At 54.0% G+C, this 137,017-nt stretch overlaps 9 protein-coding genes and 1 long non-coding RNA gene across 17 annotated transcripts; 4 read left to right on the top strand and 6 right to left on the bottom strand.

Moving 5' to 3' along the window:
- Positions 1-7,646: 7,646 nt before the first annotated feature.
- On the bottom strand, positions 7,647-16,725 carry CALY (calcyon neuron specific vesicular protein). Its single transcript, XM_043597965.1, has 6 exons — positions 16,600-16,725; positions 10,347-10,501; positions 9,225-9,338; positions 8,512-8,625; positions 7,970-8,303; positions 7,647-7,796 (listed from the first exon to the last, which is right to left on the bottom strand). The coding sequence occupies exons 2-5, from the start codon at positions 10,479-10,481 to the stop codon at positions 7,995-7,997; spliced, it is 672 nt and encodes a 223-aa protein (XP_043453900.1). The 5' UTR covers positions 10,482-10,501; positions 16,600-16,725; the 3' UTR covers positions 7,647-7,796; positions 7,970-7,994.
- Positions 16,726-23,815: 7,090 nt separating this feature from the next.
- Positions 23,816-28,339, top strand: PRAP1 (proline rich acidic protein 1). Its single transcript, XM_043597967.1, has 4 exons — positions 23,816-24,070; positions 26,440-26,506; positions 27,234-27,286; positions 28,080-28,339. The coding sequence occupies exons 1-4, from the start codon at positions 24,063-24,065 to the stop codon at positions 28,291-28,293; spliced, it is 342 nt and encodes a 113-aa protein (XP_043453902.1). The 5' UTR covers positions 23,816-24,062; the 3' UTR covers positions 28,294-28,339.
- A 1,295-nt stretch (positions 28,340-29,634) lies between these two features.
- On the bottom strand, positions 29,635-34,531 carry FUOM (fucose mutarotase). Its single transcript, XM_043597966.1, has 6 exons — positions 34,395-34,531; positions 33,598-33,666; positions 32,068-32,138; positions 31,800-31,898; positions 31,111-31,184; positions 29,635-30,846 (listed from the first exon to the last, which is right to left on the bottom strand). Exons 1-6 carry the CDS (start codon positions 34,477-34,479, stop codon positions 30,780-30,782), a joined length of 465 nt encoding a protein of 154 aa, XP_043453901.1. The 5' UTR covers positions 34,480-34,531; the 3' UTR covers positions 29,635-30,779.
- Positions 34,532-40,526: 5,995 nt separating this feature from the next.
- ECHS1 (enoyl-CoA hydratase, short chain 1) lies at positions 40,527-48,111 on the bottom strand. Of its 2 annotated transcripts, XM_043597976.1 has the most exons (8): positions 47,972-48,111; positions 46,618-46,815; positions 45,991-46,118; positions 45,093-45,192; positions 43,811-43,915; positions 43,210-43,329; positions 41,628-41,695; positions 40,527-40,636 (listed from the first exon to the last, which is right to left on the bottom strand). In XM_043597976.1, exons 1-8 carry the CDS (start codon positions 48,057-48,059, stop codon positions 40,571-40,573), a joined length of 873 nt encoding a protein of 290 aa, XP_043453911.1. In that variant the 5' UTR covers positions 48,060-48,111; the 3' UTR covers positions 40,527-40,570. The 2 variants fall into 2 exon arrangements, with proteins under 2 accessions (XP_043453911.1, XP_043453912.1); XM_043597977.1 differs by lacking the exon at positions 43,811-43,915 and having other exon boundaries at positions 47,972-48,099.
- A 1,296-nt stretch (positions 48,112-49,407) lies between these two features.
- LOC122493424 lies at positions 49,408-57,055 on the bottom strand. The gene is made up of 2 exons (XR_006299888.1): positions 56,429-57,055; positions 49,408-50,991 (listed from the first exon to the last, which is right to left on the bottom strand). It is a non-coding gene; the product is annotated as an uncharacterized LOC122493424 (long non-coding RNA).
- A 134-nt stretch (positions 57,056-57,189) lies between these two features.
- PAOX (polyamine oxidase) lies at positions 57,190-67,546 on the top strand. The gene is made up of 7 exons (XM_043597969.1): positions 57,190-57,445; positions 58,040-58,526; positions 60,168-60,367; positions 62,301-62,553; positions 64,033-64,145; positions 64,750-64,907; positions 67,131-67,546. The coding sequence occupies exons 1-7, from the start codon at positions 57,262-57,264 to the stop codon at positions 67,266-67,268; spliced, it is 1,533 nt and encodes a 510-aa protein (XP_043453904.1). The 5' UTR covers positions 57,190-57,261; the 3' UTR covers positions 67,269-67,546.
- Positions 67,547-70,196: 2,650 nt separating this feature from the next.
- On the top strand, positions 70,197-86,003 carry MTG1 (mitochondrial ribosome associated GTPase 1). 6 transcript variants are annotated; one of them, XM_043597975.1, is made up of 11 exons: positions 70,198-70,410; positions 71,448-71,512; positions 74,415-74,519; positions 76,926-77,006; positions 77,552-77,608; positions 77,961-78,051; positions 79,976-80,037; positions 80,476-80,572; positions 80,956-81,037; positions 84,843-84,933; positions 85,347-86,003. In XM_043597975.1, the coding sequence occupies exons 1-11, from the start codon at positions 70,299-70,301 to the stop codon at positions 85,353-85,355; spliced, it is 852 nt and encodes a 283-aa protein (XP_043453910.1). In that variant the 5' UTR covers positions 70,198-70,298; the 3' UTR covers positions 85,356-86,003. The 6 variants fall into 6 exon arrangements, with proteins under 6 accessions (XP_043453905.1, XP_043453910.1, XP_043453906.1 ...); XM_043597971.1 differs by having other exon boundaries at positions 70,199-70,410; positions 84,843-84,955; XM_043597970.1 differs by lacking the exon at positions 85,347-86,003 and having other exon boundaries at positions 70,197-70,410; positions 84,843-85,340.
- SPRN (shadow of prion protein) lies at positions 85,997-89,780 on the bottom strand. Of its 2 annotated transcripts, none has more exons than XM_043597978.1 (3): positions 89,554-89,780; positions 87,684-88,859; positions 85,997-87,551 (listed from the first exon to the last, which is right to left on the bottom strand). In XM_043597978.1, the coding sequence occupies exon 2, from the start codon at positions 88,842-88,844 to the stop codon at positions 88,407-88,409; it is 438 nt and encodes a 145-aa protein (XP_043453913.1). In that variant the 5' UTR covers positions 88,845-88,859; positions 89,554-89,780; the 3' UTR covers positions 85,997-87,551; positions 87,684-88,406. The 2 variants fall into 2 exon arrangements, with proteins under 2 accessions (XP_043453913.1, XP_043453914.1); XM_043597979.1 differs by having other exon boundaries at positions 85,997-87,557.
- Positions 89,781-106,728: 16,948 nt separating this feature from the next.
- LOC122493425 (olfactory receptor 287) lies at positions 106,729-110,236 on the top strand. Its single transcript, XM_043597980.1, has one exon. The coding sequence runs from the start codon at positions 108,121-108,123 to the stop codon at positions 109,045-109,047; it is 927 nt and encodes a 308-aa protein (XP_043453915.1). The 5' UTR covers positions 106,729-108,120; the 3' UTR covers positions 109,048-110,236.
- A 24,613-nt stretch (positions 110,237-134,849) lies between these two features.
- On the bottom strand, positions 134,850-135,819 carry LOC122492644 (olfactory receptor 226-like). The gene has a single exon (XM_043596127.1). It carries the CDS (start codon positions 135,817-135,819, stop codon positions 134,863-134,865), a length of 957 nt encoding a protein of 318 aa, XP_043452062.1. The 3' UTR covers positions 134,850-134,862.
- Between the last annotated feature and the right edge of the window lie 1,198 nt (positions 135,820-137,017).

Raw genomic sequence — 137,017 nt, forward strand, 5'->3', positions numbered from 1 at the left:
AGAGGCTGGACTGCTCACCTGTGTCCCGAGGCCAGGACTGCACGGGGAGGGTCCCCCTTGAGAGGAGCAGAAAAGGGAGGGGCTCTGGTCACGGGGACAGTGTAAGCAAAGGCACAAGGCAGGACCCCAGGTCACAGGAGAAACTACCAAGTAGGGGATGGTCCTGTGAACCCCAGGGCTCGCTGGGTGGCTTTGGGCGCTGGAACTTTCTTGGGGGCAGTGCTTGGCATCAGGATCCGTTCCAAGGGGTCCCAGCACCTTGACGGACCTTGAGAGGCCTTCAGTCTCGGCCATGTCCGAAGCAGGGGGCATAGCCTGGGCCCCAGGCTGAGAAAGAGCCTCCCAGGAGCAGCCCCACAGATGCAGCATGGGGTGAGGACACAACAGGCCCATCCATACCCACTCTGCCGCTCTGGGCACAGGTGGCCCCCACGAACACTGACGGGCCTACTCTAGGCCACAGCAGCTGCACCCGCTGTGGCTGCGGATCCGCTCGATGCCTAGAACGTGGCTGTGCCAGCAGGTGCACGAATGCTGCATGGAGCTAGGTGACCAGCCAGGCCTTTTGGGACCTGGACTCCCGGCTGCAGCACAGAAACCCTGGGGGACAGTGGCTGGGGGCCTGTGGGCTGAGGCCTAGCCGTGTGCCCGGGCGCCCACATGTACACACAGCCCCTCCACTCCTCGGGCAAACCATGTGCTGACAGTGTATTCCTACCCCCACGGTGCTGTGTGGCCCAGAGACAGCAGAAGGACAAAAAGAGATGCCTGTCCCTTCAAAAGGCCATGATATTTCAAGTCATGAAACACCACATTTGTGAGCACAATAAAGAGAAAGGTTTAAATTAACCATTTTTAAGGCTTATTTATTTTGAGGGAGACAGAGTGGGGAAAGGCTAGAGAGAGAGGGGGAGAGAGAACATGAGCAGGGGAGAGGCGGAGAGAGGGAGAGAGAGAATCCCAAGCAGGCTCCACGCCGTCAGCGCAGAGCCCGACTCGGGGCTTGATCCCATGGACCGTGAGATTGTGGCCTGAGCCGAAATCTCCAGTCAGAGGCTCACCCGACTGAGCCCCCGGGAGCCCTTACGGGAACCATTTTGCAGGATCGTTGATCTTTTCCTCGAGCTGTGGGAAATCCAAGTCTCTTTCAGATCCTGCCGACTCGGTATTCCGAGCCTCTGCTGGGGTCCGGCGGTGTCAGGCCGGCAGGGGGGTACCGTACAGCCGGGGGAACGGCACCCCCAGTGCCCGCTGTGGAGCAGGGTCTGGAGCTGGCTGTCCCCCGCCATGCCCGCCAGCATCTATCCCCAGGACTGCGCCATCCAGGCCTGTGGCTCCAGAGTGCCAGCACCCCAGCTGACCGCCCGGCAGCCTGGACACAGGGCTGTCCCAAGTCACGCTGCGTGCCCTGACCCCTGTCCTGACCCAGGCCAGCAGTCGGTGGTCAGGGGGTTTGATGAGGCCCTGTCCTCAGGCTGCTGGAGTTCCCATCCCCAGGCACACCTTTGCGCCCAGAAGCAGTGGTCTCCACGTGGAGAGAGGGGAGGCCACTGCGTGCCCCACCTCCGCTGTCCACCCCAGGGCAGCCCCTCAGCCGGCCCTGCAGAGCACACACACGTACCCCCTGGGCAGGTGAGGGAGGAGACACGGAACTTTCCTGGGACCTCCATCTCCTGAGATGCCTCGCGAAGCGTTGGTGATCTGTCCTGGCTCGTTCTTAGTGGGTGACCTCAGGTGTGCTGGGGCCTGGGGACCCCAGGGAGGGGCCGAGGTTCTAGCCAGTCCTGGGAGCACCTCACTAAGGCGCTGGTCTCGCCGTACCCCAGCTGCTGTCCACAGCCAGTCCTCCGTCGTGGTGTGTCACCCGCCGGCGCCCACCCCACGGGGCCTCTGCATGGACCCCTTCCAGGGTCCCCACATCATAGGGCGCTTAGGGAGGAAAAGCACATGTTCTGACTCCACCATGGGGTCCCACTGCGGGTCCCATGTTGGGGTCCCACCGCGAGGATCCAGGCCGCGGCAGACTGCAGCGTGGAGTCAGTCCCGTGAGCTGGGCTTCCCTCCGGTACCGTCTGCCCCGCACACACTCACCTTTCTTCTCCACAGCAACCGGCAGGTGCCTGGCTGCGGGAGGTGCTCTGCGCCCTGGGACCATGAGTGGGCACGCCGGGGTGTCCCGGCTCCTGGGAGGGTAGCACTGGTGAAGTGGCCTCCCACCTGCGGGATCCTGCGCTTGAGTCCCGAGGCCCGACCTTGGCGGGGGGGGGAGGGGGGTTGTCTGATGGGCCAAGGCATTTAACCTTGAAACACCCTTGAGGAAAGAGCCGAGAGGAAGTGAGAGATGCAAGTGGGGACAGGGTAGTCACACAGGTGCTGGGGGTGGGGCATAACGCACGGCACACCGATGGGGCCGGTGGGTATCTGTGCGCGTGCGCCTGCGTGTACACATTGTGTGTGCATGCGTGCCAGCATGTGCGTCTGCGTGAGCACGTGTGCATATGTGTGCGCATTGTGTGTACGCGCATGCGTCTGCGTGAGAGTGCGTGCGTCTGCGTGCGCGCGCGCATTGTGTGTGCGTGCGTGTCTGCGTGAGCGCGCGCGCCTGTGTGTGTGTGTGTGTGTGTGTGTGTCTGCGTGCGCGCGTGCATGTGCGCATGTGTGTGCGTGCACGCGTCTGCCTGTGTGTGCGCATTGCGTGTACGTGCGTGCGTGTGCGTCTGCGTGAGTGCGCGTGTGTGTGCGCATTGCGTGTACATGCGTGTGTGCGCATGCATGCATGTGCGTGGCATGTGCATATCCCGTGTGTTTGCCTGGTGTTTGTCATGGTGGAAACCACAGCCCACCGAACAGACACAGAATTCGTGTCCTGCTAGTGTGTCCTTCTTGCCGAATGTGCAGCCGAAGGAAGCAGGGCTGACTGCGTCTGACAACCTAGGTCTGCCCGGCCCCGGACTTCGGGTCATGCACGCAGTCTGTCCAGCGAAAGGACGGCCCCAAAGGCCACGGTGCCCGGGTGCATCTCTGCCCGGTTGGGCCCCTGAGGGTCCAGGGTTTCTTTCTGCATTGAGCTCAGATCTCCTCACGTTCTCCCCGAGTCCCGCCAGCCTGTGGGAGCCCGTGATCTTGGGACACGTTCTATGTTTCTGTAAGAATTCTTTTAACTTTTGGACATTTTATCTGACACTATCGACAAAGCCTCTTTTAGTTTCTTCACGAAGGACCTTCCGGGCTGTGGGTTCGAGCCTCCCCAATACTGGCGCCACACGCCGTGGACAAGACCCACGGGTGAACAAAGTGCAGAGGGTGTCCGCATTGGCTCCCCGAGGGCAGAGCCTAGGACGGGACGGTGAGCAGGTGGCAAACCTGGCAGAGGGTTCTGGGGGGTATGTCCTGGGCACCCCTGAAGGCCAGGCCCACCTGAAGTGAGCCAGCCTGCGGTCCCACTCCAGGGCGGCCAGCTTGGGAAAGGGTTTTTGCAAGAGGTTTCTGTAAAATCTGGGTAAGAACAAAGTTGAAAGGACACCCCGAGGATGTGTGGGACCCTGAGACAGGAGCCGGGCCCGCTGCAGGGGGCCTGGCAGGGGCTTGCACACACTGTCACGGAGCCTCCTGGGGAGAATGGGGTGCTCTGGGCAGTTGTGCACACAGATGCGGGGAGGGTGCGGAGCGGCTCCTGCAACCCCCGCTGGGTTTGCCCAGAGGTCCTGGGGCGCGTCAAGTCGTGAAGTTGTGCTCGTTGCTCACGTAGCATAAACGACTTGTTTTAATTTGAAGGGTTGAAAGTTAATCTCAGTAACCTAAGGTTTTCGTTTTAGAATGTGTGAGAGAATTCCAGTTTAAGATCTGATTGACTCTGACTCCGTTGCATTAGATGGTGAGTAGTGAACAAATGTTCGTAAAGGTTTTGTTTGTAGGTTGGAATCAGTTGTATCAATTTATGGTTAGAGCTTGAAATACCCAGGGCATCTAATTAAGTTTATCACGTTTGTGAAATGTCTTTAAAAATTAGAGACGGACTATATATCAAATGTATAAGTTAAAAGAAAATTAAAGAATGAGTGAAGAGACACATAAAAGTTACTGCATTTGAAAGCAAGCTTTTAAATGGAGCTTTAAAGCTTGGGAAAGCTGGGGAGGTTCAGGACAGACCTCTCCAGAATGTGCCACGTTGGCTTGTGGATGGTTTTGAGCTGAAGGCACTTGAGACCCTGTGGGCTCCAGAGAAACTTTTGTCCTTCCCTTAACCACATGCAGGAATCTAAACGGGGGCGGGGTGTCTTTCCCAGAATAAGGGTTATTAACCGAGATACATTCTGTCTGAGTGACTCATCTGTCTGGTGGGGCAAACATCTAATTACCAACATCTGTTTCTCTTATCTGGCTGTGAAGTGCATTCCCTCCTCTGACGTCCCGGACCCCCACCCCCTTCTCCTGGGTTCAGGACGACATGTGTAACTCCTTTCGCCTGCCTTTGGAATTTCCAGGTCTATGTGGATTTCCTGTTGGTACATCGTTAAGTTTGATTTCCTTCTATTAATCTTACTCCAGCTAGAAGATGGGAATTCATGTCCCTGACACTGGTTTAAGTTTATAAGTATAAATTATAAAATGTTATAATTTTATAAATTAAAAAAATTTAACCCAACAAGACCACTGGTAGGAATTTGCTTTGAAGATAAGTTCCCCACAACACAAACCGCACACGCGTAAATTATTCATTGCAGCAAAGTACCGTAAACCCGGTAAAGAGCCCTGTGTGGCGGAGCAGCCCGCAGCTGGGACAGGAACGAGGACAGCGCATGAGCACCGTGTGGCATGACCTTCTGTGTTTGTTAGGTGAATGTGCTCGGATGAAGCATGTGTTTGGCCTTTGTCCTGGGTCCCGGTGTAGAGCTCCTGAGACCCTCGGCATTTCCTGCGTGACAGGGAAGGCGCCGAGCACTAGTTAGAGCAAGGAGATTCCCAGGGCTTCCAGATTGAACACCCAGGTGCAGGAAAGTTCCCTGCTCCTAGGCCCACCCCTGGCCTTATGCCTCTCCCGTCCGGCTGTCCCTGATTTGTACGCTTTATAATAAACCAGTAATCTAGCAGGTGCTTCCCTGAGTTCTGTGAGTAGTTATACTGAGTTATCAAATCTGAAGAGGGGGTCCCCAAATTGGTAGCTGAGTTGGAGGGAAATGCATATGGCCTGAGGCCCCGATACTTGTGACCAGCGTCGGAATCGGGAGCAGGCTCTTGAGGCTGAGCCTTTCACTTGTGGGGTCTGTGCCGGTGCTGAGGAACAGGTGTCATAGCACTGAACTGTAGGACACCCGGCTGGTACTGGGGGACTGGAGATTTGGTTGTTGTTTGTGTGGGGAAAAGAAACCCTTCTAGTGAAAAGTGTCAAATAGGAAAAATAAAGTGCAGGTGTATCTGTGCAAAAAGATGCACAGACAGGCTGAGCTGGTAACGAAGACTGATCTCCCTCGGGGGTGGGACACACCATTTGGAGCCGTGCTCACGTTTTACATGTGAAAAATAATAGGACAAAATCAACCAAATGGGAGAAGGACCCTGAAACAGTGCTAGCAGTACTAAGCGATTCCGCTATATTTCAGAGGAGTAACACAGCCACACTGATGTGAAGAAGAAACCGCGTAACCTGAACACAGCATTTTGACTATGAATCCCCAAGTTAAAGACAGAACTCTAAACGAGCACCAGACTCTAGTTTGCACGCTTACTTGTGCCATGGTATGGTTACCACTTCTGAAAAGGATTCCAGTGTGTTCTAAGACTAAGCAAATGAGTATATTGAGGAAAACAGGAACCAGGTTTCTCCCTGTTGGAGGATGGAGGTATCAGCAAGGAAAGGGGGAACTAGAATAAACCTTGAAGTTGTGGGTTGGGATTAGAAGTATCGGTATGAACTCCTGGAGATTCATGTATGTCGTATGTGCACTCATAGTCCATAGACGTATGGATATATTGTATTGATTAAATGTGGGTTGTGTCTGTACAGGTGTAGACACTTGCACACACGTGCACAGGTGTATACGTGCACTCACAGGGAGGAGGGAAATACGGACTGTGTGCGGATGAATGTGTGCATGTATGTATCACACCCCGGCTCTCTCCACTGAATGTGCCTGAAGCCACACCCACAACCACACCCAGATCTTGGTAGCTAGCACAAGAGGGGCCTGGAGCATCTTTGCTCCAGAAAGCTAGGAAGCGCCCCGAGACTGATGAGGGCACGTCAGTAGGATGCCTTCCACCAGCCAGGAATGAAACATGTGAACATAAGAATTAATAGTGGTGGTAACAGATTGTCGCCTGTTGAATAAAACGGGAGAGTGTGGGTCACACTGATGTAAATAAATGAGGAAAGGGGGGCAAGGGAAATCTTTTCTTTACAGTAAGCCAATAGAATGTCAACCACTAAATGTAGGAAAAGTGCTGAATTTAGATAATTGCCACGTGGAAAATATAGTAGTTTTGATTCAGACAAGAATTGTCAATGGAGGGGCGCCTGGGTGGCTCAGTCAGCTAAGGGTCTGACTCTTGATTTTGGGACAAGTCATGATCCCAGAGTCGAGAGATTGAGCCCCGCCCACCCAGGGAAGGGGCTGATGTGAAGAAGCCCCCCCCCCCCCGAATGTCCATGGTTTCCTTCAAACACCTGTCTCATCCACTTCCTGGTCACTGCCTGCTGTCCAAAGCCACTCAGACCCCTCACCTTGCCTCCCTGGGCTGGAGGCTGGAGGTCAGAGTCCCACACTCAGTCTGAATGCCCAGCCCTGTGTCCCCTCACAGGACTGCACTAGGGCCAAAAAGGGCCCCCCCCATGTCACCTGACACTGCTCAGTGCAGAAAATGCCTGTTTCCTTCCTAGTTCTGGCTGCATGAGCCTGCAAGGTTGTTATCTCTAACCCCAGCCCTTGGTACTAGGGCCGGAGCTTACCTCTCACCCGGTGGGAACAGACCTGAGGCCTCGAAGTGCTGTAGTGGGGGGGGGGGGTGCTGTGGGCTGGGTGAAGAGACTCTTGCCAGCTCCAACATCCTCAGACCTCCCACCACCCCTCTAGCTCCAAGGGAATGGGAGATAGGGGTGCTCCAGGAGTGGGGACCCCTTTCAGACAGGGATGGGCTCACATCCCCTCTCCAGAGGCCCGGGCCCCTTGGAACCATGCATTTGCTCATTTCTTCAGTGACTTGTGCCTGTGTGAGGCAGTTGGTGCAGGAACCACATGTGGGCGCTTGCCCAGAACAGGGGGATTCAGAGGCTCCGGTCGACGGGTTTAGGTGTGTGAGGACCAGGCCCGGCAGTAGGAGGCGGAAGGGCCTCACTGAATGTAGGGCTAAGCAGCAGTCAGGGCTGGAGCCCAGCCCTGGATAGAGGCGAACTTACTCCTTTGCAGCCCGGCAGCGCTGGGCCTGTGCACGCCGGGCGCTGGCCTTCCCCCTCTCCCTGCGTGGCCGCGGCTTCCCGGGGCTGCCTCACTGCCCCCACCCCCACCCCCACGGTGGCTGCTGCTCTTCCGGATCCTTCGGGGCTCCCTCCGGGCAGCAGAGGAGACACGAAGCGGGCGCTCACCCAGGCGGGGGTTGGGAAGGCAGGGAAAAGGTCAGCGGGACCAAGGAGGCTCAGGAGAAACAGAGGCCCAGGTGGATATGAATCTTTACTTAGAGAAAAGCAACAGAGCTGCAAGCTCGGGGGCAGGGGGCGTCAGCGAGGGGTCCTGGAAGCAGGGGCACGACCACGAGATGGGAGAGCGTCGGGCGAGGGCGGTCACAGGTGCCGGCAGGGGGCGCTGCCAAGACAGAGGGAAGCAGGGGCGAGAGCCGGCGCTGCGAGGTGGGCCCGCGTCCCCCCTCGCCGCCCACCTGCGTGGGAAGAGGTGCCAGGCTGAACCCCGTCCCCCGGCTTCCAGCTCACCGGACCCCCGCCCTGCCCACGACCCCCATGCCGCCTGAGCACACCTACCCGGGCTGCAGGTGCGGAGGGGCCATCACTGGGGGGCCGGGGGCGGGGCGCTGCCTGCCGCCTTCCGCGCCGCCTCTTTCTCTCCCGGCGCCGAGGGCTTCCCGGGGGGCTCGGTGGCCGCCGCCGCCGCCGCCGCCGCCGCCGCCCCCGCCTGGGTGGGCGCCTTGGGTCCCTCCTTGACGGCGCGGTAGCCCTCCCCCCAGGCCGAGGGCGTCTCCGTGCCGTGCTTGCGGCTCAGCGGGTAGGCCCCGATGGCTGCCAGGATGCTGCGGTGGCGCTCGGGGTCCATCTCAGTGTAGTACATCTCCAGGGTCAGCGGGGTGCAGATCTTGTGCTGCGGGGGGGGGGGGGGGGGGGGGGGAGGGGGATCAGGGCGGGGCCGCAGGGGTCTTCCCTGGGCGTGGCCCGAGAAGCGGAGGGGAGGCAGCCCACCTCAGTGCTTCCACAGGGACACCCCCCCTCCCCGCCCCCGCCCGAGCAGAGTAAGGTCGCGACTGCCTGCCTCACCCCCGACCCCGTACACCCAGCTGGCCAGGCCTTACCCGGAGCAGGAAGCCGTCGGGGCAGGTGAACTGGTCATACCAGATGGCCTTGTACATGATCAGGACACAGCCCAGGAGCGCCATGGCAAAGGCGATCATCCGCGCCGTGGGCAGCTGCGGGAAGGAGAGACACCCGAGGAGGGGGGTGTGAAGCTGTTGGAAGGACCAGGGCGGTCCTCACACAGCCCCGCTGGCTTCTGTTTGGCTTTTGTCTCAGAAACAACGGAGGAAAGGAGATGACAGGTGTCACTAATGAAAAATAAAGGGTTTTAGAAATGGTGTGCAAAAAATGATTTAAAAAAAAAAACCCAAAACCATTTAGTGAACCTAAGAGCTAAAAAAACAGGAAGGGTGAAAATATTAGCCAGATATATAGCATAAGTGACTTTCCATAGTACCTAGAAAACCCAGGGGTCACTAAGGGAAAACGGACACACAGCAGGAGCAGGTGGGGCCCAGGGTGGCTCAAGGCAGGAGCCCCTCTGAAGGCAGATGCTGTTCTCATCCACTTTATAGCAGGATGAAGGCCTCTGAACGGGGTGGTGTCCTGTCCCTCTCTCTTCCTGAGAGCAGGCGAGTGAGCAAGAGGTCCCGGCCAACCTGGCCCAGACGTGGCCCCCCATGGCCTGCAGCCTCCTCCTCGCCATCTCCCCTGCCCTGACTCCCCATGGAACTGACCGCTGGGCACCATGGGCCCAGGAGGGTTGGGTTACCCTGCGTCCTTCCTCAGGGTGGTTGCAGGCCAGCTTCTGGGCCTCCAGGTCGGGGAACTTCTTTGGCTGGTCCGGGGGGGACAGCTGGTATTCTGTCTGTGTCTTGATAACCACCTGTGGAAAGAGATGGCCCAGGAGGACCCTGAACCGGGAGGACTGGCGGGGGCAGGCCCCGGGGTCAGCTCCCCGGCAGTGGTGTGGGTGCTGGCCATCTGCCAGGACTGCCTAGTGGCTCCACTGGCTACAAGCTGAGGCCAACGGAAGGTGGAGGCAGAGAGCCTGCTGGGCCGGGCGGCCCTGGGGCCTGTCCACACCACACAGGGAGCCCCTTAGTCTGGGGGCTGCAGTCAGCTCTCCCTGCCAGGCCAGGAGCTTCCCTTTTAGGTGCTCCACAGCTTGGCTCCTGCCTCCGGGAAGTCCACCCTGACTTCTCCTCTGGCTCCCAGAGTCTTGAGGCCCCTACCACCTGGGGCACAGGCGAATAGTCCTGTGCTTTGTGAATGCTCCCAAGGGGTGAGCACTGAGCCTCCCCACGTGTCTACTGAGAGCCAGATCCAGACCTGTGGCGGACTCGGCTGCTGCCCCCCCAGATCACTGGGAGGTGCTCCCACCCCCACGGCCCCCAGACAAAAGCTTTCAGCTGCCTGCCCCCTCCCTCCTGCTGGGACAAGTCCTGATGCCAGTCAGCTCGTGTGGGGTCAGGCAGGGCTACGCTAGAGCCGAGCCCTGCTTCTCACACATCCCTCCTGACAGCGGGTCCCCATCGGTCACCTGCCCCAGGACCCTGTTTCAGGCCCTCAGGGAAGGATGGGAACTGTTTGCTTCCTGAGCGCCTGTGGGCAGCACCATGGGCTGGGCACTGTCTGCAAGATGTTGTAGGAGTCCTCACAGTGACCCCCGTTCACGGATGAGGAAAGGGTAACTCTGGGTGACCAGAGAGCTGATCAGGTCACATGGATCACCCATGGCCGACTAGGGCTTTGGTCCAGCCCGGCTCTACCTCTGCTGGCTCTCCTGCACGTTGGGGGAGGCCACATCTGCATAAACTCACCCCACTGCCCTCTATGCACAGGGCAGGCTGAGAAGAGCCCCTCACCCCCTCATGCTGGTCTAGGCCCTCACCTGGTCCGGGAATGGTGGCTGGAGCTGGCTGACGTCCAGGGGGCTGATCAGAGGGACGCTGTCCGTGGTAGCCCCATCCTGGTCCCCGGGGTCCTTGCCCGGCTTCCCGGAGAAGCTGCAGCCCAGCTTCACCATGGTGATGGCTGGTCCTCGTCCTGCGCAGAGTAGACGCAAGGTTACTTGCCACTCAGCGCCCAGCAGACGTCCATGCCGGCTGCTGCAGGAGCCAGAGGGCCCCAGCTGACCCCTGTGTTCCTCATACCTGGGCCGGGACAAGCCAATCTCCCGGGACAAAGCGGGTGTGTTCGTCCATAGGCTTCTAGTCCCTTCCTGTCCTCTGGTCTCCCTTTGGGTCCCAGAGCCATGCAAGGGGTGCTGCCTCTGACCAGGGAGTGCCCAGACACACAACACCGGCAGAGCCGGCAGCTAGCCAATCTGCTAGCACATTCCAGCACATTCCAAGGGCAGCTATGTGCTCAACAGAAAATGATCCCTGATAGAAGGCTGGAGAGTAGGGTGGCCAGACTGTGCAAATAAAAATATAGGACACTTGGTTAAATCTGAATTTCAATGGAAAGTTTTTTGACGTCTATGTCCCACGTAATATGCAAAATAGGACGTATCAAAAAGTTATTTGTCTGAAATTCGAGTTTAGCTGGGCGTCCTGTGTTCTATCTGACAAACCTCCTGGAGATGCAGGAAGTAAGGAAGAGGTACAGAAAGGACATCAGTGAGAAGATCCAAATGCTAACTGCACAGAGCACAGTAGTAGGGCTGGAATACCCTGACGAGAGACAGGACCAGCCGAGGACAGCGGAGGTGCCTGGAGGAGCGCACAGCCCCCCCACCCCCTCCACCCCCCTCTCGGGAGCTCAAGACGATTTTACCTCTAGGCTGACCGATAAATAAGAACAAAGAAAGGAAGGGCCGCCTGGGGGGCTCAGTCGGTTAAGCGTCCCACGTTGGCTTAGGTCATGATCTCACAGTTCGTGAGTTCGAGCCCCACGCCGGGCTCTGCACTGACAGCTCAGAGCCTGTTGAGATTCTCTCTCTGCCCCTCTCTCTCAAAATAAATATTTGTTTAAAAAAGTGATCAGTCTTTTCACCATAAGGAATACAGAAGAAAAATCACCTGATTAACTTCAATAATACCTGGAGAAGTATTTGATAAAATTCAACATTTATTATTTTAATTATCTATTAGCACTTTAAGGGCAGAAGGAAACTTCCTTAATCTGATGATAAAGGTTATCCACAAAAACCTCTAAGCTGTCCTTATATAGTGTAAACAGTGAAAGCTTTGCCTTTAAGGTGAGGAAGGAGATATCAAGGCCTGTTATTATCAGTTCTATAAATCACAGCGCAGGAGGTTTTAGCCAGCTGTCGGGCAGGGAAAACGAATGAGAGAAAACAGGCCTGGACGAGATCAGGCCAAACTCTCATTGCTCACAGATGAAGCACCTTGTATGTGCAGAACACCCACGAGACTCTACAGATAAGTGACAAAGGCTGAAGAGTGAGGCCATCCTCTTGGAGGCAGGGTCATCCAAGGTATTCAGGGGTCATTAGTGACAACAGATTAGGAAATAAGCTTTTCAAAGATTCTACTTAAGTGGCATTAGAAATATTAAACACTCAGGACCAGACTTAATGAGAAAATCATGGAAAACCTCAATCAAAACATTACTGACACTGAAGGAGACCTAAATTCTTTCAGTTAGTGGGGTAGGGAATGGTCATGGATTTGGGAAGGTTCTATGTTTAAAAATATCATTTCCCCCAAAACGTATCTGTAGAATCAATACACCCAATCCACAGCCCAAAATAATTCTTTTGTGTGTGAACATGCCCGGCATCGTAATTTTATATAAAAACCAAGGGGACAAGAACACGTGACCCCTTGAAGATGACCGAGGGGTAGGATTCGTCCGCCAGGTGCAGCCAGTCGCGCAGCCTTGTGGTACAGATGCGTGGTATACACACGCCTGTGCACACGGACCACAGATTTATGACAGAGATGCCGCCTTTCGATAAACATGTGTCCACACGGAGAGCAAGGCACCGAAACCCCACCTCACACACACAAATCTACTCCATGTGGATGTAGCTAAGTTGGGAAAGCTTCTGGAAGACACTACAGGAGAATGTTTTCCTGGTCTGGGGGAGGGAAAGAGTTCTTCAGTATGACAAGTAAGTACTAACCATCAAAGGGCTACATTCAGTTTAAGAACTGCTGCTTATTAAAACGCAGCTTCAAAGAATGGAAACAGAAAGCACGACTGGGAGAAGATGTTTGCGACATGCAACTGGCAAAGGACTTGCGGGCTCGTCAACAAGGTACATTCAAACCCTAACCCCTGGCACCCGTGAACATAACCTCACTAGCAAACAGGGTCTCTGCAGATGTAACTAAGATGACCTCATACCGGACCGCAGGGGCCCTAAGCCAATGACTGGTGTCCTTGCAGAAGGGAGAAATGTGGACGCACACGGGAGATGCTCAGGTCCAGATGAGAAGGTTGGAGGGATGCATTCACAGGCCCAGGAACACATGGGGCATCCAGAAGCCAGGAGAGGCAGGAAGGATCTTCCCTAGAGCCTCAAAGGGATCGCAGCCCTGCCCCAACCTTCATTTCCAACTTCTCGTCTCCAGAGCCGATGGAAAAATACATGTCTGTTGTCTTAAGCCACCTGCTTGTGGTAATTTGCCACAGCGGCCTGAGGAAGCCAACGCAGGGCAGATACCACAATAGAAAACGGACATCTCAAGTTGGTAAAGAAAAAGATAAACCCAATAGAAAAATGGACAGAAAAAGATTTCAATGGCCACGAATACTAAAAAGGTGCTCACCCTCACTAGTCCCCGAGGGAGATAAATTAGAACCAGCTTAAGGGGACACACTGAAGCCTGTCAGGACCCAGGAGAGATGCCACGTGGGTGGCGTCCGCTCACGTAATCCACTCAACGTCCGACGCCGAGCAGCCCTCACTCCAGCGTGGACACCCAGCAGAAGGACGGGTGGGCGTGAATGTGCACACAGCACCACATATCACCCAGAGTGACACAAGTAAATAAATGGGGGTGTTCCTACCACGGCGTCCTTGGAGCAACGGAAGTGACCGGTCACAGCTTCACACAAGAGCAGCCCTGAGTCCCACAAAACAACGGTGGCCAAAAGAAGCCGGGCGCAAAGGAAGGTTCGATAGTAAGAGAACTCCAACTGCAACCTTTAGGAACCAATCGGCGGCATTTAGACACGCACTCCGGGGGTCCGGACCAATCGTTGCTCCTGTGTCTGGAGAGTCTGAGAGGCTGTGCCCCTCAGGGAGGGGAGCTGCGTCGGGGCTGGGTTGGGATTTCTAGTCTTTGCTTGGATGGTGGATGGCTGGGGTGCCCTTCTGTTACATTACTAGGCTGCACGTTTGTTTTATGACCTCTTGTGATGGCAGAGGCACGGCCACCCCATGCCCTCCCCCAGGATGCTGAGCAGACAGGGTGAGTTCCTTGGCAACTGTGCCCTGGCTGTCTCCCCACCCTCTTCCTTGTGAGGACGAAGGGCAGAGCCCCAGGGGTTGTGCTTCCTACCCTGGCCACTGCATGGGGCCCTCCCTCGCCAAGGCCAGCACCCACCCTACACACACTGCCGTGCCTCTGCAACCCCAAACTTCTGTCCTAGGGTGACTTCGCCACCCCCAAATGCGTCTCCCTGGAACAGCCCCACCAGCGCAGGTGCCCATCAGGCCCACAGGTGCCAGTCTCACACCCCAGAGGCCAGGCAGGCCCTGCTGTGGGTTCTGGATGTGAGCAGTCAGGGTGGGAATATAGAGGAGGAGCCCCTACCCAGAGGCAGAGAGGCGGAGAGATGCCCAGGATGGAGAACCTGCGAGGTGCTGGGCAGGGGGCCGGGGCTGTGTAGGACCGGGGGAGGCGTGGCCACGAAGCAGCTCTGTGGGGCTGGCGAGAGAAGCAGCCGGCCGGGCAAGACAGGAGCGCCCCCATCGTGGACTTCCCGGGCGCCCCGGGGAGGGAGGTCCTACTAGGGCCCTGAGCTGGGGCTCCTCCTTGGATTTACGAGCCTGGCCCGGGCGCCCTTACAGGACGGCAAAGCGCCCCCCACTCCCACCCCCTGCTGGAGGGCTTTTCCTGAGGACAGTCTGGCTTGGCAGGGGATCCGCCTGGGGCACATTTGCACCAATCGGTTAGTCTGCACGAGGACCACGCAGACCACGTCCGCGCTCGGTGAGGCAGAGATGGAGAAGGGACCACCCGAATAGAAACAGAGATGTCGGGCTTTCCAGTGCAAGGAAGGAAATGTGGCTCCAAAGCGCTGGGAAGGGGCCACGGAGGGAGGGACTGACAGGAGAGCGGGGGGGGGGGGGGGGGGGGGCGGGGGGAGGTGGGGGCAACGAGAGCTCAGGGCTTGAGGGGAGCTTCGTGGGGGCGGGAAGGGTGTGCCTGGGCCTTCTAGCAGCGGAGCTCCGCCCCCGCCCCCCCCCCCCCCCCCCCCCCCCCCCCCCCCCGGCTTCGATTTACAGAGGAGCGCGCGGAGGGGCACAGTGTGTCGCCTCCCGCACTCCGTCAATCTGTGGTTGACCACCCCCGCTGGAAGGCCGGGTGTGTGCGGGGTCTGCACAGTCTCCCCACAGGAAGCCTCTCCCTATAAGGGGTTCCGCCTCTGGGGTCCTCTTGGAGCCAAACCTAAGCTCCAACTCCTCCGACGCGGTGTGACGTCCAGGTTACGTCATCGCGGGTTTCCATGGCAACGGAGGCTGGCGACGACAAGTCTTCACGAAGGAAAGGAGCCATTTGGACCTTCTGGACCCTTCGCTTCTGGTTCCGTGCCCCTCCCACCAGGCGTAATGCTGGGGAGGGGGCTGGGCTGCATGTGGGACCCCCTCCCCCCGAACATTTATTTCCCTCGCTGAGACCTGGGGACCCTCCGGGAAGGCTGGCTGGGCTCATTCACACGACAGACACAGAACTCCGTGGAATTGGGGGGTCGCCCCTGCTGCTCCCACTGCCCCCCTCACTCCACCCTGCGCCGTAACTGCGTCTTCTCCAGCAGCTCATCCGCTCCCCCCTCCCCCCCACCCCCCACCGCTGTGCCCTCCTGGATGGGGGCCGTGCACGCTCCTCTCCGACGTTCGGGGAAGGGGCACCGGATGAGCCGTGAGGGTGGACGGACACGCGGACGGCCAGGCAGGGCAGGGGCCCTCGGCTGAAAACCCGACCGAAGCCGGGCGGCAGATCCGTGCGTCACAGACTCGCCTTGGCGCCCCCACTTCCCCCGCCCCCCGCGGTGTGCTGCGTCACGGGTAGAGGTGCGCGCCGGGGCGCCGGGGCGCGCGCTTGTGCGGGCTGGGCACGAGCGTACTGCGCGTGGCGGCCGTGCATGTGACTGCGGGGCGCAGGGCGCTGCGCGCTCCGCACGGCCCTCCGCCCCCCGCCCCTGCCCTCGCCGCAGCCCCACCAGATGCCCTGCAGGCGGGTCGTGGGCTTGGCTTTTGGTCTAAGGGTCTGTGGACTGCAGGCCCCAGCCCCGCCCCGCGAGGCCCGAGTTGGGGGAAGCTACGTCCGCACCCAGCGGTGCTTTGGTCCCGCATCCCAGCCACCTGTGGCCCCGCGTCCTGGGTCTGCGGCAGGTGGTTCTGGAAAGATACCCCTCCGCGCGCCTGCCCCCGCCACAGCCACCCCGCTCTCTATGCCAGCAGCGCTTCCCCGGGGTCTGGTTCGTCTGACGCCTTCCACCTCGCTGCTTCTCCCACCCCCCTGCTCTCCCCCACCCTCAGACGCAACTGGCGCCCCCTCCCTACCCAGGGGACGCCCAGCTCCCAATGGCTCTCTCAGATCTGCAGGGACGAGGGGCTGCGGTCACCAGCACGACCCCCACCCAGCTGCCCTGCTCTGCTGAGGGTGGGGGATCCGGGCAGCACGTCGGGTCTCTGCAAGGCTGGACACCTAGGGTTCTTCTGGAAGGTCCAGGCAGCGGCTCACCCCGCGGAGGCCCCCGATCCTCCGGGAGGCCTGGGGTCAGCACCCCCGCTCCGTCAGCAGAGACCCCCAAAGGAAGACCCCGGTTCGGCCTGGCCACCATCGGCTCAGCCGCAGTGCCCCCCCCAACACTCTCCCACCCCTGCACACGCACCTTGCACACGCGCCTGCACACGTACCTCACACACCCGTGCACACTGTCCCGTGCACACTCGCCCCCCCTCCCCCCGCTCCACCAGGAGAAATGGGGAAACGGCTCACAGGCGGCTCCGACGGGCAGCTGCTGCAGGACGCGGTCGCAGGACGAGGGTGCGGAGGAAGGACGCGGTTCCAGACGCTTCGCAGCCGGGGCGGGGCGGGGGAGGGGCCGAGCCGAGACCGAGGCTGCTGTTGCCTGGGCGACGCTGGTGGAGGGAGTACTTGCGTCTGCTGCAGCCGCTCCCCTCCCACGGTGCCCCCCCAATCGAAGCTGGGCCTGGGCTCCCCCATAGCCTTACACACACGCCTCACACACTCACACCACCTCGCTGCAGGGGGTAGGCACCCTGGCGGGCCGAGCCCTGGCTGCTCCTCGCCTGAGGGTGTCCAGGCCCTGCCCCACCACCCTGGTCAGTGCTCACACTCGCCGTCTTGCTGCCCTCGGCCGGCTGTGTTCAGGCGCGGCTGGTTTGGCCTCCACGTCCCCGGAGCAGAGCCTCCTCGTGTCTCCCTGCCTAAAACCCCTGGGCTGTCGGCTTTCCTAGGGCCCTCCTGTCACCCTCGGTCACTGCTGTGCCGCAGCCCAGAGAAAGTGCTCAGTAGGCGTCTGCGCAGCGACTGGGTGCTGTGGCTCCCCTGGCTGGGGTCAGGCCGGGCGCTGTGGGGGACGGGGCCCTCTGGCTGGGGTCAGGCCTCGCATCCTGGCTCCCAGCTGGTGTGAGAGGGCAAGGAAAACAGCAGGTGTCAGTGATTCATCCCCTTTTGCTGTTGAACAGTACCCCGTGGTATGGGTGGGCCCGTTTTATCCACTGATGGGCATCCGGACCGTTTCCAGTTCTGCCTGTTGTTGACAACGTTGCCGTGAACGTTGTCTTATCTGTCTTCGTGTGGACAGAGGCCTTCACTTCTCCTGGGTAGGCACCTAAGAGTGGGACTGCTAGGTCAGGCGGTAGTTTACATTTAGCTTAAGAAAATGCTAAACTTTTCCAGAGGGCCTGCACCATTTTACACTCCCGCAAGCAAAGTTATGAGGGCTCCAGTCTCCCCTCGTCATCAACACTTGTCGCTGCCTGTCTTTCTATAACAGCCATCTGCATGGGTCAGTTAGGGCCGTTGTGACAAAGCACCATGGGCTGGGTGGCTGCACGTCGGAGTGAGTTCCTGATATCGAGCTGTGGGTACGGTTGGCCTCCTCTGAGGCTTCTGTCCTTGGCTCGTGTCTTCGGATGGTCGGCCCTCTATGTGTGTCTGTGTCCTCACTCCCTTTTCTTAGGACACCAGTCAGAATGGATTAGGCCCCCCCATATGACCTTGGTTTTGTTTGTTTGTTTGTTTGGGGTTTGTTTGTTTGTTTTAGTTTATTTAATTTCTATACCCAACTTGGGGCTCGAACTCACGACCCCACTATCAAAAGCCACATGCTCCACTGACTGAGCCAGCCACACTGAACCCACCATATGACCTCATTTTAACTCAATTATCTCTTCAAAGATCCCATATCCAAATACAGCCACACTCCAAGGTGCTGAGTGTTAGAATTTCAACATAAGAAATTTTGGGAGGAACAATTCTGTCCCTAGCGCTGACCTAGGACATGGAGTGATATCTCACTATGTTGTGAACCTGAATCCCTAATAACTAATGACACTAACCAAGCATTTCTTTATGGATTTATTAGCCACTTACATAGCTTATGTGAAATACCTGTTCAAATGTTCCTAATGCTTTTCAGTTGGGTTGTTTGTCTTATTATTGACTTCTAAGAACTCTTTATATATTCTGGATACAAGTCCCTTATCAAATATATGATTTACAAAGTGTCTCTCTGTCTCTGACTTGTCTTTTTTCTTTCTTTTTTTAATTTTTTTTTAACGTTTATTTACTTTTTGAGACAGAGACAGAGCATGAACGGGGGAGGGGCAGAGAGAGAGGGAGACACAGAATCCGAAGCAGGCTCCAGGCTCTGAGCCATCAGCCCAGAGCCCGACGCGGGGCTCGTACTCACGGACCGTGAGATCGTGATCTGAGCTGAAGTCGGATGCTCAACCGACTGAGCCACCCAGGCGCCCCTCTTTTCTCTTTCTTGATGGTATCTTTGGAAGTGCAAAAGTTTGTAATTTTGATGAAGTCCAATGTATCCTTTTTTTTTTTTTTTTTTTTTTTTTTGGTACCACGCTTTTGGTGCTATACTTAGGAACTGTTTACCTAACCCAAGGCAATGATAATTTTTTCATTTTTTTCTTCTAGAGGTTTTATAATTGTAGCTTTTACATTTAAGAATGATGTTTTGGGGCGCCTGGGTGGCTCAGTCGGTTAGGCTCTGACTTCGGTTCAGGTCATGATCTCGCAGTTCGTGAGTTCAAGCTGTGCTGACAGCTCGGAGCCTGGAGCCTGCTTCCGATTCTGTGTCTCCCTCTCTCTCGTCCCCTCCCCTGTTCACACACTGTCTGTCTCAAAAATAAACATTTTTTAAAAATTAAAAAAAGGAATGATGCATTTTGGGGGCGGCTGGGTGGCTCAGTCGATTGAGCACCCACCTCGGCTCAGGTCATGATCTCATGGTTCATAAATTTGAACCCCGCATTGGGCTTTGTGCTGACAGCTCAGAGCCCCCTTCGGATCCTCTGTCCGCTTCTCTCTCTGCCCACCACCTCCTCATGCTCTCTCTCTCAGAAATAAATAAAACATTAAAAAAAAGGGGTGTCTGGCTGGCTCAGTAGGTAACGTCTGACTTGGGCTCAGGTCATGATCTCACAGTTCATGTGTTCGAGCCCCACATCGGGCTCTGTGCTGTCAGCTCAGAGCCTGCTTCGGATCCTCTGTTTTCCTCTCTCTGTGCCCCCTCCCCTGCTCTGTCTCTCTCTCTCAAAAAAAATTTTTTTTAAGTGATGCATTCTGAGTTAGCTTGTGTGTGCAATGTAGGTTACAGGTCTAAGTTCTTTTAGGGTTTTTTTGCATGTGGGCATTTGCTTGTCTTGGTGTCTTTTGTTGAAAACACTAACCTTTCCATATTGAATGTTTCTGACATCTTTGTCAAAAATTAGTTGTCCATATGTGTATGGGCTTACTTCCAGACCCTTAGTTCCGTCTCACTGCTCTGTGTAGAAACCCGCATGCCTCTGGCATGTCCTGTATCACTGTGCCATGAGAGCAAGTTTTGAATTTTGCCCATTCTTTTAGAAAGTTGCTTTGGCTCTTCTGAGTTTCTGCCTTCTCACATAAATTTTAGGATCAACTTGCAGATTTTTGCAAAGAATCCTGCTAGGAATTTGACAAGAATTGCACCAAGTCTGTAGATCAATTTTGGGAACATGGCCATCTTGACAAGACCGAGTCTCCCAGTCCGTGGACCTGGGACACCTCTCCGTCCATTTAGAACTAGTTTTGTGCTGCTTTTGTTAAATTAATCTAAGTGTTTTATTATTTTCAATGCCATCATAAATGAGCTTTCCCCCTAATTTCATTAAAATTGTTCATTGCTAGTGCGTAGAAACAACTGATTTTTGTATATTGATTTTATATCCTGAGATCTTATTAAATTCATTTACTTATTTCTACTAACTTTTTTTTGTATTCCTTAGAACTTTCTAAATACGGGGTCACATCATCTGCAACAGAGACGGCTTTATTTCTCCTTTCCAATTCAAGCATAATTTCCTTCTTCTTGCCGGGTTGTGCTGCTTGAAATTGACAGGACAGGGGCGCCTGGGTGGCTCAGTCTGTTGAGCGTCCGACTTTGGCTCGACTCATGATCTCACAGCTCGCGAGTTCTAGCCCTGCCCCGGGCTCTGTGCTGACAGCTCGGAGCCTGGAACCTGCTTCTGCTTCTATGTCTCCCTCTCTCTCTGCCCCTAACCCACTCGCATTCTGTCTCTGTCTCTCTCAAAAATAAATAAACATTAAAAAAAAAAAAGGAATCGACGGGACAGCGCTAAAAAACGGTGAGAGTGGGCATGTTTGCCTTATTCCTGTTCTTAAGGAGAAAGCCATCCACCGTCTTTCACTGAAATGCGATGTTCACTGTCCGACATCTTCCTAGTTGGAAGTTTTTATCACTTATGGATTTGGATTCTGTCAGATTATTTTTCTGCGTCTATTAAAATGACCATGTGTTCTTTGTTCTATCAGTATAGTGTAACATATCAATTGATTTGTGAATATTAAATCAATTTTGCATTCCTAAAATAAATTCCTTTTTATGTGTTTTAATATTTTATTAAGAATTTTTGTCAACGTTCATGAGGAATCGCAGTGCCTAGTTTTCCTTGTAACGTCTTCGGCTGCCTGTGGACGCAGGGTGGCGCTCGCCTGGAGCGCTCTCCTCTCCTGCGCGGTCACACCAAAGGGCTGCGGCTCCCTCTGGGACTCCGCCCGTGGGTCCCTAACGTCTCCAGGAGGAGGTCAGCTGTAGGTCTGATTGCGGGTGCTCTTCTGGGGGTGCTTTTCTCTCGCTGCTTTTTATATATTTTTTAAAATTAAAAAAAAAATTTTTTTTAACATTTATTTATCTTTGAGACAGAGAAAGACAGAGCACAAATAGGGGAGGGTCAGAGAGAGGGCGACACAGAATCTGAAACAGGCTCCAGGCTCTGAGCTGTCAGCACAGAGCCCGACGTGGGGCTCGAACTCACGGACCGCGAGATCATGACCTGAGCCGAAGTCAGCAGCTTAACCGATTGAGCCACCCAGGCGCCCCTTTAAAATTTTTTTTAACATTTGTTTATTTTTGAGAGACAGAGACAGAGCATGAGCAGGGGAGTGGCAGTGAGGGAGATACAGAATCCGAAGCAGGCTCCAGGCTCCGAGCTGTCAGCACAGAGCCCGATGCGGGGCTCGAACCCACAAACTGCGAGATCATGACCGGAACTGGAGTCGGACACTTGACCGACTGAGCCCCCCAGGTACCCCTCTCTTGCTGTTTTCAAGACTTGCTCTGTCTTTAGATTTCAACAGTTGAGCTGTGTCTTTGTTTGTATCCTATTAGGGGCTCACTGAGCTTACTGGATCTATGGTAAATGCATTTCATCAGGTTTGGAATGTTTCTGCTGTCGTGTATTGAAATATTCTTTCTTCCCCTTTCTCTCCTTCCTCTTCTTCTGGGAATGTATCTGTATGTATATGTACGTCTGGTGTGTATATACATGTGCATGTGTGTGTGTGTCTGCATGTATGCACGCTGCACGTGTGTATGAGATACGTGTGTGTATACATGGTGTGTGCGCGTAGGGTACACGTGTGCATGTGTGCATGAGTGAACGGTGTGTATGCATGTGCTTGACGTTGTGGTCTCACGGGTCTCTGGGATGCTGTTCATTTTTCTCCTTTTTTTTGGTCTCTTCAGGTTGGATAGTTTCTATTGATCTGTCTTTGACAGTTGATCAGACTTAAAGATATTAAATACTTAAATGTGTCTTCTACTAAACCTTCCAGTGAATTTTTAAGTTTTAGTTATTGTGTTTTTTAATTCCAGAATCTCCACTTGATTCTTTAAAAAATTCGGTTTATTAAAATTACTTAAGACATTTTCATCAAATGTTCCTTTAATTCTTTAAGCCTGGTTTCCACTCATTTTTTGCCCACTCATCCAGTGTCTGGGTCCACTCAGAGAGACTTTCTGTCACCCCCTTTCCCCTAAATACTGGCCACACATTTCTTGCTTCTTTGCCTTCGGATTTTTGGTTGAAAAATACGTGTTTTGTAAAATTTTTTTTAGTGTTTGTTATTTATTTTTGAGAGACAGAGAGAGACAGAGTACGGGCAGAGAGAGGGAGACACAGAATCCGAAGCAGGCTCCAGGCTCTGAGTTGTCAGCACAGAGCCCGGCGAGGGGCTCCAACTCAATAGTCTTGAGATCATGACCTGAGCTGAAGTTGGATGCTTAACCGACTGAGCCACCCAGGTTCCCCCAAAATATGTGTTTTAATTGGCTCATCAGTGTCACACATGTGCCATACTAATGCAAGATATTAATTGTGGGGGAGACATGGGTGAACAGCACAGGCTGTGTGGGGACTCTACTTTCTTAAAATTTTTTTTAACGTTTTATTTATTTTTGAAGGATAAAGAGACAGAGCATGAGCAGGGGAGGGGCAGATAGAAAGGGAAACACAGAGGGGCGCCTGGGTGATAATTTCGAGTTTGCCTCGGACTCTGGGTCTCCCTCTCTGCCCCTCCCCCACTCACATTCTGTCTCTCTCTCTCTCTCAAAAATAAAGATTAAAAATAAAGAAATAAATAAAAAAAAGAAAGGGAGACGCAGAATCCGAAATACGCTCCAGGCTCCAAGCTGTCAGCACAGAGCCCCACACGGGGCTCAAACTCACGAACCGTGAGATCATGACCTGAACTGAAGTCGACGCCCAACCGACTGCACCACCCAGGCGCCCCATGGGACTTGTACTTTCTGTTAGATTTTTCTCTAACCTTAAAATTACTCAAAACGTCAAGTCCATTTGTTTAAAAACAACTGGCTGGGGCGCCTGTGTGGCTCAGTTGGTTAAGCGTCCGACTTCAGCTCAGGTCACGATCTCTCGGTCCGTGAGTTCGAGCCCCACGTCGGGCTCTGGGCTGATGGCTCAGAGCCTGGAGCCTGCTTCGGATTCTGTGTCTCCCTCTCTCTCTGCCCCTCCCCCGTTCATGCTCTGTCTCTCTCTGTCTCAAAAATAAATAAACGTTAAAAAAAAAATTTAAAAACAACTGGCTGTCTCAGATTGTATAGGGTAACCACCTTGGATTCTGGTATTTCCTCCGCAGATGGCTGTTGTTGGTTCATTCAGTGATTCCCTTGCACCAAACCTATGCGCTGCTTCCTTCTGGTGTGTGGCACGGCGCCCCAGGGTCAGGGCGCTGCAGCCCCCTGCGAGGCCGCTGGCGCCCTCCGCTCATACCCAGGGCTCAGCAGCTTGCTGGAGCACCCACTTCTCAATTGCTCCTGTGCCACAGGTCAGGTTCCAGAGCCCTGACGTGGTTGGTTTTAACGGTCCTCACTCTGACTTGTGGGAAGCCCCACCCCTTGTGCGTGTCTTTGGGCAAAGTCAGCTCCGGGGGAGGCCTGTGCCCACAGTGCCCGTAGGGCTGGGGCGGGGTTTGCTGGGATGCTTTTCCAGCTTCCAGCCAACCAGTAAGCCCGGTTTTGGGTCCATTGCCCCCGGGTCGCGCAGCTCGGGCCTGCAACGTCAGGACATTTTGTTGGTGGGTGGCCAGGCCAGGAGGAGTGGGCAGGAAGACGCAGACTCCAGGGTGGGGGCTGGTGTGGGAGGCGGAGCTGTGTCAGATCTGCCCTGAAGTGGGCGGTGGGAAGGCCACGGGACTGACAGGTCGCAGGGAGCCAGCTGGGCGCACCCAGTCACCGGTGCAGTTGGGAACCCTGGTCTCTGACCTCTGTCCAGACACGCCTACACGGGGGCCATAAAACCCTGAGAAACGTGGGTGGGGAGGCGCGGGCCCAGTGTCTGAGTTACTGTCTATGTGGATCTGGGACTCCAGGTCCCCGAGAGCACCCTCTACGCTGAGAAGGGGACTGCGGCATGAGGAGGTAATGCCCAATCCCTCTGAGGCCAGACCCGCCACCCGATCCTGGGGCTCTGCTGTGCAGCCACTCAGGCTGGTTCCAGGGGAGAGGGTTGGGGGCGGGGGGAGGAAGGCTCGGCTCTGTCCTCAGGCCAGTGGTGGCTGCAGCCCCCAGGGTGTTGAGCCCTCCCTCCAGAGCCAGCCGAGATTGTGGCCCATCTGCTGTCTGCGTCCGGGCACCCGATTTGAGGGCCACCCCTGTGAGCACACCTGTCCCTTGGGGTGTCCCCTGACCCAAGAGTCACCCTGGAGGTGGGAGGTAGGAGGCAGCACGTCTGTGACTGCCCAAAAGGGAGGGTTGGGTCAAGAAGAGGAGGCTGGAGGCTGGCAGGGCTGAGGGCAGGGGTCAGATGCTACCCTGAGGGAATGTCAGCCTGGCAGCTGGGGTGTGTGCCGGGCCCTGGGGTCAGAGGCTCTGTTGCTCCTGTGGGGGACCCCTTTCTTCCTCCTCTCAGCCAGAGCCCTCCCCTTGCCCTTCTGTTCTGGGGCGGGGTTCTCCTTGGGACCCTAGCTTGAACCTGAGGCCATGCCTCTTTGCAGAGAGGTGGGCCGCTGGGTTAGGGCTGGGGTCCAGAGCTGTCTTCCTGGACAGAGGATGGGGGCCCCAAAGCCAGGACGCCCCATGCTCACCGCTGCCGTCCCCACTCCCTGGACCCCGCCGTGTCCTGTCCTGTGAAGTCCTTTCCCTGACTCAGCTGGACAGCATGGCGGTGGGTGTGGCGCCCAGACACATAGGCGCAGGCAACCAGTTCAGCCCCTGCCCAGCACTGGAGCTGGCCTCTGCCTGGGGACCCCTGCCCTTTGGCTCCCGAGGTGTGCCTCAGCCCCAAAGTGCTGAGCCACTCGGAGAAGCAAAGGTCTTTGTGGGGATGGAGTCTGGGGCTACAGGGGCAGGCAGCTTGTAGGAAGCCTTGATCTGATGCCCCTGCTGACCCCGAGCTCCCTGGCCCTTCCCAGCCCCGCCCAGCCTGTCACCCCGCCAGCTGCATAGACAGAAAGAAACCTTCCCAGAGCACCAGGAAGAGCCCTGTTAGAAGATAGACTGAGGCATTTGAAGCATTTTGAGTTTATTTGAGCAAAATCAGTTAGAATTGGGCGGCGTCCCACTCAGCAGACAGGAAGGCGCTCGACGGGCCGGACGCGATGGAAAACTTAGAGGCGGACGAGCAGGTTACAGTAGCAAAAGGCGGGTTGGTGGGTCGCTCTTCTTCAGGGGATGGTGGGGGCCGATCAGATGACCTACCCCCCGTGGGCCCGCCTCACTGCTGTAAGGATCCATTTCTGGGGGAGCCTAACCTGTCGTTAGGCCTCGGGTTGGTGACGCGGGGCTTAGCGTGAGCGATTCCAGTCTGGGCCTGTTGTCTTGTTTTTTTAACAACACACACACACACACACATACTCATAAATGCACAACCCCCCCCCCCCCCACATACCACACATCGCACGAACACATCACACCCTCCCACCATCCACACGCACATCCACACACACCATCCACACACACACCACACCCTCCCACCATCCACACACGCACACACACGCGCACACACTCACTGCGCCAGTCTCTCACCCCCTGTTCTCCTGCTCATCTTGGATGAGGCTTCCAGGACCTTTGCTCTTGGGTTCATGGATCACCTGTCCTGCGTGTGTTCCTTTGTGTCTCTTATCTTTGGCCGCTGCTCGTCGGACTCCCTGCTTGGGGCTTGATCCTTGACCTCCTCTGCCCTGGTGGCCATCCTGGCCTCCCTCGGGGTCAGGCTGAATGTGTCCGGGCAGAGTGCCCCATCCCACTTGCCTCCTCCTGGGCTTCCTGCCCAGTACCGGCACCACTGTGCACCCACAGCTCTGACCTGGGGGGGCCTGAGGGAGCCATGGCGCATAGCTTCAGGGGTCCCATGAGCACTGAGCGCTCCCAGAGCCTCGCCCCAAGTCCTAGCTCCCCGGCACCTAAGCAGAGGATGCTGTGAGCGCACACCGCTCCCTGGCCAAGAGGTGCATGTGGTTCCATGTGCAGCCACCAGCACAGAGGCTGGGAGCTGAAGGGTCCACCTGGTGGCCGGGGCCAGTAGCGTGGGGTCCGTCCAGAACGTGGGGTGCAGTGGTACCCGGTCTGAGGGGGCCTGGGGGCAGGTGTGGGCCTGTGGCCATCCCACCTCTTTGTGCCTGTGTGTCCTTGGGCTGTGAGATGGGGAGATAATAAACTACCTGTGAACCTGGCCCCAGGCCTCCCTGGCTGGGACCCACATTGCCAGTGACACCAGGCCACCCACCTGGCTGTCCTGTCTAGAGGAACAGCCCCGGCCTACCTCTCACTCTCCTCTCTGGTCCCTTCAGGCTCCTCCTGGTTGCCAGCCTGGCGGCTCTGCTGCTGGGGGAGGCAGGCTCGGCTTCCAAGCCCCAGGTATGTGTGGGCTGCTCTGCCCAGCCCCTGCCCCATCAGCAAGGAATGTGAAGAAAGGGCACCAAGCTGGCCTTTGACAGAGAAGGCAGGGCATTAATGTGACTGCAGGTCTCTTTGCAGGGTGGCCCTGCGGGCACCGGGAGAGACCCTAAGGATGAGGGGGAGCGTGCCCCTCTGCAGGGTCTGAGAGGCAAGGCTCAGTGATGCCTAAGTGACCCAGGCAGAGGAGGGGCCCTAGGTGACGCTCACTGGCACTGTGACCCCCAGGGCACATCCTCCGTCCTGGGCATCGCTGCTCAGATGCACTCTGTGCTGTGTCTCCCCCCCCCCCCGCCCCCCCTCCTCGCCTTGGGTCGAGACCACTCAGACTTGCACACCTGGGAAGGCCCAACCCTTCCCGGCAAGTGACAGCTGGTCTCCACAGGGTCACCTGTTTCATACACTCCCCTGGCCTCCACAAGAGGGCTGGGCCAAGAGGAACTGGACCCCTTCCTCCAGCCATCAGCCGGGGATGGGGGGGGGGGGGTTTCCAGATGCAGCCCCAGGGGTTGTCCTGTCTCTCCAATAACCACATGGCCTCCATCCATTCCCTGGAGGAGGCAGGGCAGGGGGTGGAGTTGGCAGGTGCGGTCCAAGGGGCCTTGGAGCCATCTCTGTCCAGGTGTCCCCTGGCCTTGGACCCCTTGTGGACTGCACGAAGCCCACACCCGTGATCCTTTCCTTCCAGGTCCTCATCAAGACCAAAGGCAAAGTTGGGGCCCCTGAGCAGGACACAGAGGAGTGAGTGTCCCCAGCGACCCTTGTGCTTTCCCCTGCTGTTGCCCCTTCTGGGCCCTGGCCCCAAGCTAAGGGCATTGGTGGATGGAGGGGAAACCCTGCCCAGCACCTTTCAGGAGGAGGCAATGCTCCAGCCGGCATGGGACCCCATGGGATCTGTCAGAAACCGAGCAGAGTACAGGGTCTGAGGGCTCTAGGCTGATCCCCTAGGGTGGCTATCCCCTCACCCCCCAGGGCTGTGGCCTCAGACAGAGCCACTTCTAAGCCATGATTGCTTCCCTGCATCCACACGAGGCAACCTCGGCTGGTTTCTCTCCCGGGGCCACACCTTGCCAGGCCAGAGGATACAGTGCCTGACATCTGACTGGTGGGGACTCCTGCCCAAACTCTCTGGGTCTCCATGGCCCAGGGCTGTGGCCGGGGCAGCATCTGTGTTGGGCCAGGATGTTTTCTCAGGGACACCCTTGGGGACGCTGCAACCTTCCGGGGACCCCTGCGGCTTAGGCATGTGGCGAGGATGCCTACCCTTCAGGTCTGGGTCCCATGGGGACCGCCTGGTCATAGCTCTTGGGTGGGGAAGGGGAGAGGGATGGTGATGCTTGTCCTGGGCACTGGCGCCCCGGGGCCTCTGGCGAGTGATGGGACAGAGCCACCAGGGACCCTGGTGGGGGAACAGATTCCCACCAGGTCTCATCCCCAGAGCCCCCAGGCTGCTTGTAGGGTGGTGGGCGCCCTCACTGGGGCTGGCTGGCTGCCTCCTGTGGCACCTGCAGACCTGACCCAGCTGTGCTCCTAGGCCCTGGGGCGTCCCTTCTCTGGGAAGGGACGACGAGCTCATGGGGCTGCCCAGCTGGGACCCGGAGCCTGACCGTGACGGCCTGTACCACCCACCACCCGAGGAGGCCCAGGCCGAGGCAGGGCTCCGTTCTTGGTCACTGCCACCTCGCCAGGAGCTTCAGGGGCCAGAGGAGGATCGAGACCACATCTACCACCCCAGGGACGACTCCTGACCCCTGACCCTACCCCAACTGGAAAAATAAACCTTGCAGATGTGGATCCCATGCGTCTTCAGGAACAGTGACCATGGTCCTAGCCTGCTCTGTCTGGGAGAAAGGGGCCTGTGTCCTCCTGGGGCCATAGGTTTGTCCTTACACGTCGAGAGGCCCCCGAGGCTCCCCCAACCCAGCACCCAGGCTCCTGGAATGATCTCCTCTCAGGCCTCCTCCTTGTATGTTGGGATAGGGCCAAGGGCATGGCAGAGGTCAGCGGTTGGGACCAGTCAGCCCCCCACAGGTGGGCCCTGGAGAACACGAGGGAGGACAGATGAGGGGAGCAGGACTTGGGCCCAGACCCCAGGGCTCCTCCACTGCACGCCTGCCCGACGCTGTGTGAGGTGCCCAGCCCCCCAGCACGGCCCACAGGGACAGGCTCAGGGACAGGCCACAGGGACAGGCTCAGGGACAGCCACAGGGACAGGCTCGCTAGTTATTTCACACGACGAATATGCGCCGTTTGTGCGTGCAGTTTCTGTGTGGCGATCATGCCCCTGCAGTGAGAGGGAAGCATTCAGTGCCCTCTGCCCCAGCCTGAGCCGCCCCAGTGGTTGAGACAGAAGGAAGCGCCAGGCAGAGGCCACCAAGCTCTCAATTCCGAGGCACCCGGCTGCTCCGGGGATGATGGGCTTGTCCAAGGTGACCTCACAAGCCCCAGAGCTCCCTGTGTCCTTCCGTGGGTCCCAAGTGCCTCTGAGGACTTGAATGGTGGCCCTCATCCTGATGCTCTGCCTGGTGGCTCACGTCTCACCGCCTGGCATCATCATCCCCATGTTACCGCTGAGGAGACCCCACACTGGACAGCGACCTGTTCAAGGTCCTGCCCTAACAGGACAGAGTGAGTCTCAGCCTCACCTCTGTGCACCTTGCATGGGTCTGGGTCACCCCAGACCCACGTGTGTGTGTGTGTGGTGGGGGGGGGGGGGCGGGCCCAGAAGTGAATCCTGTATGGCACACAGGAGGGTTCACAGTCCCTCAGGTCCCTCCCCTGCCAGGTCGGGGATGGCCATCTCCAAGCAGCTTGGGTGCGGGCAGTTGGGGACTGGTGCCCAGCTCAGATCCAAGGTCAGTGGTGGCCACAGCCCCAGGCAGCCCAGGGTGGCGTTTGTGGCCAAGTCTCTCTCCAGCACTACTGGAGCCAAGGTTCCTCACGGGCATTTCCTCCAACCCAGAGGCACAGCCATGTGGCTGAGGGCACCAAGAGGCGGGTGAGCTGGGGATTTGGGAGTGTGCAGTTGAGGTGTGCAAGCCTCAGGACAGGAGACACTGGCAGAGGCAAGAGGCCTGTCAAGAGTGGACAATATCCCAGGGCATTTAACTGTACACTTTACACGTGTACAATTTTTTCTGTCAGTTAAGTCTTAATAAAGCTGTTTAAAGAAAAGCCTTCGTGTGGCTAGAAGTGGCCGTGGGGTCAGGGGTCTGAGGTTAAGCCCCGGCAGTAACTGGCCCAGAGCAGGGTCCCTTCAGGTAGAGCCTCAGATCTGCAGCCCGGTGGGCTTGCCTGCCCTCTGGATTCTCCTCGACATATGGACACCAGCTCCTGGTCGCAAGCAGGGGCCCTTCCCCAGCCTCTGAGGCCGGAGGGCCCCTGGTCATGCCAATTCCTGCACACACATGGCTGAAAGAGGTCTGGAGGGAAAGGAGAGGGTCTGGGGAGACCCTGGGGTCCAGGGCAGTGGTGGCAGGATGCCTCCCACCCTGAGGCCCAACCCAAGCCTCATGCTGAAGCCACGACAGCCTCCTCCTCCACGCTGCTTCGGGCCGGCTGGCCCTTTGCCTGCTGGGCCAGGGGCGTTCTCCTGTCCTTTACCCCTCACCCGCCCACTTCCCAGGATGGTTCAAGCTGCTGTGTATTCAGTAGGCACTCAACCACTGGAGACAGAGAACAGAGAACAACAGACATGCCCCCCCCCCCCCCCCATTTCCCGGAGCATCCAGACCAGGTGCTGACACCTGCCTGCCTGGTCCTCTCCAGGGCCACCCACATGTCTCCCCACTCAGGGCCACCTGGGCAGCGGCTCCACCCACCTCCAGGCCTCTTGCACAGTCACGGCCCCCCACACAGTCTCCACTCCACCTGTGTGAGCTCTTGTCTCAAACTACAGAGGGGAGGGAGGCCTCACCTCCCACCTGAGGAGGCAGCAAAGGGGACGGAGGGATGGGCACTCCACGGAGCCAATGGCTTCCCTCGTGCTTAGAACCAAACAAGTCTTTGTGAGGGTGGGGCTGTTGTTGAGGCCTCTGGACACTGACAAACCACTACGGTTTCTGACATTTTCATAAATTGGGTGCATCCCAGTCCCAGACCCCTCCCAGGACTGGCCTGGCCCCCTGGGGCTCCCGGTTGGCTGCAGTCTGGGTGCTCCAGAGCGGGGCCAGCTCGTCTGTCGTCTGGCTCAGAGATCCAGATTTCCTCCTGGGCCCTGTGGTCTTCGCCAGGCCTAGCAGAGGGCGTCGGGGGCCAGCACCCCCTTCTTGAGGATGAGGTTTCCGTAGAGGGCTGTCTCCCTGCATAAGAAGTGAGCTGAGCACCAGGCTGGGGCCCGCTGTTCTGCCACCCACCTGGCCCACCTTCACCCCAGGCGCTAGACTAATCCAGGGACCGGTCATCAGGCAAATCCCTTGGCAGTCATATTCCCAGTGGGGCATCCAGTCTCAGTCAGGGCAGGGCTGAGCAGAGGGTAGGGGGGGGCTCTGGAGTGGGGAGGAGGGCCCAGCATGGCCCAGACCCAGCAGGACCAGCAGGACCCCATGGGCCTGGCCAGAACTCACCCAGTTGCTACAACAGCAAAAGCCTTCTTGGCCCGCGCATAAAACTCAAACCTCTCTATCTTCGCCAGGGTGTCCTGGAAGGCAAAATGTCATGGTCCAGGGACCTTGCTCAGAAACCCTCAAGGGCCCAAGCAGGTAGCAGGGGCATGAGGTCACATGGCTGCTCTGAGGTGCATTTCTCTGGCTCTCCTTGCTGGGGTCCCAAGGATGCTTGGCCTCTGAGCTGTGAGGGCTGGACGGGCAGGAGCATGGGGGGCTGTGGTGGCCACCTGCCTGGGGCCCTTGTGTCCCTTGGAGCTGGCCTGAGGGCGGGAGGGTGCCTGCCCAGGACAGAAGCCCCAAGCATCCTCTCCTCAGGTGGGTCCTGCCCAACACACCTGCCAGCGGGTGGTTCTTGGAGGACAAGCCCACCCCCTCACAATGTGCGGGTGACACACGGCATTGGCCAGGCCTCTGACCACAAGACAGGGGCCGGGGCACCCCACTTCCCCCTGGCTCCGCTCAGACAGGCTGGCGTGGGGGAGGGACCCTAGGCGAAGCCAGGTCAGGATCCTGAGGCAGGGCACAGCCACATCCCCAGGGTCACTCTTCTGTGGAGGGAAGGCAAGTGCTGAGACAACTGTAGCATGGAATTTGGGGCCTCGGTCTTGTGCTCCTCCGAAGCTTTCCTGGTGGGGCCGCAGTCTCACCGTGCAGCCAGCCCCGGACAGGATGGACTGGTAGCTCCTCCACACTGGGGTCTGAAGGCCCTTCGTCCTGTCGCTGGGCACCAGGTCCATGACAGCAGCCTAGGCACAGAGGGGTCAGCTTCGCAGTCTGTCTAGTTGCCCTGGGTGCTACAGTTCAGGGGTCCTCCGTTCAGGGTCAGAGCCCTTCGGGGACACATTCCTCCCCACTCAAGGCAAGTGGGCCCCCTGAGGTCTGACAAAGAAGAAAGCAAGTGGAAAAGGCACTCACTGGGCTCTCTACGTAGGTGTCCAGGGGCAGCAGCTTCAGCACGGCCTCCAGGAGCTGCGGGATGCCCAGGCCTGAGGGCACAGTGCCAGCCTGAGACTCCAGCCCTCTCCCACCTGGCTGCCGATGGTGCCACCTGCCCTGTTGGCCTGTCCACACCGTTCCCCCTGGGCCTCACTCAGCTGGCCAGCAAGAATGCACTTGGGCCCAGGACAGAGAAGGGCCTGCAGGCACGTGCTGCCCGCCTGGGGACACTTATTGGGGCCACACTGGCATCTCCCCGCCCTGTGGCCATCCTGGCTCTGGGCCTGCCCTGCCCGTCCCCCTTCACTGCACTACACAGGTTATTGGTGGTGACCTCAAAGTCATCTATCAGGAAGGGCACCTGGGCCACTTCCCTGAGCCCAGAAGTCCCCCGACATGACCCCTGGGTTGCCACTCTTATCCTGTGGTGAGCATAGTGGGGCCTGGGAAGAGGCTGTGCCCACGGCCCCAGTTCTCCCGTAGAATTGGGTCCTGATGGTTAAAGAACTCGTGCGCGTCGTACAAAACTGGGAAATACAGAAACTGCTGGTGAGAAACCCCGAGAGCACTTCCTTTTGCCGTCTTCTCTGCTCTTCTTGGTGGTTGACTTGTCCGCAAGCCTGGCTCCGACCCCTAACTGCTAGTTTCCACTAACATGCAGGGTGTGTGCGTCGCTTGGAGGCTTGGCTGCTCCTTGCCTCCCAGCATTTGGCCCTTCCCACGGCCCATCCTCCTTGGGTCATCTGGCTCATGGTGTAAACTGAGGCACAGCTGGCTCATCTCTGTCAGCAGGGAGTGGAAGCCAAGGCCACTGGGTCTGGAGCTGGCAGCCCACTGAACGTGCCTCAGACCACTGGCCTGCGTTGTCCGGGGCAGGGCGGGGGAGGGGTTAGCCCACGTTTCACATCTCTGTGCCTCAGTGACCTCGCCTCTCCACGGAGAGTCATGTCCCCCTCACAGCATCGCTGAGGGCGGGGAAACAGCCATGCCCAGTTTGAGCCCAGTGCCAGCCCAGGTAGGACAGGACGCTGCTGCTCTTATCCCCCCTGCCCAGACCTTACTCTCGGTACAAGTCTGTTACCTCTATCACCTTGGGGATCTGGTTCCAGGACTCTCCAAGTCAAGCCTCCTGCCCACCCCTTAGGGTCAGAGGGTCTTAGAAACAGAGCACGTGGGCACCTGGAGCCCGTGAGGCCAGGCCACCAGTACTGGGATTTCTAGTGAACACCTGACCTGGGTGTACTAGTGCTCAGCCAGCCGATGAGGCTCTGGGCCTCAGTTTCCGCACTTGCATGAAGTTACCAAGTGGTGTCTCAGATGGAGCAGGAGGCCCAGGGTCATCTCTGGGGTTGGGGTTGAAGAGGGTCCTGGTACCGGGATTTCCTGGCTCACTGGTGGGTGCTTGGGTAATGAGTGGGGATGGGGAGAGAGCTGCCACACTTGGGGAGCCCAGAGCGGGGACGACTGCCCATCCACCCTAATCCACCCTGTCAGAGGTGGCCAACTCACCGTCGGCACGGATCTCCTCCGGGCCACACCTGCATATGGAGGAGGTGGGGAAGTTCACATCTGCAAAAACTGAACAGCCATACAACCTGATTAGACATTCCTTGGTGGGTCCTTGGGTCTGCGCAGCCCATCTTCCAACTTCGTGGGTGGGCGCAGACCTCGGGTCACCTGCTCACTGCCCTCTCCGACCCCTCCCATCAGAGGTGGGGGGAGGGGACAGGGAGTTTCCCAGTGGTGTAGAAACTGCAGGTGTTTCCAGGACGAGGGCGGATTTTGGACCCGCGGCCTCCACCCAGCAGGGGCGCCCCGTCCTGAGAAGCTGCCCCCGTCCGAGGCCCACGGCCCCAGGAAAAGATAAAGCGCCGCAAACAAATTGGTGTGACCCTTCGGGGGCCGTCTGGGAAGGGGTCTGGAAACAGCACACCGGGCCTGAAGCCGGAGCTGGGAACTTGGCCGCCCCCCCACCCCCAAAAGCCAGGCTGATGGAGGGGCCGGGCCTCCCGGACACAGCCCTGCCTGGAGCAAGGGTCGCTGTCCTCGTGACCTTCTGGGACCAACCAAAGCGGGGCAGGGGCTTGGGCCACCGCCCGGGCCTCAGTTTCCTAAAGGACGCCGGACGGGGAAGGAGGGAGTGTCCTACTGGGAAGTCGGATGGGGCGGCCTATGCAATGCCCCCACCACCCTTCCCTGGAAGCGGGAGTCGTGGTCTCCTGGCCGGGCCACAGCCTGGGCCGGGCCACCTGCCCGGCTTCTTCCGAGGGTGGGGGCCCCCGAGGCCCTGTCCCCTCCGCGCTCACCGATCTCGTCTCCGTGCCCCATCCGCGCCAGGGCGTAGAGCAGCTCGGGGGACAGCAGCGCCGGGATGCCCTTCAGCACCACCATACTCGCGGGGTCTGGAGCGGGGGGCGGGGCCTCGACGGAAGGGGCGGGGCCTGGAGCGGAGCAGGCGGGGCCTCGACGGAAGGGGCGGGACCGCGCGAGGCGAACCTGGGGCTGGAAGCTCAGAGCCGCGCTGGCTGACCCTGGGCAGGGGTGGTGACAACCGGCCCAGCCCCACAGGCGTCTTCCTGGGCCTCGCGTTCCCCGCCACGTCCAAGACCCGGGCGTCGTGTGTTTATGGTCCGAGCTCTCCGCTGCCGCCCCTCGCGGCCTCCCCGCCCGCCTCCGCTATGCCCCCAGGCCAGGCTGAGCCCCCCAGTCGCACCCCAGACCGCTGGGTCTCTGGTGTCGCTGAGTGGGGAAGGGCGGGTGACCAGACCTGTCAGACTTCTTTAACCAACATTCTTCCTTCAGGACACCCGCTGGCCTGCCCTGCGGTGGGGGAACCCTGGAGGGCAGGCAGCTGTGGCCTCTGGGCTAAGTGGGTGTGCTGGGAGCACCCCATTGGCGTTTTCCACCCTGTCCCCCAAGTGTCGGCCTGCTGACACCCCTCAGGTAACTGACTGGGGTATAGCGCCCCATCCCAGGACAGCAGTGCCCTGACCTGCCAGCTTTCCTCAAGACTGGATCTTCCCACCCCCACCTTCCCAAGATGGGGTGTCCAGACTGGGGGGGGGGTGTGTGTGCTGGATCCACAGCTCCTTCCGGTAAACAGAGGGAGCACCTTGCCTTCAGCTGGCCAGAGTCCCCTGCCTGCTGACCCTTGTCCCTGCCACTTGGAATCTGGATGCTGGACTCCCTCCTTAAGAGCCAGGATCACCAACCATCTCAGGGTGTCACCACCTCCTGTACACTCCTTGCTGGAAGATGCCCACTTCCACAGCAGGGCACCCCACAGCCTGTCTGTGTCCAGGGCTCTGTCAGGTTCTGGGGCCTGATCCTGGTAGCCGGTAGCTGACTGCCATCCCACAGTGCCACGGGCACATCTCCACTGAAGGATGGGGTTTATTCCCTTCCCTTGAACCAGGTGGACCTTTGTAACTGCTTTGACCAATAGAATATGCTGGAAATGGTGCTGTCTGGCTTCTGAGGTTAGGTCATAAAAGGCAGCACGGCTTCCTCCTGATTCTGTCCTGAGAACACTTGTCCAGGGAACCCAGTCACCATATTGGCAGGAAGCCCAGGACACATGGAGAGCCTCCTGGTGGATATGTTGGTCCTTGGCTCCAGCTAGGCCCCGCTGATGCAGCACCAACCACCAGAAGAGTGAGTGAGTGGTCAGGAGGCCCCAGCTTAGGCCCCAGACACAGTGGGATAAAGACAAGCTGACCCATACAGACTGTGAGAATGGCTAGTGATTGCTGCCCTAAGCCACTAAGTTTAGGGGTAATTTGTTACACAGCTCTAGCTGGCTGATGCAGGTGGCTCCTGGGCCCTGCTAAGATGGACACCAAGAGCTCCACCAACACTGTCGTTGGCCTTCAATCTGTGTCTACTCTCTTCCCATCTGCTCCCACACTCAGGCTGGAGGGCAGACAGCAGAGCAGATGTGCACACGTGTGCTGGCCTGGTCGTACCCCACGTCAAGACCCACCACCGAACCTCACTGCCCAGTGTGCAGATGGGGATCCTGTTCAGCTCCAGCCGGCCCTTAGCCCCAGGGCTTCACCTCACAGTGCGGCCCTGCTCACCTGCCCAGTGGGAGACGGCCCGACCCAGAGCCGTGGGCAGGCTCTCTCCTTCTGGAGCCCACCTTCTTCTGCTTCACTGCCACATGGACTCAGGGTTGTGTGGTCCGTGCTATTGTCATGACCCTCAGCCCTGTGGTTCTGGGAATGCTGGGAGGCCTGGCTTCTCCTGGGAAGGTTCGGTACATGAAAGGCAACAAAGCCACAGCAAAAAAAAAAAAAAAAAAAAAAAAGAAAGAAAAGAAAGAAAGAAAGAAGAAAGAAAGAAAGAAAGAAAGAAAGAAAGAAAGAAAAAGAAAGAAAGAAAAGATGTCTCTGTGTTTTCCTGCTGGGCCCTGGGGTGCTTGGCTGGTTGAGGAGACAGTTGGAAACCAGCCTGGCATCTGGCAGGGCCAGGAACGCAGGGCCCTGGGCTGCCCGGTTGGGCAGGGTGAAGGCAAGAGCCGCCAGGGGCTGGAAGGGGGAGGGGGGGGAGGGAGGGCGGGGGGCAGGGGAAGGCCAGCAGGGCCTGTACCTGGGCCATCCGAGTGGCTGCCTCCACCCTGGGTGAGGGTTGTGCCTGAGCAGTTTGAACTCCAAAATGGAAGTGTGCAAACATGAGGGGAGAAGCCAATCTGGTACAGAGAGATAAGTAAGGCAAGGTTTCAGCTTCAAAACAAATCAAAACCCCAAACAATATGGGGCCAGAAGTCCATTAACTCCAAGGGAGTGGGAGCTTCGCCTCGGGGTTTGTGGCCCCCCGGGCAGTGTCCTGCTCAGGGCTGCCAGCGATGCTGTCACTCACGGCAAAGCCTGTGGCCGCGTGCTAGCCTCCCTGCAGCTCAGCCCAGAGCCCCCAAGCCAGCTCTCACTCCACCAGGCCTAGGGGGTGGGCTCCTGTCTCTGCCAAGTTCTGGAGCCCAAATAACCCTGTGGATACAGACATGTGAGGCACACGGAGACTCTGACGTGCATGTTCAATGTTTAACAATTTCTTGGCTTCTGGCTGCACACGGCTAAGACAGGGCGTGAAGACAAGTCTCAGATGGGCCCCTCAAAACTGGCTCCTCAGGAGGCGCCTGGGTGGTTCAATCAGTTAAGCGTCCGACTTTGGCTCAGGTTATGATCTCACGGTTTGTGAGTTCGAGCTCTGCGTCGGGCTCTGTGCTGACAGCTCGGAGCCTGGAGCCTGGAGCCTGCTTTGGATTCTGTGTCTCCCTCTCTCTCTCTAAAATAAATAAACATTAAAAAAAAAAAAATGAAAAACCCCAGCTCCTCACAATCCTGGGGCACATTGCTCGATCAAATTACAGAGGCTGCTGCCTCATGCCTGTGAAAAATTAAACAAATGGATTTCTCCAACTTTCAGGTTTCTTTCCTCGGACACCTCTGCTTGTTCATTCTAGAATCTGCGATAGGTGTTATGCCATCCAGCACAAACCCTCAGTTATGCATTCAGCTTTAATAAATGAGTATTTCCACATCTATCGCCCGAAGAATGCCCAGCTTCCTGGTGACCTGCCCAGAGAGCCTGTTCGGTGCGGCCCGAATCCCATTCCCTCGTACCTACTTCTGCCCATGTCACACGGTCTGAGACCGAGGCTTATCTGTAAAGAATATCACCCTGCCTTCTGTCTGCACTCTCAGTCCCGGGGAGCGGGGGAACTCCCGCCTGCCTCTCAACACCTCCCTTCTGGAGCCTGCTCCAAACTCACTTATTTCTGACCACGAAGCACAGGAGAACAGGTCCTGGGTGAAGCCCGCAGCGCTAATACCTGCAGGGCAAACGGTCTGCATAGGATCAGAATTCCTGTTGTGGCCCAGTGCCCGGCTTTGCTGCACAAATGTAACCAAAACACAAGAGCATGTCATCTAAGGTGTTCAGACAGCCAAGCTTTACAGAAGGTCATTTCAACTCTTTGTCAAGCATTCAGCTCATTTCCTGGGGCGGGGGGTACACACTCCTGGCCCTATCCCAGCCCAAGACTGTGACTGGATCTGCACGTCCAGAAATGATCTCAGCTGTGTTCCAGCCTCTGGACTACCTGCCCACACCTACCTGCAGGACACAGTGGAGGAGGCACCTGTCACGAGTGCTCCCGGGTCACCACTGAGCCGCAGGGAGAGAGGGCTCCCAGGGATGTGCGCTCTGAGGCTCAGCTCCTGGACGAGTCCCTGCGTGGGCAGAGCTCTGCCCTGGTTTGTGAGCAGCACTCACCGTCCCCTGACAGGTGGGGCTGTCTCTGTAGAGCAACGCTGGCAGGGTGAGGGCTGGGGATGGCATGGCAGCCGGCAGGCGCTTTCCCCTCACCCGGGCCCATCAGTTAACCGGCAGCTGCTGTGCCACATGCACCAGCGTCGACAGCTAGCTGGGTCCCCATGGTGCCCGGCGCTCACCCATAGATGCTCACGTCCCGGCCTCACCTCAGAGGGTCTGATGATGTTCTGAGGCTGGGCCCCTACCCTGGGGTAGTGACTGCTTGCTTCACCCCTGAAGCTCTCAGGCAGGACATGGGTCTCCGTCCTGTGGTGCAGGGCTTTTGCTCACGGACCTGGTGAGGGATGGTTTGGAGCACCACGCTGTGCTGGCCCAAGAATTGAGCAGCAGACGTCTGGTGGGGTGTGGGTGGTCTCCTGTGACTGGGGTCCCTCCATTACCCAGTGCCCTGCACGGTGTGATCCAGGGGACGCAGCTGGCCCACCAGAGTCTGAAGCCAACAGAGGAGACGTGCTGTAGAAATTCGGTCTCCTACCGCAGGTTCCGCTGGATGCCTTGGAGGCCTCACATACCAGGGCCCCCATGGTTCTGGTCTAGGTCTGGGGGCACGTGCATTCCAGCAAACACCCCAGGGGTTCGGTTCGGATGCATGTGGTGCCTAACGTCAGTGCCGGAGACTCAGCCTGCCTGGCCCTGAGAAGCACCAGGGAGAGGCTAGCCGACGAGTTTAGATGGGACGAGGTAGGGCAGGTCCCTGTCACAGGCAGCCTGTCCCTTGACAGGCTCACTTCTCAAAATCTTACAGACACGCTCACGCTGAAGCACGAGGATTCACACACAGAATGCTCACCACGGTGTTTTGCACACAGTTCTGGTAATTGGATACTGGACGCAGCCTAATATCCAACACCAGGGGAAATAAACCACAACATACCTGCATAATTATGTATTTCAGGGCCATCGGGTGGGATGCTCGCAGGAACATTACTCAGCCATGAGAAGAAATCAAACTCCATTGTGCGCTATGACCTGGACAGAACTTGGAAACACACTAGATTCCTGGACACAGAAAGAAGGTGGCCGAGGCAGCACCAAGGCTGAGAGGTCACGGTTTGGAACAGGGGTTAGTGTTTAATGGGGACAGAGTCTCTGTTCGGAGGATGAAGCAGCATGGAGACGGGCAGCAGGGAAAACACCGCGAACACACTTGGAGAGTTAAAAACGGACGAGATGGTAACCTGTACATTACATGTATTTTACCACAACTAAAAGAATGCTCGTCAAACACGAGAAGGGGGTGCACTCGTAGGACGGGAGTAGAAGACAACCAGTCAGTGCACTTTGGAGAAGCGTGGATGCAGAATTCCATTTTTATAAAAAAGAAAACTGAGCTCCGTACTCATGTGTGCACGTGTGTGCACAGAAATATCTAGAAAGCTCCGTGCCTGTCAGCAGTGGTTACCCTGTGTGATGGGTGACTTACTTTATGGACTTCTGTGCTGTGTGACTGTCGTCACAACAACAAAGTGGAAGTTTGCACAGCGATGTGATGCTCACCTCCAGAGGAGAAAGGCACGATGCGATTTATGTCTGCCACATAGTCAGCAGCGCCACCCTCGGAGCGGCACGTTCACTGGCTGTGAAACCACACAGCGACCCAGCAGGGGACACACTTCCATCTGAACGTGACACGCTGTACACACTCACTATCTCAGTTCCTGAAATTGAGTAAAAACTTAAACACGCCAAAGGCTCGTGAGCAGAATTATTTTCAGTTTATTTTGAGAGTGTGTGCGCGCAAGCAGGGTGAAGAGGCAGAGAGAGAGAGAGAGACAGACCCTCAAGGCAGAGAACCTCAAGCAGGCTCTGTGCTGTTAGCGCAGAGCCTGATGTGGGGCTTGGTCTCATGAACTGTGAGATCGTGACCTGAGCTGAAATCAAGAGTCGGACGCTCAACCGACTGAGCCCCCCCTGGCGTCCTGAGCAGAATCTGATTAAGAAGAATATGCTTAGTCAGGACGTGAACACACTCCAAGTGCCAATTCTCACGGCCGCTGGGTTCAGACTGCCCACCACTGAGAGCACGAGCCCCGAGGAGCTGAGTGTCCCCCACACAGCCCTTTACAAGAGAAGGACTGGTTTGCTTCTAAAACTGTCAGACTGTATTTTCTCTCTTTAAGTAGAGACTTCAAGGCGGAGACAGAGGCGCTCACTGGTCTTTGAAACTGGCCTTTCTCTTTTCCACAAATGCAGTCATCCCTTCCTTCCGGTCTTCCTGGTGGGAAAGGGAAAAAAGGCAGAGATGGACATTTGTCAAGCGCGGGGCTCAGCCTGTCTGGGGTTCGCTCAGTCTGTCGGGTTCCTCTGCCCTCCGATTTCCAGAGTGGTGGGGGCACCGGGAGGGAGGGTCCTGCATTGGGATCGCCTGGAAACCTGGGAGTGACCCAGATTCCCTGACCACTTAGGGTTGGCCTGGAAATGGCAGTTTTATATGTCACTCAGCCCCAAGTCTGATCATTCAGGGGCCACTGATTTACATGTCAAATAAACTCTCATCCACAGAGAAGCTCAGATGCACGTGTTTGGGTCATTCACCTGTTCTGCAACTGGTTTAGTGGCGGTCTGTGTCAACGAGTATCCTGAGTGCCAAGGAGCAGGACACGGGGTGCGAGCCCACCTTGCACCTTTCTCTGCGTGCGCGCATGTGCACACACGTACACACACACCCTTCCCTGCATGCGCATGTGCACACACGTGCACACGCATACCTTCACTCCCTCGACAGGCAAAGCTATTTCTGATCTCTCTTTTATGAAACACCTACGTAAGACTTTCTGATAAAAAAGAGGTTTTCATGACCATTACAAGACTGACCACCTTTCGGTCACTGTCAGAAATCCTAGAAAACACTGTTCTGAAGCTCTGGGTTGCAATTTCAGAACACATTCAAATTCCGTTCCCAGCAATTTGACGGATCTAGGAAAATTATGGGCAAGCGGACTGCATTTACGTACGGGAGCTTGCTGTCTAAGAGTGCAGTTCCTAAGACCTTCCGTAACAGGAAGTCACCCTGTAAGAGCTTCCATACACTGCACTTATTTGCGAAAATCATGCTCACGGACAGGATACATCTGATCCAGTTACTGGGGAAGTGAATGGTTCAACCAAAGGGAAATGGTATCTAATGAAAAAATCTACAAGGAAATTCTCCGTGATTTTTATGGCTGGGACACTTGTGACGCCTCATCTGAGTGTTGTTTACTCACAGTAGCGAACGTTGAATAGAAGAGCTTCTTCTCCAACTTGTTTCCCTCTGTTAATGTCATTTCAAAAGCTGAAAAAGAAAATCCTTAAGTCATGAACTCCGGTGTTAGATGTGGGAACATATACATTTTTTACAGTGATAGGGAACATTTCCCGCTGACCCACATCAACCTCAATTTCACCATGATCGAGACCGCAGCCTGGGAAGCCCTCTCTGGCTGAGACATCAGCAAAGCCACCTGCTCAGAGGGCTTCCTGAGCTTCCTGCCCAGTGGCCGAGAAAACAGAGGCGTGAGGAAATGAGTAAAAGAGTTTAACGACCAACTCTGTCCAATCACAAGAGAATCTGGGAGCCTACAGAAGTAGATGTATTTCACAAAACATTAAAAAAATAAGAATTAAAGGGGTACCTGGGTGGCTCAGTCAGTGGAGCCTCAGACTTTGGCTCAGGTCATGATCTCATGGTTGGTGGGACTGAGTCCTGTGTCAGCCTCTGCACTGACAGTGTGGAGCCTGTTGGGGATTTTCCCTCTCCCTCTGCCCCTCCCCTGCTTGTGCTTTCTCTCAAAATAAATAAAAATTACAAAAAAAGAAGAAAAAAAAGGATTTATTAAAAACAAAAAAGGGAATGAAAACCAGAAAAAGGAACATTGTGCCAGAACAGAGTCCTGGAGTCCCGGGCAGTAAGAACGCCATTGCTCTGGGCCCCGTCTTTCTGGCGAAGGTGCAGTGTTTCTCTTGGCTGAGCACCAGGAGCAGCAGGTCCTGGGCGAGGGGTGGAACGGTGGCAGGTGCCTCTGACTGTGGCCTCACGGACACTCTGCAGGAACAGCAGCGTCCGCTTCTGGAGTGTGTGCTACCCACACACCCCCGCAGTGAAGCGTCACAAACACCAGCTCACTCAAATAAGGTGGCGGCAGCCCAGAGTGACCAGCTTTCCCGCATATAAGTGCAGGCCCCGGGGCCTCAGCAGCCATCTCGGGCCCACGGTCTTCTAGGCAGCACCAGGCAAGACCCCCCAGTACCTGGACCACGTGCTCCGTTAAAACTCCAGAAATTCTCAGAAGGGCCACAGCTGCTTGGCCGGTAGAGAGCAGATGGAGTCTGGAGCCACGAGGGGCAGCAGGCACGCTGACCCCGGTTCACAAGGGTGTCCACGAGCCTATACTACCCATCCGGCCCTGCCCACGGCACAGCCCACACCCTGCTGCGGACAGGGAAGCATCCCCCACCAGGTTCTGGGGGCTGAGCCGACTTTCTCAGGAGCCAGACTGGTTTCACTCTAGGGACCATCCTGCGCATCCCCCCCATTTCCCTGTAGCCCAGAGCTCGTCACCCTCTGTCCCTCAGGCTGGCTCCTTCCTTGGGTTGTGACACCAAGGGGACTCAGAAGGTTTCAGGAGAATCTGTAGCCAGCAACCAAAAACTAGAACTCTACAAAGAGCCAGGATCACAACATGAAGAACCTCGTGATTTCTGTCCAGGGTGGGTTAAGATGCATGACTTAGAACCAAAGCCTCGAGGCTCACGACTGTTCCTGTGCTGCCCGGCCCTTGGACCTCCGCCTCCCGGCAGAACCCCCACCTGCATTCACGGACTCTTTGGCCATTGCTGCTATGATTTTGGAATTGCTGGCAATTTTCTCCGCACACCGGATGGCTTCTTCGACCAGCGTCTCCACAGGAAAAATTTTGCTTACAAGACCTAAAACACAAAAAGGTAAATAACATGGGAAAACAGCACTGGTTATGTTTTTCTGAGTCATGATGCTGTGCCAAGAGCCCGGGTCTTCTGGGTGCTAACAAGGGGCTGCAGTGACACAGTAAAGGCTCCACGCCATCCCTGAGGTGGGGCCGATGCCCTCTGCTCCTGGGGCCACTAGGCTCTCACAGACACATAAATTAGGAAAAGAGAGTCCCCCAGGGGCAGAGAAGGAGTGTGTCCACCGAGGGTCTCCAAGATCCCCCACCGCTGACACTGGGCTTGGGAAACAGGATGGTTTTCTAATGATTCTTTAACCAGATGTTTGTTTTAGTTATTTTATACATGGGATATTCCCAATAAAAAAACAAAGGCAGCTGTCCCCGGGGTTCTCGGGACACCGGAAAGCACGGCTGGACACAGCCCTCCCCTCTCTACTCAGCTCCCCGTGAGGGCGGCTCCATGGGGCAGCGCTGGCTCCCACCTGCTTGCTTGGCATCCTGGGCAGAGATCCGGTCACCAGTGAGGACCATCTCCATGGCCAGTGACTTTCCAACAGCACGGGTCAGTCTCTGGGTGCCCCCTGCACCTGCAGGCACAGAAGGCTGCAGGTCACAGCCAGTTCATGGCCAGTGCAAGCCAAGACGCTACAGACACACTTCCAGCAAGTTCTGAGGGGTGAAGATGGACCCCGTGGGTGGGGCAGGTGGGCAAGAAGGAGGCAACTTAAAGCCCTCAGGGGAGGCTCCTTTTCGTACTCAGGCCCCACGCCTGGCAGGCCGAGTCCTCTGCATGAGCAGCTCTCTGGCAGGAGTCAGACTGCTCAGACCCTGGCCCCGCGCAACCTGGAGGGCAGCTGGGGTGGCCTCTGACAGTGGCCTGCTGCCCTCAGGGTATGGAGTGAGACCAAGGAAGGGCTCCACCTCCTGGGCTGTTGAGTGTGTCTTTATCTCCAGTGCTGGCTTCTGTGCACCCCACTCACCCTCCTGCTCACTTGACACTCTGCAGCTGGAAAAAGTGATCTGCCCAGTCATCTGCCCCACGCTGAACCCCAGGCTGCCAGGATGAGCCAAGGGGACCACCTGAGGGAGATACCCACAGTCCAGCAGGCTCAGGTACTATTTCAAGGAAGTACAGGCCTTGGGCACAAGGACAGAAGAGCTCAGTGGTCAGCAGAGCTCATCCAGGGCTTTCCTTGCCCGTATCTGACCCCACAGCTGCTCCCTGCCTGCCGGGCTGCTCAGGAGATACTGTGAGCTCCAGGCTCTACATGCAGGGCAGAGACCCTGTGGGAAGTGAGCCAGGAGTCCTCATCAAGTGGTCCCCAGGGCACAGAGAGGTCACTGTTTGCCCACGGATCCCGTCAGCCTCCTCGTGCGGTATCTGATTCCCTGCTCTGTTGAACCTGGGGTCACAAGCCAGAATCACTGCAGCTATAATGCAATATGCAGCCGGCCACTCCTACTAGTGTCTGACAAGGAATCGGGCTGTCATTAAAGGAGACTGCGCAGCCGGAGGCTCTTGAGCCACTGTCTGAGCACTGTTGTGTCCACTGGGGCTTAGTGTGCTGGCCAGCAAAGGTAGCAATGGGAGCAGAAAGGTGGCCGCCGGGCCAGTGCTCGTTCGGCAGCCCGGGGTCCCTCGTCAGATGCAAGCTGCATGCTTTTGTCTATTGGTGGAAAAGTCCATCACTTCCTGAGACATGGGCAAATTCCAGAGAATTATCTGAAGGAAGACTTTACGTTAGAGAGGTCATCATGCTTTACCTGGGATGGTTCCTAGTAGGATTTCCGGCTGCGCAAACTGGGCTTTCTCTCCCGCATAAATGATGTCACACATCATAGCAAGTTCGCAGCCGCCACCAAGCTGCAAAACATGAGGCGCCACCAGGAAACCCAGTCAGAAATTCACTCTATCTGCCTAAATTTTCTGTTAAAATGAACCTGCCCAAGAGTAGCAAGATTCACACAAGAGATGCAAAGTTAGTTCCGTGTTCCCATAAGTTACCCACAAACGGCCGATGCTGGCAACGGGCCCAACAGCAAACTCTCTCAGCTCTGTGGGTCCCACAGGCTCGAAGGCAGCCTCGAAGGCAGCCAGGGAGTTCATGAATTAGCAGGCAGGATGGTGGTCCAATAAACCCGACTGGCTAAACCCGACTGGCTGACCCCTGCTTACCCAAGGGGAGCTTTGTTAAAGGATCACTAACAGAGCTGCCTTCATCACTTCGCTACGACCAGCCCCAGTGCCTTTGAGTGCCCATGTGCCTGGACAGAGTCCCTGAACTACCACGCGGAGAACACGTCTCTCGACGGCGGCAGAGGCTGTCAGTTTACAGGTGCAGGGCAGGCTGCAGCCATTAAAACTGTACAGAAAAGGCAGAACACAGCCTATAACCTAGTAGAGGCAGTCGTTCCCTGGAGTCATGGGGGCTGCGGTGGGGACGGAGGGGCTCTCCTAACAAAGGAACCAGAAAGCCAGCGGTTGAACGTCCACGAACAAAAGCCAGTGCTGTAATGTGTTCTCTCTGTGCTTCCCGGGTCTTTGGCGTCACTTGGTAGGAAGGGCATGCTGGCTGGTAACGACACTCTGGCCTTTTCAAAACAAAAATCGGTTATTTGATGCCTGCCAGTGTGCTGAGAGGAGGTGTGGCCCGACACTCACGGCGTAGCCATTGACAGCAGCTATGACTGGCTTCTTAACCCGGGCAAGTCGGTCCCAGTGGCTCAAGAACATGCTGGAGTAACAGTCCTGGAACGTTCGGCTCTGCATCTCCTTGATGTCGGCTCCAGCTGGGGGGTGGAAACGAGGTCCCAGTTACGAGAGCAGAGACCCCATGTTGCTATGGGAGCTGTGAGTGTGTAGGAACGGCCAAGCAGGACCTGTGAGGCGATGGCCACAGGGACAGAGCCGGCAGCAGGGACAGAGGCGATACACCATGGTATTTGTTGACGGAGGTGACACAGAGGGACCGCGGGATAGGAACCAGGTGCAAGCGGGACTCAGAGCTTATTCATTAGTCACTTAAGCCCTCAACGCACATAAAACCCGACTGTCGGGGACCTGAATTCCTCTCAAACTCATTTTGCTGGTGGAGCACACTTGAATGTTAAACAGACAGAGCAGTTATTTGAAGAAATATTGGTGTCGTTTACGCTTTACATTTAAAGAAACCCCCAGTACTAAAGCTTCTGATGCTGCCGCGGAGGTCTAAGTGCCTACAATGCCACGTGCCACGGTCAGACCGCCCCTCCAACACCTGGCTGACCGGCGGCCATGCTGCCCACACACCTGCAAATGCCTTCTCCCCACCCGTGAGGACGATGGCCCCCACAGCGGGGTCCTCCTCAAAGGCGTCCAGTGCCTGGTTGAGCTCCATCATCAGGCCATTGCAGAGCGCGTTGAGTGCTTTGGGGCGGTTCAGTTGGATCAGCCCCACGTTGCCGTCCTTCCCCTTCTTTTCTGTGATGAGGTACTGAAAGTCGGCACCTGGGGTGAGAGGGGACAAAGGGATTTCCATTCACGTAGGCATCGAACTAGCGGGACTTAACCCGTCAGGGGACGGAGTGACCCTGACATGTCCCCGGCCCAGTCCTCAGGCAGCAGCACACAGCTTTCAGCCTCATGGGTGGCCTCTGTACCAGTCTCTACCCTCACAGAAGTGTGAACACTTCCTTAAGCTGGAAAGCAAACCCAACAATAAATAGCAGCCCACGGCGGCCTTCCTTCTCCTGCGTGTGCTGGTCAACACTGCCCAGAACCTGCACTAGGGACATCCCGTGACCCTGCAGAAACAAGGGATGGGGACATAGGTTCCTTCAACAAGTGCCAACTCGGTGGCAGAACCAAGCTGCGGACAGAACACAGCAGGAGGCACACACAGGGAAAAGGTGACTGCCGCGGCCGGGAGGGTCAGGCCGCTCAGATTTGGGGGGTCAGTAAGGCCTGGAGAGGAAGAAGTGTAACCTGGGAAACCACAGGTGTGTGTGGGGTGAGGATCGGCACCTACCCTGGGGGTCGGTTGGGGAGCGACACGGAAAATACTTAGGAGCAGCACGAATGCTCCCTGGGAAACGACTGCTGACTGCAGGTCAGGGGCAGAAGGGAACCTCAAAGAAACGGAGGGTAAGACCACGGGCCGTGGCAGCGGGCAGTCACGTGGGTACCTGCGTGGGTACCCGCCAAAGGAAGAGGAGGCAGGGATTCGCCCAGCTCAGGGACAAGCCAAGCGCTCCTCGGGAGGCCCGCGCCCCGGCTGAAGGCTGAGCGCGGGACGGGCCGGCCAGACCTGGGGCAGCAGCGGACACGGGCGGCCCGCACTGGAGGCCTGCCGGACCAAGCACGTGGCCGTTTCCAATCCCGAGGCCCCAACTGCACCTTCTCTTGAACTCCCGAAAACCAACAAGCAAACTGAAACGGCCAGCGGTCTCGGCACGTGGTCCTGATCCCAACTGAGGGGGCACCAGTAACACCAGAGCCCAGCGGGGGAGGCGGCAGGTGCTGAGGGGCGGGGTCAGGCCCTGGCGGCGACTGCGGGTGCTGAGGGGTCAGCTCCGGAGTCGAGCAGGGTCAGGCCCGGGAGTCCCAGGTGCGGCCGCGGTGCCGGGCCCCCACCCCGGGTCCGCGCCCTCGGCCCCGCACTCACCCGAGGCGAAGGCGCGCAGGGCCGCGCAGCCCAGCCGGGGGCGCAGCGGGCCGCGGACGCAGGGCAGCAGGGCGCGCAGGGCTGCCATGGCGCTCTGGGACGAGTCGCCCCGCCCCGCGGAGCCGCCCCCGGCTCCGCCAGTCAGGGCCCGGCCCGCCTCCTGGCCGGCGTCGCGAGAAGGCGAGGGCATCGCGAGACCAGCGGCGTGCCGGAAGGGGGCGTGACGAGGCCGGGGGAAGGTGTCGAGGCTCGAGGAGCCAAACCCGGCGCGCTGGTGGCGGCGGTGGGCTGAGGGATTTCGGGGGGCTCCGGGCGGCGGACACCAGCCCTGAAGATGCCGAGGGCCAGGCCCGCCGCTGTCTGACCGCCCGTGGGGACCCCAGTCAAGCCGCCTGACGTGCCCAGGAAGGTCGCCAGGGGCTGCCGGGGCCTCTTCTTGACCTTGACCTTTAGCCTTCGGCCCTTGCTACCCCGTTCCGGACGTGTCCCCCCACTTCCGGGACGAGCCCCCACGCGGCTTTCCCGGAGGCCGGGTTCGGGGCAGGGCTCGCAGGCGCGGGGTCCCAAGCCTGTGCGCCCTTGGGGACGCCCTGGGTCTCTCACCCGCCTCCCCCCCCCCCCCCCCCCCAACAGTCCTGCACGACAAGCGTGACCGCGGGGTCGCAAAGAAGCTGAACGGAGTGATGGTTCCTGAGCGCTGTCCCGGGGGTGGCTGGCATTCTGTTGGTGCTTCGCCCCCGCGGCGCCGCGGAGACATTGTGCTGCCCCTGGCCCGCGTGCGCTCACGGTGGGGCGTCCCTGGCTGCACCTCCCGCGCACACGGTGCGGTGCGTCCCGGGCCCTCGCGCTCGGTGTTGCATAGTCCCCAGCACCGAAATTTTTGTACGTGTAGGTCTAGACAGCGTGCGTGCGTCACCGTACTGATTGTTTACACTGGCGGCCAGGTAGCTACTGAATACTAGATTATGGGTAGCTTTATAAAAGTAATATTTAACTAAATTTTAAGAATGACCTTGTAAGTTTAAATTCTTTTGGTTGTAAGTTACGAGTGCTCAGACACCAGGCTTCCATTTGTATCTTGTGCAGGCTCTGCAAATGGAGACAAAAGACAGAGTCTACAAGTGGAAAGTACAATTGGAGTTTTAAGTAAATAAAAAATTCAAACCAGAACCGAATACTCGGCAAGGTTTATTTCAAGGCTGAGGGTGGAATAAAGACCTTTTCATGCAAACAGAAACATTGCCAACTCTGTGCTAAAGGAGACTCCGCGTGGGCTACACGGCTGGAACAGGCACACAAAATGAAATGGTTTCAGCATGAGAGAAGTTTCTGGGACCCCAGGGCTGGTGTTGAGGAGGGTGCCTGCTGTCCTCCATGAGGACAAGAGCACAAGTGACAGAACAAATGTATTAACCTGCAAAATAAAAGTCACTTACTTTACCAGCAAAAATGGGTTTATTTGGAAATAGCAGAGAAGAGCAATTAGGGACATGCCAGCTCTAGTCCAGTGCAACAGAGGAGAGGAACTTTAGTTTATGCAGAAGGAGGACTTTGGGAGGCACTGCCTCAAACTAAAGTCTTTTGGAGAGAAGCAAGAGTTCCTGGTGAGCGTTTCTTGGCTGAGTTGCAGAAGTGGTCCTTGTTTTTGTGCACATGCAATGTTCACCTCTTCCTGTAGGGGCCTGTAATTGATGATCCTTTATTCCCAAGGATTCTTATGTTGGGTCTGTAATTCACAATTCCTGTAATCCACATGGAGTGGTATGGCTCCCCCTTTTGGCCTCGGGACTCTTATTTTGGTGAGGTTTCTCTTATTGTGGTGTGTGTATATATACACACATACATATATGTATATATACATATATACACACACATACACACACATACATATATATACATACATATACACACACACATACATACATACATATATATACATACACACACACACACACACACACACACATATGTTGGGCCTCAGCAAAGTTTAAAACCTTTGTATTCCAAAGGACACCATGAAGAAAGTGAAAAGACAACCCACAGAATGAGAAAAATTTTTGCAAACAAAAGATGTGATAAGGGTCTTGTGTCTAGAATATATAAAAACACTTTCAACTCCATAATAAAAAGGCAAACCATTAAAAAATGGGCAAAGGAGGGGTGCCTAGACGGCTCAGTCGGAAGGCCATGCGACTCTTGATCTTGGGGTTGTAAGTTCGAGTTCCACGCTTGGTGTAGCGGTTACTAAAAAGGAAACCAAAAAATGGGCAAAGACTTGAACAGCAACTTCTCCAATAAAGATATACGGATGACCAATGTGCGCACAAAAAGGTGCTCAGTATCTGTAGTCACTAGGGAAATGCAAATCAAAACCACAATGGAGATCACCTCATACTAGAATGGCTATAACCAAAAAGGACAGATAATGGTAACTGTTCGCAAGATGTGGAGAAATTGGAAGGCTTATTCACTGCTGCTGGGAATGTAAAACAATGCAGTCACTTTGGAAGGTAGTCTGGCAGTTCCTCAAAAAGTTAAACATAGTGTGACCATATGACCCAGCAATTCTACTCCTGCGTATATACCCAAGAGAATGAAAACATAGGTCTACACAAAATCTTGTTCGTGAATATTCATAGCAGTGTTATTCATAGTATCAAAAATGTGGGAAAAAAATCCAAATGCCGATCGCCTTAATGGGTAAAAATGTGGTATGTCTATACAATGAATGCATTAAAATGGATTAGAATACACAATAGAATGTTATTTGGCAGTAAAATGAGGTGTACTGACACCTGCTACAATGTGGGTGAACGATATGCTGAGTGAAAAAGGCCCCGTACTATTGTATGACTCCATTTACACAAATGTCCAGAATAGGCAGATCCATAGCGGCAGAAATCAGATTAGTAATCGCCAGGGGTTGCAGAAGGGGTGTGGTGGGGCACTGCTAAAAAGGAGGTTTCTTCTTGGAGTGACGAGCATGTTCCAAACTTGCTTGTGGTGATGGTTTCACAGCTCTGTAAACATACTGTAAACCAGTGAATTGCACACTTTAAACGGGTGAACTATATGGCATGTGAATTGTGATCAGTAAAGCTGTTTACAACTGGACAACCTGATTTACTTAGGTCACATGGGCAACATCACTGTGTAGTTGCAGCCTCGATGGCCAGGGGTGGCCCTCGGGCTGATCAGAAGCTCATGACAGAAACAAGGGTGTCCTGTGTGTGCTTGAGCTGCTGCTGGTGGCCTCAGACACAGCCAAGTAGTCCAGCCCCGGTCGTGGCCATGGGACTTTTCTGTTTCCAAGAATGTGGGACGAGGATGACAGACCCAGCTACTGCTCACAGTGCTGGTTGCAGCTATAGTTTGATTCAGGCGGTGGTGCCACAGTGAAGGGACACAGGGGCAGGAGATGTCCTTTCCTGCAGCCTGGGGACTAAGGTGCTCCCTCCCCCAGGTGTCAACCTAGCTGTCTTCTCTCCCCAGCCATAAACTCAAGTTGTGAACTTTGCCTTCTCTCCAATCACCCTCTACATGCACCCAGGCCTTCCATTCAGATGTCATCTGCATGGGCCACCACTGGGCTGGGGGCAGGGGTATACATGGAGCAGGTATTCAGTCAAGTGGTCCCTGCCTTCAAGGTGTAGGACTGTGTCAAACAAGAAGATCCAGGGGAGTGGGCCAGAATTAAGTTTGAGTCCCCCAGGCCCTGTTTTGGCCAGCTTCTTATCCAGGAATGATCAGGGCAGAATCTAACTTCCTACATAGGCCCCTGCAACCCCTCATGATCCTGATCTTACCAGTGTTGACGGAGAAAAGAGGCAGAGTTGAAGTAAAACAAAAGCATTATTTGGGGTCTCAGAATTGCAATTTGGGGAGTAGAGATTTGGGTAGCAGCCCAAATTGTGTCCTCCTAGGGAAAAAACATCAAGGTTTTTTATTTTGATCTCTTTCAAGTTTATTTATTCATTTTGAGAGAGAATGAGGGCAACAGCAGGGGAGGGGCAGAGAGAGAGGGAAAGAGAGGACCCCAAGCGGGCTCCACACTGCACAGAGCTCACAAACCGTGAGATCATGACCTGACCTGAAATCAAGAGTCTGATGCTCAACTGACTGAGCCACCCAGGCACCCCAAAAGTCAGGGCTCTTTAAAGACCAAAGGGAATGCTTGTAGGCACTGTTTGCTAAGAATTTTGGTTGGTGTGGGCAGTAGGAAACTAATCTTGGCTGAATGTAATCGATTGCTAAGGCCACCACGAAGCAAAGTCTTTGTGTGCTGCGTTGCCGGTGTTTGGGCAGAGTCCTTGGAGCCCAGTTCAAAGTTCAGGGCTTTACCTGGTGAGGGCGTGAACAGGCTGTCCCCTGAAGGCCCCTGGCTCCATCTGAAAAACTCCTTGACAAACGTGACTCCATCTCATTTTACCTTTCACACCAGGAAGAACAGGCTGGCTGCTGGAGGAGGAGAAAGTCCCCACTCGTGAGGTACCAGATGCTTGCGGTACGGACATCATCAAATACCTGTTTCTGGGCAGCCACTGGGAGACGATAAAGGGACAGGATAACCGAAAACATGGCACCGGGTAGTTTCAAGGGTGACAGAGCCAGCTGACAGGACAAGGGCAGTGACGACGCGGCCTGAAAATGGGGCTGCAGCTGTGAGACCCAGCCGGCCACCTGGAGAGAGGGCTGACATCTGGCCAGTTAGTCTGCCCAGAGTGACCAAGGCCCAGACGAGGAGGTCCCCCTCACTGAAGGATGACGTGTGCCTCACGGCCCCATGGGTCGTGTCCTCGAGTGTGGCATTGTGCTGCCACATCAGGGGCAATGGGCGTGCCACTAGAAACTCTCTAACAAGCTCCAAACAAGCCACAATGACCCAGTTTTCTAGCCCTGCTTACAGGGGCTGCTTGCCACCCAAAACTAAGGCCCAGGCCAGAAGCCACGAGCTCTAAAAAAGCCCCCAAGGCCCAGTTTTTGACCAGTTTGATCCAGTTCCGGCAGCGGGCTAACCCTCCAGGTGACCTTGGGATTGTAACAGAAAACACCCGCTAGCACCCTGACAGACCCACTGTGCCCATTTAGGGAAAACAGAGGTTGCGCTGACTCCAAGAAAGCCTCCTTCTGCCCTGAAAAACCCCGCCAGCTTGCTCACTAGCCCCTTAAGTACCCTGACGCCATAAAACCCTGACCCTGAGACCTGATCCAGGAGACGGAACCTTTAGAGCACAAGCTCCCCTTCTCTATTCTCTGGTCATTGAATAAATTACCGGCTTGCCATCAAATACTATTTGGTTATTTGGCAAACAGTACTGAGTAGGAACTAGCCACTTTGATAACAGATGGGCTTCTTGGGCTCCACCACCAGCTTGACTTCAGGGGTCACATCAGGGCTCTCACCACGGGCATGCCTGGAGGAGACCCAGAGACCAGCAGCCATTTTCTGGAGTTTGGGACACCAAGAGTCTTTAATCTGTGGGCTGAAGTGTCCTCAGTGGTAGACCAGACATCTGGGACATTGACCACAGCTCAGTGACCCTGCTGAGTTGAACCCTGGGGGAACCCCAGGGCATATAGGGGAACCTCTGAGGAGGAACCCTCCTGAACCAGCGGCTTTACTCCAGGTGCTACAGTCGGGGGTAACGTTTCCCCCAAAGGGAGAGCTCTCTCTTCCAGAAAACAGGTGATACTAGGGTCAGGGTGACTGTACCCCAAACATGTTTCATTGGATTCATCAGATCGGCAGGGATGTCAGGCTGAGTGACAAGGCCAGGGGTCTGGCGGTCAGCTCTGTGAACTGGTCTTGTCCTGGCACTGCTTCTGGGTTCCCTGCAACCTCCAGTTTCCTCCTGGGGCTTTATGTCCCTGCCAGGGGCTGTGCAGGGGTCAGGTGAGCCCCTCCAGTCAGAGGGTGCACCTCTAGGGACCGGCACCCTCTGACACGCTGTGTTATCCCCACCTTTCCCTGCACCAGACAGCTGTCAAGGATCCTATTGGGGAGCAGGGATGAGGTACGGAGGGAGGAGCCCAGGGCCACCTGCCCAGCATGCAGCTGCACAAAAGCTGCCCTTCAACCACTGTGGTCCCCAGGGGCAGAGATCGTTCCTGGCAGTCACTTGTGGATGTCCCGGCCTGCTTGGTTGCCTGTATGACCGGCCACAGAAACTGTTCAGTGTTGGAAGACAGGTCAGCCTGTGGTCTGGGCACTCTGCAAGAATTCTCAGACACTGCTTCCTGCCTGTGGCAGCACCCCTCCCAACATCATTCTTTTGAGGTGCATGTATTGCTTGCATGTACATTTCATTGAGAGTCACATATTTACTCATATTTTTATGTCTACTTTCTGAATTCCACAAGGGCTGGGATTTTGCCACTATTTGGTCATTATTCAGGGGTGAGTCTTCTGCACCTTGCATCATTTGAATAGGTATTCTCATGTTTAAGAAACTGTTAAGATTACAGGCAGTGGCCCTGGTGACTGTCCGGTGCCATCCTGGCAGCAGCCTGGAAGTCTGTCTCTGCACAGAGGCACAGTTGGGAGTGCGTCTCCAGCACCCAGAAAACTGACTGTCTGCACTCTCTTCCACTCTTTGGCTCCAAAATACTAGCAGGCAGGCATGCATGCTGCATGCAGGACACTGGAAGATGCGGGGGAGACTGGCCAGCCCAGAGGAAAGACTTAGAGATACTGATTGGGGGGGGGGCTCCCCAATCAACAGGCCCCCTGAGCACCCCAGAGTCAAACTCAAATTTGATGAGTCCCACTTACAAGTCTAATATTTCCAAATAGCCTTCTGGTATATTCCTCCTCACGAGCAAACAAACATTACCTGATGGCGTGTAAAGCGTCTTCCTGAAAGGTAGGAACGGAAGAAACAGCAAAGAGATAACTCAGAGCAAACATACCAGGCAGGAGAATGATACTGCAGTATTTCTCATTCATACCCTCAGACGTTGCTCACTTGAAGCAAGAACAGCATTTCTCTAAACACTGACATGAGTGGAAGAAGAAAGAGCTCTTGGAAATTAGACACTGTGACAGCAGAAACAAAAGCCTCATGGGAGAAATGCCTCAGAAAGCAGAGCAAAGGGTAAAGATGGAAAACAGGAGCGACTACGTTCGAGGGTCAGGCTCAGACCTCTGACATCCTAAAACAGGAATTCTAATTTTTTAAAATTTCTTTAGAGAGAAAGAGAGAGAGCACATGAGCAGGGGAGGGGCAGAGGGAGAGAATCCCCAGCAGGGTCCACACTCCCACCACCCTGGGATCACCATCTGAGCCGAAATCAAGAGCCCGATGCTCCATCGACTGCACCACCCAGGCACCCCCTAAAATAGGGATTCTGGAAAGAGGAAATGTGGAATCGAGGAACAAGTCATTGGTAGAAATGATTGATTAGTGAAACAGCCTACGAAAGAAGTTCCCGGGAGTGAGGAACAGGCGTTTCCTGACTGAGGGCCCTTTGAGTTCCCATCACAGTGAAGGAAAATCCAGGCACTTGGAGCCACCACGTTGTGAAATTTCAATAGATGATCCTGAAAATTTGCAGGGAGGAACCAGCCTCCACTGTGGTAAAGGATTATAAATTGAAAGCCTGTGAATTTCTTTAAAAAAAATTTTTTTAACGTTTTTATTTATTTTTGGGACAGAGAGAGACAGAGCATGAACGGGGTAGGGGCACAGAGAGAGGGAGACACAGAATCGGAAACAGACTCCAGGCTCCGAGCCATCAGCCCAGAGCCTGACGCCGGGCTCGAACTCACGGACCGCGAGATCGTGACCTGGCTGAAGTCGGACACTCAACCGACTGCGCCACCCAGGCGCCCCGAAAGCCTGTGAATTTCTTAACAGCACCCCTAACAATCAAGGGAACAATGCCTTCACAGTCTGAAGGAAGAAGCCTCTAACCTAGAATTCTTTGCTTAGAGCGTGTGAGGGCAAATCGAAGACATTTTCAGGTCTGCAATAACATTAAACAAAAAAGATATCCCAGACACCTCTTCTGAGCTTCACCAAAACAGGTGAGTGAATCAAGGAAAAAGAAGACCAGATGGCCGGAGAGGGCCAGCACAGGTGGAGAGAAGGGAATCCTTCCGGAGATGGACGGGGGAAACCCAGACAGACCATCCGCCCAGACTGGAGCCGACCAAGGAGTTCGCGGCTGAAGCCTGCAGAGCCTCCCGTCCCTGGCCACCCTCGCCTGCGGGCACAGGTGGCCACAGAAAGCCCACGGAAGCCTCCGGGTGGACTAGTGCGTGGCTAAGAAGGAATGACATGCGCTAACACGTGGTTACAGGAAAGCCTTGGGCAGAGGGCAGGAACTTTCTAATTCTTGCAAGACCCTCCTGAACTAGGGGAATTCTCTAGAGAGGCCGGTATGCTTGATTAAGCACTAAACGGCTTCTGGGACCAGTGGGGGGAGGGGGAAAGTGCTAGAAAGTTCTTCACTTACCTTCGTTTATCTTGAACTTCGTACATCTTGAACTTCGTACTTGATGTGTGGTACACGTGTGTATAAAGACACGTGACCACGTACACACAGAACAGTGTCGTCGCCGAGAGACTGTCGCGCAGTCCCGCTTTGTACGTGCTAAGCTCTCCCGGTCCCACCCTGACGTCACGGCCGTCCTCGACTTCCACCTACGGGCTCCACGACGCCCTAAGGTGAAGGCGCTCACCTGCTTTTCCGAGGCAGGAGAGAGGCGTCTCCTCCACCTCCTGGTCGCCTTTCCCACGTCTCCTTGGAAAGGAGACACGAGCCGCCTGGCCGGCCGCCGGCCGCATCCTCCCCCCGTGGGGACACTCGCCCACACGGCCCAGTAGCGGGGCTTCGGCGCCTGCAACCGGGCTGGAGACACGCACGGGCGGCGCCACGCTCGCCCTTGCCCGGCCTGCACTTCTGCGCCACCAACATGGCCGGGAACCCCGAGCCCAGCCCACAGGGTCTCGTGGTGGGGCTGGCGCCTGAGCCTGGCCTCGCCCCGCGCCCCTGGCTCCTTGCTCCACCTCCGGGCCTACGCCTTCTGGCCTCGGGCCCGCAGCCCTTCGCCCGCCGCCCCCCATCCACCTGCAGTCCCGCCCCGCGCCGCTCCGCGCCCACCGCGCCCACCGCGCCGCGCTTCCACCAGCCCCACCCCCGCCCCACTCCCACTCCCACTCCAACTCCCCTTTACCTCCAGTTCCGCCCCGCCCCCTCGCCCCGCCCCTCGCCCCGCCTCCGGTCCTCTGGGTGCTCTCCGCACTCGAGAGCGGCGGAGACGCGCGGCGACTGCTCCGGACGGCGCGATGGAGTCGAGTGGCGGCAGCGCGGAGGCCCCGGGTCGCGGCCCGCGGGTGCTGGTGGTGGGCGGTGGCATCGCGGGGCTGGGGGCGGCGCAAAGGCTCTGCAGCCACCCGGCCTTCCGGCGGCTGCGGGTCCTGGAGGCCACTTCCCGCGCCGGCGGCCGCATCTGCTCAGAGCGCAGCTTCGGTAACGGTCTTTCTCGTAACCCCTTTCCGGACCCCCTTTCTGGAACCCAGCGGGTGTCGCCCGAGCTCTGCCGCTCCTGGTCCGGCCTGCGCCTAGGGTTAACAGACCCAGAAGCCTTACCTGGTCCCCTGAGTGAATCTCCGCCCCACCCCACTTAATCAGCCAAAGTTCAATGGTCCCCGAAACTCAGCTGCCTGGTTGGCAGGGCCTGCCCCTGCGGAGGAGGGTAACCCATGTCTCTGCAGTCGCCCCTGTTGTGTCCCACAAGTAGCACCGCCCCCCACCTCTCCCCCCCCCCCCCGGCCCCCCCAGCCTCGGGACGACTCCCAGGTGTCCCTTTTGCCCCCATGCCTGCTCTCCACGTGTCCTCCCAGGGCAGGTGCAGGCCAGCACCCCCTCCTCAAGTGTCCCCCTTAAACCAGGTCTGAGCAGGTGCTGCCATGAAGGACTGTAATCTTTCAGGGACTCTATGACCCTGGGCTGGTTTTCAGAGCTTATTTGGGGAGGGCAGGGCTGCGTGTGATCCAGGAGAAGGGCTCAGGGGTGGCCTTTGTGGAGAGAGAACCTCAAGGTGGCATTTCCTGCCCTTCCCAGGTGGCGTGGTAGAGCTAGGTGCTCACTGGATCCACGGGCCCTCCCAGGGCAACCCCGTCTTCCAGCTGGCGGCCAGGTACCAGCTGCTGGAGGAAAAGGACTTGTCAGAGGAGAACCAGCTGATTGAGACTGGGGGCCACGTGGGCTTGCCTTCCGTGTCCTACACTAGCTCTGGGGTAAGTGTGAGCCATGAGCTGGTGGTGGAGATGGCTGGTCTGTTCTATGGGCTCATCGACCAGACTCGGGAGTTCCTGCACCTGCCGGACGCCCCAGTGCCCAGTGTCGGGGAGTACCTGAAGAGGGAGATCAGTCAGCATGCAGCTGGCTGGACGGAGGACGAGGAGACCAGGAAGCTCAAGCTGGCCATCCTCAACAGCTTCTTCAACGTGGAGTGCTGTGTGAGCGGCACCCACAGCATGGACCTGGTGGCCCTCGCACCCTTCGGGGAATACACCGTGCTGCCGGGGCTGGACTGCACCTTTCCTGGGTATGTGCCTGCCCCACCCGCCCAGTCAGCCCTCCACCCCCCGGTCCCCCTCCATGTCCCCCCACCGTCCCTCCACCCACCCAGGCCCCCCATGTCCCTCCACCCACCCAAGTTCCCCCATGTCCCCCCACCGTCCCTCCACCCACCCAGGCCCCCATGTCCCCCCACCGTCCCTCCACCCACCCAGGCCCCCATGTCCCCTCACCGTCCCTCCACCCACCCAGGCCCCCATGTCCCCCCACCGTCCCTCCACCCACCCAGGCCCCTCCATGTCCCCCCACTGTCCTTCCACCCACCCAGGCCCCCATGTCCCCCCACCGTCCCTCCACCCACCCAGGCCCCCATGTCCCCTCACCGTCCCTCCACCCACCCAGGCCCCCCATGTCCCCCCACCATCCCTCCACCCACCCAGGCCCCCATGTCCCCCACTGTCCTTCCACCCACCCAGGCCCCCCCATGTCCCCCACAGTCCCTCCACCCACCCAGGCCCCCCCATGTCCCCCCACTGTCCCTCCACCCCCCCATGTCCCTCCACTGTCCCTACACCCACTCAGGCCCCCCCATGTCCCCCCACAGTCCCTACACCCACCTAGGCCCCCATGGCCCCCCACCGTCCCTCCACCCACCCAGGCCCCCATGTCCCCTCACCATCCCTCCACCCACCCAGGCCCCTCCATGTCCCCCCACTGTCCTTCCACCCACCCAGGCCCCCCCATGTCCCCCACAGTCCCTCCACCCACCCAGGCCCCCCCATGTCCCCCCACTGTCCCTCCACCCCCCCATGTCCCCCCACTGTCCCTACACCCACTCAGGCCCCCCCATGTCCCCCCACAGTCCCTACACCCACCTAGGCCCCCATGGCCCCCCACCGTCCCTCCACCCACCCAGGCCCCCATGTCCCCCCACTGTCCGTCCACCCACCCAGGCCCCCCCCATGGCCCCCCACAGTCCCTCCACCCATCCAGGCCCCCTCTGAAGTCTGGACCTCTCCACGCACCCAGGCCCGCTCCATACACCCTGGGACTTCTTCCATTTACCTCAGGTCGAGCTGGGAAGCAGGGGAGGGTGACAGGGTCAGGGGGACATTAGTCTTCCCTGTTTTAGAGAGATCGCTTGTTTCTCTAGTTTTGCTCATTTAGGAAAAATAATTATTTTCAAGAAAAGGTGTTTAGAAGAAGGCAGTGCGTCTCACAGAGCTTTCTTCTGCCCGTGTTTACGAGGCCCCTTATGTGCTAAGTGCTGTGTGAAGGCTTCAGCCCCCGTGATGGACAGACAGCCCACCCCTGTGGTGGGTGGCTGTCCTGCCCTCCCCCCCCCCCCCAGCATTCCAGAGACCCTCGAAGGCTTGTCCGTCTGGGCTCTGTCTGCCTGGGCTGTCCAGGCATTCACCCCAAGGTTCCTGGCAGAGGAGGGCATCTGTGATCAGAAGTAGGGGGCCAGGCCGGGCAGGGAGGAGGCCTTCTCCCACGATTGCCTCCATTTGCTCATGCTCGTGGACTCCTCCTGGTTGCCCCGACTGAGGTGGACTGGAAACCACCAGGGGCAGGGGTGGGGGGAACCCTTGCCCTCCTCCCTCCTTCCCTGCAGGGCACTTCCTCCAGTGGCTTCCTCTGAAGACACCAGCGCTTCTGTCTCTCCTAGGGGCTACCAGGGGCTCACAAACCGCATAATGGCCTCCTTGCCCGAGGACGTGGTAGTTTTTAACAAGCCTGTGAAGACCATTCACTGGAATGGGTCCTTCCGGGAAGCCTCTTCTCCTGGGGAGACGTGTCCGGTGTTGGTGGAGTGTGAGGACGGAGGCTGCTTCCCTGCACATCATGTCATTGTCACTGTGCCCTTAGGTAAAGCTGCTTTCCCCCACGGGTTTCCCTCTGGTCACCCATCCCAGGTGCCCTGGCCTCTGGCTCTCTCCCACCTCAGCTGGCTCTGTGGTGTTTGTTCGGCTGCTAAGCTCGTATTTTCGTTGTAGTCCTGGACAGGATTATTCTAATGTGTTTTGTAGCAACTGCATGCTTTGGAATTGAGTTTCACAGTAAGAGAAAGCCCACGTGTTGCTTCTTCAGGGGTCATTTATGGACAGGTTGGGACTGCCTCCAGGGGTTCCCCAAACCCTGCTTTCTTGGACACGGCAAAGGGTGTGACAGCCAGGTCTCAGGTTCAGTCCTTGTATGATTGACAAAGGAGTCAAGTAGAGGGTTCCATTTAATTCTAGATCTGATGCCCTAGACAGAAGCCATTGGTGGGAGTTGGAAATTTGACAAAGGATGGGAGCGGCTGGGAGCCACGCCGTGTCTGTGCTATCTCACTTACTCCCCACACTTAGTTGTCCAAGTTCACCAGCCTAGCAAGGCCAGAGCTGCTGTAAGATGAAGAGTCCCCCCAGCCCGGTGGCTACAGCCTGCACCCTGGGGTCCCTTCAGGACACAGCTTGCTGAACACCTACTTCTTTCTCCCACATGTGGAATCGTACTGGACATATTAGCATAGTCTTCGGCTGCTCCTCTCTTGCCAACCCTGTCTTTTTGGTTAATACAACTTGTGTCAGTGTTTCCAACTCAGCACATATAGATCCGTGACGTGGGTTTTTCCCCCCACCGATGTCTGTGTTCATTCACTGCTGTGGTGTGTGCTAACTGAGCCTCTGCTATAATCAGCAGGTGCATTACTGTGAATGTTGATATTGTTCACAAGGAGCCAGGACACCTGTCACGTAGCCACATAGTTGTTTCTTATTTGAAGATGTCATTACTCAATATTACTTAAAATCGGTGGAAGTTTCGGTTATTTTCACTTTTTCTGTTTTACGTAACGTTTCCCACGTGCATTTAAACACACTTGTGTGGGACACCTGGGTGGTTCAGTCGGTTGAGCATCCAACTCCTGATTTCAGCTCAGGTCACGATCCCAGGGTCGTAAGATGGACCCCTGTGTCGGGCTCTGTGCTGAGTGTGGAGGCTGCTTGAGTCTCTCTCTCTCTCTCTCTCTCTCTCTCTCTCTCTCTCTCCCTCTCTCCCTCTCTCCCTCTCTCCCTCTCTCCCCCCCTCTTTCTCTCCCTCTCCCTCCCTCCTCTCTCCATCCCTCCCTCTGTCCCGCTCCCCTATGCACGCACACACACACTCCCTCTCTCTCAAATAAAATTCAAAACCCCCAAAACCAAAACAAACAAAACACATGTGCGAACGTGTCTGTGGCATGGCTTGCAGTAGAGGAACTGCTGGGCAGACGGGGACTGTGCCGGAGGGCACGTGACCCCCCTGTGGCTCTGCTTCCTGTTGGGCTGTTTGTCCTTTACTCACTGCCTTTCAAGATATCTCTGTCTTAAGGAGATTGGCTTGTGCTGCAAACATCTCACCTCGTTGTTTGACTCTGGGCAAGATATAATTTTTTGTCATGCAGATACTCTTTCTGTAGCTTCTGGATAAAGCCTGTTTGTTGTCTCCTCCAAACCAATCCACGTCAGCATGGACTGCAGACGTCACGAGGTGGAAGGTTTAGAAGGGGAAACTGTCCTGAGAACGGTTCGGGGGTGTGCCACCGGCACCTGCCTGACCAGCTGGCCACGGGGCCCTCTGTGTCCCTCCACGGTGGTGCTGCTCACTGAGGCTGAGTCCAGAGATGGCCAGAGCCAGCCCGGCATCTGGGAGCCCAGTTGAGCTGGGGCTGGTGTGGGTCCCTGGAGGCCTCTTCTCTGACTCCTCTGACGGGGGTCGGGGTGTGACTCTCGCCTCCAGGTTAAGAGATGTGGTGTAAGTTGGGTCCACTTATGAATTCCAGGTTTTCTTAAAGAACGTCTGGACACCTTCTTTGAGCCCCCGCTGCCCACCCAGAAGGCAGAAGCGATCAGGAAAATAGGCTTTGGGACCAACAATAAAATCTTCCTGGAGTTTGAGGAGCCCTTCTGGGAGCCAGACTGCCAGTTCATCCAGGTGGTGTGGGAAGACACGTCGCCCCTGCAGGACGGCGCCTCCGAGCTCCAGCACGTCTGGTTCAAGAAGCTTATTGGCTTTTTAGTCCTGCCTTCCTTCGAGTACGTATGCTTCTTGGGTTTCTCTGAGGAAGCTTCAGGTGTGAGCTCTGAAGGGGCTGGCTCGTTGGCCTTAGTTTGGTTGAGAATCAGCGGTGTGTTGGTTCACTGGGAGGTGTTTCTGGAGGATTTCTGGGTGGGATCCCAAGGGCAGCCAGAGCCTGATGACAGACACCAGGGGGCTAGCCCCTGCAGGGACAGACAGAAGCCTGCTGTGTGCAGCTTGTCGTATCTCCGGGCCTGGGGGCCTGGAATGTGCCGGTGGCCTGGCAGGAATGTTCAATCAGTAAGAAAGTATTTCCTGAAATCCCCAGGAAGCTGGGGCATGTAGGGTTCAGGAGGAATTTGAAACATGGATGTGTCTGTAGCTGGAAGACAGTATTTAAACCTGTTGTAGTAATTGAGCAAATACCCTTACAAGTCATGGAATCAAAGACCCATCAGTGGCTAAATTGTGTGGCCCAGCCATAAAACATAAATAACGTGGCAACTCTGGACTCGGTGTTTACTCAGAAATAAGACCATGAATAATTTGGGGGGGGGGTGCTGATTTTTCCAGCAAGATCAAAAGACGTGGTTAGTATGTTGTGGTCCAGTTTCTACACAGAGACGGGGTAGGATCGGGGACCATGTTCTTGGCCTGGAGGACAAAACACAGGCATGCCTGCCGGCATAGAGCATCCCCAGTGGTCATGAGAGTAGGATGTACGGGCTCCTCCAGCCTACGAGGGACCCTGCATGTCTCCTTTGCACTGAGGATGAAGCTGACTCCAGGGCTCAGAAATGTGGCCGTGGTTGTGTGGATGGGTGGTGGAGCAGTGGCTTGGGGGGCCCGGCCAGCTTCCCTACGCCTGGCTCTCTGGCCTATGCTCTGTGCTCAGGACATTGGTGGGCATGACAGTCCTGGGGACACGTCGTGGCTCTCACACTTTGTGGTCTCAGGAACCCCCTTTATACTCTTTAAAAGTATCGAGGATCCCAAAGAGCTTTTGTTTATGTGGTTGTATCTGAGCATTTACCAATTAGAGATTAAAACTGAGAAATTTAAAAATTGTTATTTTTAAATGGTAAGCCTATACCATGTTAACATAAATATCATTTTTAAATGAAAAGTAACTATTTCTTAAAAAAATTTTTTAAAACATTTTATTTATTTTTGAAAGACAGAAAGAGAGAGTGAGCCGGGGAGGGGGAGAGAGAGAGAGAAAGGGAGACACAGAATCCGAAGCAGGCTCTAGGCTCTGAGTTGTCAGCACAGAGCCTGGTGCAGGGCTCGAACCCACGAACCGTGAGATCATGACCCCAGGGAAAACAAGAGTCCATGCTTAACTGCCTGAGCCACCCAGGTGCCCTGTGAAATGAGCTCTGACCTCACAGAACCCTGGACTTTGTGGCCCACACTTGCAGAACCGCCCGGCACAGGTGACTGTGGCCACAGCTGGCCGGGGGCCAGGCATGTCAGGGGTGTGTCTCCCCACGCAGGTCTGCCCACGTCCTTTGTGGGTTCATCGCTGGGCTGGAGTCCGAGTTCATGGAGACCCTGTCCGACGAGGAAGTGCTTCTGTCTCTGACCCAAGTGCTCCGCAGGGTGACAGGTACTGGGCACGGGTGCTGCCAGGGCACCACCTGGGCCCCTTGGTGAACTCTGTAGGGCAACCAGGGCACCAGCTGTGCAGAAGTGAACTGGGAGCTGTGAGCCTCTAGGACAGTCCTCCCTTCTATTAGTGGGGTCACTCGAGTGTTCATCTCTGAGGAACCGAAATGGCTTTGCGAACACTTTCCACTTCTTTTTTTCTGTTTCTGGGGGTTCTGAGTTAAGCAAAGCGGGTAAGACAGAGGCAGCCCTCTGATGAATACATTCGTGGCTTGGGTTTCATTCCGGGTAGTTTCCTGACTTTCCAGCTGCGGGGTCTTTTTTTTTTTTTTTTAATTTTTTTTAATGTTTATTTATTTTTGAGACAGAGAGAGACAGAGCATGAACGGGGGAGGGCCAGAGAGAGAGAGGGAGACACAGAATCCGAAGTAGGCTCCAGGCTCTGAGCTGTCGGCACAGAGCCCGACGCGGGGCTCGAACTCACAGACCGAGAGATCATGACCTGAGCCACCCAGGCGCCCCGTCCAGCTGCGGGGTCTTAAATGGAAGAGCGGCTGGGGCCAGGCGGCCCACGGTGCAGGGGTAACGCGTGTCTCTGGGTTCAGGAAACGCCGAGCTCCCCGCGCCCAGGAGCGTGCTGCGCTCGCGCTGGCACAGCGCCCCGTACACCAGGGGCTCCTACAGCTACGTGGCGGTGGGCAGCTCCGGGGACGACGTGGACTTGCTGGCGCAGCCCCTGCCTGCGGACGGCGCGGAGGCGCAGGTGAGGCGGCGGGTGGGCGGAGTCCGTGGGCTTCTTGAAATTGTGAACTGTTACGCATGTATTATTTTATCAGAATTCTACATGCGCATAGACTGAAGCATCAGAGAGTTCGGCAGTGCTGGCTAACAAAATAAAATAACACGAGATATAGCAGGCTGGTGGAGGGCCCGACACCCCCTTCCCAGACTATTCTGGCGGAGTCTCCCCTCCAGGTTTATCACATCTCCAAATAGCGCGTCTACCTGCCCCAAAGCATGCAGTCGTGGAACACTTCGAATGTGTGCTCAAGCAGGTGGAACCTTTGGGTCTCCATCTCCGACTTCCGAGCTGTCAGGTGGCGGCGGTCACTCACCTCCCCCAACCCCGTGATCATGAAGCGTGCCCCACAGGTGACATCATCTTCCTGCACATATTTCCGTGTGCGTCTCTAAAGGATGAGGGATGCCCTCTGAAGATGTGTCACTATAACATCGTTATCGCAGTTACGAATTTACACTAATTCCTCCATATTGTCCAACACTGTTCAGTTTTCCATGTACTTTATGATCTCTTTTCGGTTTGCTTGTTTGATAACGTTGCTCCTTGAATTTTCACTTTTAAGCATCACTGAATTCTCGCTATGGCCGATAAGGTGTTAGCTCTCTTCACTCCTGTGCCCCCCAGCTCCCCATGCGTGCAGCAGTACTTTGGGTGAGGCCCTGTCCACCCCTGGGTGCAAGGAAACTGCGGCTCCTTTTCCTGCCTCTTTGTAGATGTGAGCGTGTTTCTCAGTGTGAGTGTGTGCAGCATGTATGTGAGCATGGGAGAGAGTGTGCAGGCTCATTTTCTTTGCCTGGGTTCTGCTGTTTACATTGTCTCCCGCTTCCTTCCCTCGGGCCAGAGTCAGCTCCAGCCCCTTCAGGCACCGCTGTGGCCTGCCCCCCCCCCCCCCCCCACGCCCCGTGCCCATGCCCTACCTGCCCGGAGCCCACACCCTGCCTGCCTGCCCCCAGCCCCACCCTTACTGTGTTGGAGCATTTATTCCAGTAGCTTCCTGAGGAGGGGGGTGCATGGAGGTAAATGTTTAGGGAAAGTTTGCAGGTGTGGAAATGTCTTTTTTCTACCCTTATACTTAGGTGGTCCAGTCCTGTCACTACAGAACCAACCACCCTAAAACCTACTGGTACAAAACAGATACTTTATTATGATGACAGATCCTATAGGTGGGCACAAGGGACCGTGTGGTTCTGCCATTTGATGTCTGGGGTCTCAGCTGGGAAGACGACCTATGGGGATCACGCAGGGTTGGGGCGGGGGTCATCTGAGGCCTCTTCTCTTGCACAGCTGCCCTGGGCAGGGACCCTGACTGGAGTGCCTGCCCGTGGCCTGTGTGGCCCTGGCTTCCTCACAGCATGGCACCTCATGCGGCTGCCCACGTGGTGCCCACGACTCTTAGCACAGGTGTGCCCGGGAGCAGGACGCTGCTGGGTGCCAGACGGTGCGGCTGGGCCACACTCCACTGCCCAGCGCGGTCACACGCTTGCCCAGATTCCCGGGGCGGGACGCAGAGCCTACCTTTCAGTGGGAGGCGTCTCCAAAAACTTGTAGCCGTGTAAGAGCCACACACTGGGTGTAGACCCTAGTTCGAGAGTCACTGCCCTCAGGTGTGGAAGACATTCTCCGGTGCTGCAGTGGGGAAGTCCGGGGACATTCAGGTTCCTTTCTTTCCTACCTCCTAGGAAGCTTGGAAGAACATTAGGGCCCTGCTCTCACCAAGCACCTGCCCCACTCCCCCACACTGACGCCACCCTGCACCTTGCCTCGCACCTCACGGAGCTTCCACCCTGCGACTGCTGTCAGCTGGGAGAGTCTCTTAGATTTGCTTTCTTCTCTCTGTTCTTTTTTCTTCTCTTTTTCTTGCTGAGATTTCTGTTGTTTGGATGCTGGACTGGTCCTCAAATTTTCTTATCTTTTTCCCTCCTAATTTCCATCTCTTTGGTTTGTCACTCTGCATTTTGGGCGATGTTCTTTAACATTGCATCCCAAACGGTCTGTTGAATTTTCCATTTTGCAGTAACATTTGGTTCCAGGCGTGTTTGCTCATGTTTCCGGATGTCTTGGGGCTCCGTGGGATTAGTGAAGAATACAGCCACGCCCTTGCCCCCAGCTCTGGGGCCACGGTGGCAGTCGTGTGGCCACAGCCTGACTCCTGTGCCCCGTGCTAACCCCGGCTTCTCTTTCCAGGTCCTGTTTGCAGGGGAAGCCACACATCGGGCGTTCTACTCCACCACGCACGGGGCTCTGCTGTCTGGCTGGAGGGAGGCCGACCGGCTCATCGCTCTGTGGGACACCCAAGCGCAGCTGCCCGAGCCCCGGCTCTGAGCCCTGCTCCTTCCATTCCGAGCCGGGCTCTGCCCCTCCTGTGCCGGGGGAGGCTGCCACCATCCTTTCTCTGACAGCGTCTGGCCTGGCCAAGATTTGGGGATATTAATGACAGCCTTCCTTTTTTTGGCGACTGGGGACAGCTCTCATTTCTCACGTGTATCATGGAGTCTGGTCAGGGCCGAGCTTGAGCTGAGTGCGAGGTCTTCCTGGAGAAGTGTGACGCAAGGCGCCAGCACTGCTGCTGAGGGCGTGCACATAAAGTGTGTTAAAGCCTCCGTGTGTCCTCATCCTTCCACCTCAGGGCTGCAGCATCTGTCGCTTCTGTCTTCGCCTGGTCCCAGGCTGGGGTCCCTGCAGGGCCCGGTGCCTCCTCCCCTGAGTTCCCTGGACTTTGGGTGCTGTGGTCGCCCCTGGTCCCAGGCATCTCCTGGTGTCCCGAGCTCTCATTGCTGGTGCTCAGGACCGTGCTGATGAGATACCTTAGCAGACACCCATGGCGTGCTGGGCTGGGTGTCGGCCAGGTGGCGGGAGCCATGAGTGCACGGGGCACCCCGTCCTGACTTGGGGCCAGAGGTTTTCTGGAGGAAGTGGATGAACAACAAGTCCTCATGAACGCAGAGGAGGGGGACAGCTGGTGTGTCAGGGTGAGTGGGGAGCATGCCAGTGCAGCGGGCAGTGTTGGGGTGAGAGTGTGGGGATGCCCTGGGTGTTCTGCTCAGCTGACCTCAGCTTCCCTTCCTCCAACTGTCCCAGCGAGGGGGTCGAAGTACCTCCATTTTCACAGCTGGGGAAAGCACAAAATACCTAGAGGTCGAGTTCAGTAATTGCCCAGTCTCACGACTGCCGGCGTAGAGCTTGGGCATCGTCCCAGGACAGGCCCTGAGGGGAGGCAGGTGTGGCTGGAGGGTGGCACTTTGGAGGAGGCACTTTGGCCACCCTCAGAGGGTGCCTCTGAGGCAGGAGCCTCAGAGGCCTGGACTCTATGCTGCAGGCGGTGGGGCTGCTGGCCCTGCACCCACTTTGAAGTCAGTGGCTTGTGCCTGTCCTCATATCTCTGGCTGCAGTCTGTGTCCTGCTCTGGGGTGGGGGCTTCCTGGCTCCGGGGGTGAGTGTATGTGTGTTCAGAAGAAGGGCTTTGGGGCCAGGCCTGTCTGGGCTCTTCTCCAATCCCGAGTGGTGCCCAACATGCCCTCGGCCCCAGCACACTCTGCACAGGCCCTTCTCATACCTTCCCCTCCCAGATCAGGTTGCCCCTCCAAGGGGACTTCCTTGCCTCCACCCTAGAGCTCTGTATGTGTGTCTACTGCTGTGTGTCACTGGAGTGATTTTGCACGGGACACCTACCAGTGAGCTTTGTTTTTTTTTTTTTTTTTTTTAATGTTTATTTTTTTATTTTTATTTTTTTTTCAACGTTTATTTATTTTTGCGACAGAGAGAGACAGAGCATGAACGGGGGAGGGGCAGAGAGAGAGGGAGACACAGAATCGGAAACAGACTCCAGGCTCTGAGCCATCAGCCCAGAGCCCGATGCGGGGCTCGAACTCACGGACCGCGAGATCGTGACCTGGCTGAAGTCGGACGCTTAACCGACTGCGCCACCCAGGCGCCCCGATTTAATGTTTATTTTTGAGAGAGAGGGAGAGAGAGAGAGATAACGAGTGCACAAGCGGGGGAGAGGCAGAGAGAGGCAGACACAGAGTCTGAGGCAGGCTCCAGGCTCTGAGCCATCAGCACAGAGCCTGACGAGGGGCTTGAACTCACGATCTGTGAGACCATGACCTGAGCCGACGTTGGACGCTTAACCAGCTGAGCCGCCCAGGTGCCCCAACAGGGTTTTACTTTAGTTTTACAGTCCTAGGTCTATGAGAGATTGCAGCTTCCCTCAGGCGCAATGATCTGTATTGTTGACATCCATCCAAGAGTTCATTGAGCCACATGCTTTTGGGAGACATTTCTTGTATCCAGAGTGACAAAGGCTGTCCTCTTGGTGGGATGGCTGCTCTGTGATGGGGGGCTGAGGGCTGGGTCCTCTTCTGGTGACTAACTCATCTGGAGGCCACCTGGGAAGGCTGGTGGATTTGTTTCTCCCATGGTGGATTTGTTTCTCAATCTCTGGAATGTTTAGTGCTGAGAATTAGGAGGTTTAAGACCATCACAGTAGTGACATTTTTGTGCGGAGAATCCAAGCATGTTTGCAATTTTAGGAACGTGTTTCAAAAATTACATTTAGAGTAATATTCTTGTACCCAGTGTACGCTGAGTAGCTGGTTGGACTCAGATTAAAGCTAAAACCTGGGGCGCCTGGGTGGCTCAGTTGGTTGGGCCTCTGACTTCGGCTTAGGGCACGATCTCGTCCACACGTGAGTTGGAGCCGCGTGTGGGACTCAGGGCTGACAGCCTGGAACCTGGAGCCTGCTTCGGATTCTGTGTCTCCCTCTCTGTCCCTCTCCTGCTCGCAGTCTGTGTCTCTCTCACCAGAATAAATAAATAAATTAAAAAAAAAAAAAAAAAAAAAAAGCTAAAACCTGACTACATTTACACAGAGTACCCGGGCAGTGGGAATCCCAGGCTCAGTGTATTAATAGGCTTAATGTAGCAGAACTGCAGTCAGTATTTGCAAACGCTTTGCTTACAACCTGGAGTACTTGAAAAAGAGGATATTACATATATAGGGCACATTTAAAATGTTTGAAAATTTTAACCAAGTTTGTAAAAAGAGGTCAAACATTGGCAGGGGACAGCTAAGTTATATTACAGTTATACTCAGAATACATTTAGGGAAGAACTGGAAAACACTAACGTATTCACGAATTCTCGGGACCCCTGAGAGTCTCCAGAGTGCACAGGCCCCAGGTGGGCTCGTAGACCCGCCCCCTGGGCTCCTTCCGGCGCACAAAGAAGCGTAGTGCGCACGCGCAGACCGCGCGTCTGTCTCCTGAACCCCGGAACCACGGGGCCGGATGGTGGGCCGGTCGGAGAGGTCCGTCGAGGGAGCCGTTCCCCCGCGGCGCTCTGGGTCGCGGCGCCATGAGGCTAGCCTTCCGCGCATTGGGCGGCGCCGCCGGGGTCGCCTGGCGAGAGAGCTTCCCCCTGGGCGGTCGCGACGTGGCGCGCTGGTTCCCGGGCCACATGGCCAAGGGTGAGCGGGGCCTGGAGGGGCCGGTGTTTGCGCGGTGAGGCCCGGTGGCCCCGGCGCCCGCTCGCTCGTCAGGCTGTGCGCGCGCGGGGCGGGAGGCGGCGGCGGCCCGGGGGCGGACCTGAGCCCCGAGCCCCAGCAAGTGCCTTCTGCCACTTTGTTCCCCCAAGCCTCCGTTTCCACATCTGAGTCCACAGAGACGTACTTTTCCGAGTCTTGTTTTGAGCACTCGATGAAATGGTGGTAGGAAAGCCCTCGCCGAGCTGCGAAGTATTCAGCTATTATCGTTGCAACACCTTTAAGACACGGCCACTGCTGTCTTCTGCCTGAAGCCCTCGAGGAGTTTCTTACTGTTGATTTGTAAAAATGGGCCCGAGAAGACGCGCGGGGCTGGCGCGGTCCTCCGTGTCAGCGATCGCCGGGTCCCGCTCCCGCAGCCCTCAGCGCGCTCTGACCTCCGCGTACGTGGTGAGCCGGTGCCCGGTGCGCCGGCCCCTGCGGAGTGCGGTGCGTCGGTGTCCGCCCTCGGGACGCGGACGTCCGAGGCTATGCGGAGGACCCGGTTGAGCGGGGGGTCACCGTGCTGAGGGACACTGCGGGGGAGCGGGTGGTTACTTTCGTTGTGGGTGTTGTTCCTGGTTAACGGTTAAGGGGGAGTTCACTGCTGTGCGAGTGGCTGAAACTTAGGCAGCAGCATGTCCCCACAGCGTGGAGGGCCCAGAGAGTCGGGTGGTCCGAGTTACCCTTTTAAGGCCGAGACCAAGACCCATAGGAGGTTAAATACTGCAGCTGGAGCCCTCCAAGTGGCTCCACCCCAGACATGCTTTTGCCCTTCAGGCAGGACCTCTTCTTTTTGGAGACACCGTTATTGAACTTGGAAGAGGCCCTCAGCAAGGGTGTATCAGTTATGGTGACTTAGGACACTGCACTCAGGTGTATTCTCTCTAGGTGGTGTGTCATTCTGGACCATTCAGCGTCACCCCATCACTCTTGAAAAGCCATAGACGCCTTCCCTTAGGCATCTTTCTTCTGTTTTCCAGGGCTGAAGAAGATGCAGAGCAGCCTAAAGTTGGTGGACTGTATCATCGAGGTCCATGATGCCCGGATATCCTTTAGTGGTGGTAATACTGTGGTTTATGATAAGAAATCTATATATACACACATGTAGGTATATGTTGTATATGTGTGTATATATGTGTGTGTGTATGTATACACACACACACCCACACACACACACACACACACACACATATATATATTTGGGCTTTGTCCCTGTTTCTGGCACAGAGCTCCTAAAATCCTGGGCATTTTTTTGTAAGTTTATTTATTTTTGAGAGAGAGAGAGGGAGAGAGCGAGAACACTGACAGCAGAGAGCCCGGCGCAGGGCTTGAACCCATGAACTGTGAGATCATGACCGAGATCATGACCTGAGCTGAAGTCTGTCGCCAACTGAGCCACCCAGGCCCCACAAACCCTGTGTATTTCTTAAGTGATGAGAGTGGTAAAAAAGTGTCTGTTGTTAGGTGACTTTTGGAAAGCCACTAAGTCACCTAAGTTCCAGGGCTGGTTGCCAGGAGAGGTGAGAGTGGCTGGAAGTTGGATGGATTGCCAATGGCCACTGATTTCATTAATCAGGCCTATATAGTGAAACCTCAAGAAAAACCTAAAAGGACAGGGTTCAGAGAGCTTTTGGGTTGGCAAACACGTGGATACAGAGGGAGAGTGGCACATTCAGAGCACGGGAGCTCTGTGCCCCACTCCCTCATACGTCGCCTTATTCATTTCTTCTGTGTGACTTCCTGAGTTACATCCTTTTATAATAAGCCAGTAATCTAGTAAGTAAGATGTTTCTCCGAGGGCTGTGGGCTGCTCTAGCAAGCTAATTGACTCTGAGGAGGGGCTTGTGGGAACCTCCCATCTGTAACAAGTTGGTCAGAGGCAGCGGTGACCAACTGGACTCGGGATTGGCACCTGGAGGGAGTGGGGTGGGGAGGTGGCACATTGTGGGACTGAGCATTAACCTGTGGGGTCTGACTCTTCCTCCAGGTAGATAGTGTCAGAGTTGAGTTAACTTGTAGGATGTCCTGGTAGTGTCGCAGAATTGCTTGGTGTTGTCCTCCTCCCCCACTCCCAACTTTATTGGAATTGGGTGTGGAATTGCAGTGGTACAGGAGAGGCCCTCCTTCCTGAATCAGGCTGTGCTCAAGGCAGCAGGAAGCATTCCTGCTTTGTAGCCTTGTCTCTGTCTGGTCCTCCTCCTGTATCTGGTCTCTGCTCTGGTCCAGTCTGCTCCCACAGTGCCTGGCAGCCTCACCTCTCAGAGTTACTGGCATTTAACTCTAAACCCTCAGTACATGACAGAGTTCCCCCAGGAGGCTTTAAAAATCCTGGTTTGGGTCCCTTTCCAGACCGGTTAATCAGAATCTCTGGTGGGGGTCCAGGCCTTGTATTTTTCGAGCCTCCTCATTGATAGGTAGATAGCATCCATTGTCTCTGACCTCTGCCTGCCTTGCCCAGGCCTTCCAGTTGAGTCCAGCAGTCGGTTCTCGAGGTGGGGCGTGCAACCTTCATTTCGACGTTCCTGCCAGCAGGCTTTCCTCCACGCTTGAGGCGGGAACCGGCAGGGTCTGGTGATCTTGCTCATTACCATGTACTTTCCAGACCCTGTTTTTATTGTATTTGAGCTATGCTTGGATTCTCTTTATGTGGTAAAGGCATTGGTTTGAGAGTTCTTACCACCTCAGGGATAGCAGATGAGGGACAATTTTCACTATTTCAAAGACTTCGAACTTTTGTAAGAAAGTACTGAGTTTATTTATTGTAGGCGAAATATTGTAGGATATCTCATGCTGGCCAGAAGTGTTTGCTGGCAATCTTACGATTATCAAAAGTGATGAACCTGTAGTTACTGTTCAGTGCTCTGTAAGAGGACACCTGTCCTGTTGGCTTCTAGATGTTTGCCCTTTTCTCCAGGACAGCAAGAATGCCTACGTTGGGTTGCGGCCCTGGGGTGGAGTCTGAATTATACAGGATTGGTTAACCCTTTAGGGAAGAGAGTAGGCAGCTTAACTGGTGCCTGGACCCAGGGTGTGCCCAAGGCCTCAGGAGTTTCACACCTGGACTCACTAGGAGATGAAGCACCGGGAAGGGGCTGAGTATTCAGAAGATAAATATATGGGCACCCCCCTCCTACCTGCGTTGGGGTTCCACGAGGTGGGACCTGTCGTGATCCCCGAGGGTCCCTGGCTGAGGGAGGAAGGGCGTGGCAGTGCTAGTAAGGAGGCAGAACCTTCAGTGGTGGTTTCCATGGGGGACCCTCATCTCCCTGGCAGTAACCAGAGGGCGGCATTGGTTTGAGGTATACTAGTTAGGACTTTACGGGAGGCCCTTTTTTGAGTGATCAGATCATTCATTTTGAACTCCCATATCTTGGCAACTAAACAAAGAACCCATTAATAAGACCTTCCCCTGAGCTTTGTTTTTTGTTTCTGCTGCCACCATTCCCATTTGAGGAGGAACGTGAGAACCACTGCCCTGCTTGCATGTGGTGGTTCCATGGCAGTGAGACCGTTTCCTTCTTCTCTGCCAGGAGGGTAGGACTGGGGTATGAGGCTGGGCTGGCTGGCATGTACTTGCTTTGAGACTGGGCTTCCTCCTCTGCTCACTCCCTTCTAAAGATGTTCCTCTGGGGGCGCCTGGGGGGCTCAGTCGGTTAAGTGTCCAACTCTTGGTTTCAGCTCGGGTCATGATCTCATGGTTCAGGAGATTGAGTCCCTTGTCAGGCTCTATGCTGACAGTGCAGAGCCTGCTTGGGATTCTCTGTCTCTCCCTTTCTCTCTGTCCCTCCTCCGCTTGTGTGCACATGCTCTCTTTTTCAAAAATAAATAAATAAACCTTAAAAAAGAAAAAGATTTTCTTCTGAAGGTGGTGCCAGTATGCATAACAAGACGAGATAAAATAATGGTCTGGTGAAGCATTAAAGGAATTTTTGCCTTAATTTTGCCACATTCCACTTTCAGGCCGCAACCCTCTGTTTCAAGAAACCCTTGGGCTTAAGCCTCATGTGCTGGTCCTCAACAAAATGGACTTGGCGGATCTGAAAGACCAGCAGGTGAAGGTCCCTGTCTCGGGCACCTCCGGCACTAGGGTTGTGTCTAGGGTCACCCTTGCAAGCAGACTCTGTGTTGATTCACTCAAGCAGGCTTGCTTTTTAGCAAACAACCCTTTGTTTGCGGAGGTATTCCTGCCTGATTTCTCAAAATGACCTGCTTCCCTCTAATGTTTAACGTATGGTCCAAATGACCAGAGAGCGCACCTCCCAAAGGAAGTGGCCAGGCTTTGCTGCTGGAGCCAAGTGCCCCACAGGGTGGCCTCTGGCCCCATGCGGCTCTGAGCGCTTGAGATGTGGCTCCTGCTGCAGACACGATACTCGTGTTTTATTTCATTTCAGTTAATAAGTTTCCGTAGCTGTTTGAGGCTGGTGGCCATAGGCACAGGCCACAGGTACTGACCTGGAGGTCTCCTGTGATGGCTGCGTTTGGCCCAGGCACCCATACTGGCCAGTTCCATGGCCTTCCAGACACCAAGTGCGCTGGAGGCCCAAAGTAATGTCTTCAAAGCAGGCAGGATCGGGGGACACAAGTGACCAAGTGCAGGGCATGCCCACGTGTCCCAGCATACAAGAAACATGAAGGTCTGGGCATATTATTTTTGAGTGTTCACCTCTGCTTTTCTTGCTGTATTATCGAATCCTTCTGGAAGGGCAGGTGTCAGACCCTTGTGGATTCCAGCCTAGCAGTTTTCAGGCTGTTAGTGGCGCAGCGTCCTCTTTGTTGGCAGAGTGCATTCAGGCTTCTCAGTTGGTCGTGGTATGTTTGAATTACTTAGACCCCAACCACAAGTCTCTGTCACAAGGTTTCCAGGGGAACATCAAATATAGGAGCTCTTTGTTTACTGAGAATCCGAGCAGAGGCCACCCTAACCCACGTGTGGGTACCTCTGGTCATTTAAATCCCTTCTGCTGTGCAGGACGGGGGGTGGACAGCAGAGCCCCCAGAGCAAGGTGTTCGTGGGCTTCACTGCACGCACGCTCTACTAACTTAGCATCACAAGCTTTGCTTTCATTGGTTGAGACTTGAGTCTTACCAGCGATTGCTTCTGGCCTTAAGTGCTAATCTTTGTGGAGTGTTGGGCACATAAGGTGACCTAACATAGGGACACAGCGGTGTCTCAACTGGTTGGGAGGCAGCGGGAGTGTGTGCTCCTCTCAGGTGCTGCCGTGGGCAGAGGAGAGGAGAGGAGAAGGCCCCAGGGATGGCCCTTCATGTCTGCCTCTGGGGGTGGGTGGGGACATCCCATGTGAATGTATACACTTCAAAGCGTGGCTTCAAATATGTCTTTGTTGTGGCCTGTATCCTCATCTGTATCATCATAACAAACAACTGAAATATATAATGAAAATTAAGTTAGCAAATGACTTTTGGTTCATTTAGGCATTGACCATGTTTTAGGTCAGTACGTGGTCAAACAATATCATACCGGTATTAAAAACTATGATTCCTACACTGATTTCACTTAATGTCAAGACCAATAAATTCATATTAAGCTTAGTTTACTTTTGAGCTTTTAAAGCGTTGCATGTACTTTGTACTTGGATTGGGTTAAGGCTGGGTTTACAGTGGTCATTTTGTGAGAGCTCGTCAGAATACTCAGGACTAAGCAGATCACTGAATGCAGCCAGAGGTGGCTCATTTTCCATGGAGGTACCTGTGTCCCGAGAGGACAGCCAGTGTCTGTGCTGAGCCCTCATGCCCGCTGGAGCCTGCAGCTCGTGGACCCCTGCCCAGGGTACTTCCTTCCTGTGCTCACACTGGAGCCTCCTCTATGGTCTGTGCTGTCCATGGGGCCCCCTCGCCTGGAGCACGCCTGGCCCGGGTCGGAGTGGGGCTTCAATCTCAGATCCTTGGATTTTAGTGTATCACATCCACATTTTCATTTAGTTTTTAAAGTGGAAATATCGTACCCCTATGTTTATAGCAGCACTCTCAACAATAGCCAAATTATGGAAAGAGCCTAAATGTCCATCAACTGATGAATGGATAAAGAAATCGTGGTTTATATACACAATGGAGTACTACATGGCAATGAGAAAGAATGAAATATGGCCCTTTGTAGCAACGTGGATGGAACTGGAGAGTGTTATGCTAAGTGAAATAAGCCAGACAGAGAAAGACAGATACCATATGTTTTCACTCTTATGTGGATCCTGAGAAACTTAACAGGAACCCATGGGGGAGCAGAAGGGAAAAAAAAAAAAGAGGTTAGAGTGGGAGAGAGCCAAAGCATAAGAGACTCTTAAAGAGAACAAACTGAGGGTTGATGGGGGGTGGGAAGGAGGGGAAGGTGGGTGATGGGTATTGAGGAGGGCACCTTTTGGGATGAGCACTGGGTGTTGTATGGAAACCAATTTGACAATAAATTTCATATATTGAAAAAAAAATGGAAATATCTCTTTCAGAAAATTATACAGCACTTAGAAGGAGAAGGCCTAAAAAATGTTGTTTTCACCAACTGTTTACAGGATGAGAATGTCAAGCAGGTAGGTGCTTCTCTGTTTTACACCCTAATGCTTTTGATTAAATACATTTAAAAGAAATGGATTATCTCATGCTCTTGTGAGAAGCAGAGTTTTGGAGGCAAGGCAGGGGTTGGCTGGGGTTCCTGGGGTACACTCATCTCTGGTCGAGAGCAGGTAGGCCCTGGGCAGCCTGTGGTGGTCTGCAGGGCCCAGTGCCAGGCTGTAGCGTGTACCCGGGGCTGTTGTTGGACAAGCTTCTGGAGGATGTGGTGCCTGGTTTTCCGCAGTTGTATTTCGAGGATTTCCCTGGCTGGTGTATCTTTGTGGAAGGTGGCTGTGGTCACAGCCGTCACCCTCTGGGGGATTGACCTGCTTGCTGATGGTGGAGGGACAGGTCAGGGTGCAGGTGACCCCCCCCCCCCCCCCCCCCCCCCAGCGCATTCTAAGCCCTGATGTGGACAGAGCCTGGGTTCTTCGATGCTGGGCATGGGGTACACCACCTCCAGAAGCTAAGGAGGAAGCCGGTTTCTGTGCGAGTGTGCCGCTGTGTGGTTTGTCTGTTGCAGATAATCCCGATGGTCACGAGACTGGTGGGGAGCAGCTGCCGCTATCATCGAGGAGAGGTCGGTGGTGGGGCTCAGTGCTGGCTGTGGGGTGGTCCCTCCTGCTGAGGAGCCCTGGGCTCGGTGGCTAAGCAGTGGTAGACCAGTCCCCATGCTGGGCCATCACCAAGCCCCGAGAACTCCTGGGGGCTGTCTCTGTGCTGCCCCAGCCCACAGAGCTGCCCTCTGTCTTCTTGTTTGGAGCAGGGGTGGGGGGTGGCCCTGCTGAGGCTGGCGGGGCCTCCACAGTGACCTTTCTTCACCTGAACTGGCCTGGGTTTGTGGGTCCCGTTGCATGGGCCACATGAGGCTCTCAGTGGGGCTGTGGGTGGTCCGGGTGGACCCCTGACTCCCTGCTCTTGTGCTTCTGCAGAGGCTGGAGTACTGTGCCATGGTGATTGGGATCCCCAACGTGGGCAAATCCTCGCTCATCAACGCGCTCAGGAGACAGCACCTCAGGAAAGGTACTGCTGGCCATTGTGAGCTGATGCTGTGGTGTTTGCTGGCGAGTGGCCGCTCTTCCTCTGGCTCCGAGAAAAACCTCGTCCTTAGCCAGAGCCTCATGGCCCCTCAGGGTTGTCTCTTTGCACCGGATAACTGATGTAAGGTTAAATGGTGAGACAGAATCATCTTGTCACACATTTTAAATTAAAAAAAAAAAATTAATATTTATTTTGAGAGAGAGAGAGAGAGAGAGAGAGAGAGACAGAGTGTGAGCAGGGGAGGGGCAGAGAGAGAGAGAGAGAGAGAGAGAGAGAGAGAGACAGAATCCGAAGCAGCCTCCTCCAGGCTCTGAGCTGTCAGCACAGAGCCCGACGCGGGGCTCGAACCCACGAATTGTGAGATCATGACCTGAGCCGAAGTTGGACGCTCAACCGACTGAGCCACCCAGTCGCCCCTATCCCGTCACACATTTTACTTCGTTCTCTCTCCTGAACATGAAGTGTTAACATATTTAACACGTGGATGACTTTCCTGCCTGTTGCTGATTGTGTTCCCCTTCATGGAAATCTCTTGATGCCCATACTCATGGCGTAGCCAGATAGATGGGGCCTGATAACAAGCGGCAGGCAGTTGATGGGGCAGCCCCAGCTGGGAGACGGCATCCTGCCCGACTGCTCGGGGGAGATTCTGGGGAGACCCCGGGCCTGTCTCCTTGTTTCGTGCTCATTTGGATTTGGAGTCACACAGACGTGCCCACACTACTTACTCGCTGTGTCATTACCCTTTTCCATTAAGTATTTTAAAGTTCAGTACCAAGTCCCACATTGGCTTCGTGCTCCACACCAGGGTGCGTTCTTTGTTAACAAACCCAAACACCATGAGCTCCGCTGAACTGTTACTTTACAGGTGGTGTTTTTGGTGCTCGTTGGAGAATTGTCAGATCATCATTTTGTTTTTTAATGTTTTAAAAAATGCTTATTTTTGAGACAGAGACAGAGTGTGAGCAGGGGAGGGGCAGAGAGAGAGGGAGACACAGAATCCGACACAGGCTCCAGTCTCTGAGCTGGCAGCACAGAGCCCGACTCGGGGCTCGAACCCACAAACTGCGAGATTGTGACCTGAGCTGAAGTCGGACCAACTGAGCCACCTCGGTGCTCCAAATCATCTTTTTTTTTTTACGTTTACTTTTCTCTAATTGTGGCTTAAAAAAAAAATTGGTGGCATTAAATATATTCAGTGCTGTGCGACCATCACAGTATTTCTAGACTTTTCCTTGGTCTCAAACTGAAAGTCTATAAACATAACCCCTAGCCCCCTCTCCCCTCCCACCGCCTGGGCACCACTAATCTGCCTTCTGTCCCTGGATCTCTGAAGAGTTCCTGCCTCACATGAATGGAATCACACGGTAGTTGTCCTTTTCTGTTGGACTGATTTCATTGAGCATAATGTCCCCAAGGTCCATCCGTGCTGTGGCCTGTGTCAGAATTTTGTTCCCTTTCAAGGCTGAATAATATTCCATTATGTTTAGATACCACGTTTTGCTTTTCCACTCGTCCACCGATAGATACGTGTATCTCTACTCTTGAGTTTATCCGGCCCCTTGGTCGGGAGCTGTGCTCACAGACAGGCCTGTCGTGATCAGTGCTGTGGGGCTGATTTGCCGGGTGTAGGCTCGGTGTCGGGGGCACAGGGTCAAGTCCAGGAGGGAGGAAGCCGTCGTGTGGGAAGCAGCAGCTCTGTGCTGACTTCACGGCCAGGCCCTGGCCTCTCCTCACCCTCCCAGGCACCAGGGAGGTGCGTTTTGGTCCCTGTTGGTTTGGTGCTAAGTTGAGCACGAGCTCATCTGGGCCTTCATGGGTTTCCGGCTGTGTCATTTCTTCTTCTGTAGCTTGTGTGCCAGGCTTCTGTGTTCGCTACGTCCGACAGCCCCTTTGCATCCCACAGGGAAAGCTACCAGGGTGGGCGGCGAGCCTGGGATCACCAGAGCCGTGATGTCCAGAATCCAGGTAGGGTCCTCGGCTGCTGGGTCTGGAGCTCCACATGCAGGTACCTGCTGCTTCCTGAGGACTCAGGAGGCACTGCCTCCACCCGCCCCACCGAGTGCTGCCGCACGCCAGGCACTGCACCAGCCTTCCACCAGAGCTGCGGGCAGGTGTGCTCATCACCCCTGTTTTATGGAGGGGGAGCACGCACCTGCCTAAGGTCACACAGCTCAGCTCAGCTTGTCCACACGTTCCCTTCTTTTCCTGGGAGGAGAAGATTGGGGCCCTTGGGGCCTGTTGCTCCTGTTCTCTGGACTCAGTGGGAGCTGACCCAGTGGGGAAGCCAAGAGTGTGGTGGAAAGGCCTCGTTGGAGCCTCAGGAGCCTAACACCCCGGCTCCAGGGGCCGCCCAGCAGCAAGCCTGGAGGCAGCGGCGCGGCCGACTGTCCTCTGTGTCCGCAGGTGTGTGAGCGGCCGCTGATGTTCCTGCTGGACACTCCTGGGGTGCTGGCTCCTCGGATTGAAAGCGTGGAGATGGGCCTAAAGCTGGCCCTGTGTGGTGAGTTGGGGGTCACCCTTCGTGCCCCCTCCTGCCGCCTGGGTGCGGGGCCCCCAGCCCTGGCACTTTGTGCCTGCCTTTCTAGGCCTGGATGTTGCAGACTCTTGAATGCTGTGCTGAGCGGGCGTCTCAAGCAGCCTGTGCGGTCCTAGCACAGGGCGCATGTGGGCCAGGCACTGCTGTGACCCCACTGACCCTCACAGCCCTCCTTGGAGAGAGTGCCTTCCTTCTCCCATTTTACAGCCAAGGCAGGTCTGTGGGTCAGGTCCAAGGGCCACGGCCGGGCCTTCTCCTCAGCAGCACCTCGGGCTGAGACAGGGAGGGGCCCTGGGGTGCAGATGCCAGGCTGGTTTGCCGGGCTCACCCTGGCCGCCTGATTCTAGGAACCGTGTTAGACCACCTTGTCGGGGAGGAGACCCTGGCGGACTACCTTCTCTACACCCTCAACAGGCACCAGCTCTTTGGGTGAGTGCAGGATCCGGGGCAGGTGGCTCGCCTCTCTCTCTCTCTCGTTCTAGACAAACATAGTCTAAAAAAGCAGCAGCAGTAAGATGCGATTAGACCAGCAGCCTGCACGTTATTTGCAGCATACAGATCGATAAGTTTGTTACACAGTCAAGAAAAGCCTCAAATTTCCTGTGCTCTTGGTAATTCCTCCTTCCCACCTTTACCTGCTCCCATTTTACAGACGAGACCCCAAAGCCCGCTCGCCACATCCTGGTGACCATCTGTTTTCTGTCTTTCCTTGGACGTCCTGTGCTCTGTCTTGCGGGGTTCCCGTCCCTGGTGTGACTGCTTTCAGATTCCTCTGTGTGGTGCCTCCAGTCGCTCCTTCCTGGTGCAGATTTACACCTTGTTATTCCCCCAGGAGTGAAACGTGAGCAGAGGGTGTTTGCTGGGTGTCCTTTACCGCGTCGAGGACGACAGCCTGGCCGGAGCTTTGTCAGTTTTGTTGGTATGGTTTCATTGACTTTCTCCATTGTCTTTCTGTTATTTCATTGATTACCGTTCAGTCTTTATTATTATTTCTGCTTTGCTGGTTTTCCTTCTGTTTTTGCCATCGGTTGTTGAGAGAAGGTACTGAAATCTCTGCCTGTGGTCTGTCTTGCGGCTCTGTCCGTCTGCTTCACGCATTTCGGAGCTCTGTTGTGCGGTGCAGGGACAGCCCAGGGATCATCGTGTCCCCCTGAACCGATGCCCTTATCAGTCAAAATGCCTTTCTTGATGTTCACAATACTTCCTGCTCTGACATCGACCTCGTCTGGTAGTTACACACCTGCTGTAGCTTCTGATGAGTGCTCACATGGAGCGTGTTTGTGTCTTTATATTTAACACGTGTTTCTCGGGGTGCCTGGGGCGCTCTGTCAGTTAAGTATGCGACTCTAGATTTCAGCTCAGGTCATGGTCTCACAGTTCGTGGGATCGGGCCATTCTCTTCCCCTCCCCCTCACTCTCTCTCTCTCTCAATAAATAAATGAATATTTAAAATAAAATGAAATAAAATGTGTTTCTCATAGGCTGTGTACAGATAGTGAGGCCTTGTTTCTTATCCAACCTGACCATTTCTGTCTTTTATTTTGGGTATTGGACCATTTACGTGTCATGTGATCATTGACCTTGGGGTTACGTTTGTCATCTTACTCTTCGTCCTATCCGTCCTTTGTTCCTTTTCCTCCTCCTCTGCCTCTGCCTGTGCTGTCTCCATCTTTCTGTCTGTCTCTCTCTGCATCTTTCTCTCTCTTCCTGTGTCTCTCTGGCCTTTTCTGGTTACTGGGATACTCTTATCCCCTCTCTCCCCTTTGTCAGCTTGCCTTCTGTAACATATGGAGGAGGTTGTCTCGGTGTGAGGAGGGTTAGGTGATAGAACCCGTCTCATGGCACATAAGCACCTTACGATAGCGCATCTCCATTTTTCTCGTGATCTTTGGGCTTTTGTTGTTCTGTCTTGCTTTCGTGTATTTTGTAAGCCTGAGATGTACTGTTTTCGCTCATATGGAGACTCCCAAGTGTGAGACGTAATCTTAGCTGTTTGCCCATGGCTTTATGGTTCATGGGCACCGCTTGTTTCTTTGTGTAGATCCACGTTCTGTCTGGTGTCACCATCCTCTGACGATTTCCTGTAGCGTTTACTGTAATGCAGGTCTGCTGGTGAGGAGTTTGTCTCCTCAGGTTTGTCCAGAGATGCCCATATTTCATGTTCATTTTGGAAGGATACTTGCCCTGTGTGTGAAAGTCCAGGTGGATGGTTTTTTTTCAGGAGTGGAGGGATTTTGTCCCATCCTGTTCTCACCTGTGCTGTTTCTGATGAGGAATCTGTCACGTTTGTCTTTGTTCCTCCAGCTGCCTTTAGGATTTTCTCTTTATCGTGCTTTTGAGCAATTTATGACAATGGGACCCGTGTGGTTTTCTTTATGTTTCTTGTGCTTATAGTTTGTTGAGTTCTTAGATCTGTGGCTTTGTAGCTTTTATCACATTTTCAACCATTATTTCTTCCTGTGTTTTCAGTTCCTGCCCGCTCCCGTCCTCAGGACCTGCTGGGCACGGCTGCTGCCCCATGGGCGACCTGCCTGCACCCCATGTGTCTGACCCACTGCTAGCGCCCGCCAGTGTGTGTCTCACAGCACGGGTCTCTAGTCCGATTCGGATCATGTTTTACATCTTCTGTGTATCTGCTTAACTTTGTAACCACATGGAATGTGGTCACGATGACCGGTCTAACATCTCTGCTAGTCCTAACATCTGGGGCGCTTTCAGCTGACTGATTTCCTCCTCACGATGAGTCTGTTTTCCTGCTGTGCATGCCTGATCATTTTTGCTTGGATGCTTGGGGTTTTAAATTTTACCTTCTTGGGAGATGGGTATCTTTAAGTTCCTGGACACATCCTTGAGCTTTGCTTGAGACAATTATCTGGAAACAGTTCCTTCCAGGCCTGACTGAGGCAGGGCCTCCCCCCACCTCCGCTGTGCTCCATGGGTCATGAGGTTTCCGTCTGCTCCTGGCTCTTTGTGAGCACTGACTGCTGCCCCTGTGCCCTCCAGGGTGGTCCTTCCTGGCCTCTGGCTTTGGGAAACTTCCTTTATCATGTGTGAAGATCCCTCCTCTGCTAAATACAGAGGATGGCAGGCTTCCAGAATTCTCTCTCTGGGCAGCTCTGCCCTTTCTGGTTCTGTCGTGTGGCTTTTACTGGGCCCACACTCCAGCCACCCTCGGGGCTCCCTGGGGCCTCCGGGCACCAGGCTGGGTGTTTGTTGGTTTACATCCTTTGTAGCTTGATGTCTGGTGCCTTGAAAACCATTGTTTTGTGTGTTTCTGGTTGTTTCAGGTGGATCGTAAGTTCAGTTCTCGTTACTCCATTTTGCATGGAAGTAGGATTTCAAATTGATTATTTTGTTTCATTTCCGTGGGAGTCCGTGTGGGCCTCCGCGGTCCCCCAGTGTTTCTGGAGAACAGGCAGCCGTGTCCTGCAGGGCGGCCCTTGCGTGTGTGTAGTGGGGTGCCCAGGACAGAGGGGCCGCAAGTTTGATTTGGGACCTGCCTTCCTCAGGATGCGATGTCCTCCAAGATGGGCACTCCGATACCCAGGTGGGGTCGCCTTGCGGCCGAGCCCCGCCCTGCTCTGTGGACCCGGAGGCAAATCCCGCCGTCGCTCCGGCTGTCGTAGGTTCCGGGACGAGTGGCCGGCAGAGGTGTTAGTTGTGTCTCCCGGCTCCTGTGGGGGACGTGCTTGTCTGTGGATGAGGCTTGTCTCCTTCAACCCTTCAGGGTCAGACACACCCGGCCCTGTGCTGGCCTTTCTCATCAGGCCCTGAGGCAGCGTCACGGACGGGGCGTCCACAAGAGCTACTGGACAGTTCTCGGCAGAGGCGGGCGCCGAGTGGGTTTGTGCTGGTCTGTGGGCTACAGAAAACACCAGTCAGACCTGCTCATTCTCCCCTGGAGAGAGTGCTGGCAATCCTGGCGATCCTGCCTCGGGCGGCTGCCCAGAGGCTTGGAGCACCTGTCAGGGTACTGCCGTGCTGACCTAGGGCTCCAGGCTACGGGCTGCTCGGGAACGGGGTGGATGACGCAGTCGTCCCGCCATTGCAACCACGGGCATCAGCAGGGAAGCGGTCCTCAGGACAGCTGGCTGTGGCCACGTGGGAGGACAGACGTCGGCAGCTCTGCAGTGGGCACTTATGGCCACGTGCATGAGGGGTCCCTGGTGGAGCTGGGCGTGACCCAGCATGTCCCCTCCTGGCTCCCACTCCCCGACTGTTGGTCTGTGTGTAGGTACGTGCGGCACTATGGCCTGGGCGGCGCCTGTGACGACATCGCCAGCTTGCTGAAGCAGGTGGCTGTGAGACTGGGGAAGACGCAGAAGGTGAAAGTGCTCACGGGCACGGGTGAGAAGTGGGGGCATCCGCCTCCGGCTGGGCTTGGGGAACCAGCCGATCGAGCAGCCCCTGGTGCTGGGGGAGGACACTGTGGGCACATGTGGCTGTTCTGGGAACACAGGTTCTGCAGCGGGGCGGGCTCTCGGTTCAGCCTGTAGACGGCAAGGCAGCCCTGCCTCTTGGCGCTGGATATACCCTGCGTCCCACCAGTTTGAAACCTGCTGAGGTCGAGGTGCCACAGCCCAGACTCTTGTGTTTTCTTTCAGAACATGTGCTCGTGCCCAGGCTCCACAGGTGCCCACCGTCCGTCCCTGAGGACGGGCAGGGAGGCGTGCGTCTGAATCCTGCGCCTGCCCCGTGGGGAGGTGCCTTCCTCACCAGACCCTCTTCTCTCCCCCAGGTGACGTGAACGTCATCCAGCCCAACTACCCTGCGGCAGCCCGAGACTTCCTCCAGACCTTCCGCAGGGGGCTGCTGGGCCCAGTGATGCTGGACAGGGATGTCCTGTAGAGGTCCCCCGTGGCAGAGCCCTGAACTGGTCCAGTTGGCAGGGGCCTCACTCCTGCCTGGCCGTTGGCACCAGAGATGCGGGGCATCCCAGGCCACAGCCCAGAATCTGATGCTGGGCCTCCCTTTTCCAGAAGCTCCATGCTGGTCACTATCCACTCAGGTCTCTACGCCAGGAAGGAATCTGTACCTCCTGCTGCCCCACAGCCTGGCCAGCTCTTGTTGGGGACTGTGCCTGGGGTCTGGACGTCAGGGCTGACGAAGTCCCTAAGCTGTCCCTGGGTGTCTCAACTGTGCCGAGTATCTCTCAGGGGGAAGATGATGCTTTCTCAGGAGGACGTGAATGTACAGTCTGCAATTTAAAAGTCTCACAAAGCCAGTCTCTGCTGGTGGCTCGTTTGCTGTGCACCAGGAGCACCTTGGGCTCACATGTTAACCTCTCTCCAAAACGACACAAAAAATGGGATATGAACTGCTTAGTGAGTAAGGCCTGTGTTTTGGGGCCTTGGTGGTACCCTGGGTCCTGCAGTAAAGAAGAGTCTGTTTGCCAGTGGAGTGTTTATTTCACGACACGACGAAAATGTGCACACAAAGTGGACAAGAGGTGCCAAGGAGCTGTGGCCAAACCCAAGAACTGTCTGCTACCTCGGTGCCCCGGGGGCTGCCCTGCTCACCGCCGGCTGCATGCAGGCTGGGAGGGTCGCTGGTGTGGCTTCTCCCCACTTCCGAGTGGCAAGCTGTAGCTACTGGACAGTGGGACTCTCCCCAGGGAACTGTACCTGCCAGCCTGCATTCCAGAAAAGGGCAGAGGAGGGAAAGGGGGTGGGGTGGGCCTGGTGAGCAGCTCTGCTCCTTCTGTGTCCAGTGTGTGTGGCCTTCCTGGAGCGTTGGAGTCTCTGCCAGGCACCTCCCCTCCTGAAGGTGCCCACAGTGGCGCACACTTCCTAATCTGAGATTACCGCCCCTGGGTGCCATCTGCCTCCTGCTGGGACCCTGACCAGTAGGGCAGGAAGTACTCTAGCATGTGACTGTACCAGATGGGGACAGGCTCTGGGAGTCAGGCTGGTGTGTGGTGCCCTGCAGCCTGTGAGGGCGGCTCAGAGGCTGGGCCCATGCTCCTGGCCCCGCAGGGAGAACTGAGTTGGCCCGAGGTGCAGCCCTGATGGGTCTCCCTGTGCTGCCTGCAAGTACGGTGGCAGAATGGTCACACTGCCCGAGGCCCCAGGCAGGGCTTGGCCGCAGCCTGCTGGTCTTTGGTTGCATCAAATTTGGTCTGGAATGGATGGAGAGGCACCTGGGCTCGTACCCCAGGAATGCTGGCAGTGCGGATCCGTGTCCTGGTCTTTGGAGAACAATGCTTGTCCAGGGCTCCGCTGGTAGCTTGGTGACCCTCACCCTGACCAGACCTGTGTGTCAGCTGTGGGCGAGCAGAGGTGGCAGGGCCCCCGGAGGTGCTGGTCTTGGCACTGGCCTCTGTCAGCTGAGTCCAAAGGCCCCATAGTCTGGGGGGTGAGGGCAGATTCTGGGAGGCAGCCCAGCGGCAGGTGAGGCTTTCAGTGAGCACCGACGACGGAGGGGGGGATCCAGAGGATCCAGGCCTGGGGCATTGTCCTGCTGTGGGATATGGGGCAGAGGGCGTACAGAGCCAAGGCCTCCAGGGCTGAGCTCACGAACTGCAAGCCAGGCCAGAGGCTGGAGGGAAATGGGCTTCCGGGCACCTGAGAAGCAATGGGCTGGTCTGCAGACGGGTGTTTGTGTGCCAGAGGCAAACCCTTAGACACTTCCCTGGGTGTCTTCTGTCCTCAGAACACCCTCAGGTGCCCGGATGGCCGCCGTGGTGTTGCGGGGGTCAGCCTCCTGCACGCTTCCTTCTGCTCAGCCAGAGCAGCCCGCATCTGGTCGTACTTGCTGCTGCGCCTGCCTCCAGGGACCTGCTGGTGGCCTGTTTGTTGGTTCTGACTTGAGACCCGGCCTCCGCCGTTCACACCTGGCCCTCACCTTCCTGGAGCAGCTGCAGACCTGCCGGAGCCACAGCTGGCTGTCCTGGGGAGCTCTCTCCATCCCTGAGTACCAGCAGGCACAATTCCAGAACGGGAGCCTAAAGCTCAAAGGAAATGAAAAGCTTCTGAAGCTTAGACAGTGCCCCCCCCCGCCCCCCCCCCCCCCAACAGGTCCCAAGAAGAGTTAAGTGACTTGTTTCCAGTTAGAGCACAGTGGCTCCAAGAGGCACCTGGCAGTGGCCTTGAGAGGGTCTGCCTGGTGAGGGGGCACACTTCTGGACCTGAGGGTGGGCTGGCCGGGCTCCGGGGCAGCTGCTGTGGCAGGGGGTGCTCCAGGGATTCTCTGGAGAGTGATGGGCACGCCTGGGCTCCAGTCCGCAGACGGCCTCTTCCGGACAGGTGGTAGGCACACTAAAACCTGTGAGGGAAACCTCTCCCCCCAAGTCCTCAAATCCTTTGGTCCATTCTGGCTGCTTCTGTGGGGGAGGCCACAGGGTCCTCAGGGGGGCCGGAATGGCCTGAGCAGCCTGGTCTTGGACATCACTTTGGGCAGCTCTGGAGAGATGGTGGGCCGTCAGCCTGGATGGTACCGGAAGCACGGGATGGCACCTGCTTTTCTGACGGTGGAGGGGGTGGGGGGAGACCCTGGCATCCAGGCGGTAGGCGGGGCATCCTGGGACTGAAGGGCCCTGGTCCTTCGGTAGGATGGGGAGGCTGGGGAGGGACCTGGGCCGGGCGGTGGTCCGGGGGCGTCAGTGGGCACCCATAGGAGAGGCCGCGGCTCCTGCCCGGGCTGGCTGGAATCCCCCAGGCAGCGTCTCTGGGTCAGAGGCCGCCGGCAGCGGTGGGAAGCGGCGCTCAGCCGCTGGCGGCCTCTGGGGCCGATCCGGGGCGGGGGGCCTGCGGGGAGGGCGCGGGCTGGGGGCCGGATCTGGCCCCGAGCCTGGCCAGGCCTAGGGCCGCAGCAGCCCCAGGGCAACGAGGGCGCCGCCCAGCAGCAGGCAGAGGCGCGGGCCGCCGGTGGGCCCCGCGCCCGAAGTCCACGCCCGGTAGCTGTAGACGCCTTGGCCCGTCCGGTTGCCGCCTGGTGCCGCGTCCTCGTCGTCCTCCAGGCCGCGCTCCCCGGGGCCCGGGGCCCTTCTCCAGCCGGAACCCGCCGCCAGGCCGGCCGCCGCCCCCGCCGCCGCCCCGGCCGCAGCCACGCGCAGGGAGGAGCCCGCGTAGCGGGGCGCCGGCCTCACGCGCACCCGTGGGGTCCCGCGCGCGCCCCCGCGCAGCCCTCCCCGGGCGCTGCCGCGAGCCCCTCCACGGCCGCCCTTGGCCGCGCCAATGTCGCAGAGGAAGGTGGCGGCCAGCAGCAGAGCCCAGCACGTCGCGGCCGTCCAGTTCATCCTTGTGGGGCGAGCCTGCGGCCAACGGAGAAAGGACCTCAGCTTCTGTGAGGGTCAGGGGGCCAGGGTCCCCAGGGCCTGGAGACGGGCTCGGGGACTCGGCATCTCGAGGACGGCCCGCGCAGGGCTGGGAGTGGGGTGGGAGGGTAAGGCACTCGGGCCTGGACAGAGGGTGAGGCGGGTGCGCGGGTTGCGCACCTGGGGGTGGAGTGGGAGCAAAGAATGAGGGAGGACCCCCACATCCCCGGCTGCGGTGGGAGGACCCGCCCAGACCTCCACGGCTTGCGGGGACCCGAGGCCACACCGGGGTGGGGGTTGTGTTGAAGGACAGTCTCGGGGATGGACAGTCTCCACTGTCTGGACAAAGGCCACACGCGGGTGGCTCCGCCCGCACCCCTTGGGGCAGCGCGCATGCGGCGCGGAGCCAGAGCAGCGGGTTCTGGCCTCGCGGGGGCGCCGAGAAGCGCGGTGGTGACACAGTGCAGACCCCGCCCCCGCAGCCCGGACCCGGGGGACCGTCCCCTCCCGCCCCACCCCGGCCGCCTGGCGGAGCAGCTGGCGCGGGGGACGGGGACGCGGATGCGACGCGGGGCCTAATTCCGGCCCAGGGACCCGGTGGCCGCTCGACCCTCCTCCCGGGCCCCGCCGTCCCCTCGGAGCCCCCGTCCCCTGCCTCCCCGCGCGCCCGGACCCCGCCGCGCGGCCTTACCCGCCTCGGGCCTCGGTGGGAACCGCGGGCTGGAGGGGCCGCTCCGGGGGCCGCGGCGGAGCGGGAAGGAGCCGGCTGCGGCCGAGACCCTGCACCGGCGCGCCGCGCCCCGAGTTTGCGCGAGGCCTCCGCCCCAGGATTGGGGGCGGGCAGACGCGGAGGCTCATCCCCCGGGCGACGGGAAGGGAGGAGAAAACGGCAGCCGGAGGCGCGCGCGGCCCCTCTCCCTTCCCAGCACCCTCCTGCTCGCTGCACACCGTCCCCCGTCTCCTCACCCCACCCCCTCCCGATTCCACACGCGTGCGCCCATTCTACCTCCAGCACCCAGTGCGCACCCGGCCCAACCGAGCCGCCGCCTCCCGCCTTCCCCCTCCCCCCACCCCTCTCCCGTTCTGCCCCAGGTGATGTGTCCCGGACGCGGGGACCAGGGAATGCTGTGGCAGGCCCTGAGCTCGAGATCTTGGTGTCCAGGGCTCTCCACGGGGAGGCCCAGGGAGGAGAGGATGGCTCTCCAGGTCCCCAGGGTGCCTCTTCTTCCGGCCCTCACGGTGGCCACCCCACAGCAAGGTCACTTGGAGCCCCACTGCCCCAGCCAGCCGGCCTTTCCAGTCCCTGCTGGGTCCGGCTCTGGGGCTTGAAAGGGTGCTATCTTGCTGTCCAGGTCTGTCTCGCCACTACGACCTCTTCCCCTCCCAACCGGGCTTTTACCCCAGCCACTCCACTTGGGGACACCAGGCCCTCTTGATGGCTTTAGAGGTGGGCTCCATGACCTCAACTGTGACGTGATGTGACCTCTCTTAGCTTCCATCAGACCCTCTCGATCCCAGAGGCTCCAACTCCCTAATTTCTGTGTTGAAGTCCTGATCCCCAGAACCTCAGAATATGACTGTATTTGGAAATAGGGCCTTTACAGAGGCCATTGTGGCAAAATGAGGTCATAGGGCAAGCCCTGACCTAATCTGACAGGTGTCCCTATAAGATGAGGCGATCAGGACACAGACACGCACACGGACGGCACTGCGAGGACGTGGGGAGAAGGCTGCCGTCTGTGAGAGGAGCCATCCCTCTCACAAGGAGACAGGCCTCAGAAGGATCCAGCCCTGCCCACGCCTGTCTCAGACTGCCAGACCCTGCTGGGTCTGTGGCACTTTGTCACGGTGGCCCGAGTGAACTAATTGAGAACCTATGGGTTTCTGAAGTCCACGTGGAAACGTAAAGGTCTAATGTAACTCATTCTGAAAACCAAGATCAAAGAAGAACTCACCCCGTCAGATGTTAAGATGTTATAGGAAGTCACGGTAATAAAACAGCCCGGTGTTGGCTAGGAACAGACGCAGACCAGTACAGGCAAACAAGAGGGTCACTGACAGACTCAGGGATTTACACATGTCTACGGGCATAAACAAGATTGAGAATTTTGATAGAGGACAGGAAACTAAAAGAACCAAATGGAAATTCTAGAGCTAAAAAATACACTTAAAAACAGAGATTAGATATGGCTAAGGAGAATTAGTAACCGGGAAGATCGGAAGGAAATATCCAGAAGAAAGCATGGAGAGAAAAGAAGAGAGTGTACGTAACAGGCTGCTGGGGGCGGAGGGGATGCGACAGAAGACCCCCTGCGTGGACCAGGGAAACTGAACGGACAGCAGAGAAGGAAGGTGACGAGTGCAGTGTTTATGGGCACACAGGCTGACCGTTTTCAAAAACCCAGGAGGCAAGGCACAAATTCTAGAAGCATCACAAACTCCGAACGTGATAAATATGAAGAAAAAGCAAACCCCAGAAACCAAACACGACAAGAAGATCTTGAAAGCTTCCCAAAGTGGGGGGAAACCCAAATACCTAAAACAAGTAAAAATAAGCTGACTTCTCCACAGAAACAGGGAGCAGCTGAGAACACAGAAATGTGGTTTGTAGAGTTCCTGAGCAGCTCGGTGAGCTGACAACAGGTCAGAAGCTGAGAGGCTGGTGCGTACTGGTGCAGATGAAAACCTATGTCACACAAGCAACAGTGAACGAAAAGGAAGCTGGCTCAGCTCTCTTAATGCCAGACCGAGCCTTACAGATTAGGGCAAAAAGCATTACTGGAAACAAAGAGGAACACTTCTTAATGATAAAAGGTTAAATTTACCAAGATGACAAAAGAATTCTAAATTTTATGTACCTAACGAAGGACATGACCTCAAAATATGTGAAACAAAATAGTAAGAGAATATTTTTTTATTTTTTAAAGTTTATTTGTTTTGAGAGAGAGCAAGTGAGAGTGCAAAAGGGGCAGAGAGAGAGGGAGAGAGAGAACCCACGAACCCACGAACCGTGAGATCGTGACCTGAGCTGAAACCAACAGTCGGACGCCTAACTGACTGAGCCACCCAGCTGCCCCAGTAAGAGAATATTTACAGCACAAAATCACTTACATGAATTTAAAACTCTCACAAGCAAAGCAATACGACACATCTGTGGATACATGCATCCTGTCCGAGGGCAAACACCACACATCACGCCGGGGTTCCTGACGGGCGTGACTGGAGAGCTGGAAACGTGGGACCAAGTGAGAAGCGCTCACCCTGGCAGTGACAGTAGCCCAATAAGGAGAGTGCCGGATCAGTCCACCTTTGTACCCAAGTGCCAGAGAAGAAAGGCAGAAACACCAGGTATGGGGATGCCATTTAGTCATTAGACCCATCAAGTTTTAAATAGAATGACATTCTCGTTTCTGAGAAAAGGTGGCACGTGTGTGGCCTGTGGCACTGTCTGGACTTGCCAGGTGCACACACACACCCCCCCACACCCATCCATTCAGGTGCACGTATGCACATACACGCACCAGGTGCACACTTTTTACACAACCCCAGGTGTGCACCCCTCCAGATCTCCTCCTTGGGTGTGCACACACACACATACCCATCCATTCAGGTACACACACACACACACACACACACACACACACACACACACGCCTAGGTGCGTACAAAACGCAAGAGGGAAGACCCAGGCTGCCTCCTCTGGCTGTGTCCCCGGGCACTTTCCTGGTCTCATCCAGATTGCCTCCCCCAGAAGAATGCTCATTCATGTTTTTCTCTGCTCAGGACCAGGGCCCCCTCTTGCCTGGGGAAGGACACCACTGCCATCAGATGGCCAGTGAGCTCTCTAGGGCTGAGCATAGTCGCCAGCCGCAAGGGGAGGGAGGCTCACCCCCAGCTTTGATGTCCCCATGTAGATCATGCGTCCTTATCTTGTGTTTTCTGGGCAGCATAATGGCTGTTTGGGGGAGATGGACGGAAGCGGTCCACTTGGAGCCGCTAAGGGGCTGCACGGTTCGGGGCTCTGGTCCGACAGCCCTGGAGGTAGGTGTCTGAAGGATGGACGCATTGCGGGGAGGTGGGGGGGCTGGGGCACAGCCAGGGAGGGACTCCCCAGGCTTTCCTGCCCGTCCGGGAGGAGGGGGGGCCTCAGGACCCTTGCCCACTCCCCCCGGGGGTCTGGGGAGCGGCTGCGCTTTGCGCTGTCCCCGTGGACAAGAGAGGACCAGGGTAACTCCTGCATGACGCATGGTCCTCTGGCACCTGCTCACCCGAGGAGGGGGCTGCTCCGAGCTGGGGGTGGGGCACAGGCCGGAGTTCGGAGGGGATGAGGGGGACCCGGCGACTTGCTCAGTCCTGTGGGGAGGGGGTGCTCCGAGCTGGGGGGGCACAGGCCGGGGTTCGGAGGGGATGAGGGCTGTGCCCCCAATTCTTGGTGATGCAGCAGGAAGAGGCTGCGTCTGCCAGTGTCTGCAGGACAGAGGGTGGGGCCTTGGCCGGTGGGACCATGTTGGACGCCCCCCCCACCAGGCTGAGGGCGTCGGGGGCTCCGGTATCCGTGCCCAGCTGTCTGTGCCCAGCCTGGCGGCGGGTGTTGTTGCCCCCCCCCCCCCGCTCCGCCCCTGCCCCAGGCACGGTCCTTCCAACCTTCCCCAGACCCTGTGCCTCGACTCAACCGCACCTCGCAGGAGGCGCAGGGGCTCCGCAGGGTCCCCGCAGGTCTCTGAGGGTCTGTCCCCACACATGCCGCGGCTCACTGGGTCCCTGCCACCTCTGGCCCTGGGGGGTTTTGATCAGGCTCACTAGTGGCCGTGCTCCCCACCGCGTCTTCTAATTGCAAATTCTCACCTGGGCGGGACTCTCAGAGCAATTTGTGGAGGGTGCTTTGGGGTCCCTGGAGGGAGGGTGTGAGGCCTTCCCCCTGTCTCCCCAGTGACAAGTAGGTCTTTGCCTGTTACCTGCCACCCGTCCGGAGTACACCCCCAGCCTCACTGTCCTTTCCAGGAGGTTCTTGTCTGTTATAGTCGGCTGCACACCCAGGGTGGGGCTTCAACTCAGACCTTGAGATTAAGAGTCGCAAGCTGATTGGACTGGCGTTTATTTTGACTCCTGCGTAACATTCTGCCCCAGCTCATGGTCTCTGGCTGTCTCTGTGGGTCCTTCCCTGGGTGGTGGGTTGAAAACTCCCAAAGCAATAAGCCAGGACTCACTGCATTTGTTTCACACTGGTCAGGGTCACTGTCCTTCATGGCCTGATGTCCAGGGTCTTGAAATCCACAGTTTTCCATATTCTGTCTGTTTCCTTTCAGGTGGGAGGGTAAATCCCATCTCTGTGTTCTGTCTGGCTGGATGTGGGTGTCTGTCCCCTATATTACAGCTGCCTCAGTGTCCCTGAGCTCTGGTCTGTGTCTCCTCCCCTTGCTGACCAGCAGCCCGGGCCTCCAGAGCCTGCACTGATGCCTGGAGGCCAGCCTGTCCGTTTCCTTTCTGTCTAGAGTCACAGTCCTGCACTGCCTCTTGTCCAGCATCTGAAAACAGTGTTAAAGACATGTATTATAGTGCTGTATTTTATAATTATAGTATTTACATAATTATAGTATTGTATAGAAGTATAATCATATTATATATTTTGTCTAATTTTGTCGTTGTTTGTGGCGGAGGGCTAGACTGGAGTGAGCTCATTTTTTATGGCTGAAAGCCTGTTTATATATCTCAAAGTTAATTATCTCCTCTATGTTGCAATATCTTCTCTCAGTTTTTAACTTTTAGTTTTCATTGTCTTTAAGGTGTCTTGATGAACACATGTTCTTCAATACTTTTACATTTTAAAAGTTAAGGTATAAGTTAAATACAGTAGCATCTACTCTTTTTAGTGTATGGTTCTGTGCGTTTTGACAAGTGTGTATACTTGTGTAACCACCACCACAATAAAAATACAGAGCAATTCTATCCCTCCAAAAGTGTCCTCTGTGCCCCTTTGTAAATAAGACTCCCATCCCCAGTACCTGGCAAATATGTTTTCTGTTCCTATGATTTTGACTTTTCTAGAATGTTCTATAGATAGTATCAAAAGAGTGTGTCCTGTTTTGAGTCTGGCTTCCTTCCCTCAGTGTACCACTTCCGTGATTCAGCCGTGCTGTTGTGTAGATCAGCTGTGCTCCTCCTTATTGTGGGTAATATTCCATTTATGGAAGGACCACCGTTTATACATTCCCCAGCTGAGGCACTTTTGGGTCGGTTCCAGTTTTTGCTGATTATGAATTAAGTCACTATAAACATTTGCGTATGTTTTTCTTGTGTGAATGTAAGTATGGGTTATATGATAAGTATATGTTTAACTTTGTAAGGAGCTGCCAACCATCGTCCAATGTGGCTATGCCACTTGGCACTCAGTAGTGAGTTTTAAAAACTGTTGTTCTAAGAAGTTGGTGGTGGTATCTCCTTGCGTTGTGGGTGTTTGTTTTTTTTTTTTTTTTTAAAGATTTTATTCTTAAGGAATCTCTACACCCAACATGGGGCTTGAACTCATGACCCTGACATCAAGAGTCATACGCTGTACTGGTGGAGCCAGCCAGGTTCCCTCCTTGTGGTTTTTATTTGCAGTTTCCTGTTGACTAATGATGTTGCCTGTCTATGTGATTATTATCCATTCTTTGGTGAAATGCCCATTCAAGTCTTACACCTGTTTGTTTATTGAGGTGATTGTTTCTTTGCTATTAAAGTTTGAGAATTTTAAATTCTGAATGCAAATATTCTATCGGATACTTGATTTGTAAATGTTTTTCCCCCAAATCATGGCTTGTATTTTGAGTCTACTAGTAGTCTCTTGAAGATCAGAAGTTCTTTATTGATGAAATCCTGTTAAAGTTTTTTTCTTTTATGGATTGTGCTTTTAATATTGCATCTAAGAAATTTTTGCCTCACAAACACTTTCTCCATATGTCTAAGGTTTTATGCTTAGATCTACCATCTACTTTGAGTTAATTTTTGTGTAGGGTATGAGATACAGATTGAAGTTCATTTTTCTGCTTATGGATAGCTGATTTTTCTGGCACTATTTGCTGAAGATTGAATTACCTTTCATCTTTGTGGAAATCAATCCTGTGTGCGTCTCATGTTCGGATTCTCCAGTCTGTTCCACTTATATATGTTTATCTTTTTCCAATACCACACTGTCTTGATTACTATAGCTTTACATGTATTGCAACCAGGCACAGGTAGTGTGAGTTCTCTGACTTGGTTCTTTTTTCCAAATAGCTTTGGCTCTTTTAACTCCTTTTCTTTTCCATAAATTTTAGACTCAGCTTATTGTTTTCTATAACGAAGTTCTGCTAGAATTTTATTGAATTCATAGATCAGCTGGGGGACCATTAGCATCTTTACAATAGTCTCCAAACCGTGAACATGGTATATTTCTCTATTTATTTAGGCCATCTTTGATTACTTTCATCAGTGGTTTGTAAGTTTTAGCATGTTTTACAAATACCTTTCTCCAGATTATAGCTTCTCTTCTTCAGTTCCTTTAAGATGTCTTTTGATGAAACAGAAGTTATACATTTTTCAAAATTATTTTAGAACAGTTTTAGATTTATGGAAGAGCTGCAAAGATAGTACAGACAGTTCCTATATACCCCACACCCAGTTTCCCCTAGTACTAATAACTTACATTAATATGGTACGTTTGTTCAATTAATGAACCAATACTGATATGTTCTTATCAATTAAAGTTCATACTTTATTTGGATTTCCTTAGTTTTTATCCAATATCCTTTTTCTGTCCTAGAATCCTATCCAGGATCCCACGTTACATTCAGTTGTCATATCTGCTTAGGCGCCTCTTGGCTGTGAGTTTCTCAAACTTTCCTTATTTTTGTTTTTATTTTTTATGACCTTGACAGTTTTGAGGAGTTCTGGTCATCTATCTTGTGTAATGTCCTCAGCTGGGATTTGTCTCATGTTTTTCTTATGATTAGACTGGGGCTTTGGGTCTTTGGAGGAAGACACAGATGTGAAGTGCTGTTTTCATCACATCACATCACATCAGGGCACATGCTGTTCACATGGATGATCATAGTTGGTCACCTGGCTGAGGCCATGTGTCAGATTTCTCCACTGTCATTCACTTCCCTTCCATACTGCCCTCTTTGGAAGGAGGTTCCATGCACAGCCCATATTTAAGGGGTTGTAAGTCATGTTCTCCTTCCTGGAGAAAGGAACATGTACACAGATTATTTGGAATTCTTCTTCATGGGACATTTGTCTATTCTGTCCATTGATTTGTTTATTTATCCAATCACTTGTTTATATCAGTACAGAGTCATGGATACCTACTTCACACTTTGGGTTATTCCAATACTGCTGTCTTTATTGTCTTGCTGTCTCAGCTTTGGCCGGGGAGACAGTTGTCTTCTTGGCCCCTTTGGCATACCCCATCACTGTGCTTTCTTCTTTCTGAACACTTATTAGAAACCACTTGTTGCTCCTGGAGTGTTGTCACTTTTAGGTACTCTCAGCTGACAGAGTGAGGAGTTTTATGTGTGGATATTAACCTGTGCATGTGCACATATCTCTGAACACTATGTGTGTAGCCATATGTACCCATATTAAGCTGAACACGAGACCTCACTGACATCTCCACCTCTCATCCACCACTACATGGGTCATTCCAGCCTCCTGCCCTTGCTGATGTGTAAGTCCACTCCAGCAGTGACAACCCTGTCTCCCACAATCCAACATCCACTCATTCAGCTGTTCAATTTCAGCATACATGCATAGCGGCACCAGGATTGCTAACATCTGCTCTGTCAGGAAGAAGCTTTATCAGCTGAAGTACAGTGCTTGTGTAGCTTTCTTGCTGTTGGTCTTACAGACTCCACTTATTTTCAACATTATTTAGATCAGCACATTTACACCCACCCCTATGGTTAGATTGTTTCCCAGATCCCCAAACCTCCTAAGTGAGTTTTTAAAATTTGCATACATTAAAGTTCACTTCTTATGTGGTCAAGTCCTATGGTTTCAACAAGTATCACATATCTGCCATTGCGCTATCATACAGCTAGTTTGTCTGCCCTAAAAATCCTCTGAGCTTTACCTGCTAAACACTCTCTCCTTCCCCCTGAACTGATCACTTTACTGTCTCCTTAATTTTGACTTTTCCAGAATGTCATATAATTGGAATCATACAGCATGCAGACTTTTTGTTTATCCATTCACCTGTTAAGAGGCATCTTGTTTGCTTCTCGTTTTGAGCAACTATGAATGAAGCTGCTATCAACATTCATGTGCTTGTGCAGTTTTTGTGTGGGCATAAGTCTTCAGATCAGTTGGGTAAATACCTAAGAGTGTCATTGTTGGGTTGTATGGCAAGAGTATATTTAGCTGCATAAGAAACTGCCAAACCACCCTCCAAAGTGGCTTTATCATTTTGCTTTCCCTACCAGCAATGTTGCTCTGCATCCTTGCCACCATTTTGCATTGTCAGGGTTTTGGATTTTAGCCATTTTTATAGGCATGTCGTGGCATCTCCTTGTTTTAATTTGCAATTTCCTAGTAACATATTTTGTTGATCAGCCTTTCGTATGTTTATTTTCCATCTGTATATCTTCTTTGGTGAGGTGTAAAGATCTTAATTTTTTTTTTAATGTTCAATTTCTTTTTTTTTTTAGATTTAAATCCTAGTTAGTTAACATATAGTGTAGTAATGGTTTCAGGAGTAGAATTTAGCGATTCATCATAAACATTTTAATTAAAAATTAAAAAAAAAATTAAATGTTTATTTATTTAAAAAATTTTTTTTTTCAATGTTTATTTATTTTTGGGACAGAGAGAGACAGAGCATGAACGGGGGAGGGGCAGAGAGAGAGGGAGACACAGAATCGGAAACAGGCTCCAGGCTCTGAGTCATCAGCCCAGAGCCCGACGCGGGGCTCGAACTCATGGACCGCAAGATCGTGACCTGGCTGAAGTCGGACGCTTAACCGACTGCGCCACCCAGGCGCCCCAAATGTTTATTTATTTTTGAGAGAGAGCGAGAGAGAGCAAGCATGAGTGGGGGGGGAGGGGCAGACAGAGAGGGAGACACAGAATTTGAAGCAGGCTTCAGGCTCTGAGCTGTCAATACAGAGCCCAATGCAGGGCTTGAACTCACCAGCTGTCAGATCATGATCTGAGCTGAAGTCAGATGCTTAACCAAGTGAGCCATCTAGGCTCCCCAAAGGTCTTAATTTTAACAGATTTTCAGAAATTTCAAAAAATTTTAAAAAATTTTTTGTTTATTTACTTATTTTGAGAGACAGAGGGAGGGCGCACGTGCATAAGCAAGTGGGGGAGGGGCAGATAGAGAGGGAGAGAGACAAGCCCAAGCAGGCTCCATGCTGTCAGCACAGATCTTGATGTGGAGCTTGAACTCACAAACTGTGAGATCATGACCAGAGCTGAAACCAAGAGTCAGATGCTTAACCGACTGAGCTACCCAGGCATCCCCCAAATTTTCTTTTATGATTCACATTTTTTAAGGAAGTTCTTGACTACTCTGTGGTGAGAATAATATTCATCTATATATTCGTGGAATTGTTTTAAAGATTTCCTTCTTTTTGACATTATTTTCTTTTTCCTTTCTTTTCTTACTGAAGTGAAATTCACATGACATTACGAACAAGTGAGAGCATGTGGTCCAGCGGGATTTAGCGATGTGCCGATTCCTTTTTATGACTGGATAATATTCCATTGTCAGTATATACCACATTTTATCTCTTCATTCATCTGTTGGTGGACATTAGGGTTGTTTCTAACTTTTGGCTATTGTGAATATCATTGCTATGTACATTCATACCGGTTTTCAATTTTCTTGGATATATACCTATTAATGGAATTGCTGGGTCATATACTAACTCTTATTTAACTTTCTGAGGAACAGCCACACTGTCTTCCACTGAGGCTGCACCATTTTACATTCTCACCAGCAATGTACAAAGATTTCAATTTCTTTACATTCTCACCAACACTTGTTCTTTTCCATTAAAAAAAAATGATAGCCTATCCTGGTGGGTGCGAAGTGGTGTCTCATTGTGGTTTTGATTTGCATTTCCCTGATGACTAACGGCACTGGGCATCTTGTCATGTTCTTGTTGGCCACTTGTATGTCTTCTTTGGAGAAATGTTTTTTCAAGTCCTTTGCCCATTTCTAAATTATCTTGCTTGTCTTTTAGTTGTTGGGTTGTAAGAGTTTTAAAAAAAAATATATATTCTGGATCCTAGGCCCTTATTGGACATAAGATTTGCAAATATTTTATCTGATTTTGTGAGTTGTCATTTCAATTTCTTGATAGTGTTCTCTGATGCACAAAAATTTTAAATTTGTATGAACTCTGACTTATCTATTTTTCTTTTTGTTGCTCTTGGTGTCACATCTAAGAATCCTTTGCCAAATCCAAGATCATAAAGATTTACCTCTATATTTTCTTTAATGAGTTTTATAGTTTTAAGTAATATATTTTCATCATTGACCCATTTTGAGTTAATTTTGGTATAATGTGTGAGGTAGGGGGGTCAAACTTCATTCTTCTGCAGGTGGATGTCCAATTGTTCTAGCCCATTTGTTGGAGAGACTGTTCTTTCCCTATGGAGTGGTCTTGGTACTCTTGTCAAAAATCAGTTGACCATAGATGTATGAATTTATTTCTTGACTCTCAATTCTATTCCATTGGTCTATATGTCTTTCTTTATTCCAGTACCACACTCTTCTGATTACAATAGCTTTGTAGTAAGTTTTGAAATCAAGAGGTATGAGTGCTACAGCTTTGTTCTTTTTCAAGATTATTTTGGCTATTCTGGGCCATTGCTAATCCATATTGATTTTAGAATCAGTTTTCTAAGAATTTTTGTTCTAAAAAGGCCATTGTTATTCTGATAGGAGTTACATTGAGTCTATAGGTCACTGTGGGTGTCATTGCCAAGTTAACAATATTAAGTCATCTGATCCATGAATATGGGTTGTCTTTCCATGTATTTATGTCTTCATTAATTTTTTGCCACAATGTTTTGTAGTTTTTAGTGTACAAGTATTTCCCCTCGTTGATTAAGTTTATTCCTATATATTTATTCCTATATATTATTCTTATATATTCCTATAAATATATTCCTATTTATTCTTTTCTGATGCTTTTGTTAATGGGTTTTTCTTAATTTATACTTTGAATTGCTCATTTCTAGCATATTTCAGAAACACAATATATTCTCTGTGTTGATCTTATACTCTGAAGGTTTGCTGACTTCACTTATTAGTTCTAGTTATTTTTGGGGTATAGATGCTTTAGGATTTTCTATATAAAGAATCATGCCATCTGGGAATAGAGATACTTTTGCTTCTTTCCATTTGGATGCCTTTATCATTTTTTTCTTGCCTAATTGCTTTGGCTAGAACTTAGTGTGATGCTGAGTAGCATTGTGAAAGCCAGCATTCTCCTCTTGTTCCTGTTCTCAGTAAGAAAGCTTTCAGTCTTTCACTGTTGAGAATAATGGCAACTGTGGGTTTTTCATAAATGCCCTCAATCATTTTGAAGAAGTTCCTTTCTGTACCTAGTTTTCTCAGTATTTGTATCATGAAAGTATGTGGAATTCTGTCCTTCGGTCTAATGGTTTTCCTGCATTAATTCAGTCAATCCCATATTTCTCTCCTTCATTCTATTAGTGTGGTCTATTCTATTCTATTCTATTCTATTCATTTTTGGGTGTTGGATCACCCTTGTATTCTGAGGATAAATCCCACTGGTCATGGTGTATAACCCTTTTAACATGCCATGGATTTGGTTTTCTAGTGTTTTGTTGAGGATTTTTGCATCTACATTTGTAGATATTGGTATGTAGTTTTCTGGTGGTGTCTTTGGCCTTCTTATCAGGCAGTGCTGCCTTCACATTAGGAAGTGTTCTTCCCTCTTCTATTTCTTGGAAGATTTGGGAAGGTGTTGATTCTTCTTTAATTGTTTGGTAGAATTCATTAGTGGAGGCATCTAGTTTTGGGCTTTTCTCTGCCTGGAGGTTTTTGCATATGGATCGATTTCTTTACTTGATACAGGTCTGTTCAAATTGTTTATTTCTTCTTGAGTCACTTTTGGCATTTGTGTGTCTAAGGATTTGTCCATTCCATCCAGGATATCTAATTTGTTGGTATTGCCCTGCATTCTCCGGTAACCCTTCTTATTTCTGTGAGATCGGTGGTGATGTCCCTGCTCTCGTTTCTGACTAATGTGCATCTCTCCTCCTTTCTTTGCCAGTGTAATGGGAGGTTTGTCAATTTCACTGATCTTCTCAAGAACCAATTTTTGGTTTTGTTGATTCTATTTTTATATCCTGTATTTCATTTGTCTCTGCTCAAAGTTTATTACTTCCTCCTTTCCATTGGGTTTGAGTTGAGTTTGCTTTTCTTTTTCAAGTTCCTAAAGGTGTTTTTAGTTTATTAGTTTGAGAATTTTCTTCTTTTACAAATGTGTTTACACTCGTGTTTCCCTGTATGCGCACGGCTCTTTCTACATCCCACGAGTTGGTATGTTGTGTTTTCACTTTCAAAGTCTTTCAGCTTTCCTACAAAATCTGTATCTGCAGTTTATTATTGCGCATGGTTTAAGATAAGCATTTATTTCACATCAGTTTTCCAGTGCTGAACAGCGCTTTCCTCCCTCAACTGTCTGCTTGGCTTCTTCTGTCCTACACCACACATTTGGCTGTTTCTCTGAGTTCTGTTGTAGAGATGGTGCTTGTGAGGATGTCCTTAAAGAAGGTACTGCCACTAAACCCAGGCAGACCTTTAGTCACTAATTGTATTCAGCTTTTGTCTTTAGTTTTTCACTTCTTTGTAAAACTTGTAGTTTTCCCAGGTGGAGGCTTCTCAGTGATACTCAGAGCCCGCCTGATTCCATATTTTTCTTTAAATTTGTTTTTATTTTTATTTTAGAGAGAGAGAGAGAGAGAGAGAGAGAGAGAGAGAGAGAAGAGGCTGGAGAGAGGGGTAGAGGGGGAGAGAGAGAGAGAGAGAGAGAGAGAGAGAGAGAGAGAGAGAGAGAAGAGAGAGAATCTTAAGCAGGCTTCGTGCTGAGCACAGAGCCCCACTCTGGGCTTGATCCCATGACCCTGGGATCATGACCTGAGCCAAAATCAAGAGTTGGACATTCAACTGACTGAGCCACCCAGGTGCCCCCCTCAATTTTGTCTTCAATATGCCATGGTTCTCAAAGAGGGGGACCTCCTCCTGCTGGCAGAGGGGCACTCCTGTCCTTCTCTGTTGGGCATGGGGGATGGAGGCCCAGGACCATCCAGCCTGGAAGAAACCAGGTCTCCCAGCAATTTCTATGTCAACTATGCAGCATCTCAGTGGACATTTTGGTGCAGGAGCTGGAGGTCATAGGGTGAGGTTCAAACTCTGAAGTTCTCAGGCAGGAGGTCTGCAGAGAAGGTGGGCCGGGACAAAAGGTGATTCTGTAAGGACCAGGCTCAGAAACTGAGAAGGAAGCTAGGTGTGGGTCAGCCATGGTCCTGGGGTCCCAGGTGTGAGCCAGGTCACAGGAGCCCTGGTGCACCCTGGGGCTGTCCTGGGCCCCGGCCCAGCCCTGGAGGCGGGGCTCTGAGGTGTCTGGTCAGCATGATCATGAGCCCCCGCACCCTCCTGCACGTGATCACATTTGATTCCGGGGCAGAGGAAGCAGGACAGACCATCGCTCTTTCACAGAGAAAGGGGTCCAAGAGGGGGCGCCCAGCTCATGGTCTGGCTCTGCGTTTCTGGGCACAAGCCCCTGGGCCTTGTCACCTCTTGAGTGGCTTTATCAGTGGGGGAATTAGGGATTTGAACTGCTCTTCTTCTATTGTAAGGAAATTACCAGAACCATGAAGAAGCTTTTGGTCAACATAGGTTTGTCAGGCGAACGTGATAACCACTACACTACGGAAACTGGTCAACATAGGCTTGTAAGAGCGTCCCTTCATAGGAGGAGCCAGAACCCAGCTGTCCCTGCATGTCCCTGTCCCTGTGAAAGCCTGGTGTGTGGCGCTGAGCCTGAGGGTCAGTCTTCAGTGCGAAGCTCTTACCTTCTGTGCAGGGAAGGAGGGAGACTTTCCGAGGCGATGGTGACCATTTCACAGGTGTATGCGTATCTTCAGACTCACCAAGACGTATACTTGAAGCATGTGCACCGTTCTTGTATGTCAACCATAAGTTAATAATGAAAAAAGAAATGGGGCGCACAAGTGTGTCCCTGTCCGTGACACAGGGAAACATAATCCCAAGGAAGGGAAGTCGTAGCAAATCTCCACACTGATCTGTGCCTTGAAAATCTCTCTTCTACTTCGACATCTCCCAAATTCCTAGAGTGTTACCAGATTTGGAAAAAGTGTTTATTGAATCAAACAAAGCAGCGCTCTGTGTTTTCCCAGACCAGTGGCAGCCCCTGCCTTTGGCGCTAATTGATGAGGCACGGCTCCTGCCCCAGGGGACACCCTGCGCCAACTTTTAACGAACTCCCAATTAGGGGCATTCAGACACCTGTGGGGCACTGGAGTCCCAGGGCAGTGTAACACTTGTCGCCCCGGAGCAGGCCGGCAGGGGTCAGCATACGTCCTGACTGCCACAGTGCCCCTTGTCCCTGGGACCTCGTCAGGACCCCCTTTGGCCAATGCTGATGAGGGAAACGGGGGGAGGCTTGTGGGGAGCACACTCCCACCATCTCCCAGGACCCCTGCCCTGGGCGGCTGAGTCTCTGCCACTGAGGCCCAGGCCCTGAGTGACCACCTTCCCATGGCCATGACCCCAGTTCTGCATATCCTGAGTGCTCCCCGTAGGTGTGCCCCGAGGTGTCCCCAAGGTTGATGCTGGCAGAGTGCAGAGGGTGGGCTTTTGCTCACGGCCACAGCCACCTGTGGACACGGCACGCCGGGCTGGATGCCACCTTGGGAAGCTGCCTGGTGGCAGACAGCCCCCAGCTTGGCTCTTTTTACTGCAGCCATTTCCAGCGAGCCTGGGTGGGGGCGGGGAGTGGGGGAGCCTGCTCTGCCTGTCAACCTGTGGGGCATCATCACCTTGTTTCCAGAGGGGACATGGAGGCGTAGCTTACAGATGGGGAAAATGCCCCACTTGCAGACGGGAGAACCAGACACAGAGCACCTGCCAAGAACACCAGTGTCCAGGGTGCAGCCAGCCCATGCCCTGGGGTGCATGGGGCCGCTGCTGTCCTCAGGTGCGGGCACCCCGTGTAGGGCATGGCCCCAAGAGACAAGCCTGGCATGGGGAAAATGCACTTGAGCTGTGGGTGAGAAACGGCCTCCAGGCACAGCCTAAGGGCAAGAGGCCCTGCTTAGGATGCTGGTTGCTGCCCAGGACCACCCTTGGGGCCCTCGCCAGCCCCTAGAGCCAGTCTCATTGCAGCTCTATCATTAACAAGTGGGTCCTTGCAGGCCTGCTCCCGAGGGAGGCTGGGTGAGGGCAGAAGTCACCAGAGTGTCGGAGGGCACAGGGCTCACCCTCTACCCTCCCCATTGGTGGGTGGGCAGGCGGGGGGCTCTCCAGTGTGGGGGATCCCCCTCCCTGCCCTATATCAGTTGCATCTGGTCCCTGGGCTGTGAGCAGGAGCGCCAGGGCTGTGTGTTAGCTGACGGCCAGCGGGGCTTGGTGGAATCACCGTCCTGCAGGAGAGGAAGAGGGGACACTGCACGGCCACAATCTGAGGGAAGGACAACAGCCCAAGGAACAGGACAACAGGGGAGGTGCCACTGGCTTCCTTCTCATGGCGGGGGCTGGGGCAGCCTCCACACCTGTGCTCCGGGGTCTGTGCTGGGCTCACCAGTACTGGCCACTCTGAGTACCCAGAGTCAGGGTCGCCTGGGCAGAGTGGCCTTGCATGCCTGGGGCCCCCCACAGGGGGCTTGGGGACTGCACTCCGCTCTCATGTTGGTGGATGGCCAGGCCGTCTTCCCGGACAGCCCAGACCTGCCTCCCGGCCAGTGCCATGGACACCCTGGAGCTGCAGATCTGCAGCAGCTCCTGACCCCCCACCTCTGTTCCTTCTTGCTGCGTCTCCAGCAGACGGGCAGTGGGAAGCAAGCGGTCAGGCAACAGGAGACCACAGGGGCCCCCTGCCCCCCAGGACACAGCCCTGCCTGGAGGGTCCTTGGAATCATCCCGAGCTCACCCTCCTGGTCTCTGGGCTGCTTCGGGGGAAATCCTGGGTCGAGCTCACACCCCCTGGGTGAGTGACCTTGATCATGCTATGTCCCTGCGAGCCGACCTGGGCGAGTGGACCCTCCCACCCACACTGTCCCTCTTGAGGAGTCAGGCCACTGTAGGGGGGAGGGTCCCAAGGTAGACTCATTTTGGGACTGCCTGCCCATTTATTTAGTTCTATCTTCTCTAGCCCTTATGGGACCCCTTGCAAGATGTGGAAGATTCCATGGGATTTGAGTGGTCCTCACACTGCACAGCCGAGAGGGCCTGACGCCCCTGCACGCGTAGCTCCAGGGGCACAGGAAGGCGGGAGATTTGGGGCCGGAGAACTGCGAGAGCCCTGGATAGGTCTCTTTTTAGTCTTTGTACCCGTAATCTTGAGCCGTGAAAAAGGTTTCTAAACGAAGCTTGTCCTGGAGTCAAGGCTGAGCAAAACAGCCCAATTCTCCGGGTCAGGACCCAGTGCCCCGGGCAGAGTGCTGGGCTGCAGGGGCAGAGTGAGGGCTCACGAGCCGTGCAGTGGACTCAGGCCCTGGTGCAGCCTGGGCAGCGGCCTGTGCCCACCTGAACTCTGGAGGTGGCAGCTGAAAAGCACGCTGGCCCCCAGGAGATGGGGTCACGGGGGCCCTGCTGCGAAGACTGCTTCTTCCAGGACCCACAGTGGCCCCACTCCTGGGACCTGAGGGTGGGGAGGGGACTGGCCAGTCTGCTGGGGTTGGCTTTTGCCCGAACGTTCACCACACAGCTGCATGGCTGCGAAAGGCGGGGGCTACAGCCCGACCAAGTGTCCTGTGGCTGTGGCTGGAGCTTGGTCACTTTGTTACCCATTGGCACTGTTGGGGGTAGCTTTGCTGACTGCACTGTGGGTCTGGGGAGGGGACGCAGCCAAGGGACCCCCCAGCCCATCAGGAGCCAGGGTGACTGTTCCAGGGGCTGGTTCAGGTAGTGAGTGTGCACACACGTGTGAGCACAGGCCCATGCGTGTGTGTGTGGTGTGCACGGGTGTGAGATTCTGTGTGGGTGGTGTGTGCACCTGTGCATGGCAGGGGGTAGGAGGGGCCCAGGCAGAAAACGGCAGGGGTCGCTGTGACGCCTGAGTGCAGTCCTCCCGGGGTGGACCCAGGGTCTGGACACTGTTGGGGAGAAGCCTTGCTCTGGGCTCCACGCTCGTGCGGTCACTTCCTGCCTCTGCCCAGCTACCCCCTCGGACACTCACTGGGTGCTGTGGGCCCAGAGCAGCCGGCTGGGCAGAGTCCAGCCCTGTAGAGAGGGGTTGGGGGTGGTGCCGAGCTCAGTTCCCATTAAACCCCCTCCTCACTGGTGCCGCAGCCCCTCACTCTCTCATGCAGGCAGCCACCCTCAGGTGTCCCCGCCCCTCCAGCAGGTTCCACCGCCCCTCCTCCCCAACAGTGCCACCTGCAGCTTCTTGCCAGGAGGGGGCGCTGGTGATGGAGCTGTTTGCAATTCCACACGTCAGAGCCTCCTGGCTGCCGGGTTCCCAGCTAAGGAATAATCCGGGGTGACAGCCCCAGGCAAGGAGAGCAGGGCCCCCATGGGCTTCCTCTGACCGTTGTTGTGCTGGGTGTGTGTGGGGGGCTTTACTGGGCACAGAGGTAAGAATGCTTTCCTAGGAATCAATCTGGTTTGTTGGATGAAAATGCGAAAAATGAAGCCATACGTAATTTCATTTGTGAAAACATGACAATTCCTGTCCTTTCCCTGGCCTCGTGAGTCTAGAATAAGGACCCCTCCCACAAGGTGACAAGGAGTCTAGAATGAGGAGATGTCCCCCCTCCCTAGGTGGCAAGCAACTGATAACCTGGGTCCAGTCTCCTGAGCGGCTTCCCCCCAAGAGGGCGAGGTGCACGGTCATCCGTGGTCCACGGGCTCCCACAGGGACACCAGGCCTGGCTGGAGCACTGGGATTAGAGACGAGGTGAGTGGACCCCAGGGAGAGGGAAACGGGCCGGGCCCCTCCGTTCCTAGGCCTCAGTGAGGGCTTGGGGTAGGAGGTCCCTCGTACTGGCGAGGGTGGTGGGTGTCCGGGCCGCCTTCATGGCCTGGGGCCGCAGCCAGAACCTCTCCACATTCATCCTACTGGGCTTCCCGGGGCCACGGGGCCTGCAGACCTGGCTCTTCCTCCTCTTCCTGGTCGCGTACGTGCTCACGGTGGCCGGGAACCTGGCCATCATCTCCCTGGTCGGGGCGCACCGGCGCCTGCAGACGCCCATGTACTTCTTCCTCTGCAACCTCTCCTTCCTGGAGATCTGGTTCACCACGGCCTGTGTGCCCAAGGCCCTGGCCACGTTCGCCTCGCACAGTGGAGCCATCTCCTTGGCCGGCTGCGCGGCGCAGATGTACTTCGTCTTCTCGCTGGGCTGCACCGAGTACTTCCTGCTGGCCGCGATGGCTTACGACCGCTACCTGGCCATCTGCCTGCCGCTGCGCTACGGCAGCACCATGACGCCTGGGCTCTCCGCCCGCCTCGCTCTGGGCTCCTGGCTGTGCGGCTTCTCCGCCATCACCGTGCCCGCTGCCCTCGTCGCTCGCCTCTCCTTCTGCCGCTCCCACGTCATCAACCACTTCTTCTGTGACATCGCGCCCTGGATCGTGCTGTCCTGCAGCGACACGCGGGGTGTGGAGCTGGCGGCCTTCGGCATTGCCTTCTGTGTCATCCTGGGCTCCTGCTTTGTCACGCTGCTCTCCTACGCCTACATCGCTGCCACCATCATCAGGATCCCCTCGGCCCGGGGCCGGCACAGAGCCTTCTCCACCTGCTCCTCCCATCTCACCGTGGTCCTCATCTGGTACGGCTCCACCATCTTCCTGCACGTGAGGACCTCGGTGGAGAGCTCGCTGGACCTGACCAAGGCCGTCACGGTGCTGAACACCGTTGTCACTCCCGTGCTGAACCCCTTCATATACACCCTGAGGAACAAGGACGTCAGGGAGGCTCTGCGGAGGTCGGTGCGGCGGAAGTGAACCCTCCGAGCCCACACAGTGGGGCCGGGCCATCGGACTGCCCCGTCCGTGGGAGCCAGCGCTCAGCATCGCTCTCTGCGCGGGCTGGAAACAGCATCCTGATGTCCCAGTGTGGGCGGGGGCTCTTGGGCGGCAGGGGGCTCGGGAAGGGTGCTTGGCGATGTGGGAGGGGCCCTCCCATCCCGGCCTCAGGCTTGGGGGTGCTCAGCCCCCGGGGTCCAGACACAGATTGTGGAAGCGAAATGAGGACACGACGCCCCGGGAAGCACTATGTGCCCCGGCACATAGCCGCTGCCCGCCAGTACTGGGCGCTGGCCCAGCCCGTGAGCCCCCGGCCCGGTCTGGGTCCCGGGGGGCTGCGAGCTGTCTTGTCAGTGAGGGGTGGGCTGTCTGCCCTTGGGTTTTTCCCCACTGCCAACACGCGTGGCTTCCTGAGTCTGCCCTCATTGGTGGCACATGGACTCTCGTTTGGAGTCAGCGTGTGGGTTTGCCTCAGAGCACCCCCCTCAGGGCTCACCTGCTCCTGGGGTCTGCACTGCGGGACGCACCCGTGTCAAAGGGCAGGGGGCTTGGTTCGGCCTCTGAGTGGCTCAGTGGTGTGAGGTCCTCGGGGTCTGGAACCTCTGTGGGAGGCCTGGTCTGACGCGACAGCCCATCATTACATATTCTCAGAGCAGCAAGCACAGGCTCCGAATCCAACCCTCTGCCGGCGTGACTTGGGCAAGTCACATAACGACTCTGTGTCTTTGTCTACGAATGGAGACGGCGCGTGCGCAATCCCATGGGGCCCTGATGAGTGTGCGGGGAGCCCGTGTGTCCAGGGCCCGACGGGAGCAGGTGCTCGGGAGGTGCTGCTGGTGGCACCCATACTCAGCAGGTGCACTGTCCCTCTTCCCACCTCACACACGGGTCAGGCAAGGCCGAGGGACGCCACGTCCAGGGTGTTTATTCTCTGCAGTGACCCTGTGCCCACAGGTACCGGTAAGCGTCTGCCCAGTGGGTTGAAGAGACATCTCCCAACAGTGGGAAGGTGGGGTTCCCAGACGCCCCGTGGGCCCAGGGCCAGAGTAAAAGTATACTGCCTCTCTCCGACTCGTCCACTCGGTCATCTGTAGCTAATGATGCTCGTGAAGCCTGTGCTTTTGTGACGTTATCTCCGAATCATGAATTAAAGCGTGTCTGCATGTAACCGTCTCTTGCCTTTGCTAGAGGGGTGTGGTCAGTCAGAACACCTCACGTCAGCATGGTGTGTCCACAGCCACGGAACCCGGGTGGGAGACCGGCCGGGGCAGGGCAGGGAGGGGGGCCAAGGTCCTGTAACTTCATTGCTGTGGCACCGGAGGCCCAGAGAGGCTGACCGACCCCCTCAAGGCCACACAGAAGGGTCAGCACAGCCAGAAACCACTTCAGTGGGCCAGCCGCTTGCTTGGAGGGGATCTCGTTCTCTTGTTCTCTCATCGAGGCCTCACTGTCGATGCTTCTCCCCAGAGGCAGAGGCTGTTTCGATGGACGAACTTCAAGAGCACCAGTCGGGGCAGGGGATCCACCAAGGCTCCTCCACGGCCCACCCTACCTCTGTGCCCCACCGCCCCCACCCACATGTCCCTCCCCTCTGGTCCCATGTCCTCAGCCAGTCAACCTCCAGAGGGTCCTCGGCTCGGGGAACTGGACTCTGGCCCTTGCTTGTCCCCCACCCGCCCCGGGTAGCGCTCCAGGCGGATGCCCTGGTCTGCGTGGCCCTGGGTGTGGCCGCAGGCAGAGGTCCTCGCCCATGTAGGCTTGACCTCATCAAGCCACCAACAAATGCTTCTTGTCCCTGCCCCTGTCAAGGGTTTCCCTGGGCTAAAGACCCAGAGCAGGGGCGGCACAGCTCCCCTCCTTCTGGAGACACAGTGCGCTCCGTCCGCACCTGCTTTGCCGGGCCCCAGAGCAGGTCTGGGACGGCCCTCCTCCCCTCCAGGCCGTGGGTGCCACGGCCTCGGATCCCCAGTCGCGGGGGCACCTCTCCTCCTGGCGCGGGGGGGGCCCTCCTCCTGGCTCAGAGCCGCTCTGGGGGCCCCCTCATTGGGAACGCGCCAATCCTTCGGTGTCCCCTCTCTGGATTAGGAATTAGGCGGTTTCTGGAGGCCTGAAGGGAATGCTGTGTTCCATTATCGGCCGGTGTGAGGGCCGGGCTGCAGGCCTGAGGTTGGGCCTGGTGGGCTTGGTGGGTACGAAGCGCTTCTGGCGGTTCCCCGGGGAAGAGGGGTGCAGGGCGTGCTGGGAACTAGGGAGGGGGCTCCAGCTGGGCTTCTCCATCCAACTTCTGACCTCCCCAAGCCTCGGCTTTCTCATGGCAAATGGGGTGATGCTCACGGTGAGGACCGCCAGCTGTCGGGGGTGGGGGTTCATGACCGTAAGGTGCTCTATGCGTTTATCACTGAAGGGTTTTTGTGCAGTTTTTGTGACCCAACGAGTCACGCGAGGAGAAGGCCACCTCAGTGATCTGGTGCTGGACACACCTTCCTCAGGGAAGTTTGGGTTTCAAAACCGGGGTCCAGCAGGAGGGGGGCAGGGGTCAGGGAGCAACATTAGAGCAGCTCAGGGAACAGTTTGAACCTGAAGCTCTTTGAAATGCGGGTGCTGCGGTGTAAGCCAGGGTCCCGGCCCTGCTCACACTCACCTGGGGGCCGCTGTCAGCACAACAGGGTGCCCCGGACAGAAGCCCCACCCTCTGGGCCCAGCCGGTCTTGGCTCTGAGGGTCTCAGGGTCCTCAGTAAGTCAGTGAAGGAGAACCAGCTTTTAACATTTTCTGCTTTTTAATCCTTTCCTTTCTTCTTAGGGGAAAAGCTTTTTTTTAAATGGTTTTTAAAATAATAGACTTTAAGGGCACTTTTAGGTTTACAGAAAAATCGAGCAGGGACGTAGAGCTCCCATATACCCCTCCCTCAGTTTTTCCTTATTAGCATCTTGCATTAGTGTTGAGTACGTTCATTACAATTGATGAACCAATATTAACACATTATTATTAACTAAAGTCCATAATTTACCTCAGGGCTCACTCTGAGTGTTATACGTTCTATGGGTTTTGGCAAATGCACCTGTAACGTGTCCGCCATTACAGAATCGCACGGAGCAGTTTTACTGCCTAAAATCCTGTGTGCCACGTGTTCGACCTTTCTCCCTCCTTGAACCCCTGGCAAGCTCCGATCTTTTTATTTTCGCTATAGTTTTATGTCATATGAGTGGAATTGTGCAGGATGGGGCCTTTCCAGATTGACCTCTTTCCCTAAGCAATATGCATATGTTTCCTCCATCTCCTTTTGTGACTCGATAGCCTATTTCTTTTTTATTACGGAATAATATTCCATTGTCTGGATGGACCACAGTTTACTTATTCTCATCTATTCAAGAACATGTTGACTGCTTCCAGATTTCGGCAATTATGAATGAAGCTGCTATAAACATCTAGATGTAGGTTTTTGCTAGATGTGTTTTCAAATTACTTGGGTACATACCTAGGAGTGTGATTGCTGGATAGTATGGTAAGGCCATGTTTTAAGTTTTGTAAGAAACTGGCCAACTGTTTTCCAAAGAGGCTGTACCGTTTTGCATTCCTTCCAACAATGAACTAGAGTTTCTGCTGCTCTACATCTTTGCCAGCATTAGTGTTCTCAGTGTTTTGGATGTTAGTCTTTCTACCGGTGTATAGTGGTATCTCATGGTTGTTAATTTGCAATCCTTAATAAGCATCTTTGCATATACTTATTTTCCATCTGTGTATCTTCTTTGGTGGGGTGTCTGCTCATATCTCTTGCTCATTTTTAAATTGGGTTGTCTGTTTTCTTATTGTTGAATTTTACGTGTTCTTTGTGCATTTTGGATACAAGTCTTTTATCCAATGGATGTCTTTCACAGAGCAGAAGTTTTAATCTTAATGATGTCCAACTTATCCTTTCATGGATTGTGTTTTTGGTGTTATACCTTAATAAGTCATCATCAAACCCCGGATCACCTCAATTTTCTCTTATGTTACCTTCTGGAAGTTCTATAGTTTTGCATTTTACATTTAGCTCTAGGATCTATTTTGAATTAAGTTTTTTGGTGCAAGGTGTAAGGTCACTGTCTACATTTTTTTTTTTTTTGCATGTGGATGTCCACTTGTTCCAGCGCCATTTGTTGAAGAGACTGTCCTTTCGCCATTGTATTGTCTTTGCTCCTTTGTCAATGATTAGTTGCCTGTACTTATAGGAGTCTGTTTTTTTTCAGTGATTGATTAGTCTGTTCTCTCACCAATACTGTGCTGATTACTGCAGCTTCACGTAAGTCTTGAGGTCGGATAGTGTCAGTCATCTGACTTGGTCTTTCTTCAGTATTGTGATGGCTACACTTCAGAATCAGTTTTTGACACCTACAAATTAACTTGCTGGGATTTTGATTGGATTACATTGAATTTATAACTAAAATTGGGATAATTGGGATGAATTGGTATCTTGACAATATTGAGTCTTCCTATGCATCAGCATGGAATATCTTTCCATTTATTTAGACTTTCTTTGATTTCTCTCATTGGAGCTTTATAATTTTCCTCATATAGATCTTATATGTATTTTGTTATATGTATATGTTATATGATTTATAACTAAGTATTTCATTTTTGCCAATGGAAATGCTATTGTGTTTTACATTTCAAATTCTATTTGTTAATTGCTGATATATAAGTAATATATAAAAGAAACTGACTTGTACATTGAATTTGTATTTTGCAACTTTGTTGTAATTACTGTTTAATTACAAGAGTTTTTTGTCATTTTTTGGATGGGATTTTCTACAAAGACAATCATGTCATCCTAGAAAAATTTTCTTTCTTCCCTCCCAATCTCTATACTTTTATTTCCTTTTCTTATCTTATCACATTAGCTTAGTCTTTCAGTATGATGCTGAACTTAAGTAGTGAGATGGGACATACTTGCCTTTTTTCCAGTTTCAGGAGGGGAAATATCTAGTTTCTCATCATTAAGCATGGCGTTAGCTGTAGGTTTTTTTGTAGGAAAATTGAGGAAATTCCCTTCCATTCCTAGTTTGCTGAGTTTTCATCATGAATGGATATTGGATTTTTTCAAATGCATTTTCTGCATCCATTTATATGATCATACGACTTTTTGTCTTTAGCCTTTGGATGTGATGGATTACGTTAATTGGTTTTTAGAGGTTCTATCTTGCATACCTGGAATAAATCCCACTTGATTGTGGTGTATAGTTTTTTTTAAAAGAGAAATTGTTGGATTTGATTTACTAATATTTTTTGAGGATTTGTATACCTATGTTTATGACCTGTATTCCATAGTTTTTCTTTCCTGTAATGTCTTTGTCTGGTTTTGTTACTAGGGTAATGCTGCCTTTATAGAATGAGTTATGAAGTTTTCCCTCTGCTTTTAGTTTCTGGAAGAACTTGTAGAGAACTGGAATCATTTCCTTCTTAAGTGTTTGGTAGAACTTATCAGTGAAACCATCTGGGTCTGGGGCTTTTTCTTCTTGAAGATTATTAATTATTGATTCAATTTCTTTAATAGATAATATGAACATTTTTAAGGGGACAAATAACCTTCCTTTTTCTCCTTATTAGTAAAGCATATATGCTCACTGTAAGGGTGGTTAAGAAATGACCATATCCATGGCTTAGTATAGGTTGTTTAAAATGCTTTTCTAAGTATATCCTCACTTTTATAAAAATATGATCACAGGACACCAAAGTTTGCAACCTAAATTTCCATTTAATATATATATGGCTATATATTTTCATATCAACAAATAACAGTCCTAAGTCTTATTTTTAATTAGCAGTTATCATTCAAGTAAATGATATACCATAATTTATTTCACCAACTTCCTACTAATTGGCATTTAGAGGATCTCCATGTTTTTCCTTTATAGACGACACTGCAAATAACATGCCCGAATGAGCCTCTTTGCACCCAAGCTTGATTCCTTGCAAATTACTGCCTTGCATCAAAAGGCTGTGTCAGTTTACACCCCACAGTGTGAGCGGGTCTGTCTCCTGTGCTGTGCTATTGACCCAGTGAATGTGAACAACAAAAATCCCTTACATGTGGTCTGGTCATTACATTTTATAGATCACATCATCTCATTTCATGCCCATGGCTTCCTTGAAAAGTAGACCAGGTAAGGTTTTATCATCTTGTTTTCCACACAAGGTAAGACCAGGGAGAGGTCACCACAGCCAGCCAGTCTGCAAAGCTGTACCCAGACCTTCACCCTCAGACTTCATCACCTAGCTCACTACTCCTCCCTCTTCTAGAAAACAAACAAATTTAGTTAAAAGTTCTGGAAACCCATCCTCTCTCATCACCTTGGTCACACTAATATGTACAAACATTGTGGTGTGGTTGTTCTGAGTCCTGGTTCCTCTCTGTGACCTGTGTTTCCTTATCTCTCTGTGTTCTTGATGTGCTGTCCCCACTCTCAGGAGCACCCTTTCCTCTTGTGCTGGCTCCATATTCTTTAAGCCTCAGCTCTTGGGTTGCCTCCCTCATCCTGTGCTCCCAGGAGCCCCATGTCCATTCCTTGGGCACCCGAGGCAACCAAAAGCCTCAGGGTCAGCTGCCCCTTAACACATCAGGGTTACTCATGCTCATGGCATGCCATCTGCCTCTGGGCTACCCTAAAGGTTGGCCTGTGGCTGTAGAACTCCACTGGTTTTTGAGGAAAGCCCCACCCAAATGCAACTTGGGTGACCCAGATCTTGAGCTGGACTCTGCCTTGTGGACTTGGCTATGTCTGGATTTGGTTTTTATTTCAACCATCTGGTCATGGTGGCCATTTCTGAGCCTGTGATTAAGGTACACTCTCTCCTAAAGCTGTTCAGGTGACTCCTGACTCCATCCTAAGCCACCTTTTCCTGGCAAAAGGATGTTGTAGTGTTTATCTGTCAGTGTTGATTCCCCCTACACTGTTAGCTCCTTGAGAACAGAGGCCAGTGGCTATTATCTGTGTCCCTACCATTAGCACTGTCATCTTCTCACTCACCAGTCCAATCACCCACCTAAGATCCATCCGTCTACCCACCATCTATCTACCCACCATTTTTCTACATACCTACCATCCATCCATCCATCCATCTACCCACTAATCCAGCCAGCCATCTGCCCACCATCCTTTCACCCATCTATTCATACATCTGTTGACCCACCCAAGCCCTCCTTTTCTTCCAACTTTTTGATTCCTTCCCTTTCCCCTCCCCCCTATCCTCTTCCACAGAGGGAAGGAATGTTTCCAGGGTGTTTGAGGAGCAGCTGTGGAGCCTATGTGTCTAGAGTGAGGTGATAGAAGAGTATAGTAAGAGAAGGTGATATCAGAATGGAGGCGATCCAGGTTATGCAGAACCTTGCAGGTCCTGATGAGGACCTTAATTGTGCTCTGAATGAGTTGGGAGCTCTTAGGGGTTTGAGTAGAGGAGTGATGAGATTTTGAATATGTAGAAGAGACACTGTAGTGTGGAAACAGGGAGTGCCATTGGGAGTCCATTGCAATAATCCAAGTGAGAGGTGGTGGTGATGGCAACGGTGGAGGAAGAAGCCACTGGGGTCTAGATATATTCTCAGAGTAGATCCAATACAACTGCTGATGGGATGTGAGGGAAAAAGAAGGGCCAAGAGTGACTCAGGGTTTTGGCCTGAGCAACTAGAAGGATAGAGTCCATCAGTAGAGGTGGAAAAAGCTGTGGATAGAGCAATTTTGGAGGGAATTTCAAGGGCTCTACTTTGGACACATCAAGTCTGTGAGATGAGGAGATGTCTGAGTGGAGATGGTCAGTGAGTAGCTGGACACAGGTCTGGACCTCCGGGGAGAGCCTGGACAGTGGTACTTATTTGAGAATGTTGCAGCGGAAGTCACAAGACTGGGTGAGACCCCAGAGGAGGGGCTGAGGAGAGAAAAGAGAAGTTGGATGATGAGCCTGAGCCCTTCTGATGCTAAGAGATCAGGAGCGTGATGGCACCAGCCCAGGGAACCGGGAAGAGCAGGCACGAGGGAGGCAGAGAGCCAGGTGCTACTGATAGTGCCTTCCCACCCTCATCTGGACCTTTGGCTTCACTGTGGGAGAGGCCACATGGCTGTGACAAAGTAGTTTGGGTGAGGTGGTGGGGACAGAGGCTTGGGAGAGGGTGAGCAGAGAGTACACACTGATACTCCATCAAGGAGCCAGGAAGTGGCAACAGCTGAAGGAGGAAGTGAGGTGAACCTATGGGGATAGCATCACATTTGATGGAAAATGCCTGGTATTGTGGAACAAGAGAAGGTAAATTCTGGAGTGACCTCACATCAGGTGAGAGTGGCCATCAGAAGAGGCGCTTTGTGGGGCATCCTGGATCACTCCAGCCCTAGGTTGAAGGTGAGGATTTTGAGGCTTTGGGGCCATTTCAGTAATTCTTTGAAGACCAGGGGGCAATGTGGGGCCTGTCTACCCTGGATCTGTAGACATAGAGTTCCTGTGCTCACCCTCAAGAGGAACTTGGAATGAACAGCTTGGCTGGAACTGAGCTTGGAGCTTGGCTGCAGCTTCCTCCCCAGTAGGATGCTGTCCAGGAGATGCCAGCTCCTTGTAGGCAGCAAGGGCCCTGGGCACACTGAGTCTGTGACACTTCTGTGCCTCCTGGGCTGTTCTCCAACACAGCACAGCTCATGCTGAGCTGGGGCTGTCTGCCCAGCCTCTGCCCCCTGCCTGACCTGCTTCACCCAAGGGGGTGTGTTTTAGCTTGAGCCCTGTTTCTGAGAAAAAGTTTGTGTTCTTCCGGCAATTGGGGAATCCTTAATAAACCTCTTGGTACCCAATCAAAGTTTACAGTTCCAGCCAACTTTGATGGGAGAAGTTTTAACAGCTGGGAGACCAAAGTGCTGTCTTCCCAGGGGCATCATTAAAAAGAAGGTGGGTGGGCTGCCGGAGGCTGAGCAGCCAATGGGGGGACATGCCTTGTCAGGCCCCAGTTGATGACAAGTTGGGTGGTTCTGGCTTGTTAGGCACAGGGAGATGTGGGACCCGGGACTCTAGGGCATCATCATGAGCGTGATGAAGTCTATCTCAGTTACTAACGACACCAAATTCACTCAGAGGAGTTCGGCTCAGAGGAGGCAATTAGTTTTAAACAATTATGTTGTTGGACACAGCCTCCGGAGAGTGGGGTGGCTGCAGCAGGAGGCAGAGCCAGGAGAGATGGCGCTGTGGGAGATGAGGCGTGTTGACTGCTTCCCAGCCTCAGCAGACGTTGGATTCCCCGGTTTGTGTGGAATTTTCCTGCAAGGACCCTGGCTGCCACACTCAGTTGGGACAGGGTCTGCGGGCTGCCCCCAGAGCATCATGCAGTGTGGCTGCGACCTTAAACACCAGCAGGCTGCACATCATGGCAGGTCTCCAACACTTCCCCACCTGCACCCAGAACACAGTCACGCCGGGCAAAGGCTGCTTGTTCACCCCTTTTGATTTCTAGTAAGCTATGTAAGTATGTGGCAAACAAAACTTTGACAGTACTTTGCACTTATTTACTATTTATTTATTTATTTATTTATTTATATCGAGGCCTGATTGATAGATAACATTATATTAGTTTTAGGCATACAACACAATGATTTGGTATTTGTGTATACTGAGAAATGATCACAAGTTTAGTTAACATCCATCACCACACATAGTAACAACTTTTTTTCTCGTGATGAGAACTTTTAACATCAACTCTCTCAGCATCTTTAAAAAATACAACACAGTGTGACCCAATGTAGTCACCGTGTTGTGCACTACACCCAGTGTGCAAACTTTTTATTGAATCATAAAATGCGTAAAGAAAAGTGCCCAAACCTTAGGTGTATAATTTGATGAATTATTTGAAATATTTGAAATATCTGAAAGAGACAGCGCATGTGAACAGGGGAGGGGCAGAGAGAGAGGGAGAGAGAGGAATTCCCAAGCAGGCTAAGCAGGCTCCAGGGCTTGAACCCACAACTGTGAGATCATGATCTGAGCTGAAGTCAAGAGCCAGACACTTAACTGACTGAGCTACCCAGAGACCCTTGATGAATTCTTAGAAACAGCACACACGTATGAAACCAGCACCCTGCTGAGAGCCAGATGGCCCCCATGGCCCCCAAATGTAACCATGATCTTAACCACCTACCACCACAGATTAGTTTTGCCTGTTTTTGTCTTTATGTAAGCGAAACCACACGATATGCTCTTGTGGATGTGGCATTTTCCCTCAACATCATGGCTGTGAGGCTCTCTCAGGAGTTGTGTGCAGCTGAAATTCATTCCCATTGCACGAACAGATCACGATTCACCACTCAACTGTTGATGGACATTTAGGTTGTTTCTATCTTTTGTTTATTATAAGTAGTTCTGCTCTTTCAGGGAGAATATGCATGCATTCCTTTTATTTTTTTTTTTTAATGTTTATTTCTGAGAGAGAGAGGCAGAGATGCAGAGAGGTGGGGGGTGTGGACAGAGGATCTGAAGTGGGCTCTGCGCTGACAGCAGAGAGCCTGACATGGGTCTTGAACTTGCAAACTTTGAGATCATGACCTGAGCTGACGTTGGATGCTTAACTGACTGAACCACCCAGGTGCTCCCTTTGGGCACATATACAAGAATGGAATCACTGGGTCATAGGTCTGTGTCTGTTCAGCTTTAGCAGATGAGCAGTCTTTCTGAATGATTGCTGCACCGTCCAGTCCCTTAGGGGGTGTAGGAGCACTCTCTGTCCTCGTCAGCACTTAGTACTGTCTGCATTTTAGCCATCCTGGAGGATGTGTCACATTATGGTTTCAACTTACATTTCCTGATGACTATGAAGTTGGGCGTTTCTTCATGCTCATTTGCCACTGGGATATGAGTCAGATCTCTCTTGATCTTGGATTTGAGAGCAGGACAGGGCTTCTGTGGGAACCCGTTTATCCCCACTGACCAGCAGGGCTGCATTGCACCATGCTGTGTTTCCTTGGAGATGGTGGGCCAGGTCAACCTCTTTGTCCCAGCACATCTCCCAAAACCTTTCTGTTTGAAATGCATGTGGTTGGCTAACAAGCTCCTCTTAAATATGAAGAAATGTTGGATGGGGCCACAGAGTTGCTGTGAGCTTCTCTGGGCCACACATCAGGCATTACTCGTCACTCGAGGCAGCACAGCCTCGGCCAGGAGCCGGGGTGGGCCTTGCTCCCCGTCTCAGTGGCTCTGTGACCCTGTGCTCCATCTGTCAGCTGTCAGCGGCTCTGTCATCATGCCCCTCTGCACAATGAGAGTGACCACCATGTCTGCACTGTGAGGACCTGGGTTCCCCCTCACCTGTCCTGTCGGCAGGACGAAGTGGGGCTAGAGTCTCACTTTGTTGAAGAGACTCATGGTTACATGGTGAGCACAGTGCAGACCCATGACCTGAGTCTCTGTCCACCTACTGTCCCCAACTTGAATGCAGTAACTCAGCCTGGCAGCTGTGAGCGGAGGGGCCACCCTGACAGCCCCCGGGAATACTGTCCACGATGATTTCTACTCTGAAGATGACTGAGTTGCTCTGAATGCAATTCTTTATTTTTATTTACTTATTTATACTTTAATTTACATCTGAGTTAGCATAGAGTGCTATAATGATTTCAGGAGTAGATTCCAGTGATTCATTCCCTACGTATAACACCCAGTGCTCATCCCAAGAAGTGTTTTCCTCAATGCCCCTTACCCATTTAGCCCACCCCCCTCCACAACCCCTCCAGCAACCCTCACTTTGTTCTCTGTACTTAAGAGTCTTTTATGTTTTGTACCCCTCCCTGTTTTTATATTATTTTTGTTTCCCTTCCCTTATGTTCATCTGTTTTGTCTCTTAAAGTCCTCATAGGAGTGAAGTCGTATGATTTTTGTCTTTTCTCTGACTGACTAATTTCACTTAGCATAATACCCTCCAGGTCCATCCATGTAGTTGCAAATGGCAAGATTTCATTCTTTTTGATTGCTGAGTAATACTCCATTGTGTGTGTGTGTGTGTGTGTGTGTACACACACACACACACACACACACACCACATTTTCTTTATCCATTCATCTTCGATGGACATTTGGGTTCTTTCCATACTTTGGCTATTGTCAATAGTGCTGCTATAAACATGGGGGTGCGTGTGTCCCTTTGAAACAGCACATCTGTATCCTGTGGGTAAATGCCTAGTAGTGCAATTGCTGGGTCATAGGGTAGTTCTATTTTTAGTTTTTTGAGGAGCCTCCATACCGTTTTCCAGAGTGGCTGCACCAGCTTGCATTCCCACCAACAATACAAAAGAGATCCTCTTCTCTCTGCATCCTCGCCAACATCTGTTGTTGCCTGAGTTGTTAACGTTAGCCATTCTGACAGGTGTGAGGTGGTATCTCATTGTGGTTTTGATTTGTATTCCCCTTTGATGAGTGATGTTGAGCATATTTTCTGGACACAATTCTTTAAGAAAATATTCCTGGGGCGCCTGGGTGGCTCAGTCGGTTAAGTGTCCAACTTTTGGTTTTGGGTCAAGTCATGATCTCATGGCTTTGTGGGATTGAGCCCCCTGTCGGGCTCTGTGCTGGCAGTGTAGAGCCTGCCTGGGATTCTCTCTCTCCCTCTTTTGCTGCCACTTCCCCACTTGTGCTGTCTCTGTCACTCTCAAAATAAATAAGTAAACTTAAAAAAATTAGAAACAAGAAAATATTCCTTTTGGTATAAAGCACCGTTTACTCTATGATTATTACATTAGTTGTGATCACAATCATCACAGTTTCATTCCTGCTGAAGTGAATAGAATGTCTGTACGTGGCTGTGTGCTGTGTGTCTCTGCTCACTGAGCAGCTGGTGAGCCCTGGCTTTGGGCCGGTGGGTCGTTGATGTGGCTCTGACCCCAGGTCACAGGTGTGCCCGTCAGCTGGGGTCATGACAGGCAGTGGGGAAACCCTGCTTGTCCCCTGTTGCTTTGAAGTTCATGTTGCTATACTGTTCATATTAGGTGTAGGTCATCTGGTCATGCAGTGACTGGGTAATAAGGCACCTCAGGTCTTACCAGCTTACTTCGGAAAACAGCACGGCAATATCTTTATCCACTTACCATGTGACCCAGCAATTTCACTCGTAGGTGTTTACCCACGAGGACTGGAACTGGATGTACACACAGATGTTTATGAGTGTGTTTATAGCAGCACTGTTCATGGTAGCCCCAAACTGAATGTGACCCAAGGTCCGTCACCTGGATAAGCAGTGTGGAATAGTCACATTGTGGTATCCCACACGGCAACAATAGGTAGAGACGCAAAGAATTACACAGGACAATGTACTGCATGCCTCACTTATGTGCTATTCTAGGAGGGGCAAATCTGAGTGACAGGGAGCTGCTTAGACAGAGGAGACTGGTCTGCATTTTGATAGTATTGATGGCCACACTATTTCATGCAGTTACCATGACGCATCAGACTCCACACTTTACATGAGTGAATTTCATCATATGCAAATAACACCTGAATAAAAACCTCAGTGGCTTAAAGTTGCGTTGCGATCGCATCGAACAAAAGCCCTCTGTTACCCCTCATGAGTCTACAGATGCAGTTTTCCTGGCTTGGCTGTGTTCAATGAGGTGTGTGTGGGTAGCTGTGGGCTGGCTGGGCTCTCTCATGGGCTTGGGGGATGCACTTGCTCTCCTCCAGTCCTGAAGCCATTTGTGACCCAGAACTTTGGAGCTGGATGATGGCAGGTGGTTGTTACAAGGATTGTCACTCTTCCTTTTGTTACCGTGGTGCATCACATTAATGGATATTTGTGCTTTGATCCACCCATGAATCCCAAGGATAAATCCCTCTATCATGGTGTGTGAGCTACTTAATGTGCCACTGAGTTTGGTTTGATAGTGTTTTGTTGAGGATTTTTCTATGTATGTTCATCAGGGATATTGGCCTGTGATTTTCTTTTCTTATAGTGTCTTTGTCTGGCATAAGTATCAGGGTAATCCTAAAATTTACACAAAATCACAAAAGACACCGAATAGCTAAAGCAATCATGAGAAAGAAGAACAAAGCTGGAGGCATCACATGTTCTGATTTCAAAAGCTACAGGGATTAAAACAGTGTGGTCCAGGGGCGCCTGGGTGGCGCAGACGGTTAAGTGTCCGACTTCAGCCAGGTCACGATCTCGCGGTCCGTGAGTTCGAGCCCTGCGTCAGGCTCTGGGCTGATGGCTCAGAGCCTGGAGCCTGTTTCCGATTCTGTGTCTCCCTTTCTCTCTGCCCCTCCCCCGTTCATGCTCTGTCTCTCTCTGTCCCAAAAATAAATAAAACGTTGAAAACAAAACAAAACAAAAAAAACAGTGTGGTCCTGGCCAAATCCAGACATATAGGCCAACAGAACAAACCCGGGAACCCGGAAACAAGCTCAGGCAATGGAACTGATCTCCAGCAAGGTTCCAGGAACACACGTGGGTAAGGATAGCCTTCCAAATGTTTTTGGAAAATGAGACCCTCATGTAAGAGGATGAAATTGGACCCTGGTCTTACACATAAATAAGCTCAAAATGGATTAGATATTCAAATACAGGCCTTGAAGCTGTAAAACCCCTAGAAGAAAACACAGGGGAGAACCTTCATGCCATCAGTCTTGACAGTGATTTCTTGGACATGACACCAAAAGCATAAGCAACAAAAAAACAGAAGTAGATGAGTGGGGTGATGTCAAACAACAATCTTCTGAACAGCAAAGGAAAGAACTAAGAGTGGAAAGATTGTCTGCATTTCCACATTCATTGCAATACTAAAGACACAGAAACAACCTAAGTGTCCATCAACAGATGTGTGATACACACACACACACACACACACGCATGCAAATATATAGACACATATACAAATACATCTGTGTATACACATATATACAAATATACATATACACATAGACATACACACATAAAATATTCATATGCATATGCACACATACATGCAAATATAAACACACGTATACACATATACATGCAAATAAATACACATACACACATTTATACACACATAACACATGTACATGTACACATGCGCACACACATGCACACACATGCATACAAACATATATACACATAAAGACATACACACACATATACACATATATGTGCACACATACACACAGACATAAATAGACACACATATACTCATATGCACACATGCACACACATGCACACATGTACATATACACATGTACACACACATAAACACACATATACACAATTCACACATATACACACATACACACGTATACACACATACATACAGTGGAATAGTATTCACCCTTAGAAAAGGACATCCTGCCATACACGACCTCATGGGTGAATCTGGAGGACATGCTAAACAGAACGACCCTACGACCCAGCAAGAGCACTGCTAGGAATTTACCCAATGGATACAGGAGTGCTGATGCACAGGGGTGCCTTGTACCCCAATGTTTATAGCAGCACTTTCAACAATAGCCAAATCATGGAAAGAGCCTCAACGTCCACCAACTGACGAATGGATAAAGAAGATGTGGTTTATATACACAATGGAATACTACCTGGTGGTGAGAAAGAATGAAATCTGGCCATTTGTAGCAATGTGGAGGGACCTGGAGGGTATTATGCTAAGTGAAATAAGTCAGACAGAGAAAGACAGATATCATATGTTTTCACTCATATGTGGAATTTGAGAAACTTAACAGAAGACCGTGGGGGAAGGGAAAGGGGGGGAAAAGAGGAGGGAGGGAGGCAAATCATAAGAGACTCTTAAGCAATGAGAACAAACTGAGGGTTGGTGGGGGGTGGGGGAGAGGGGAAAGGGGTGATGGGCATTGAGGAGGGCACCTGTTGGGATGAGCCACTGGGTGTTGTATGGAAACCAGTTTGACAATAAATTATATTAAAAAAAATAAGCCAGACACAGAAGGCCAAATACTGCACCGTTCTACTTCCATAAAGCACCTAGAAGAGTCCAATTCATAGAAACAGGGTGGAGTGGTGGTTGCCAGGAGCTGGCCAGGGGGACAGGAACTTGTGGTTCAATGGGCACAGAGTCTCAGTTACACAAGTAAGTTCTAGAGATTTGCTGCATGACACTGCTCACATTGACAACACTGGGGCATACACTTGAAAGTTTGAGAAAGGAGAATGTTGTGGAGGCAGAGCCCAGGGTGGCCCCATGGCCCCTGCTGTATAATTCTTGAGAGTGAGTGGGACCTTTTTCCTTCTTTCAAAGCAAGTTCTTTTTTTTAAAGTTTATTCATTTTGAGAGAGAGAGAGAGAGAGAGAGAGAGACGGAGAGACAGAGATAGTGCAAGTGGGGGAGGGGCAGGGAGGGAGAGAGAGAGACAGAGAGAGAGAGGGAGAGACAGAGAGACAGAGACAGTACAAGAGGGGGAAGGGCAGAGAGGGAGAGAGAGAGAGACAGAGAGAGAGAGAGAAAAACCCAAGCAGGCTTCGAGCTGTCAGCACGGATCCTGATGTGGGGCTCGAACTCATGAACCAAGAGATCATGACCTGAGCTGAAACCAAGAGGCAGATGCTTAACCGACTGAACCCCCCCAGGCACCCCCCCCCAAGCAAGTTCTTTATTGTCCAACCAATCATCAGTTGTTCAATGGGGCCTAGGGCTATACTTGGTACATTGCATTAGACACTATAAATCACAGTGTCTGTCAATTTGAGGCATACAAGCTAAACATTTCTCAGGAATTACTCCATGGTAAAAGTAAAATCTGGACTGGGCGCCTGGGTGGCTCAGTTGGTTAAGTGTAGACTTAGGCTCAGGTCATGATCCCGCAATTCACGGGTTTGAGCCCCATGATGGGCTCTGTGCTGACAGCCGGGAGCCTGGAGCCTGCTTCAGATTCTGTGTCTCCCTCTGTCTCTCTGCCCCTCCCCAGCTCACACTGTCTCTCTCTCTCTCTCAAAAATAAACAAATAAATAAACAAATAAATAAACAAATCTGGACTTATTTGCCAGAATTACAATGAGAATTTTTAAAAGTCAACTTTTTAAAATGTTTATTTATTTTTGAGAGAGAGTTGAGGAGGGAAGGGGAGAGAGAAAGAGATCTGAAGCAGGATCTGTGTCGTTAGCGCAGAGCCCAACATGGGGCTCGAACTCATGAACCATGAGACCATGACCTGAGCCGAAATCAAGAGTCAGACTCTCAACCGATTGAGCCACCCAGGTGTTCCTTAGAAGTCAACATTTTAGGGGGGCTTGGGTGGCTCAGTTGGTTAAGCAATCGACTGGCTCTCAGCTCAGGTCATGATCTCGCAGTTTGTGAGTTCGAGCCCTGCATCGGGCCTGCACTGATGGTACGGAACCTGCTTGGGATTCTGTCTCTCCTTCTCTGCTATGCTTGTGCTCATTTTCTCGTTCTCTCTCAAAATAAATAAATAAACTAAAAAAAGTCCACATTTTATTTATTTATTTATTTATTTATTTATTTATTAAATGTTTATTTATTTTTGAGAGAGAGAGAGACAGAGAGAGACAGAGCACAAGCAGGTGAAGGGCAGAGAGAGAGGGAGTCACAGAATCTGAAGCAGGCTCCAGGCTCTGAGCTGTCAGCACAGAGCCTGACACGGGGCTTGAACTTACGAACTGTGAGATCATGACCTGAGCCGAAGTTGGGCCCTTAACGACTGAGCTGCCCAGGTGCCCCAAAAAGTCAACATTTTAAAGAAAAACACTGCACCTCACATTTATCCTGGTGTGAAATTTCTTCCTAGTAATACAACTTCATTGTTATCAATAAATAAGTTCTACTTTGTTAAAATTTGCCTTATATTCCCCTTGTCTGTAATTTGAATGAAGGCTTTTTGAAAAAAAGACTTAAAAAAATTTTTTTTAAACGTTTATTTATTTTTGAGACAGAGAGAGACAGAGCATGAACGGGGAGGGTCAGAGAGAGAGGGAGACACAGAATCTGAAACAGGCTCCAGGCTCTGAGCTGTCAGCACAGAGCCCGACGCGGGGCTCGAACTCACAGACCGTGAGATCATGACCTGAGCCGAAGTCGGCCGCTTAACCGACTGAGCCACCCAGGCGCCCCCAAAAAAAGACTTTAAAAAGGTTAAGCAGTGGAAATACCTGGGTACAAATGTGGCCAACAGTTTTCTGGGCAAAAGGCCTCTAGTCTAATGAGTGAACCCAGTTCATCTCCAATTAGCGTTTATTAATATTTTGAGAACAACGTAAAGCACTTGAGAGGGGACAGCAACCAGCAGACATGCAAAGGGGGCGGGACATCACTCTCATGATGACAGGTTACGTGGGACTCCCTCTGGGTCTGGCCCTGCTGGCCTCAAAGGAGCCAGGGCCTCAGTGCTGACAGCAGCCAGAAAAAGAACGGGGACCTCAGTCCTGCAGGTGCGAGGAGATGAATTCTGCCAAGAACCTGAGGGAGCTTGGAAGTGGGTCCCACCCCAGTGGAGCCCCAGCTGACATCTGACTGGAGTCTGGCGAGACCCTGAGCTGAGAGCCTGTGGAAACTACGAAGTAATAGTTGTGAGCTGCTAATCTGTGATAATTTGTTGTCTAGCACTGGAAAACTAATATAGATGGTTAAGGGAAGGATGGTGGAATGCGAGGCTGAAGATAATGTTAAAATAAGCAATTACTGAAGAGGCTTGTAGGTATGGGCATGAGAGTCATCTGAGACTACTTAAATAGCACTTCTCCAGACTGCACAGGTGCTTTTGGCCACAGGCAGGTGACCTGGGGTGCAGAGGAGAAGCCCCTCCAGAGGCTGGTCCCCTAGAGCCACCCTCAGGAACTTCTCAGGCCTCTTCTGTAAGGCCTGGGCCAGCTGGTTCTGAATGTCTGCAGTAGTGGCAAATGTCCACCTTAGATAGTGACCCGCTATCCTGAGTCCAGGATCCTAGGCTGGCAGGTTTTTCTAGCATTGAAGGCACTGCCTCACTGATGTCCACAGAAGCTGCTGGAAAGTCAGCTTCCAGTTCCCTGGGACCATCTTCCCCTCCCCTGGCTGCTTCTAAGAGTTTCTCTCTGTCCTTGATGTCCTGTAATTTTGGTGTAATGTGTCTGGGCATCATTTATATTCATTCTGCTCAGCATTCATTGACCTTTATTGAATGTATAGATTTCTATTGCCCATCAGTTTTGGAATATTCTCAATTATGGTCTCTTCAAGTATTGCTCTACACCAGGGACAAACCTTTTTTTTTTTTTCCAAGTTTATTTATTTATTTTGAGAGAGACCAAGAGAGCGTGAGCAGAGGAGGGGCAGAGAGAGAGGGAGAGAGAGAGATAATCCAATCAGGCTCTGAGCTGTCAGCACAGAGCCCGACGCGGGGTTCGAACCTATGGCACTGTGAGATCATGACCTGAGCCAAAATCAAAAGTCAGCCGCTCAGCCGACTGAGCCGCCCAGGTACCCCCGGACAAGCCTTTTCTGGAAAGGGTCAGAGAGTACATACAGTTGGCTGGCAGGTCTCACTCTTCCTGCCCACCTGTCCTGCTTCACAGGCAACCACTGATCTGCATTCTGTCACCGTTGATCAGTTTGTGTTTTCTAGATTTTTATATATCACACTTTTCCCATTTGACATCATTACTTTGAGACCATCTATGTTGCCTGTGTCAATAGTTCATTCCTGTTTATTGCTGATAAATCCAGCACGTGGATGCACCGTGATTTGTTTCTACACCTTCTCATGGAGTTTTGAGGTGTTTCTGGCTTGGGGCTATCACAAAGAAAGCTGTTATGAACATACAATTACAGGTCTTTGAAAGACATATGCTTTCATTTCTTGTGGGTAAATACCTAAGAGTGTGATGGGGGCCATAGGGTGGGTGTGTGTTTAATGTTTCAGGAAGCTCCACTTCGTTTTCCAAAGTGGTTATGTCATTACATTCCAACCAAGACTAACAATCTGAAAATATCTTCTCTCAGACTATGGCTTGTATTTTCATTATTTTAACTGTGTTTTTGAAGACCATAAACAAATTTTTAAAAATCTTTATTTATTTTTGAGAGAGAGAAAGACCACGAGTTGGGGGAGGGGCAGAGAGAAGGAGACACAGAATCTGAAGCAGGCTCCAGGCTCTGAGCTGTCAGCACAGAGCCTGACACAGGGCTTGAACCCATGAAATATGAGTTCATGACCTGAGTCAAAGTTAGATGCTCAACTGACTGAACCACCCAGGCACCCCCCCCACCCCCATTAAGATTTAAATTTTGTTGAAGTCCAGTTAATGATTTTTTTCTTTTATGGACTTTGGTTTGCTTTTATGTCTAAGAAATTTTTGCCCAACCCAAGGTAAAAAAGATTTCCTCAAATGTTTTCTTCTAGGAGGTTTAGGTTATATTTAGGTCTATGAGTTTATTAGTATATATGGTGTGAGGTATGGATCAAAGCCTGCTTTGGGGAATAAGAGATACCTGAATTTTCCAGTATTATTTGTTGAAAAGACTATTATTTTTCCACTGAATTGCCTTTGCATCTTTGTCAAAAGTAAGTTGTCTTTCTCCCTGTTTTTATATTATTTTTGTTTCCCTTCCCTTATGTTCATCTGTTTTGTCTCTTAAAGTCCTCATATAAGTGAAGTCATATGATTTTTGTCTTTCTCTGACTAATTTTGCTTAGCATAAGACCCTCTAGTTCCATCCACGTAGTTGCAAATGGCAAGATTTCATTCTTTTTGATTGCCGAGTAATACTCCATTGTATATATAAACCACATCTTCTTTATCCATTTATCCATCAATGGACATTTGGGTTCTTTCCATACTTTGGCTATTGTTGATAGTGTGGCTATAAACATGGCAGGGTGGGGGGACAAAACAGAAGAGACTCATAAATATGGAGAACTAACTGAGGGTTATGGGAGGGGTTGTGGGAGGGGGGATGGGCTAAATGGGTAAGGGACACTAAGGAATCTACTCCCGAAATCATTGTTGCACTCTATGCTAACTAATTTGGATGCAAATTTAAAAAAAATAAGAAGTAAAACAAGTTAAAAAAATAAGAAGTAAAACAAGTTAAAAAAATAAGTTGTCTTTGTATGTGTGGCTCCATTTCTTAGTCTCTCTACTCTGATCTGCTGATCCATTTGTCTCTCTTGATGGCAATACTACACCGTCTTACCACTGTAGCTTTATAATAAAACTTGAAATCAGATAGTATTAGTTTTCCAAATCTGTGGCTCTTTTTCAACTTGTTTTGAAAATTCTAGGTCCTTTGCTTCCCATATAAACTTTAGAATCAGTTTGGTAATCTCTAAGAGAAACCTGCTTAGCTTCTGATTGAGAGCGCATTGAATCTATAGATCAATTTGGGGAGGATTGTCACCCTAACATTTTTGAGTATTTCAACCAGTTAACATGGTTTACATCTCCATTTCTTTAGGTCTTCTTTAATGTTCTAAGCAATATTTTGTAGTTTTGAGAGTACAGTTCTTGCACATTTTTGTAAGATCTACACTTAGCTATTTTATGTTTTTTTGATACTAGTGGAAATGGTATCTGAAAGATATTTTAATTTCCTATTGTTTGTCACTGGCATATAGAAATACAATTGATTTTTGAATAATAAGCTTTATTGTAGATTCCATGAGTTTCCTCTTTGTCCATCATGTCGGCCACGAATAAAGACCATGTCAGAGGTACTGGGTGGTAAACTCGCTGCTCCTGGGCTTTGCACTTGAGTCCTCTCTACTCTGCCAAGCCCATTCCATGTATCCAGTTTCTGGAGTTTTGTTGCTGCTGTCCTCTCTGTCATTGTCCTTAGTCTATGGGTTCCTTTCTCATCACTCTGGTGGGATTTAAGGCGGGAGGATGTGATGCTCAATCCACTATCTTTAACTGAAAACTGTGTCCTCACTGGGGCTGGGGGAGGAGACAGAGGAGGCCCTGGAGATGGCCTGTGGCAGGGGGAATGGCCGTCAATGGGACCGCTGGTGGTGAGGCGTTTCAGCCCACAGAGTTCTGTCTCCTCATCTGCTAATGGGTCATCCTGTTTCTTGTGGCTCTGGGGAATGGGGCAGGTCTGGCTCCACACTGCTGCTCAGACAGGAGTAGGGGCCTCCTCCTTGTCTGCTGCAATAGGCCCCAATTTCACAGTGAGCAGAGAGAGGGGTAGGAATATCCGTCTTCCAGAGTCTGAGGAAACAGAACAAATGGAGCATCAGATCAGGCAGTTCTGGCCCCGATGAGGAAGGAGCCAGCTGGATGCTCCCAGTGGATGCCAGGGGCCTCTCTCATGGCCTCCAGTCCTACAGCTGCCTTTCTCCCGGTGCTTGGTCCCTGCACCAGGGCACATGTGGACAGAGCGGCTGGGCCTGCAGGATGCTTCTGTCCACCTGAGGGTGGTGTGCCTGGAACACGTGTATATAGTAGATGGACAGACACAGGTGGATACCCGGGGAGCTGGGGCAGTTTAGGGGATGTCTTTCTGTGTGAGCCCCACTTGGAATCAAGCTTGTGAGAGGGGTCAGGGCAAAGGGGACTGTCCTCCTCAGTGTCCTCAGGTAGGGGCTGGTGAGACCTGGATCACAGGGTCTCAGTAAGGATTTGGGAATTTAACCTGTGGACAACAGGAGTCTGATGGCAGGATCAAGTGAATGGGTGAGGGGTAGGAGACCAGGGTGGTCCCAGCAGGGGTTCTGCTTGGGGACGGTGTGGAGGGGGACAGAGGCACAGCCCTGCAGGGCTGGCAATGTGGGGTGAGCACAGGTGGATGCCAGTATTACAGTGTGAAGTCTCTCTGTCCCCCTGGAGGAGAAGTCATCCGAATTTGGTGGGAGGGGCCCCCTGTGGAGTGGGGGCTGTTGAGAGGCCTGGAGCCCAGGACAGGGTGTGGGGTGGGGGTAGGTGGAGCTTAGGATGAGAATCGTCCCGGACCGGGTATGGCCTGGAGAGCAGGGGCCAGCTCAGAGAAGGGTGCCCTTTGCAGCTCTGGGGAGTCTGGTAGGGAGATTCCTCCTGTGGTCCTTGCTCAGAACGGGGAGAGCTGAGGGCTGGGCTCCCTCCCAGCTGAGGCCCTGGCCTGTTCCTGCCCAGATGGGCTACGTCCCTTTGCCTCAACCACTCCCTCCTCAAGCTCTTCCCATCAGCTTGCTCGGCAACAAGGAGCCCCCTCCCCCCAACAGCCGCCTCCTCTAGCAGCCCCCTCCTCCACCAGTGTTCCTTCAATGCCCTTTCTCCAGCTGACCTGGCAGGTGTGCCCCTTCCAGCACCCCCTCTCCCTCTCCCACCTGATGAGCCACCTGCTGATAAACCCAGTGGAACAGGTCTGTCCTCACTTGGTGCCTTACGGGGACCTCCCCCCTGGCCACCTCTCCCGCCTCAGGGCTTCCCTGCTGAGGGTGCTTCTCTGCTTCATCCCCAGCTGGTGACCTTCTCGTACTCCTGACGGTGCACCCTTTGTAAGCTGACCACTCTCCAAGTTCTGTTTCCAGTCACTTTTCCCTGGAGCTCCAGAGCCAGGAACCGGGCAACCTCTTGGGCTTTCCAGGGTCCTCCTTCTCAGACCTGCCTGTCTGGGTGGATGGACAGCTGACCACCCAGTCTCAGGTGGCCCAGAGCTCAGGCTCCTCCCTCGGGCAGCTCTGTAGCCTCACAGTCCTGCCCATGGCACCTGTGCCCCCCTGGACCAGGTCCTGCCCATGGCACCCGTGCCCCCCCAGACCAAGTCCTGCCCATGGAACCCGTGTCCCCCGGACCAGGTCCTGCCCACGGAACTTATGCCCCTCCCAGACCAGGTCCTGCCCACGGCACCTGTGCCCCCCCCAGACCAGGTCCTGCCCACGGAACCCGTGCACCCCCTGGACCAGGTCCTGCCCACGGCACCTGTGCCCCCCCCAGACCAGGTCCTGCCCACGGAACCCGTGCACCCCCCGGACCAGGTCCTGCCCATGACACCTGTGCCCCCCCGGACCAGGTCCTGCCCACAGCACCTGTGCCTCCCCCCCCGGACCAAGTCCTGCCCACAGCACCCGTGCCCCCCCGGACCAGGTCCTGCCCACAGCACCAATGCCCGGCCTGGACCAGTTCCTGTGTCTCTGGCGCCTTGGAGGCCCCGCTGTGTGCTGGGCCCGGACCCGAGCGGTGTCTGTTGCTTCTGGGTGTCTAAGCCAGGCTGTGAATTCCCTGACCCAGCTGGTCTCTGCAGGGCCACACAGCACCCAGTGAGAGGCTGGCACTCAATGCTTGCTTTACGAATTGACAAACCAGTGAGCACAATAGTATTTTCACCCCATGTTTTAAAGCAATCATTTTACAGTAGTTTGATTTGGAAGCACATCCACATGAAAGAGGGAGGTGCCTGAAATTGTGGACTTACAGGCACCTTGCATGGGACATTCGCTAACCCTAGTGGCCGCCACGGCAGTGGGGTCTGTGCCAAGACCCTTGGAAAGGACTCAGCGACGGGTTGGTCAGTGCTGGTCTGTCCAGCAGCAGCTCCCTGCTTAGCTCCGCCCATAGCCCTGGCCCCCGCTCCTTGCAGTGTCCTCCCTGGGACAACAGACAGCCCCTCGCCGCCTAGCACCACCTCCTAACGCAATGACGGTCATTGCTGCTACCTTGTTGCCCTGCGCTCCGTGAGCCCTTGCCCTCGGTAACGCTGTGCTCGAGGTGGGGCCTGGTCTCACAGGCTTCGGGTCACATTCAGCACAAGGCCCATCACACCCATTGAGCCCAGTGTGTGCTGAATGAGTGGTCTGAACCCTCAGTCTGTAGTGTGTTTCTGGGGTGGCCCTGAGAGTGAAGCTCAAAGCCCCCATCGTCCATTGCACAAGACGAACATTCTAGGTTTCCCAACCTTGCCAGCACAGTTGACAGCTATTACCTGAAATCCTGCACAGGCACCACGAGATTTCTGACCAACTCTCAGGCGGCACAGGCTGGGGCCAGGCCTTGTGACTCTAGAAGCTGCCGTGGAAAGTTCACGGCACCATCACAGTCATCCGCTGGCTCGGATGGAGCGCCTTTTGAAGCCAGGCGCCAAGGAGAGCAGGAGAGCAGGTGAGGGCTCCTCTGGGGAGACCCAGGTCCTGCCCTCCGGGTCAGCCAGGCGTGCAGAGGGCGTGGACGCCACCCTATTGCCCCTTGGTGACAATGCGTGTGTGGGGGCTGTGGCTGGGGCAGGCATCGGGGCCCACATACACTTTCAAGCCTGGCCTCGCTTACTCCACCTACTCCCAACAGAGAGGGATGCTGGTCACAGGGACACTGGTCAGGGGACGCTGGTTTCAGTGGCCGGTTCTGGTTTTCATTTGGGAATATCCACCACTCCTCAGAGTCTTATTTGCTCTGCTGGGTTTTCAACACACCTGCCCTGGGCATTACCCTGCACGGCCCAAGACCTCCCATAACTGCAGGGGGTCGTGGTGCTGCGGCTGACCAGGTCTCCGGGGGCCTGGCTAGAGGAGGGAGCGCCCAGCTGCCTGGGGCCTCAGCAAGGACGTGGGGCCAGCCTGCAACTTGGCCCCCCACTCTTGCATGATGTGGGGGACGGGGGTGTCCCCACCTGGAGCTGGGGTAACTGGTACTCTGCAGCAGTTGTAAAGTGTCCCAGGATGATACCTTGTGTGGCACCCGGAGAGGGTCAGGGTTGGGGGCGCCACACGAGGCGTCTGTTCCAGGCATTGGGAAGGGGTGAGCCAGGTTGGGGTGGTCACCAAACCTGTGTCCTGGGCAGGCACCACTCAGACGAGGGACAGGAAGGACTCTGCCCTCAGCCCCTCACCCCACCGGAGCCACTCAGGAGATAAACTAGAGACACAGAGGTCTGGAGCAGGTCTGAGGGAGTGCGAGGTCCCAGGGAGGCCCCTAGGACGGGGCACCCAGGGCCTGGGCCACCCTCTGCACTGCCTTGCGTAGGGCCTCCTTGACCTCCTGGTTCCGCAGGCAGTAGATGATGGGGTTGAGCAGGGGCGTGAGCACCGTGTAGACCACGGACACCACCTTGTTGAAGTCAAAGGAGTAGATGGCGCGTGGCCGGGCGTAGATGAAGAGGGAGGCGGAGTAGAAGATGACCACCACGGCCAGGTGCGAGGCACAGGTGGAGAAGGCCTTGCGCCGGCCGGCGGAGGACGGGATGCGCAGCACGGTGCTGAGGATGGCGGCGTACGAGAAGATGGTGAGCTGCAGCGGCCCCAGCAGGATGAGCAGAGCCAGGAGGAAGTCGACCAGCTCCGCCACGGACACGTCGGAGCACGCGAGGCTCAGCAGGGGGGACACGTCGCAGAAGAAGTGGTTCATGACGTTGGGGCCACAGTAGCCCAGGCGTGAGATGAAGAAGACCTTTCCCAGGGAGACGGTGAAGCCCGAGAGCCAGGAGCTGGCGGCCAGAAAGCTGCAGAGGCTGGGGCTCATGATGGCCGGGTAGCGCAGGGGGCTGCAGATGGCCACGTAGCGGTCGTAGGCCATGACGCCCAGGAGCGTGCACTCGGTGCAGGCCAGCGCCAGGAAGAAATACAGCTGCGTCATGCAGCCTGTGAAGGAGATGTGTCGGAACTGGGGCTCCGCCAGGCTGAGCAGCATCTTGGGCACGGTGACGGAGATGTACCACACCTCCAGGAAGGACAGGTTGCTGAGGAAGACATACATGGGCTTGTGCAGCTGGGGGCTGACCCGGATCACGGCGATGACGACCACGTTCTCTGTGATGGTCAGCATGTAGGCCAGCGTGAACAGCACCACCAGGCACATGTGGAGGCCCAGCGAGCCCGAGAAGCCCACCAGGATGAACTCTGTCACCTCCGAGCGATTGTCCCCGAAGGGCATGGTGTGCACCTGGTGGCAGAGACAATGGGTCAGATGCTGGCTGGTGGGTGGGGTGCTGGAGGCCACGGCCCCTGCTCTGCTGCCCATGGGTGGGCCTCCCCTCAGGCACTGGGTGGGATCTGGGCAGATGTGGGCTCTGCCCTGGGGCCACCGGCCCTGCCTGGCCGCAGACTGGATGAAGGCTGTGGTGTGCTGGGTGCCATGAGAACATCTCAGGGGCCCGGCCTGGGGACCTGCTCACGGGTGTGGATGGGGCCCCACAGGATGGTGGGGGAGGCCTTGGCCAAGGTCACCCAGGTTAGGAGAATGGTTGCTGTGGGGAGGGGGCAAGGGGTTGGCCTGGGGTGGACAGGGACCTGCTGGGCTCCCGCCGTCTTCTTGGGTTGGGCGGGGGGGAGGGTGTCTGCGGCCATGAGATGGGGCTTCCTCATCTGTACGCATGACGACAGCCAGAACTTGCCCTGCAGGTTGGATGCAGACCTATCGCACCTCCAGGGGGGTGGAATGCTGAGGAGGACGTCCGTGGGCTTGTGCCACAGGGGCTGATGGGGAACACGGCCACTCCTGGGGTGCCAGTTCCCTAGGAGAATTCAGGGTCCCAGGGAATTGGGAGGATGCAGGAGGCCGAGTTTCCCACCCTGGGTCCCCTTTTCGCCCTGTCCTGGCCAGGTGAGCCGTGCTCCCTGTCATGGGCCCTGGGGGTCCAGCCCTCCACCGCCCGACTCCATGTGTGGCTCGCCTGGTTCTGTCCAAGCCGCACTGGTATGGCCACAGGTGTGCAGGGGGCCCTCAGGGCCATGACTTCCTGTGCCCCCCGATTCCTGCCCCTGCAGGGATGGCTAGGGGATCAAAGGGGCAGGACTGGCAGGTGGCTTCCTTGCCTCCACAAGGACCTATTTCACAACAGTGAAAGGGCCAGACCCTAAAAACAGAAGTCAGCTTCCTTCACCCCGGGCGTTCCCCTCCTGCCCGCCCACGGGTTTCCTGGCTCAGGGGCCCCCTGAAATGCTCCCCTGCACCCCACCCCACATCAGCCAGGGCCTCTGTCCTAGGAACGTCCCTGCAGGCCACAGGCGTGCTTCCTGACCTCCAAAACCTGTGTCGGGACCAATCCACTCATTTGTAGAACGGTTGGGGTTTTGGCTTCTTACCTGTACCCTGAGTGCATCCGTACACTTGACGTGGAAGTGAGTTTGCT

This window comes from Prionailurus bengalensis, chromosome D2 (genome assembly GCF_016509475.1).
Source record: "Prionailurus bengalensis isolate Pbe53 chromosome D2, Fcat_Pben_1.1_paternal_pri, whole genome shotgun sequence".
Classification (NCBI taxonomy): Eukaryota; Metazoa; Chordata; class Mammalia; order Carnivora; family Felidae; genus Prionailurus; species Prionailurus bengalensis.

What these genes read in the sequence shown, in the direction of transcription:
- CALY (XM_043597965.1), bottom strand. Translation starts at nt 10,481, where the DNA reads ATGGTGAAGCTGGGCTGCAGCTTCTCCGGGAAGCCGGGCAAGGACCCC. An exon ending in ACCCTGAGGAAGGACGCAGG is followed by an intron (nt 8,626 to 9,224) that starts GTAACCCAACCC and finishes TCCTTCCCGCAG; the next exon opens with CTGCCCACGGCGCGGATGAT. An exon ending in CCGACGGCTTCCTGCTCCGG is followed by an intron (nt 8,304 to 8,511) that starts GTAAGGCCTGGC and finishes CCCCCCCCGCAG; the next exon opens with CACAAGATCTGCACCCCGCT.
- PRAP1 (XM_043597967.1), top strand. An exon ending in GCTCGGCTTCCAAGCCCCAG is followed by an intron (nt 26,507 to 27,233) that starts GTATGTGTGGGC and finishes CTTTCCTTCCAG; the next exon opens with GTCCTCATCAAGACCAAAGG. An exon ending in CCTGAGCAGGACACAGAGGA is followed by an intron (nt 27,287 to 28,079) that starts GTGAGTGTCCCC and finishes CTGTGCTCCTAG; the next exon opens with GCCCTGGGGCGTCCCTTCTC.
- FUOM (XM_043597966.1), bottom strand. Translation starts at nt 34,479, where the DNA reads ATGGTGGTGCTGAAGGGCATCCCGGCGCTGCTGTCCCCCGAGCTGCTC. An exon ending in GGGGCACGGAGACGAGATCG is followed by an intron (nt 33,667 to 34,394) that starts GTGAGCGCGGAG and finishes ATGGCTGTTCAG; the next exon opens with TTTTTGCAGATGTGAACTTC. An exon ending in ACACCTACGTAGAGAGCCCA is followed by an intron (nt 31,899 to 32,067) that starts GTGAGTGCCTTT and finishes CTCTGTGCCTAG; the next exon opens with GCTGCTGTCATGGACCTGGT.
- ECHS1 (XM_043597976.1), bottom strand. Translation starts at nt 48,059, where the DNA reads ATGGCAGCCCTGCGCGCCCTGCTGCCCTGCGTCCGCGGCCCGCTGCGC. An exon ending in CCAGGATGCCAAGCAAGCAG is followed by an intron (nt 43,330 to 43,810) that starts GTGGGAGCCAGC and finishes TTTGTGTTTTAG; the next exon opens with GTCTTGTAAGCAAAATTTTT. An exon ending in CAAAGAGTCCGTGAATGCAG is followed by an intron (nt 41,696 to 43,209) that starts GTGGGGGTTCTG and finishes TTTCTTTTTCAG; the next exon opens with CTTTTGAAATGACATTAACA.
- PAOX (XM_043597969.1), top strand. Translation starts at nt 57,262, where the DNA reads ATGGAGTCGAGTGGCGGCAGCGCGGAGGCCCCGGGTCGCGGCCCGCGG. An exon ending in CTGCTCAGAGCGCAGCTTCG is followed by an intron (nt 57,446 to 58,039) that starts GTAACGGTCTTT and finishes TGCCCTTCCCAG; the next exon opens with GTGGCGTGGTAGAGCTAGGT. An exon ending in TTAGTCCTGCCTTCCTTCGA is followed by an intron (nt 62,554 to 64,032) that starts GTACGTATGCTT and finishes CTCCCCACGCAG; the next exon opens with GTCTGCCCACGTCCTTTGTG.
- MTG1 (XM_043597970.1), top strand. Translation starts at nt 70,299, where the DNA reads ATGAGGCTAGCCTTCCGCGCATTGGGCGGCGCCGCCGGGGTCGCCTGG. An exon ending in CGGATCTGAAAGACCAGCAG is followed by an intron (nt 74,520 to 76,925) that starts GTGAAGGTCCCT and finishes TATCTCTTTCAG; the next exon opens with AAAATTATACAGCACTTAGA. An exon ending in CCGTGATGTCCAGAATCCAG is followed by an intron (nt 80,038 to 80,475) that starts GTAGGGTCCTCG and finishes CTGTGTCCGCAG; the next exon opens with GTGTGTGAGCGGCCGCTGAT.
- SPRN (XM_043597978.1), bottom strand. Translation starts at nt 88,844, where the DNA reads ATGAACTGGACGGCCGCGACGTGCTGGGCTCTGCTGCTGGCCGCCACC.
- LOC122493425 (XM_043597980.1), top strand. Translation starts at nt 108,121, where the DNA reads ATGGCCTGGGGCCGCAGCCAGAACCTCTCCACATTCATCCTACTGGGC.
- LOC122492644 (XM_043596127.1), bottom strand. Translation starts at nt 135,819, where the DNA reads ATGCCCTTCGGGGACAATCGCTCGGAGGTGACAGAGTTCATCCTGGTG.